A 108332-nucleotide genomic window follows, 5' to 3' on the forward strand; every position below is an offset into this window, starting at 1 on the left:
ACTACTGTTCAGGAAATACAGTCCTACAATGGTTTGTCTACACACATAAGTCGTACCAATTTAACTATAGTGGTATAGCCTGCTCTGAGTTATACCTGGGGTTCTCAAGCTTCATTGCACCACGACCCTCTTCTGACAACAAACATTCCATCATGACCCCAGAAGCAGGGACCGAAGCCTGAGTCTGCCCAAACCCTGCTGCCCCAGGTGGTGGTGGTCAGGGGGACCAAAGTCAAAGTCTGAATCCCACCACCCCAGGGGCCAAAGCGGAAGCTCAATGGCTTCAGCTCTGGGCGGGCGGGGGGGAGGGGGCCTGTAACCTGAGCCCTGTCACTCAGTCACACATCCCAGGGCTGAAGCCCTTGGGCTTGGGCCCAGGGCGGTGGGGCTCAGGCTTCGGCCTTGGGCAGCATGGCTCAGGCTTCAGCTCCGGGCCCCAGCATGTCTAACGCCAGCCCTGGTGACCCATTACAACGGGGTCCCAACCCACAGTATGAGAACCACTGATTTATACCCATATGTCGGTGCTTATACTTACTCCCGTAAAAGAAGGGGAATAACGTACACCAGTATAAGGCTCCTTACAACTGCATCAGCACTTGGAGCTGTACGGATATAATTATTTCAATTACAAAAGTTACCCCCCTAAACAAAATAGTTATACTGCTTTAAAAACTGTTTAGACAGTCCCAAAGGTCTAATGCTTAAAGAGCACTCCTGTGGTCTTTTCACAGGTACAAGGAGTGTAAGGTCTTTTCGAAGCAAAAGAGTTGCACCAGTTTCAGTTAAAGTATTCTTTTTAAGCCAGTAGAAATTCCTGTGTATCTATTCTTGTAGCGGCTTAAGAGTGGGTTATTTTGGTTTAAACTCAGTAAGAGTGCTTATACCGCCTCGCTTACCTTTTAAAAACGTCAGTTCAACTCAAACCTTAAATTAAACCATTGCAACTTTCTCGTTTAATGAAGCTCTAAGAGAAAGCTGGGAAGATCAAATACGCTAATCAAAGCCACAGGCTCAATGTTAGGTAGTTCACCTCTATTAACCAGAACAGGCAAATATTCCCCTGGGAGCATCCGGAAAGATGCATCTTGGGCCTTAACTGATGCTACACTGGGCGCTCGGCTAGGGGAGGCTGTGTTACCTGTGCCCCGTTTTCCTCCAAAATGCTTCCCGCCCTCCCCCCTCCGAGCCGCCCCAAAGATCAGCCAGGGGCGCTCGTTAGCCAGGGCTCAGAGATCACCCCTCGCAGGGCCGCCCGGGGCTCCCTTGTCCCACCGCCTCCCGGGCGCGGCATGCGGCTCTCCGGGGCCGAAGGCCATGTCCGGCGGCTGCGCTGGCGAGAGGGGCCGAGCCCCGGGGACACCCCGCGCAGGGAGCGGGCCGACCCCAGGCGAGCCCCGGCGGCGAGGGGCTCCGGGCCCAGCCCCCCCGGGACAAAGCCGGGCCCCGCCCCCGGCCGCGCGCCCCAGGCCCCGCCACTCACCGGGCTCCAGCAGATGAGCGGGTCGGTGTCGGGATCCTCCACCAGGGTCCACAGCTTGGTGAGGAAGGCGGGGACGTTGCTGCCGCCGGGGCCCGCGCCCCCCCCAGCCGCCCCGGGGCCCTCCATCCCCTCGGGGCCGGGGCTCAGCGCACGGGGCCCGGCCGCGGGCCCACGAGAGGCCGGGGCTGGCCGAGGCCCAGGAGCGCCGCAGGAGGCCGCGGGGCCCAGCCGCCGAGACAGAGGCGGGGGTCCCGGCTCGCCGAGGCTGGTTAGCGCCGCCTCCCCCCGCCGCGGGGCCCGGCCGCGGCCTGCGCACTGACCCCCCCGGAGCCCAGCATGGCCGCCGCCATCTTGGGACGCCTCACGGTGACGGCCAAGCCCCCTTCTGAGCCAGCCGGGCGCATGCGCGGCCCTCCTCACTCTCTCCACCCCGTCCCTGGCAGGCCCAGAGCTCTGCGCTTGCGCTATCGGCCTCGGGCGCGCTTCCCCCTTCCCAAGCGCAGGCTGGAGTGAGGCGCATGCGTACGGCGCGCCCAGGTGAGCGGGGGAATGATAGAAAGCGCATGCGCTGGAGCCAATGGCTCCTCTGACCTTTGACCCCCTGACCCCGGTCCGCTTGGGACCGGACTGTTTTTCTCAGCCGTGCGGCGCAGAACGGCCTGTCCTGGGATAGCCCGCTCCCCTGGGGAGAAACCGGGAAATATTCCCGAGTACCGCGGGAGGGGGCGGGGCACCGTGACCTCTGACCTCCGCGCACGTGGTGGGAGGAGGAGGAGCAGCGCGGCGCACGCGGGACTCGTGGAGCTGCAGCTGGAGGAGCTTCCTGCCGGGAAGGAGCCATGGAGCGGGCGGGGGGGAGCCGCCGGGTGAGGCGGGGGCCCGTGCTGGGGGGAGGGGAGCGGGCGCAGGGACTCCTGGGTGGGGGGGGATCTATGGGGAGCGGGGTCAGGTGTGTTTGGGACGGGGAGGGGGGACGCGTTCTGCTCCCGGTCATGCTCAGCATGTGCTCGGTGCTGTACAAACCCCCCTCCCCCAGCCCCGGTCCCTGCCCCACAGAGCTCCAGGCTTATTCAGTGAATAAACGAAAAAAGGTACTGGTGGAGAGGGGATTTTTGTGCAACTGAAGGCAGGTCTCAGCTTCAGTCTGTTTCCTGGGAACAGCTGAGGGGCCTGCAGCCCTAGCTGGGGGTGGATGGGGAGAGATCCTTAGACCCGTAGCTGGAGCGAGATATGCAAAGGCAGGCCTGTCTTTGGGGTTGGGACCTTTATGGTCTATCCATGTCTGTTTGCGGGCAGGCTTCCTTTTTCTGTTGTAAAGGCGTGGCGCAAGTATTTTCTGGTGAACGTAATTGACAGAGCTGAGTAAATCTTGGTTGTAACTTTAGTGAGACCCATTTGTCCTCACTTGTGCTTATGAGAGTTATAGTATCCTGCGCCTTCAAACGGGACTGTGCGCATGTGGGGTGTTTGCCATGCACTGCTGATGGTGTCTGTTGTTTTCCCCCATTCATTAGTGGACTCAGCAGCACATCTGTATGGAAACAGATGTTTATCCAAGGTTTCAAAGGTAACCACGTAGGGTACTTCTCTGCTGTAAGCAAGGCTAGCTCACAGTTCCCATATTATAAAATCCAGCATTGCTTGAACTCCCTTTCCTGCCCTCCCTAACTCCCCAGGGTTAACCCAGGAGGCCTACGGCTGAGTATGAAAGAGCGGTTTGAATGCTGCAAGCAGGTCACCTTTCTGCAGCAGGGCCAGAGGGGCCTAGCTGCCTATGGAGTGGTGATGGGGCCAGTGACTGGCTCACAGGCTATGAAAGGCTTTGATCTGAGGGTGGGGACGAGTATGTGACAGGACTCCTTGGGAGGAAGTTTCTGAGGGGAATCAGTGGGAGGGAGGCCCATAGGTAGGGATCAGGCCACTCCTGGGCGACAAATAGGCAGCACTGAGTAGCTGAAAGGTTCCTGAAGACTGGTAACTAGAGCCCAGAGGGAGGTGATGCAAAGGGTAGATTCCAGGAGCCAGAGCTGGGGTTGGAAAGTGGTTCAGGGGCAAAGCTGTGCCCTAGCTAGGAAGAAGAAAATAAATACATTAGGAGCTAGAGAAAGATGAAGGCAAGTGTAGCCCCACTACTTAGTGGAGAACAAGAGCTAATAACGGGTGACACCAGGAAGGCTGAGGTGTTTAATGCCTACGTTGGTTCAGTCTTCACTAAACAGGTTAATAGTGACCGAATGGTTAACACAATATTAACAACAAGGGGGAGGGAACGGAGCCATAATGGGCGGGGTGGCGGGGGGGGGGGAGAGGAAAGGACAGGTTAAAAGATATCTAAATAAGCTAGATGTATTCAAGTTAGCAGGATCTGACGGAATTTGCCCTAGGGTGCTTAAGGAACCAGCTGAAAATCTAGAACCATTAGTGATCCTCTTTAAGAACTCATGGAGGACAGGTGAGGTCCCAGAGAACTAGAGAAGGGCAAACATAATACAATACCTACATTAAAAAGGGGGACAAAGAGGACCTGGGGAATTGTAGACCAGTCAGCCCAACTTTGATACCTGAAAATATACTGGAACAAACTATTAAAGAATGTTTGTAAGCACCTAGAGGATGATAAGGTGATAAATAATAGTTAATATGGATTTCTCAAGAACAAATCATGCAAAACCAACCTAATTTCCTAGAGGATGAGGGGAAGCAGTAGACACAATATATCTTGATATTTTTTTTTGTAAGACTTTTGAGATGGTCCCACATGACAATCTCATAAACAAACTAGGGAAATGTAGTCTTCATTAAATTACTGTATGGTGGGTGCACAAATGGTTGAAAGATCATGCTCAAAGCGTAGTTATCAATGGTTTACTGTGAAACTGGGGGAATGTCTCTAGTGGGGTCCTGCAGAGGTCAGCCCTGGGTGTGCTTAGGAGAGGTTGCAAACACTTTGGAGAGCAGGATTAGCATTCAAAATGACCTTGACACATTGGAGAATTGGTCTGAAATCAGCAAGATGAAATTCAATAAGTACTATACCTAGGAAGGAAAAATCAAATGCATAACTACAAAATGAGGAATAACTGGCTAGGCAGTAGTACTGCTGAAAAGGATTTGAGGGTTATAGTGGGTTTTAACTTGAATATGAGTCAATATCGTGAAGCAGTTGTGTAAAAGGATAATATCATTCTGGGGAGAATTAACAGGGCCTTCGTATGTAAAATGCTGGAGATAACTGTCCCATTCTACTTGGTGCTGGTGAGGCCTCGGCCTGGAGTACTGTGTCCAGCTCTGGGCACTACACTTGAGGAAAGATGTGGAAAAATTGGAGCGAGTCCAGAGGAGAGCAACAAAAATAATAAAAGGTTTAGAAAACCTGACCTGTGAGGAGAGGTTAAAAAGCCCTGGGCATGTCTAGCCTTGAGAAAACCAGGCTGCAGGGAGACCTGATCCGTCTTCAGTTATGTTAAGGGCTGTGGTAAAGAGGATGGTGATCAGTTGTTCTCCGTGGCCGCTGAAGGTAGGAAAAGTAGCAATGGCTTTTGTCTGCAGCAAGGGAGATTTAAGTTAGACATTAGGAAAAACTTTCTAACTGCTTAAATACTAGAAGAGGCTTCCAAGGGAAGTTGTGGAATCCCTGTCCTGGGAGGCTTGTGAGAACAGGTTGGACAAACACCTGTCAGGGAAGGTCGAGGTGTTCTTGGCACTGCCTCAGCACAGGGGGGCTGGACTAGCTGACCTGAAATCCCGGGCACGCCTGTGCTTCTACAGTTAAGGGAATTGGCATGAAGATTAACCGTGTCTCGCTTGTATTGGTGAAGCAGGCACTCTGGAGACTCCTCCTAGCAGGGAGGGACATAATCAAATTTTAGTAACTCACAGCAGCATTTCTGGGACGCCATCAAGTGTGCGAACCTTACTTGTGTCCCTCTTAGGCCTGGTCTATGCGGGTCAGTTTTACCAGCATAGCAATGTACTGCTGTAGCTTTGGCAATAAAAACCCTGGCGTGGTTCTACAGAAGTTCTATCGTCAGTTCCCCGAACCGGTGTAACTCCTTTTACACTGGGGTAACTGTGCACACTGGGGAGGGGTTTGCTGGTATAACTGTACTAGCCAATCCTCCGAGGGTAGACAAGCGGGAGACCGTTGGGGGTTCTGTGCAGTGATGCTTGTGCTTTCCTTTCAGCTGTCCATTCCCAGTACCCAAGTGCTGGAGGAGCAAGCCCAGGAAAGCGATGACCTGACAGACAGCGAAGAGAGCGTCTACTCTGGGCTGGAGGATTCTGGAAGTGACAGCAGCACGGAAGAGGAGGCAGAGGACCAGGACAGCGGTGATAAGGGGACGCTGAAAGGCAGTTTGCTCTCAAAGAAGGCACAAGTAAGTGTGAAATGTCAGAACGTCGCCATATAATACTAGTGTCTTGTAGCTGTGCCCTGCGTTCTCTCTTAAAACGTAACTTCGCCTAGAAAGACAATTCCATGCCCAAGAAACCAGGGCTCTCCCACCACCCTCCCCCGTCAACAATTTATGCGGGTCACAGGCTGAACGATTTGCCAGGTCGGGAGACTCCTCCATGAGAAACCCTCATGGCTTCAGTTTGCAGGCCGTGGTGGTCGGGGAAGAAGGCATGTGGTTTGTGTGCATGTAAACCAGGATAATGAGACACAGGTCATGCGGATGAATCTCTTATTATGTGGGGGGGCACTTATTAAGTGTGTGGTTTATTGTTCTGTGTGGTAACAACATAGGACACACAGGGACACACTTCTCAGATTTCAGGCTGGGATGATTTAGTTGGGGTTGGGACAGGGGGTGGGACTAGATGACCTCCTGAGATCTCTTTCAACCCTAATCTTCTATGGTTCTATGACTGTATCATTCAGCTGCCGTACAAAAACAGCGTGAGGACTGAGGGTTGGGGAGCAGCGGTTCTGGCAGAGGAGATGTGCGTTTATGCAGGGAGATGGCGTAGGAAGTTGGAGTGTTACTTGCGTGTTGTTAATTAAAGGAGGTCTAGGTCTCCTGCCACTTCTAGAGCGAGATACTTCGCTCTCCTCTACCACCTTCCAGCTGAATGCAAATACTATCCTGGGTACAGCTCCTGTGAGCCGCTGGTATAATTCCTGGGTCACAGATTAGGAAACTGAGGCACAAGATCATGTCTAGAGTAGGAAAATAAGTAATTTACAATGAGCAAGTTAAAATTTTGTAACTGCCACATTTTAAAACACGAATCTAGTGAGGGTTTATTTAACTGTGAAACCCTGGGTACACGAACACGCTCTGAAAGAACAGCACTGGGATTGCCACAGTGGCCAGGGTGGAACTCAGGTCTGGTCTCTGACAGGTGCTCCGGAGGAAGGTGTAAGCACCCCTCATAGGCAGGTGTGGGATAATCTGCCTCCACATTCGGTCTCTTTCGAACTCCTTGTGGTGAGATGAGTTTAAACCCTGAAGGGTGAGGTTTAATGGCTTGTTTGCCTAGCCTTGGCTAGGCCCGGGAAGGGAAGTGATTTACAAAAAGCTCACGCAGCCAGTGGCAGAGGCTGGAGTAGAACCAGGGTTCTGGCCTTGGGGCATGTCCCATGAGTAAGGCTCTGTGTCTGTCACGGATTCTGCGACTTTCCGTGAGCTCAGTGACTTCTGCAGTGGCCTGTGTGGCTGACCCCAGGAGAAGCGGTGCCCCGGGGCCCTCCAGCTACGATTTAGTCAGGGGTATTTATAGTAAAGGTCATTGTCAAGTTGTGGGTTGTGAATTTTTGTTTGTTGCCCGTGACCTGTCCATAACGCTTACTAAAAATACCTGTGACTAAATCGTAGACTTGCCCATGAACCAGACTGTTCCCTGTTGTTCTACTCCTGGACCTGTCGCTCTGTGTGGGTGCAGCTGGTGTGCAGGGGTGGAGGTGAGCAGAGTACCCTCAGTAACTGAGGATTGTGAATTCAGCGCCTTCCTGTCTGAAAGCCACAGCTGGCTCCCTGCTGGACCCGTGCCAAGTTCTGACCCTCTCCTCAGCGTTTCTGTAGCCCCTCAGCTGTGCTGGCATTTACTCCTCTTGGGTTTGACTCCACGCTGCGTCGTACTGCTGTCCTTCAGGAGCTCGCAGGCAGGCCGCTGGGAAGCAAAGCCGGGACGTACCGCTTAAGTCAAGTCAACCCCAGCATAATCCTGTGCCCGGAGTCGTCTCGAGCGCCCTTTGTGCTGCCTTCTTTCCTCAGCAGCACAGCCTGTGAAGGGCTGGAGTCCGAGCAGGGAATGGGCACGTCTGAGGAGACATGGCCTTGCTTAGGGCTCCTGGCTGCGTCCCCTCTTTTGCCTCACTCCTGTTCTGAGGCAGGAGTAACTGGATGGCTGGGCAGTGGCGTTTCCCCTCCCTGTCCTGCGCCTCACTTCATACTCTGCGCGTGTACGGCCGACACTGCCCCGGCGCCGGGAACAGCCCCTGATGGGCATTCTGTGGTGACTGGAGACATGGGAATGGGGGGCCCTGTCGGGGACCGCTTCTGGCATGTGGAATGCCCGTGCGTTGCCGGTCCGCTCGTGCAGGGGGTTCTGTGGCACAGTAGGCTGGGAGTGTTGAAATCCAGTTTACGCTACCGCTCTGCCTTCCTTTTGTGGAGGAGGGGCAGCCAAGGGGTTCCGCACAAGGAAAAGCGATCAGACATGTCCGACTTGGCCAGGAATCCGATTCCTTTTTGATTTCACGTTTAAAACAAAATTCCTTACCACATTTGCAGGAATTTTCCAATGTGTGTTAAACAAGAGCCTCCTCTCCTCAGTTCTGCGGCAAAGTCATAATACACCTCTACCCCGATATAACGCTGTCCTCAGGAGCCAAAAATCTTACTGCATTATAGGTGAAACCGTGCTATATCAAACTTACTTTGATCCGCCGGAGCATGCAGCCCCGCCCCCCCAGAGCACTGCTTTACCGCGTTGTATCTGAATTCGTGTTATATCGGGTCGCGTTATATTGGGGTAGAGGTGTACATGATTTATCATTAGCAACCAATGTGGAACAGACAGTAAACGATGAGAGGTCTTGCATTTCTCCAGCAGCTTGCCGATCCCCAAGCACGTTGTGGATACAGAGCCCATGCACAAAGATGAATGCGGCCATCTGTAGAGTGGAACAGAACAGCTGTTTAACAGCACGTGACAACCTTACATAACTGAGGATCCTGTCTCGCATTAAGGGGCATTTGGGGAGGCAGAATTAAATCACTAATGTAGGAATTTCCTCCGGACCCGACTCCTCTAGAGGGAAACGGGCTCATTAATAACTGCAAGAAGTAAGTAAATAAATATAACGGGTTGTGTCCCATGCGAAGGATGCCACCTCCAGCAGCGCTCCACCTTGTAGTGACTCTGCCGCGGCACCGGTTTGGTGCTGACTCAGAAAAACCGGCCTTTTCCCCTGAAATTTCCCATGGTTGTTACCAATGGTGCGTTGTAGACAAGGAGCCAGCAACAGCCGGCATCTTAACCACAATATCCCCTCGCCCTGCTGCCAGCGGAGTTATGAGGTGGTGATTCGGTGAGCTGGCCTACCACAGCGCCCCTCACTTGCTACCAGAGTTGTCCAAATTGGAGCAAGGGTAGGAAATCTGAGGGGGGCAAGGCCCAAAGGAAGAGCAACATCTATCAAATTCTCTCCCTGCACCTCTGCATACCTTGGTCTCTTATCCAAACGCTAACCTGACCCTGCTTAGCATAGGAGATCTGACAGGCTTCCAGGACAGGGCAGCGGGCTGGATCCTTCATGTGTGTTTGCACCGAGGCTGAAAATGGCCTTCTGACTTCAACGCAAGAGTGGGTGTGTGGCAGAGAGCTGTAGTCACACACAATCGGATACAAGTGTCAAAGGAACTATAGCTTACTGCCACTGGGTAGAAAGGCTTCGTTTTGTAGACGCTTTCCCAAGTTCCAAGGTTAAAATGAATATTTGGAAACATTGGTTGGATTAGGTGCCCTGTATTAAACCCGCCTGGTAGCTCATGACAACGGGCCGCTCGCTCTTTCTGCAGTGGGTGTTGAAAGCTGGCTGTTGGGAGCTGTGTTTGATGGTGGGTGCCAAGCGCAGCTAACATGGATGGGGCCTGCATGTCCTGTCTGATCTGCCCTCTCCCCTGGCTAGTGGCTGTCCGGGCGTGTCCAGACTCCGCTCAGGTGAGAGCTGTGCTGCTAACCTGCCCAGCAGCCCACGGGCTGTCAAAGGAGCGGGATGCTGCGGGTAGGTCCTGGTCTGCGGTGCGCACCACGTCAAATACAGCTCCTCTTGGGCACCCTCCCGGGTGGCTGAACAGTTTGGCCTTTGCTGTGGGACTAGCCAAACAGTGTCAGCGCTCACCTCAGCAACCAGGCTTGGCCTGTCGGAACAAACTAACCGGCCGGTGCTAGAGCAGGGCTCCTAAGCCACGCCAGTGTTGGAGAGCGCTCGGTTAAACCTGGCTGTTTGCCCCGGGTGGGACACGTAATCTCCAGGATGCGTCTCCATGGCCCTGGGTGGCAATATAGAATCCCTTGGACCACACTCATACCTGCCTCCCCAGGCCCAGCTTGGAAACAGCCTGCTCTTCTCCTTGTTTTTCTGCTCAGGTGGTTTGCCGGGGGTCTGTTGCTGGTGCCTGAGAGGTAATGGAAGAAGGGCCCAGCAAAGAACAGTAATGCGGGCGTGGAGGTGGTTGTTTTGCTACAGACGCGTGGCTCTGCACTGTGGAGCCTGGCGGGGCACGGGACCCTCTTGGGGTTTGCATGGACCCTGGTGCTACCTGATCCGGGTTGCTTTCTAGCTTCTGTCCCTGAAAGGAAGTCCCAATATCAGGCAATGTACGGTGACCCGAGGTTGGGGCTTCTCTTCCCCATCTCCTGCATTAAAGCCCTTCTGGGATAGCTTCTTCAGCTAATCGAGCACCCGGAGATCCCCAGACCCTCCCAGGGACCTCTGTCACCAGGTGTGACGTTATTGACATAAACTGGGACCATATAGATCATTGTTGCAACCAAGGCCCTGTAGTGGCACCCAAATCTTGTATAAAGGGGGTCAAATGGGGTGTCTAGGACAAGGTTATGGTTTACTGGTTATGATTATGCTGTCTAGATGTGTGTATCAGTTTTGTAGTTGAAGTTATGAATATTGGCTCTATACTGTCTGTATGGCAAACTTATGCTATGCTTCTGGGTGACATCCCAGACAAGCTGAGATTAGCTCTGCCTAGCCTGCTTGATGGCCCATTAAGGACCATCAGCTATACAATGGACCCATTGAGAGAAGGCAGCTACGCCTTGTACCTCAGCAAAGTATGCAGGGACTGGCCCATGTGACTCCAGACGCCATGTTGCTGTAATTTTCCACAGTAAGAACAAAGAGGTGATCTTACACCTGGAAAAGACTATATAAGGCTGATGCCTGATCTCCATCTTGTCTTCAATCCTGCTTCTTACCTCTGGAGGAACTTTGCTACAAGCTGAAGCTTTGAACAAAGGACTGAGGACCCATCCCAGCGGGGGATGTATTCCAGAGACTTGATTTGAACCTGCAGTTTATTCCATCGCTGCTGCAAGCCTGAACCAAGAACTTTGCCATTACTGTATGTAATTGATTCCATTTAACCAATTCTAACTCTCATCTCTATCTTTTTCCTTTTATGAATAAACCTTTAGATTTTAGATTCTAAAGGATCGGCAACAGCGTGATTTGTGGGTAAGATCTGATTTGTATATTGACCTGGGTCTGGGGCTTGGTCCTTTGGGATCAGGAGAACCTTTTTCTTTTACTGGGGTATTGGTTTTCATAACCATTTGTCCCCATAACGAGTGGCACTGGTGGTAATACTGGGAAACTGGAGTATCTAAGGAGATTGCTTGTGAGACTTGCAGTTAGCCAGTGGGGTGAGACTGAAGTCCTCTTAGTCTGGCTGGTTTGGTTTGCCTTAGAGGTGGAAAAAACCCCAGCCTTGGGCTGTAACTGCCCTATTTGAGCAATTTGTCCTGAGTTGGCACTCTCAGTTGGGTTCCGCCAGAACCGCATTGTCACAGTGGCGTAGTCGTGCTTGGATCCACAGAACCAGGTCAATTAAGCTTTGGGTCAGAACCCCACGCTATCCAAATTTGAATTTTGGGATTGAGAGTTTTGTTGGTTAAAGAGCTGCTGCAATGGCTGAGCAAAGAGCATATGAGGGACTTGGGAAAAAAGCCCTGGAAAATTTGTGTTCAGAAAAGAGGATAAGCTTTAGAAAGAAAGCTACAAAGGAAGAATTGAGAAATCTGCTAATAGCCAGTGATCAGGGGGCAAGAGCACAGCCCTTACCTGAGGCTGCAGAAGATGCAGAAAAAATTAGGATGCAAAGGGTGACAAGTAAACTGCAATTTGAGCATGAACAGAAGCTAGCAGATCTTCGATTGCTGGAGAAGCACAAAATAGCAGAGTTAGAAAGAGAGAGAGAGAAAGAGGCTGCTGAGAGAGAGAAAGAAGCTGATCAAAGAAAGAAGGAGGCTGATGAGAGAGAAGAGAGAGCCCGTAAGGGGCGTCTAGAGCTGCTCGCTGCTGAGCAGGAGACTCACAGGATGGAACAGGAGACTCACAAGATGGAACAGGAGACGGCCAGACTTCAGCTCCAAGTAATGGAAGAGCGGAGAAAGTCATCCCCACCTGGTACTCCACTTCCCCCCCGCCATGAGAAAAACTGGGAAAGGATGTGTCCCATTTACAATGATACTGAGGATATAGAGGAGTTTTTGTCTACCTTTGAACGCCTCTGCAATCTGTACCAGATCCCTGAGGGTCAGCGAATGCCTGTCCTGCTGACCAGACTGACTGGAAAAGCCAGGGAGGTGTTTAATGACTTGGGGGAACAAGAAGCATTAAATTATGAGCGGTTTAAGGATTCTGTGTTAAGGCGATTCAAGGTTACTCCTGAATCTTACAGAGTTAAGTTTAGAGAGTTTAAAATGCCTAAGGATTGTACTTTTGTAGAATGTGCTCATAAGCTGATGGGTTTTGTTAAAAAGTGGGTTATGGGAGCCAAGGTTCATGGGAGTTTTGAAAAACTGCTGGATTTAATAACTTTGGAACAGTTCTTAGACATTGTGCCTGACAATGTGAGAGCAGCTGTGTGTGACAGGGACCCTGAGTCAGTCCTACGGGCGGCAGAGATTGCTGATGCCCATACCCAAAACAGGGCTCGAGAAGGGTGTAAAACCCCGGGGAAAACTGATCACCATTCTCCCCAGTTCAAGAGGAGGGAAGGATTTAAAAATAAACCTGACTCTTCTAAAGGAGTTCAAGGGGGCCCGGAGGGTAGGAACTCACATCCCCAGCAGGTTACATGCTATCGCTGTGGTATGCTGGGCCACATGAGACCAGACTGCCCGACACTGAAGGGCAGCCCAAAACCAGCAACCCCAAATGCCACGGCCAATGCTAACCCTGTTGTTGTAAACTCACAGGCAAGCCACACAGAGCCCAGCATTGGTGCCCTGTGTGCAAATGCTGTTTCTGTTGTCTCTGAAGGATTTGACCTTAAAACTCACATTAAAGCTAAATATGGGGGAAATAATGCAGAGTTTATTAGCAGTGCAGAAGTGAATGGAGTGAGGTGTATGGCATGGAGGGACACCGCAGCAGATATTACTCTGGTTAAAGCAAGTCTTGTCAGGAAGGAAGATTATTTGCCAGGTGAAGATGTAACTGTTGTAGCCTTATCTAAGTATTTTGTCAGGGTGCCTTTGGCTAAAATCCACCTGAAATGGAAGGGATTGGAGGGCACCATGGTTGTGGGAGTAAAAGACATAATCCCTAAGGATATTATGATTGGAAATGATATTAAAGCTATGGTCAGTCAAGTTAATACAAACCAGGCACAAGAGAGGATTGATCCTAAGGTTGTGCCTATGGAGGGTTTCTCCAAAAGTTTGTCTTTGGAAAGTAGCTGTTTGGCTGTGAATGAAGTTTCTGAATGTCTATCTAATGTCTCAGAAGTAAATCTGGAATTAGATCAAGCGAAGGGAGAGGAGAACAAGGAGATTTTGGATGAGCCTAGGCAGTCTTGTGAGCTGATGGCTTTATCTAGTCAGCAGTTTGGGAAGGCAAGGAGAGTGGAAGATGAGTGCCCCTATACCTTATCTGTTTCCTGTGCGAAGAATAGTGACAGTGAAGGAAATGTGCCTGTGTCTGTCAGGGGTGTTGACTTGCCTATGGAGGAAGCTACCCCAGTCTCCAAGCAGTTGTCTGTGAACAGCCCGGTGTGCTGGGACAAGGGAAATGAAATCCCAAACAGTATGTCTAGTAAAGGAAAATGCGTCTCCAACTCTTTTTTGTCTGTGGAGCAGACAGAAGGTGCCTTTCGGCCTGTGATGGTTGAGAGTAATTTAGTTGTCTCAGAGTTGGTTCTGGATTCAACCAAAGCCCAGGAAGGGAATGGTCCTAAGTTTGCATCTGCTGGGGAGAATGGCCCCGTAACTAGGTTGCATCCAGTTAGTGGCTTAGCAAAATCCCAGAGACCAAACAGTTCTGGTGCTTGTATTTTGCCTGTTGCTCATGTGTGGTTGGAGAAGGGTGTAACAACTCTGTCTGATCAGGGTGATACCCTAGCCAGGGCACAAGGAGAGCAGAAAGGTAATTTGGTTGTGTTACCTACGGACAGTTTAACAACTTGTAGCAAAAAGGAAAAAATTCCTAAGCTTGTGTGTGGCAAAGAGAAGGGAAGTATTTCTAACCTTTTATCTAGGAAGTCTATGGGTTCGCCTGAAAGGGGATTGTGTAGAGATCTGCCTGATGGGCCAAAGGTGATCCTGAATGTAAGTAAGACCCAGACAGAGTCTGTTGTTGCTCAGGAAAGTGTGCCTTTAGAGCAAGCCCTAGGTGAAGAGGGTAAGGGCAGAATTTCTGTGAGGGGTGAATTGCTGCTTAGAAAAGCTCCCGGAGAAAGGAATCCTCATGGTACTCGGTGCAAGCAGTTCCCTGCAATTGAAGGGTGTGAGAGTGATTTAATCAAGGAAGTTTCAGTTCCTAGCAGCCAAAAATTGTCTGTTGTGAAGGGATCCACTAACTTTCCTTGTAAAAGATCCAGTGTGGGTAGCTTTGAGAAGGTCTCAGAGGAAGTAAAAGTTGTTAAGGGATTGAGGCATCCCTATAACCAAGTGGCTGTGTGGGGCCAACTTGTTGGGGAGACAATGGTGTTGGAACAGGAATGTCTCCTTTCTGATTCTTTAAATGAGCAGTTTGTGCTTCAGGGTTTGAGGACAGATTTGGTTACTGATGTGTCAGAGCAGAGCAGTTTTATAGCTAAATGCTTGAGGATGCGGGGGAGAGGAAGCAAACTCTCACCCGCAGACTCTTTGGATTTGTGTGGTATCTCTTTAAGACAGAGTCCCGCCTTGGAGATGATAGCAGTTACGAATATGAAAACTGGTGGACTGGCTCTGGTCTGGGGTAGTGCAAATTACTTGCCTGGCTGGGAAAGGAAGGACTTGCTAATAGCTGTTAGCAAAGAGGGCCCACCCCATCAGCCAGTGAATTCTGTTAAGCAAGAGAAATCAGGGTTTGATCCTGCAGGACAAGGAGGAAAGAGAAAACTGAATTTTGCAAAGGGAAGCCACAGGTTAACCCTAAAATGCCCAAACTCCAATGGTATTGAGCCAAAGGGGTGGCATGACAAACATGACTGTAGATGGACACTTGCAATGAACTTGTTGTTATTGCTAAATTTTGTAATTAATGTGTTGCTATTGCCACAAACGGTAAAAATATACAATGTGCCTAATCTTTTGGAGAATTCATTGAACATGTTAAAAGGAATACATGAAAACACACGTTATGTTAAAAGGCCTTGTTACACTGGGGTTTCACAGATAATGCCTATAAACAATATGGGAACTTTTCACAGGGGAAAGGACATTCCAGACCTAATGTGCTGTATGAAAAGGAAGACTGAGGCACACTACCATATTGCTTTCATGGCTAAATGCCAAGATTCCTGGACTATGAAGAACATTAATATCTGCATTTATTCGATGTTAATTGGGTTCCAAACATTGGCCCGAGCTTGTATGGATAAAGTAGCAGTTTTCTTTAGCTCTTGGCAAGATCACATGGCACATACAGGAACCATGCTGCCAGAGCAGATCCAATCCACTATTGTTCTAACTAAGTGTTACCTTGAGTTTGTAAAGAGGTTCAATCATGTTATTGAACATGACTTTGATGAACCATTTCTGTTATACACTGGTATGGCTTCTAACCCAATACTAGCTGTAGTGAGACAGAACCCAGGATGGGGAGCTCTTGGGATGCAGTCAGTGATGTTTGTGTCATCCCTTCCTGCATCAATTTTGCGTTGGGGGTGTGACGTTATTGACATAAACTGGGACCATATAGATCATTGTTGCAACCAAGGCCCTGTAGTGGCACCCAAATCTTGTATAAAGGGGGTCAAATGGGGTGTCTAGGACAAGGTTATGGTTTACTGGTTATGATTATGCTGTCTAGATGTGTGTATCAGTTTTGTAGTTGAAGTTATGAATATTGGCTCTATACTGTCTGTATGGCAAACTTATGCTATGCTTCTGGGTGACATCCCAGACAAGCTGAGATTAGCTCTGCCTAGCCTGCTTGATGGCCCATTAAGGACCATCAGCTATACAATGGACCCATTGAGAGAAGGCAGCTACGCCTTGTACCTCAGCAAAGTATGCAGGGACTGGCCCATGTGACTCCAGACGCCATGTTGCTGTAATTTTCCACAGTAAGAACAAAGAGGTGATCTTACACCTGGAAAAGACTATATAAGGCTGATGCCTGATCTCCATCTTGTCTTCAATCCTGCTTCTTACCTCTGGAGGAACTTTGCTACAAGCTGAAGCTTTGAACAAAGGACTGAGGACCCATCCCAGCGGGGGATGTATTCCAGAGACTTGATTTGAACCTGCAGTTTATTCCATCGCTGCTGCAAGCCTGAACCAAGAACTTTGCCATTACTGTATGTAATTGATTCCATTTAACCAATTCTAACTCTCATCTCTATCTTTTTCCTTTTATGAATAAACCTTTAGATTTTAGATTCTAAAGGATCGGCAACAGCGTGATTTGTGGGTAAGATCTGATTTGTATATTGACCTGGGTCTGGGGCTTGGTCCTTTGGGATCAGGAGAACCTTTTTCTTTTACTGGGGTATTGGTTTTCATAACCATTTGTCCCCATAACGAGTGGCACTGGTGGTAATACTGGGAAACTGGAGTATCTAAGGAGATTGCTTGTGAGACTTGCAGTTAGCCAGTGGGGTGAGACTGAAGTCCTCTTAGTCTGGCTGGTTTGGTTTGCCTTAGAGGTGGAAAAAACCCCAGCCTTGGGCTGTAACTGCCCTATTTGAGCAATTTGTCCTGAGTTGGCACTCTCAGTTGGGTTCCGCCAGAACCGCATTGTCACACCAGGCCAGAGTTGTTCTCCGGTTCATACAAGGAGCAAGACGCCTAGATTGCATCTTGAGTCTGAACTAGGAAGGGGATTTGGCCCTGTCAGAGCCGTGTTGGCGAGCACCTGGGAACACGGTACGAGGGGTTGCTGTGTTGGGCAGGGGTCGAGGAAGGAGAGCAGTAAAAGGTGGGGAGAGGAACGAGCCCCACCCAGCCGGATTGTGGAAGCTTCGGGGAGGAAGGCCCAGGATGAGCGTCCCCACCACCAGGTCTTGTGGATTCTCTGAGGCTCCTGTGCATTAAAGCCCTGAGCTTGTGCTCCCACACTGGCCAGGCCCGGACGCTCTTGCAGTGGGGCAGAACACAAAGTGCCAGCGCACCCTGCCAACCCACCGTGCAGGGGGAGGACGTTCGTGGGAGGTGACTAGACAGATGCTGCTGGGGAGCAAAGCTCTTCTTCTGCTCAGGAGCCATGTGACTAACTTCCTTCCGTAGTCCCCTGGCTGTGTCTCTCGAGCGCGCTGGCTCTCGTTGGGCACCTCCCGGACAGCAACAGCCCCTTGAGTCCATTGGTGAGCCAGGATCCAGTCTGAGTGGGGAGGTGCCGCCCCGTTCCCCTCGGGGACCCGGGGCCAAAGGGTCATTCCCCTGCCTGTCAGCAGGCTTGGGGCCTCTGTTCTTCGTGCCTGCCTAGGTTACAGGACCGTGCAATGATTAGGCCGTCGCTGTCGGGTTAGATTTCCTGCTGAGGGCTTCCAGCATGTGACAGGCCGTGCTTTCCTCCTGGGCAGCCCCTGTGCTGAACCGAGCGGCCCGATTCCAGAGACGCCCAGCAGCCTGCCGCTGAAGGCCGAGCGGAGCTGGTTATTGGCTGCTTTTATGATCCGGGAAGCCCCCTCTGCACCGCTGGTCTCTCTGGGGTCCCATGGAAGAGTTTGGAATCAGTCTGTCCCACGCTGGGGCGCTGTCAGTGAGAGCGTGCGCCAAGACTGGTGCTCGGACCCCGCTGTCCCGAGGGGCCCACCTGGAGAGCTTGATGTCACGCGCCGCGGCTCAGCAGGGAGGTCCGGTTGGGCGCTCTGTTTCTAAAGGATTCGGAGCACTCCATGGGACGTGAGGCCGCAGTACGTTCCCCTCCGTGCTGCCTGGTTGCTGCTTCTGTTCCCTTCTCCCCATGCAGCGCATCACTTAGCCCAGGCCTTTGTCTGTCCGCACTTCCGAGGCCTGCTCAGGCTCTTGCTGGGCCTGAGACAACCCACGCCTTTCCCGAGGCAGGCGCCGTCTTTCCTGCCACGTTTACAAACCCTAGGCCGGTTCGTGGCACTCGGTGGCTGCTGCTGATTTCGTCCAAGGGCGTCTCAGCCAGAGTGATCAGGCCTGGCTCCCTGCAGCTGATCCCGCGGCAGGCCTTTGGACTGGAAAGCTGGCGTGGTGTCTGACCTGCGACGTCTGCCCCGAGCAGCTCGCAGTGAGGCTACAGCAGCCGGGGGTGAGTTAGTAGCCGCTGCTAGCTTCACTTTGTTTTAGTGACGGATAAACAGAGGCTGCAGACCCCCACCCTTTGGCTCATTTCCCCCAGGAAATATGTGCCACTGAGGTGTCGGCTCTTCCAAAGGAGAGACCCTCTCCCCAACGCCTGGAGCTGAAGGACCTGCCTCTTCCCACCCTCCTCTTGGCGCTGGTGCTTGGTTTGGCGTGGCGGTTGCTTTGTTGAGCCCGGTTAGGAAAGCAGCAGGCAGCACTTCTTTGGAGGGGGGATGTCTGCACGGCTTTCTCTTGTGCCACGTCCTGGTCTCAGTGCTGGGCCGGGGCCTCTCCGTGCTTGGCACGAGGGCTCGTAAACTTCTTTAGCGACTCTCCCAGCCGTCAGACCTGGGCTGCACCAGTTGGTACACGCTGCCTCCGAATTCACTGCACTGGCCGAGCGTGGGTGCTCCGGGTTAGTGGGTGCGGCTGGATGGAGGGTAGCAGCCGCACAGAGACTCCCCGTCGTGGTAGGACTGGGGAGCCTAGAGATCTGCTTCTGGGGCACGTGCAGAGCCGGGAGCTGGGGAGAGCTGCCCTCATAACAGCTGGTCAGAGCTAACCTCCGGAGCCCCTCAGGCTCCTCAGAGAGGACTAGGCTCCCAAGGCTAATTGTCCAGTTACCCCTCCTGGAGGCCCAAACCAGTGAGACCCAGCCGAGCCTGGCCTGGTGAGGGCCTCTTGTGAGACGCTGGCGGATGTCTGGTGGCTTTAACGCGGCTACTGGGAGGGAGGCTGGGGCTGGTGCAAATAGGTTGGGGCAGCTGCAGCCAGAAGATGAACCGTCGTGTGTGTGTGTGGCAGGGGAGGGGGGGTCATTTGCCTCCGTCTGCAGCGGGAGCCCCCAGCGTAAGGGCTCTGGGCCAGGTTATACAGGTCAGCAGACTAGATCCTTAGTGTCCCGTCTGGTCTTTGACATCAGTGAAAGTTTCAGACCCATGCAAGCAAATTCTCTGAACTGCAATGCCCGATGTGCCCAAACTCTCCCGCTCTTTGGAGAGCGCAGTCCTGGCCGGTCCAGGCTCTCGGTAAGGGGCTTTGCTCTGAGCCTGGCAGACGGGGCCCTTCTCGCTGCCATTTCTGTATCATACGGGGGATTGGTTGGGGCCTGCTCGCGTCTGGGCTCACAGAGCTGCTGCAAAGACTTGGACTCCTGCCAGAAACTAGCACGCCTCTGAGGGTATGTCTACACTGCAAGGAGACCCCCGGGCTGGCCTCCCACCTCATGGGGGTCCCAGAGCCTGGGCTCTGCACTGCAAACAGCCCCTTCACCTGAGCCCTGCAAACCTGAGTCAGCAGCACGGGCCGGCCCTGGGTTTTACTGCAGTGTAGACAGACCCCGAGAGCGGACGTGGCTCACCAATGAAAGGGGTTCGGCGGCTTCATCCTAAGCCATATCACAATGCTACCGTGCCGTTTGGCCAGGCCCACGCATCTGGCCAGCTGAGTCTGCAGGGGGCCAGCCCTGGACTGGCAGGGGCAGCTGCAGGTCAGCAGAGAGGTGCAGTGGGAGAGCTGTGGGGTACAGGCCCAGCAAGGGGGCGCAGGGGCTCAAAGAGCCAGGAACTTGCAAGTCCTAATTCTGGCCTTCCCCCGCCTCCCTCTGTTAATCTTCCCATCCTTGTACCAATTCCCTGCGTGTCACAGGGGGCGTCTGGCTGGCCGGCCTCCCAGAAGGGCTACCAAGAGAAATAGGTGAACAGTTTGTAAAGTCACACATGGAGAGAGACACACTGTGGGGGCAGCACTCCCAACACACAGACACGCACACCCGTGTGATTGGCAGGTTGGACTTGTTTTCCCCTTTCGCAAGTCAAGGCTTCCCTGGTCATTAGCAGGCTCCAGAGAGGAGCACAGACCTGACCCCACCCCTTTCCATTCAGCATGGCCGTGTCCCAGCCTGGCAGAACGGTGAAGGAAACCCACCAGCCCAGACACGACTCTCCCAGCCGGCCTCTGCCATAAACCCCAGCGAGTGCAGCCCCCTGTTGCTCCCAGCCACGCGCACATGGTCCCACACACACGCTCCTGGACTCTCACACATTCGCACTTCACACCAGACTCCTGTGCACGCTTCATGCCTGTTTCTCTCCCTCCCCACCTGCCACGACTCCCACACCCGGCTCGCTGCTCCCATTTCCCCCCCCCCTCCCCCGTGCTGTCACCGATCACCCCAAATTCATCCCTTCTCCCCTCTTGCAGCCCCAGCACCACTTCCCCAGGCCTGCCAGCAGACCAGAGATTCACCTTCGCCCCCCCTCCTTTTGGAAGGGGGACTGCTGGGGGGGGGGGGGGGGGGCTTGGTGAGCTATGTATTTTCCAGCCTGTTCAGGCGAGGGGGGACTGGCTGTGGGGGGAGTGCGCTGGTGCTGGTTTAAGCCGGCGGGGGGGTGAGGAGAGAGCAGCCCCAGCAAAGCCGCTGATTGGCTCAGTCTCCCTGGGTGTGTCTGTGCTGCAGTTAACCCCCCCCCTCCCCATCAGCTGCCTCTGGGTGAAGAGCTCTACCATGGCAGTGTAGACGTTCGGGCTGGGGCTGGAGCCCGGCCCCTGGGACCCTTCCCCCTCGCACAGCCCGGCCCTGGCCCCAGCCTGCACGTCTGTGCTGCAGTTACACAGCCCAGAGACCCACCAGCCCAGCGTTTGTAGATCTACCCCCTGGGGCCAGGCCCGGGGCGGCTGGTGGAGCTGCCGCTGCGCTGGGCTGATGAGCGAGCTGAGACAGTGACTGGCAAAGCCCCCCCCAGCAGCCGCCGCTCTCGCCCCACTCAGCTGCAGCACAGGCCCTGCCTGGTTCACTCTTTCGGTGCAAGGTGAGACGGTGCGGGCGGGACTTTGCCAGGAAAGCTCGCTGCTCGCTCTGCCCCAGCGGGGTTCCGGGGCTGAACAGGTGGGACACGGCGTGCCGGCATTTCAGCGTAACTTCTTGGCAGTCGCTTTCACGACGGTTTTCAAATGTCGCGTCCCACAGCTGTGCTTCGTTGGGCTTTCTTGTTTTAATATCCGTCTCCAAGTTTGTTCTGCCGTCCGTCTCCTTCCTTCTTCCTCGCTTTCCGTTCAGTATTTTCCCTTCTCGTTCGTTCTTTTTCCTCCTTTCCCTGGTCTTGTCCCACGTCTCCGGCTGCAGTCTGAGATTGAAGGGCCGCAGCAGAGCTGGATGGGGCGTGTGCAGGACTGGAATAGTGAGGGGCTGCGGATCAGGATGGAGGTCTGATTAGCCACCTATGGGAGGTTTCCTTCTCCCACTCACCGCCCAGTCTCCAGTCCTGTCTGTGCTGGGAATCTGAGCTGGTGCTGAAAATGACTTTGAGCAACGTGCTGCCCCGATCCAGTGACGTTGGTTCCTGTTGGTGCAAACTCTCTTCAGCCCAGGTTACGGGTCCTGGTGCAGCCAGGACTTGGCTGTGAGTCTTGCTGACTCACCAAGTGCAGGCACAAGCTCACCTCCTTGTCCCCAGGCACAAGCTCACCTCCTTGTCCCCAGGCACAAGCTCACCTCCTTGTCCCCAGGCCCGCTGCGCTGCCTTTGGAGCTAGGAGCTTTTCCCGTTAGCGTTCAGCATTGCATGCTGCCCTCTAGTGGACTCCAGTGTTCCAGCGGCTGGGCCTGTGAGAGACGCTCTTCATTAGTTTGATCTCCGAGCAAAGCCCCCGATTTATCCACCATCCCTGTCCGTTCAAGCAGAAGTTAAAGGGGCCCTAATCTACTCCATGGTTTCACTGCTGCCCTCTGGGTGAGCTGAGCCCCGTCGCACTGATTCCTAGTCCCAGGAGGACTAGTAGAGCTTTTCCATGCACCAAAACGCACCGAAGGGTTTTCCCCTCAGCCCTTGATCAAGGAATGACCTGTGAGTGCGCTCTGCCATCTGGATAATCTCTGCAGGGGTGAGCTGGCTTCCCCCGCTGAGCCCTGAGCCTCCCATCAGTACGACGGCCTGCCTAGCTTCCAGGCACCTCTGGGCGTCGAGAGAGCAGCTCCCCAGAAAGCCTTTGGTCAGGTAGCAGGGTAGGGTCCCTGCCAGTCCGTGCTCGAACGCTGCCCTGTCTGAGGACTTCCTCGTGGCTTCTGGGGACTGTTCCTTCACTAGGGAGAGTTCTCCACAGCTGGTTAATGTCCGGAGAGGTAGTTAATCGTTAAGCACTAGAATCCTGCCTGCATCCCAGATGTGCTAGAGGGTGGCTTGGGATGGATTTTATACAAGGGCCCAGCTTAAGCAGCCCGAAGACCGTGGTTTGATCTCCGCTCTCGGGGAGCGCACAGCTTGTGTCCTTAGCTGGCTGGGCCAGCTGGGGGTGTCGGTGGGTTACCCAGCCCGAGGGCGCTAGGAAGGGGCCGGTGCTGAGAGCGGTGGACGGTGTGCCACTGGCTGTCAGAGGCGGCCTGCGGCGCCAGTGACGCAGTTTGGCGGTGCGAGCTCTTTCTCCAAAGCTCACCGTGGTGGCGGGGGGAGAGGGGAAGTGAGTGGGGGGGAGGTGGAAACTCCGGTCCAAAGCCATCTGAGCGCCAAAAGCCTGGAGAAAAACTTATCTCCAATCTCCTTCTTAAAAAAATTTAATAAAGCCTTTTGTTTTTGCAGTAATCTCATCCCCTTGCTGGCCCTGTATTTTCCAGGCTCTCTCCCACCCGGCTCCCTGCGGCTCGGCGGGAGCGGCGTTGGTGTTGCGTATAACCGAAGGTGATCGCACGCTGTGTGGATTTTACTGCTCCCCCGAGGGGGGTTTTCTGGGGCTGTTTTTCTGATTATTTCATTGAATCCTCTGGTAAACCCGATCTAGCCTGGGTCCCCCGAGAGGAGGGGTGGGGGGGAATCTCTTTTCCAGGGCCAGGTCTGCAGGTCAGCGAGTGGGCGCAGTCTGCAACGTGGGGTTGTCTGGCTACCCGTGTCGAGGGGAGCTGAGCCCTGCCCTGGCTGTGCAGGGTGGTTAACGCAGGCTGAGGGCCCCTCCTGGAATGCCCCGGGGGCACATCCCAGCATGCCGCGCGCTGACTCGACGTGCAGGGGGTGCTGGCACCGAGGGCCTCGCCAGGTTGTGCTGGAAGCTGCCTTCGGCGCCATTTTAGGCAGATCCGGCCTGATCCCATCACTTCTGACAAGCGGTCAGTGGGACCCGCGGCTGGCCACGCAGTGGGCACCCCTAAGTGCTCTGGAGACACAGGTGCGCGTCGCTCTGGAACGCTGCCCAGGCCCCCTGACGGCTTGGAGGAGCACGGGTAGCGGAGGGCTGTGAGTCCGGCCTTGTGCCTGGCCCATTCTTTGCTAGAACCGCCTCGGGCACAAAATAAAACTTGTGGTTATGAAATGGCAGCACCCTGGGGTGTCATCAGCGAAACCACACGCTGCAGGGACGCTTTGGGGGCTGGCTGCAGCAGAGGGCGTCAGACCAAGCAAAGGCTTATCTGGTGCTCAGCCCATGTCTCAGATACATTGTCCTTTGGCTTTAGACACCCCAACTCGAATCCGGCTGCCAGCACCTGCAGTGATCTTAGCCTGAGACTTCTCCCTTCACTCTGGACCTTACTAAAGTCAAGATATACCACGTCTACCGCTTCCCCCCCCCATCCACAAGGCTGGTTACCCTGTCACAGAAAGCTATTGAGTTGGTGTGACTCGATTTGTTCTTGACAAATCCATGTCAACTGTTACTTATCGCCTTATTATCCTCTAGGTGTTTGCAAATTGATGGCTTAATTATTTGCGCCATTATCTTTCCGGGCACAGAAGTTAATAATTCCCTGGGTTGTCCTTATTCCCCCATTTATAGATGGGCTCTGTATTTGTCCTCTTCCCATCCTCTGGAATCTCTCCCGTCTTCCAGGACTTGTTGAAGATAATCGCTAATGGCTCAGATATCTCCTCAGTCAGCTCCCTGAGTATTCTCGGATGTATTTCATCAGGTTTAGGTTGGACGTTACAAAAAATCTTCCTGTCAGGGTGGATAAGCACTGGAATCAATTGCCTAGGGAGGTTGTGGAATCTCCATCACTGGAGATGTTTAAGAGCAGGTTGGACAAACCCCGGTCAGGGATGGTCTAAATAATACTCAGTCCTGCCATGAGTGCCGGGGACTGGACTAGACGACCTCTCGAGGTACCTGCCAGTCCTACGGTTCTAAATCTTGGCTGCCAGGGTTAAAAGGGCTGTGGGAGGGGAGACTGTAATCCCTAGGGACATGTGGGGCGAGCATCAGAAATCCAGGGGCTGCTGGTTTGCAGGGTAGGGGAAGGGGCTGCTGAATGCTGAGCTGGGAATGGGTGGTGTGGCCTGCAGGGGCTGACGTGGCCTGTGCGCTCTGAATAGCCAGACCGTTATCTCCCGAGCTGCCAGCCCCCTCCAGGCCTGAGGAGCCTGCACATGGTTTTCTTCCTTGGCTAAGCACTTCTGTGCTGTTGCTGGGGCAGGGCTGGGGTAACCGCAGCATGCCTTCCTCAGCCCCATGTCCTGTCTGGCTCCACAGCTCTGCGGTAGCCTTGCCTGGGCGTGGAATGAGCGAGTGTCCTCCCAGAGGGGGTTGTGCCATGGGCTGGGGGGTGGGGGGGGGCAGGTATCTGCAGTCTGACCCTTGGCTGGGGGATTTAGCAGACTGTGGCCAGCCAGCAGAAGCTGCAGGGGGTAGGAAAAGTCACCCTAGCAAGTGTGTTCTCCTCTGTGTACGGGGGAGGCAGCACAGGTGCCTAGAAGGTTGCCCCAATGGCTGGCCTCCAGGAGGTTGGGGCTAATGACTTTCTCTCTTCACAGCCCTGGGGGGACGTGGGGGGAGGGCTGTTCCTTTTTTAGAGTCACCTAGTCTAATAAACGAATTCCTTCCTTGGGTGACATGGTGACCCTGGTCACCCCAGGAGCTTTAGAGTAAGGGCTTGGGTGGTGGGGAACCAGCAAGGACCCCGTGGGGGGAGAGACCTGGGAGTGCAGTAAGTACTGGCTCCTGTGATGCTCTGCAGCAGAGGGACACTCTAGGGGCTTCAGTGAAATTCCCAAAGGGGGGTGGTTACCGAGTCAAACAAGTGGTCACGTCACGCACAGTGTGATGGGGTCACACTGACCCAAGTCTCTGTCTTCTCATTGCCTTGCAGGCCAGGATGGCTTCCCCGAAGAAGGAACAAGTGCAGTGCCGGAGTTTGGAGACCGAGTCAATGCCCAGCGCCCAACAGGGACTGCCGCTGAGGGGTGAATACGAAGACGACAGCTCAGACGAGGAGGTAGGACCCAGGTTGAAGTGGCATAAGCTCTGCTGTGGTTGGGTCATGGTGGGCTGGCTCAGCAGGGCACGGCTTGGTGGGCTGGGCATTGCAAAGTGCGGTTCATGGTGAGTGGTAAGGCTGTGGAGTTGGTCCCTGCTTGCTATGTGGTTCGTAGAGCCTGCCGGCCTCTTCTGCGGAGACTGGGAAGCCAAGGGAGAGTCCAGAGGCCGGGAAGTAGTTCTAGACGGCAGGAAGGAATGGGGAGGCAGCTGATGCTACCTGGGAAGCAGTGGGGTGTTTTTTGCATGTGCAGTCTTTTCACATTTATCTTGAGTAATTCATTGTGGGGGTCCACACCTTGGAAAACTTCGCTTCAGGCCTGCAATGTCCGATCTATCCGGAGCGTTTTCAGGGCAGGAGGGAAAACCTCAGCAGTGTCCCAAAGGGAGTGGGAGCTAGGAGCCGTGCTGGAGAAAGGGGTGCTGTAGTCACCCTCCATGGTGCGTCGGGAGATGGGACGGGAGATCTGGCGTGTTGGTGTGTGGACAGCTGGTGCTCAGGAAGGCCAGAGGAAAGGGAATTGAGACAAAGTGCTTTATCAAAACAGGCAGCATGTTGGGACAATATCAACAGAGAGGCCTTCTTGGTTCGCCTTGGGGGCGAAGGGGAGAATTTCCCCACGCTGGCTGCCCTGTGGGCTTGGGGGGGGCGGGGTGTACATACCATTTCACCACTTCCATTGTGTGTCTGTGAAATCGTTACCCAAACTACTGTGAACTTCCACTCCCCAAGACACCTGCACTGAGTGAGCCAGGCCAGCGAAAGCGCCTTGTGCACTTCACAGGGGTGAAAGCAATGAGTGGCGAGGGAAGATGCTGCTGTCTGGAGCGCAGGCCTCACGCAGTGCTGAGGCTACTGGCCAACGAATGTCGAGGGCCACTGAGAATTGCATTGGAAAGCCAGTGTGCACTGGACAGGTTCGCAGGGAGCCTGGCAATCGCTGCCAGACTGACTTCAGACCCTGGTCAAATCATGGGATGAAGGTTGAGAGCCAGGGTTCACATCCATCCATCGTGATTACGGCCGGCAGGTCGGTCGCCCCAGCTCCAAACGGACACACTAGGAGTGGAAAAGGGACAGAGAACGGCAGGGAAAACCATGAGGGGGATGGAACAACTTCTGTGTCCAGAGAGATTCAAAAACCTGGAACTGTTCAGCGTGGAAGAGAGACGACTAAGGGGGGATACAGTAGAGGTCTATAAAATCATGACTGGTGCGGAGAAAGTGACTAGGGGAGTGTTATTTACTTCTCATAACACAAGAACTAGGGGTCACCAAATGAAATTAATAGGAGGCAGGTTTAAAACAAACCAAAGGAAGTATTTCTTCACACAACGCACAGTCAGTCTGTGAAACTCTTTGCCAGAGGATGTGGTGAAGGCCAAGACTATTAACAGGGTTCAGGAAAAAACTAGATAAGTTCCTGGAGGATCGGTCCATCAGTGCTATTAGCCAGGCTGGGCAGGGATGGTGTCCCTGGCCTCTGTTTGCCAGCAGCTGGGAATGGGCGACGGGATGGATCACGTGGTGATTCCCTGGTCTGTTCATCCCCTCTGGGGCGCCTGGCACTGGCCAGTGTCTGTAGACTGGATGCAGGGCTAGATGGATCGTGGGTCTGACCCAGTGTGGCCGTTCTTACGTTCTAGAGGATAATGGAACCTTCCGCAGTAAGCAGTTCTCCGGGGGGTTGGTGAAGCATTGGTCTTGCTGGACAAACAGGATGCTGTTTTGAATTGCCCAATCGGTGACCCAAGGGAATGGAGTAAATGGGATACGCTGGGTTCCAGTAAAGCCCCTAGTCCGGTGCCAGGACGGAGGGGCTCCAGAGGCCCAGAGAGGCGCGAGAGCCAAGGGCTCACCCTAGGCTCGTAGGGCAATCAGCACTGGAGCGCTTTGCCTCTCGGGTTAGGCTGGGAGAGGAGCTGCTGTAGCTTTCTGGGGGTCGTAACGGGGCTCGTCGCTCTGTTCTGTGGTCGTTCGTTTGCAGTCCCCCAGAGACGGCTTACGGGCGAGGAGACGGTGCCGTGCTGCTGACGCCCGGGGCCGGCACTGCCGAGGGCTGGCGGGGTGTCTGGAGCGACAGGCTGCTGCCCAGAGAGTTGGGATGGAATTATCCGAGCTGGGGCTGGCGGGGCCGCGGGGCTGACGCCCCAGCTCTCATGTAGCACGCAGCAATCGCAAGAGGTCAGGACCTTCCTGTTACGTCCCCTTTGAGAGAATGGGGGTTGGGAGCCTGCTTGCCTGTCTGGTCCGGCGAAGGCCCTGGAGGTTCGATGTTAGCAGGCTTGAGGCCCACCTGGGCTAGGGCTGGAGCTGCGGAGTCCCTGCCCCCAGATCTGGAATAGAGATTTAGAGGGAAGTGAAATATACGACTATAGAAAACGTACACTTGTGTAATGGCTACAACATAACCCAGGGAGAAAACCCTTTCATGCAGGAATTCAAGGTCTCTCTCCCCAGCTGGTCCTATTTCAGGGCCCCAGTGGGGGAAGCACTGATTCAGAACCTGCTGACATCAGAACAACTTTCAGTGGTTTTGTTCCTGGCTTCCCAACCCCCTTTCTGTGAGTGTATTTATCTCTCTTCCATAAGAGCCCTGATGCTTCCGCTTCCTGTGGCTGGGATGCGCACGCTGTATGCTCTGTGTTCGCCTCTGCAGGGAGCCCTCGCGTGCCTATAGCTGGCTGAGGGTACGGGGCCCAGCCACCCCTTCCCCATAAGAGAGAGCGGGGCCAGCTCCCCTCGGGGCCAGCCGTGTTTCACCCAACCGGGCGCCAGTTTCTCACTAAGCCTGGGCTCAAGTTGAACCTCCAGGTGTGGCCTCCCCCTCCAGGGTTAATTAGAAGCTCATTTGAAGTCTGTAGAGAGACACTAATGGTCCCTTCCAAACCTGGTGGGTTGTTGCCCCTAGGTGCTGTGGGGACAGCCCAGTTCCACCTGCAGGCACTGGACTCTCCCCTCACAACCTGAGGCTTCCCTCTGCCCAGCAGCTGTGGAAGCTGCAGAGCCCTTTGGATCATTGAAGGAGTCGCCTGGCTACTGTCTCACACACCCCGATGGTGCAGCTGAGGCCTGGTGGGCCGGGCGGGGACAGAATTGCACTGCAGGTTGGGGCTCGGCGAGATCTCGGCTCCTGCTGCCTCTTGCCACCTGCACTGGACTTGCCGAGGGCCCCACCTCTGGGCAGGCTGCTTCCCGCAGTTCTGCAGGGAGGGCAAGTGGCTGTGTTTGCTGTGAGATCCTGGCCTTAAAACCTTCTAGTTTGAGATTGTTCCTGGGGGAGGGTTCAATCCCTTCCTCCCTGCAAAGGTCATCGAGTCCAGGTGGCAGTTCCTCAGCACAACTGCACAGCAGTTAGTCAAGTGAACCAGCCCAGGCTGTAGGTGGTGTGGCCTAGCGGTCACAGCTGGGTGGACATCTTCCCAAGGGCAGGCGTCGCTAAGCAGAAGCTGGAGGAATCGCAATAGCCAGGTCCTGTAAGCAAGAGTGAGGTACAGAGTCAGGCCAGGCCCGGAGCTCAGAGCCGGTACCGGGCTGGGAGGCCTGGAGCTCGGAGCCGGTACCGGGCTGGGAGCTAAAGCAAAGGGCCAAAATCTGTGTGCGTACCAGGACAAGATCCAGGGGTGACCCCTGAGGATAAATAGTCAGTCTGGGTCCCTTGGGTGGTCTCCATGGTGCTCCCTGGCTGTACCTCCGCATGGTCTCGTGGTGGCGCTGTGGGAACATCAGCTGACCCAGGCTCTGCAGACCCAGGTTCTAGTCCCCGGATCCTCACAGGGAGTATCAAGGGTGTTGGAGTGGGAGTTGCCCAGGGTGGCTGCTGCTAGCAGAGGATTTCGGCCCTCAGACCTGCTGGTCCCGGTCAAACCAGGGACATCCAAGCTTTGCTAAAAGACAGGAACAGGTTGCAACCACCTTCCCCTTCCCTAGGAGAGGGCAGCCTGCGGAGCTGACAGGACTGAGAGCCAGTCTTTCCTCCCCCCCCCCCCCCCCCCCCCCCCATCGGAGCATCACAAGGGCCTGGCTGGGTCAGACCCCAGGCCGCCTAAGTCAGGCTCCTCTCACTGACCCTGGCTGGCTCCAGCTGCTTCGGGGGAAGGGGTGAGAAACTCCACGCTCAGCAGGGTCATGTGCCCCCCCCCCCCCCCCCCACCTCAGGTGTTTGCAGCAGGGGCTTTAATATCCCTTCCAAAACGTTACCCTAATTAACCAGTGCTCTGGAGGGTCCTGCTACGCATGGAAAGGTCCAGCCCCTGCGGTGAGCAGCCTGCAGGGCATGCTGGGTAACGTCCTCTCCCGGCCCGTATCGGATAAACAGCATCATGGCTGCAGAGCCCCCGAGGCTGCCCTTGGCTCGTGCCGGGCTGGCTGCCCCCTGGGAGCGCCTTTGCCGGTTTCCTGTCGGGTTTTGGTGCCTAGCCAATGACCTGCCGAGGGGAGTTTTGTGCCTAGCACAGAGCTGGTCCCTTGTCACCTGTACCAGCCTCTGGTGCCTCCAGTGGTGAGGCCCTGTGTGGTGGCGCCGCCTGCGGGTGCGGCGTGGGCTGTGGGGCGGGCTGGCTGGCTCTGTGGGTGCTTGGCTTTTGGAGCTCTTTCATAAAGAATCAGCGCTCCGACCCGCTATGCCCCCGTGCTTAGCACAGACTAAATTTCCTCTCCCTGAGCTCCCGCTCGCTTGGCAGGCGTCAGCGCCTGGGCTGGCCAGGCGCCCAAATCACACTCCACCGTGTGCTCTGAGAAGAGACACAACAAAATAAATCGGTTTCCTGGCCGGGCGCGCTCGGCCGCGGGAGCTCAGCATCGCCCGCGGGGCCCTCTCCCTTCGCACCCGCTCTTGGCTGTCAGTGCTCGCGTCCCGCGCGGGGAAGAACATGAAAGCGCAGGATGTGTCAATGTTTCCCTGGGCGGGTTGGCGATTAAGGCAGCTCCCTTTGGGGAGGCCGTTCCCCACCCCCAGGCCCCGCAGCCACTTCAACACTTGTCGTCCCGTCCAAGTGTCTCTTCCTCTCCGCCGGGCCGAGATGAATGGCTGCAGGGGCTGTCAGGCCTCGCTGGGAGGAAGCAGTTTGGGGCTTTTGTTTGGTTCTGTTTCCTCCCGCAATGACTATTCCATATGTCAGTGGATAATGAATGAAGGCGCGTTGAGTGCTCCTCAGTGAGCCGCCGGCCTTTCCAAGCCCACTTCCCTCCTCCGCAGCGCAGCTGACCCGGGCTGGGGGGGAGTGCCGGGGCTGGCTGGGCTGAGGGAGCTCTTCTTTCAGTAGCTGATTAGCCAAGAGAGGGGGAAAAAACCCTTCAGAATGTGCTGCTGGCAGACAGCTTCTTAAACTCATCACTGCGGGTGTGTGTGTGTGCGTGCTTCCTGACCGGCTAGCTGGAGCAGATGCCTGGGGCTTCCCACTTCCAGACCGTATTAAACACTTAGCACATCTCATTGGAGGGCTGCCGGCGCTTAGCCCCACACAATGGCCACAGAGGGGTGTGAGGGAAGGCAGCCGAGAGGCCGTAATTAGCAGAACACCGAGCCATAAGGCCAGGGATTGCTTGTCTACACCAGGACTGGGGCGTCAGGGCACGCCTCCCCCACGTGCCGACCTATGGGCTGCATGGCAGGGCGTTCAGTCCTTGTCACCGCCGTGGTGACCGTCTCGTTCAGCCGTGACGGGATAGTGGTTGAAGGCCTCATCTCCCTGGCTGGGAGCGTCCTGTAGCCAAGTGCATGGTCTGCCCCATGCGGATGACAGAAGGCTTGTGCTGGCTCTGTGAGTGCTGGTCTGACGGCGGGGGGTGCTGTGCGGACCTGCACTTAGGGCTGGTGCAGTTTGCCAGCCTGGTGTAACAGGCCAGCCAGCCTCGATCTTCTCCTGTGTATGTAAGCGCCAAGTCCGCTCCCCCAGCTCCACACACCTGCTGCTCTGCATGGTCTAAGGAGCATGTTCTCCTGAGACGTCCGCCTCCGCCCAGGGCTGGTGGGCAGCTGACTCCATCCTCCCCGCCCAGAGCCGGCAGGAGTCCTTGGTCCCCTGCTTGTGCCAGGCTGTGGGCCAAGTCGCTCATGCATCTCTTTGGGGTCACTTCTCTCCCGCCCCTGCTCGTTGATGCAGTTGAGAAAAATGCATCATGATTTGACTACCTTCTCCTCCAAAACATGCCCGTTCCTTTCTGCTCCCACCCCGGAAATGTTCGAGAACCTCGTTCATTTCGGGCCAGGGCTAGAGAAGAGTGGGAGGGACTTCAGACCATGCCAGGCTCGGTGAATGGGCAGCATATTCCTCAGTAACGTCTGTTGCAAGGAATAGCGTTAGCTCTTCCCACACAGCCGAGGGCTCTGAGGACAAGGCTGTGAAAACCTGTGCTTGGTGCCCAGCAGCAGGGAGAACAGCCAACCAGGTCAAGGTGTATACGACACGGGGTGGGGAGAAATTCAGAAAACCATCTATAAATCAATGGGGTGTCCCTCTGTGGAATAGTGTGTTCACTTCTGATCTCCCCATCTTGAAAGGATACAGCAGAAATGGGGGGAGTGCTCCAGAGGGCCAAGGGGAGCAGTCCAAGGCCTGACAAGACCTTGTGGATGCAGAGGGGTTTAGAAGACTGAGGCTGTTTAGTTCAGAGAGGAAATGGAATCTACGGGGGCACCATAGCGGTGTCAGTTATTGGGCAGTCCTGCTACCATCTTGGCTACAGGAGTAAAGGGATCATCAGTGAGATGGAAAAGGCACAAATTTAAAACCGATTTATTCACCCCTCTTCCCCCACATAATGTAACGGGTTTAACACACAATTAGCCTGTGGAATTCATTGCCACAAGATATTGATGCCAAATGCTTTGCAAAAGTAACAATACTAGGCAGTCTGAGCAGTCCTGTGGATAACGAGAGCACCAGAGTTCTGTTTAGCAACAGGAAAAGTGTAAGGGCTTTAATCACGCCTGCAGCAAGGCGTAGGCCAGCCACGGACTGAAGGTTCTCTCTAGGTTTTGCGATTTCACAGTTGTCCACTTTGGAGTGAATTCTGCCTTCCTCTGAAGCCTCTGGGCTTGGCCGCTGTCAGTGACCGGATACCAGGCTCAATGGGCTTCTGGTCTGTGAAGGGGCTCGCTCCCCACCGGAGCGCCTCCTCCTGGCCAGGTGTGGCGTCGTGGCTGTTTCCCTGTATAGTGCCCCCTGCCAACAGTCGTTCCGTTGCTGCGGTGATCTCTCCTGCAGCTTGGCCCTCCGGCCAGATCACACTTTATCCCCCCTTCCGGGGTACCCGGGAGTCCGATGACCTTACAGCAGGATTTCCATCGGTCTCTGGGCTCCGTGGTCCCCACCTTTTGCCCCACCTTTCTCGTTGGCCAGTAGGGGAACCCGGCTCTCACTCTACTCCGGTTCCTGCCCCGGCACCCTGTAGCTGGCAACCAGGAACTGCTCACTCGGGCTCCTTGCTGTCTCCCCAGACTGCTTCCTACCTCTTGTGTGCCTCGGCAAGTGACCGCAGACACCTGCCCTGCACCCCTTTTCTTCTACACCCCCCCTGGCTTTCTAGTCACCATCCAGCCCCTCCCCAGCTGGGCTTCAGTCTCCATTTAGCCTGGCTTGCGCCCCCCCCCTCCTCCCGGTGTACATTAACTGGCCTCTCATGCCCAAATTAACCCCTTCTGGGGCTGTGTGGGGTACGCATCACCTCACACGGTCCAATTCACCATGGCGGTTCGTCCTCGGTTGTGAGGCCTGAGCAAAATGCCGTGTGCATCTGTGGCAGTGTAACGGGGGTAAAGGGCCTGGTGCATCCTGGAGCAGCTCTTGTCCCCCTGCTGGGGGTGGGTCCATGGTCTGTCTCTGGAGGTGGCTTGTTCCCACTTTGCCTGTGCAGGAGGCACTACACCGGACTGGCTTGCTGGGGACGGCAGAGTCAGCCATGCGTGTGCTGCTGAGCATTCAGCCGCCTCCTCGCCCGCTGGTCTTGGTTTGAGGGGCTGTGGTGCTTGCTTCGGGGGGAGAAAAGCCTGGGCTTGAGCAAAGGACCCCCCAGGCCTCCCCCCAGCCCAGCCGCGCCGCTACACTTTCCAACCTTATGCACCCGCTGGACGGGGAGGGAGGGCTCTGAGCTCTGTCCTTTATCTCGTTGCTCCCTATTCAGGGGTTTGGGGGGTCTGGCACCAAGGTGTTCCGCTGCCCTGGGGGTCTCGGGCTGGATTCTGGCCGTTGGGAGGAGGGTAGAGTGTCTGGGGCTCGCCTGAGTGGGGCAGTCTCAGCAGCTGCAAGTGGCTGGGGAAGGCTCGACCTCCAGCTCCTGCAGCCAGAGTGGAAAGTTTCTCTCTGCGCCGCGCCTGTGTTTCAGGGGCGGGGGCAATCGGGGGGTTGGAGCCACAGGGATTTGATCGCCTGGAGTCAGACTTGTTCTGCACGCTGCCGCCCCGGGATAGGTCAGCGCTGCAAAAATCCCTCCTTCTGCACGCCATCCCAGCTGGGTTCTGGCCGGGCCAGGCTGGCATTTCCAAATGGAAACTCAGGTTGGCTCTGTGCCGCCTGTTGGCACTAGGAGAAAGCGCAGTAACCCTTCCGCTTCAGGCTTGCTCCGCAGAGAGCTGCCCGGAGCAGAGCACGAGGCTGGTGTGGGGCGTGGGGAAAAGAAACCAATTAACTGGTGCTGATACAATCATAAAAAAGAGGAACTCAATGACTCTATTTTCTGGCTGCCCCAGACTTGATATTTAAAGTGTTCGCACAGGAAAGACTTTCTTACTCTGGAAGGAATTACATCAGTGAAATACATTGAAACAATCAGGTCTCTGACCCAAAAAGAGAGAGAGAGAGAGAGAAACCCACAACAACTTTCAGCTGAGGAGCGGAAACTTTTTTCCATTTATTTCCCCCTCTGTGTGCTAGGTCTGCATGCTCTGCTCCAGCTCACTTTTCAGCTCGGCCCTTTTGAAGCAAATAGACGCCTCCCAAACAAACCTGCTGAGATCCCTTCTCGCTGCTGGAAACTCACCGGCACCATGCCTGCTGAAAGGAGAAGGCGCAGGGTTTCTATTGAAGAACTAGCCCCATGATATCCTCCCCCGTCTGCGCTTAATCTGTCACGCAGGTTGCCCAGGCTTTACCCAGCCAGGGCTCTTGTTGGCCAGCGGTCCAAAGGCTGCACCTGTGCTGTATAAAGCATTGCTGATGGCCGAGTCCCCCCGCGGGGCCTGCAGCTCCCCGAATGGAGATGGCGCAGCACGTCTGAGCAGAGGCAGCAGGCGTACTCGGTTCTGGAGCCAGTCCCTTCATGGTAGAAATGTGGGTGGCTCTCCCGCGACCCCTAACGGCTGGTCTGTATTCTCCTTTAGTGGCCCAGCGAGGCCAAGGTATTGCATGTCGTTCCCGGGTTGCAGTGCACCCAAAGGGCTCTTCAAGGCAGTGTAACCACCGCACGGCTGTAGGCCTGGCACAGAGGAGCTGAGACCAGTCTGAACGTTCCCTTAGCCCCCGGGCAGGGATCACGCATAGCCCCTGTGGCAGACGCAGCTCCCCCTGCAATGGCTCCGGTCCCCACCATGGTGCCACGGTCCAGGTGAAGGTGCGTGCCAGCCTCTGCACCAGCTTTCCAGGGGCCGCAGGGAAGTGTGGAGCACTCCTCCTGCTTGGGGTGCCTGGAGCGGCTTCCCGAACGGCCTGGGCAGAGCGCTGGCCTGGGAAGCCAGAGATCCAGCCCGTGACCGTCCCTTCTAAAGGAATGATGGGTCTCTGTTCCGAGCCTGCCCTAGCCTCCGGGCAGCCATCACTGGCCTTGGCGTGGCCCCTCCAGAGACTACATGGGCTCAGAAAGTCATGGGGGCACCCTGCTGTAGGCGGTGGCCTGAAGGGCCCTTCCCCAGACTCAGGGGCTGGCTCAGCGGATCGGGGGCGCTGCACTCTCCTCCAAAGAGAGGAATGTGTTCGGGATGAACGTGGGGGAGAGGGGCCTCTCCTCGTGAATTGCTGGCCCTGGTTCCAGCATCCCACCTCGTTAGCCTTGGTTCCGTTTCACGGGTGAGAGGAAGAGCTGGGGGCGGCGGGGGGAGGCAGGAGGCTGCTTTGGTCAAATGCGGGACCTGAAGTGGCTCTGGAAAGCCAGGGACAGGGCTAATAAACCAGCCCCTGTGATGTCTGCGCCAAGCTCTAGCTCCGGCGAGGTGTCGGCTGGCCGTTGAATCGAAGGCTCTTGGTGGCTGCTGTTGAGGAAGCCACGGGAGCTCCCCTGGGAAAGCCGGGCAGGGATGTTTTCTACCCTGGCCGCTGATCTCAGGCTGGCGCATGGCCGCCCTCGCTCTGGTGGGGAGGGAGAAGACTTCGTGCTACAGGGAAGGAACTGACGCGCTGCGATCTGACCTGCGCTTTGGCTTCGTAGTCCCAGCTCTGAGTGCAGCCAGGGCCTGCTTGGGAGAAGTCCCGTGTCTGCCTTGGCCGCGCTCGGCCCCTGGGCCGGCTGGGCGTGTGCACTGAAGGCTCCCAGTGCAGGGGCGCTCCCTATGGAGGCTGCAGAGGTTCTGAGCGGCTTGGGCCAGATGTGGATTCCTGAGTTGTGCCCGTCTCTGGACGCGCTCAGCTGGGTGTAGGAGAGCCGTCTCCTCTTCCTGGCCAGCTCCAGCTCCAGCTCCCGCTCCAGCCAGGCAGGGCTGCTGGGGAGAGGGGAGCCATTAACTCTGCTGCGCTTTGCTTAAGGAGGAGAAAGGCTGGTGTGGCCGTGGGCTTGGCGAGCTAGCGGCTCTGGGGGCGAAGGAGGGGTGTGAAATAGACTCGCTGGACCCAGCTGAGACACGGAACGCCTCTTCAACAGGGCGAGTCAAAAGCTTGAACTACTGAGCGCCAGCGAAACGTTTCTAAAGGAGCCGCTGGCTCCGTGGCAGTGAGAGGAACACCGAGGGGAGCTAGGGGAGCACTGAGAAGTGACGGGGGGAAAGCCTGACCCCATCGATTTCAGTGGGGCTGGGATTTCACCTGGGGAACGTGTGTACTGACGTCGTCCTGGCTCTTGCTGGCTGGTGAGCAAAGTTCACTCCCAGTTGTGCCAGAAGGAACAACCGCGGGGTGCTCGGATTCCCGAGAAGGTGACGCTCCTGTAGGTAGTAAGAGCAGTGGGAGGCTTGTTGGAAATAAAGCCTGTCCTAGCTGGAATACAGAGTTGTGCCAGTCTGTGCTGGGCAGTGCACAGCCCTGCTTGGTTGGTTGGTTTTTTGGATTAAAAATCCACTTAGTGACTCAACAGGATTGAATTCCAAATCCCCATCGGTCCCCTGGGAAGGAAATACAGATGCCCTGCATGGGCCAGACCTGAGGAGTGACCGCATGTTCCAGCGCTAAGACCTGATCCCCGAGCAGAGAGGCACTGGACTGGGGCGTGGGGTCTGTTCCCAGCTCGGGCCCAGGCCCGCCATGTGACCTTGTGCAAGTCACGTCGAGCGTGTCCTTCACAACGCAGCGAGCTGCGTTCCAGTCCCCCCCCATCCATCTCGCTCAGGCGAAGTGGTGCTTTAAGCTGCAGCTAGCGTGCCCATGGGTGGGGGGGGCTCTAATGCAGTGGGGATGCAACACTGGGGGGGGAGGGATAGCTCAGTGGTTTGAGCATTGCCCTGCTAAACCCCGGGTTGTGAGTTCAATCCTTGAGGGGGCCACTGAGGGATTGGGGCAAAAATCAGTACTTGGCCCTGCTAGTGAAGGCAGGGCGCTGGACTCGATGACCTGTCAAGGTCCCTTCCAGCTGTAGGAGATGGGATATCTCCTTTAATTATTATTTATTATTATCTCCAGTTACAGTGACACCATCAGCTAATCCTATCGTTCTGCTGCTCCCCCCTCCGGGTAACTCAAGTGTTGTACTGAAGTGTGGCCACTCGGGGTCGGCTGGCCTGAGGGCCGTGATCCCTGTACTACAGCCTGGTCTACGCTGTCAGACTAGGTCCAAGCCCCTGAGCAGCATAGTTAAGCTGACCTGTGTCCCTGTGTGGCCAGTGCTGGGTCAATGGAAGGGTCCTCTCGGGGAGACGGATTAGCCAGGCCGTGCGGAGAACTCTTCCCGCCGCTGGAGGTCGTGTCTACGCTGAAGTACAGGCCGGCTATTGCGGCTTTTTAAGTGTAGATAAGCCCTAACTCATCAGTGGAAGACAAGCCCTTAATCCCTCCGTTCCTCGGTGGCACGGGGCTGACCCTTGCTTTTTCCCACCGGGCTCTTCGCTCGTTGGGAGGGGGCTCTCGGGATCTGTGCACAGCACCTGTCACAAATGGGCCCTGCTCTCAGTTGAGACGCTGTTGTAATAATGTTCTGCCTCTAGCTAGCCCATGGGCTTGGGCAGTTCTGCTCGGTCCGGGGGGAAAGCCACTTCTCCCTAGGACCAGGGTTCTCTGTGCCTTGGCTTCCACTGAAGATTTTGCTAGTCTTTCTCAGAATGCAGACTGGCTTTGCTGCCGCTGCCGTGTGGTTGGAAATTGGCCCCCGGGTAACTTGCCTTGTTGGGTTGGGCTGTGTGTGGATCCGTGTTAGGTCTGGTGAGCTGGGAGGAGGGAGTAGCCAGGACAGAGAGCACTGAACTGGGGAGAGCCACCAGGCCCAGGGAGAAAGCTGGCGGCAGGAGTGGCAGAGAGAGAATGAGGGGTGACGGTGAACAGCTGGGCAGGCCACGGAGGGCCCCTTGTGCCTCCCGTCAACCTACACAGAGGCTCTGGTATTGCCACCGTTGGGACGTTTCATGTGGAGGGAGGAATGGAGAATCCTGAACCAGAATCTCTCCAAGGTCTCACTCCTCACTAGCGGTCTCCGGAGGCTGGGCGAGAGACCCAGCTAATCCCAGCATTCGCCCCACTCGCCCTGTCTGGTGGGGCTGGAGGCAGGAGTAGGACCCTGAAAGGTGAATGCGAACGTGCTGCAGTAATTCCTGCACCAGGCGATCCCTTGGGGACGCCCATAAGATCTGACGCCCGCCCCTGTGTGTGTGTGTGGGGGGGGGGGAGGGGGGGCGTGCCCGGCAGAGGCGAGAGCGCGTGCTCGCTCGCTCCTCACCACGCTCAGGAATGCCTTGGCACCGGCGCTCCTCGCTGCTGTTTTTAAACCCCACGTCATTCTGTCCTGTGCCTTTTCATGCTGCTGCTCCTGCTCCATTGGTTTTCATTTAATCCCAGCATGAAGTATTTTATTTTTCTGGGAAGCGGGGATAAGGTTACGGAGTTTGGCTACTTAACTGAGCTGTAACGAAGAGAGATTGGGAAAGATTTATTTCACCAGAAAGGAAAGCAGCTCCTTGGCCGCACTAGTTTCGTGGTGGGAATTCGGCGGCTCTGGGCTCGCCCGAGCAAAGCACGGGCACCTGGCCCCACGGAGGTCCGTCTTGTGGAAGTGGACTCGTGGGGGAGGTCTAGCAGGAGAAGAGCCCAGCCCGTTGGCTTGTCATCGAGTGGGGTTGGTGGGGGCTGTGATGAATTCCCACCTGTAGGTCTGGGGGGTTCATTTATGTAAGCAGGCTCAGGGAAGGGGTCTGTTAGCAGGGGCACATCGCCGGTCTCCTGGGCAGCAGTTGGGGTGCTCGGGGGTGCTAGCTCTGGGGGCAGACTCTGATCTGTGTACAGCTCGGGGGAGCAGGAGGAATCCCGGGAGCCAGGGGTCCTGGTGGGTTCACAGTCATGCAGCATTGTGCCCTGCCCTGCTCAGAAACGCACTGCGGGGAGTTGTAGGGATTTCCCTCGGAGCGCAGCAAGCCGTGTGTGAGACTGCAGCACACCAGCCTGCCGGGCAGGAACACCCGATGGCCGTTGTTCCGGCGCAGGGAAAGTCCAGGAGTGCAGTTCGGCATATGACTCCTTGGAGGGGCAGGTGCCAGGCTGCGCTCCGGGACACGTCGCCCCGCTGGAGCAGGGTCCGCAGGGCAAGCCGGCATGGTGCACGTTCACCCCCTGGTTTGCAGTGTCGCCGAGCCCTAGGTCTGGCCTCTGAGCGCAGCCGCCTCTCTGCACAGACTGGGAGTCGAGGAGGGTCCGTGCTGCTGAATTGGCTTCTCCGGATGGCTGTGTGCCTGCGAGAGCCGGTGCGCTCTGGGTTCCAGCCCCCGCAGTAGCTGCAGTAGCCGTGCGGCCTGTGTGCCTGCGCTCGCCCCCGGGGCTTGGCTGTAACTCTAGAGCGCGCAGAGCTCTGCCGAGTGCACGTCTGAGCACCCGGGAGCCGTGCTTTGCTTTGCTCTCCAGCCAAGCCCTCGTAATGGCTTCTACTGGCTACCGAACTGACAGCTGCCTGAAGGGTTGGCCAGAGCCCCTGCTCCCTGAGTGTCCCCGTCCCTCGGCTAGCTCCCAGGCTGATCTCTGGCAGAGGGGGCGCTTTCTCATGTTTCATGAACTCGAGAGCAAGTCCTCTTTGTTTGGAAAAGTGGCTCTCCTGATTCCAGACGCATCTTGAAAACCATTCACGTCCCCGGCTCCCGAACGCCCCCGCCACCGCTGCTGCTTCACCCTCTCACCTAGGCTGGAAGGGTTGAGTTCCCGTCTCCGCAGCTTCCCCTCCCTCCCTCCCTGGCTGGGGTGTCTACCCCAAACCCCTTTTCCATCCAGCTGCCCCCGCACTGGTCTGTCTTCTCTCTTTCCTCTTCCCCAGTCAGGTTTTCCTACCACAGCCGGTTTTTCCATTACGCGTTCCTCGGCGCAGTGGAGGTGGGTGACGGTCAGGCCCTGGATTTCATAGGAAAGCGAGTCCATCTGCGTTACAGAGAAGAGCCTCCTTTCCCTTGGATGGCCGCTGCTGAAAGCCAGGCCTCCTTCCGGAGCAGGAGCCGGATGGCAGGAGTGGGAGGCGGCACCCAAGGGACATGGGGATGACTAGAACCTCACTTTCCTTTGGTAAATGGCAGAGGCCCTTTAATCCCTGCTCTGCCGGACTCGCTTGGTGGCCTGGGCGAGTCACTTCCACCCTATGTGTAAAGCAGGGAGAACACCCCACTGGGGAGTGTGGGGCTAGCATTTGCAAAGGGCCTTGTAGAAGCTGGCAGGCCGTAGCGAGGAGAGTGCTCCGGGAACCTGACTAGAGTGACTCTGGCTCTAGCATCGGGGCCTGGGTGGGCCCTGAGAAGCTCACCAGGACCCGCATTGTCCCCTGCTTATCTGGCTTATGCCTCTCTCGTCCACGCGGCGTGTAGGGCCTTCACCATTGCCTGCCTTCTTCGCCAGTCTCCTGCTGCACGCTTAGCTTCTTCCCATGTCCTTCTGACAGCTTGCAGTTCTGGGTTCTCCTTGGTCTGCCTCGTCGCCCCTTGCCCAGGGGGTTCCACGCACCACTTGTCTTGTTACGCGCGTGGTCGTAACAGAGCGACACTGATTAGGCATGGTCCATTTCAGTGAGAGATGGACTCTGTCTCTTCACGCTCCTTTGGGTGGAAGCTTTCCAGGCTTGGCATGGGGCTAGGGGAAGAATCTCCTCTGGCTCCCTTGGGTGAGACCCTCTCCTGTGGTGCAGGGTTATGAGGTCCCTTTCTTGCTTCTGACTTTCCTGTGGCCCCTCAGGTTGTTTGAAGTAGCAGCAATAGGGTGAGGAGCAGGTAAGGCTGGAGTTCCTCTGTGGAGGTTGCCATCTCCTGGCCATATAGCCACCCCCACTTCCTGATCCTCCAGTTGCAGCCCCAGACAGCTTCCCTCACTGAGGAAACCCCTCTTTACAGGGAGCAGGTGTGTCTCTAGGCTAGCCAGTGTCCCCTCCGTCTCGTCGCCAGTGGGCCTTGGCCAGGTGCAAGAGAGCCACGCCCCCGGCCAGTCAGCTTCCCACACCCAGCTCCCCGCAGTAGCGAAGGAGCACAAGCTGAGTTCATCCTAATCCCCTCTGTGTTGTCCCCCCAGTCTGCTGGCCTTCTCTGGGGCCTGGCCTCAGCCTGCAGGGGAATGGCGTGGCTGCAGGGTCCGAGCCATTCCAGGCCTAAAGGGCTGGAAAACATGTCCTGGGCTGGAAGATGACAAAGCACCTGCAGGGCTCTGGTGCCAGGACAGGGCAAAACAGCCCTTTGCCATGTGGGCACCTGGCTGGTTCTCCTGAGGGCGTGGCACAGCCCCCGTCTCTTCTCTTCTCTTTGTAGTGGTTCAAAGGGTTGCCATGGTAGGGAGGGACGGCCATCAAGAGCCCTGTAGGGGCCCAGCCACTGATGTGCAGGCCTTGCTAGGTTTGCTACTTTGCCCAAAAGAAACGGGGACAGGAAATCCTTGCGTAAGTGTACGTTGCAAAGAGAAACTGGGCCCACCCGTGGGCCCACCCGTGAACCCACAGCTTCTCCCAGCGGCACGACCGTGAGAGCAGAATGGCCAAACCTGTGCTTGCACCGTTGGAAATGCTCCCCCCGGCACTAAGAACTTGGCCGCGGAAGGGCCAGCTGCCCGAGCTGAGGGGATGCCGAGGGAAGCCGAGCGGCGTGACTCAGCCGCGGGGCTCTGAACGTTGTGTAGCTCAGAGTCCCCTGAGGGTTCTCAGTAACGCAGGGGCAGCTTTGAGTCACAGTTGGAACTTCATGGTGGCCCTTGTACTTCAAATATAATAAGCTGTCAAAACTCAGGACTTGGCCTCTGTGTGGCGCAGTTTCCCATCAGCAAACTGGGGATTACAGCACTGCCCTACCTTGAGGACGCGAAGGACCGTCATGTGCGCAGATACTAGGGCAGTGGGACCGATAAATGCCGTAGAAAAGGTGTGAACAAGTGTAGATCCTTGGAGCAGCCAGGGTTGGCGCTGCTGTGTTTGCACCAGCTCTTGGGGGCTGGACGTGTCTTTGGTTCTGGCCCCAGTGGGGCCTCGTCCATGGCTGAGTTCGCATTGCTCCCGGTACCTTCCCCTCTATCATTTCCTGCCTCGGCGGTGACACCACTTCTGGGGCAGGTGTGACGCTGTGTCCAGCTGCTGTATCCCGTGACTGGTCTCTTCAAACAGTGCACAGCATTACCTGTCCTTACTGCCTAGACCTGTGGCATGGGGGTCCCTTGGCATTTCTGCTCTCCTAGGTTGTGTTTTTCAAACAGACCTAGCCAAGGCTAACGGGTTAGGGCCCAATCTGGTGTAGGCACGAGCCAGAGAGATCAGGTGCAGGCTTATCTTGGTTGGTCGCCACACTGTAAGAGTAGCGTGGTGGGGTCCCAGTCCTCGTTCAGGTCTCTGGTGTTCCTGAACTCCGAGTACTAACACCGCAGCAGCGTTTAACTCCAGAGAGGGGAACTGAACGCAAATAAGGAAGCTAGTTAAATGGAAATGAAAAGGAACAGTCACCAGAGTGAAATGGCTGCAAACTGCATGGACTATTTAAAAATACTGTATTAAAGGCTCAAACTAAATGTATATCCCAAATAAAACAAATAGTAAGAGGGCCAAAAAAAGTTACCATGGCTAAACTGTGAGGCAGTTAGAGGCAAAAAGGCATCCTTTAAACATTGGGAGTCAGATCTACTAAGGAAAATAGGAGCATAAACTCTGTCAAGTCAAGTGTGAAAGTATAAGGCAGGCAGGCCAAGAAATAGTTTGAACAGCAACTAGCTAAGGACACACCAATTAACAGCAAACATTTTTTAAGTACCTCAGAAGCTGGAAGCCTGCCAAATGTAAGTGGGGCCACTGGACGATCGAGGTGCTAAAGCAGCACTCAAGGATGACAAGGCCATTGCAGAGAAGCTAAACAAATGCTTTGCATCAGTCTTTGTTGGAGAGGATGTGGGGGAGATCCCTATACCGGAGCCGTTCTTTTTCAGTGACAAATCTGAGAAGCTATCCCGGATTGAGGTGTCAGTGGAGGCGGTTTGGGAACAAATTGATAAACTAAACAGGAACAAGTCACCAGGGCCAGGTGGTAACAGCCAAGAGTTCTGGAGGAACTCAAATGTGAAAGTGCAGAACTAATAACTCTGTTATATAACCTCTCGCTTAAATCAGCTTCTGTACCAGCTGACTGGAGGGTAGCTGAAAAAAGGCTCCAGAGGTGATCCTGGAAATTACTGTCATTGGAAGTCTGGCTTTCTGGCCTGTACCAGTCAAGAACAGAATGATCAGACATGTAGATGAACACCATTTGTTGGGGAAGAGTCAACATGGGTTTTGTAAAGGGAAATCACGCCTCACCAATCTACTAGAATTCTTTGAGGGGGTCAACAAGCATGTGAACAAGGGGGCTCCAGTGGATACAGTGTACTTAGATTTCCAGAAAGCCTTTGACAAGGTCCCTCACCAAAATCTTTTAAGCAAAGTAAGCTGTCATGGGATAAGAGGGAAGGCCCTCTCATGGATTGGTAACTGGTTAAAAGACAGGAAACAAAGGGTAGGAATCAATGGTCAGTTTTCAGAATTGAGAGAGGTAAACAGTGTTGGCCCAGTACAGACCCCTGGGGGACCAGTCCTATTCAACATATTCATAAATGATCTGGAAAAGGGGGTAAACAGTGAGCTGGCAAAATTTGCAGACGATACAAAAGTATACAAGATAGTTCTAAAGCTGACTATGAAGAGTTGCAAAAGGATCTCACAAAACCGGGTGACTGGGCAACAAAATGGCCCTTGAAATTCAGAGTTAGGTGCAAAGTAATGCACATTGGAAAACATCATCCCAACTATACATTCAAAATGATGGAATCTTAATTAGCTGTTACCCCTCAAGAAAGATCTTGGAGTCATCTGCAAATATCTGCTGAATGTGCAGCGGCAGTCAAAAAAGCTAGCTCAATGTTAGGCACCATTAGGAAAGGGAGAGATAATAAGACAGAAAATATCATAATGCCTCTCTATAAATCCATGGTACGCCCACACCGTGAATACTGCGTGCATTTCTGGTCAACTCATCTCAAAAAGATATATTAGAATTGGAAAAGGTAGAGAGAAGGGCAGTGAAAATGATTAGGGGTATGGAACAGCTTCCATATGTGGAGAGATTAAAAAAGACAGCCGGTTCAGCTTAAAAAAGAGACGACTAAGGGGGGATGTGACTGAGATCTATAAAATCATGACAGGTGGGGAGAAAGTGAATAGGGAAGTGTTATTTACCCCTTCACATAACAAGATCCAGGGGTCACCTAATGAAATTAATAGGCAGCAGATTTAAAACTAGCATAAGGAAGTATTTCTTCACACAACGCACCGTCAACCTGTGGAACTCATTGCCAGAGGATGTGGTGAAGGCCAAGACTATAACAGAGTTCAAAAAGAACTAGATACATTCATGGAGGACAGGTCCATCAATGGCTATTAGCCGGGATGGGCAAGGACACAACCCCCTGCTCTGGGTGTCCCTAAACCTCCGGTTGCCAGAATCTGGGACTGGACGACAGGGGATGGATCTCTCGATAAATTGCCCTGGTCTGTTCATTCTCTCTGAAGCACCTGGCCCTGAGCAGTCAGAAGACAGGACCCTGGGCTAGGTGGGCCATGGCACTGAGCGAGCGTGGCTGTTCTTATGTAAATAAGGCCAAGTTAGCAGCCTCTCCGTTAGGGAGCTGGGCCCATTTCTGAATGCGCCGTGGCGTTGTCTCTGGTGGGCACGTGTCTGCTGCACAGATGGCACTTGGGCGAAGCCCAGGACTGTCCTGGCAAAGCAGTTCTGGGGAGTGGGGAATGGTTGCTCTCGATGTCCCTGACGCTGGCACTGGGAACAGGCATTGGAAATCCCACATTCCCCTGGCTCCATCCGAAGCATCTGGCACTGGCCGCTGTCAGAAGACACTGGGCTGGGTGGGCCCAGTGCGGCCGTTCTTAGGTGTTCTTCTGGGAAAGCCTGGAATAGTAGTGAACGGCCACAGGTCAGGGCTGGGGGAGCCCAGGGCTAGTTATCGGGGGCTGTGACTCGGGGCTGGGGGGGAGCCAAGGGCTGGGTTTCGGGGGGCTGTGACTCGGGACTGAGGGGCGCTGGCAGAGCTGGGGGGGGAGCCCAGGGCTGGTTATCGGGGGGGCTGTGACTCAGGGCTGGGGGGCGCTGGCAGAGCTGGGGGGGAGCCCAGGGCTGGTTATTGGGGGGCTGTGACTCAGGACTGAGGGGCGCTGGCAGAGCTGGGGGGGAGCCCAGGACTGGTCATCGGGGGCTGTGACTCAGGACTGAGGGGCGCTGGCAGAGCTGGGGGGGAGCCCAGAGCTGGTTATTAGGGTGCTGTGACTCAAGGCTGGGGGGGTGCTGGCAGAGCTGGGGGGGAGCCCAGGACTGGTCATCGGGGGCTGTGACTCAGGACTGGGGGGCGCTGGCAGAGCTGGGGGGAGCCCAGGGCTGGTTATTGGGGGGCTGTGACTCAGGGCTGGGGGGCGCTGGCAGAGCTGGGGGGGAGCCCAGGACTGGTCATCGGGGGCTGTGACTCAGGACTGGGGGGCGCTGGCAGAGCTGGGGGGAGCCCAGGGCTGGTTATTGGGGGGCTGTGACTCAGGGCTGGGGGGCTCTGGCAGAGCTGAGGGGGAGTCCAGGACTGGTCATCGGGGGGGCTGTGTCTCAGGACTGAGGGGTGCTGGCAGAGTGCCGGTTTGAGGGTCAGCTGGACGCTCTCTGCGCGTGGCACTTGCCGTCTCTCCGGAGAGGGGCCGTGCGCTGGCGCAGGGCATTGTCCTGGGCTCTGATCCTGGCAGATGGCTCCGAAGGGGCTGTCGTCCTGGGCCCTCCCTCTGCTCTCACCCCGCGCTGGCAGGAAATGTCTCGGTAATGGGCTGTTTTCCGAGCAGCAGGAATGCTGACACAGAAGACTCAGGCTGGTTCTTGTTGGCAGGTCCCTGGGAGCTGCTCTGCTGGGTTGCGGGCTTCGCTCACCCTGCTGCCTGGTCCTGCCTAGGGTGGTGGAGGGGCGGGGGGGGAAGGATGCAGGTGCATATAGAGCCTATGGGCGGGGGGCTGTGGTGCCCACTGGACCTGTCATCATGTCGGGGGGTTTAATCCCACTGCCTTTCCTCCCACTCTAGCTCTGCACGCGGTGGGCTGAGAGAGCAGGGTCCCCCGGGGTTGTGCCAGTCTGTGGCTGGCTCTCGGTGGCAGTGAGGGGCAGAAGCATCTCTGCGCTCGCTCCGAAAGAGGGTCCCCCGCCTGAGCCCCGAGCAGAGCAGAGCCCCCCTCTGAGCTGTGCAGAGGGCAGGCGTTAGCTGGTGCTGCTGGAACTGTTCGTGCCCCGGAGATGGGGGAGGGAAAGCTGGCCAGCCCTCGTGTGCCTGCTGGGCCCAAGCTGCGTCCTACAGGCTGCCACCCACCTGCACAGGGCCCCCTCCCTGGCCTGTTCTCCGAGCCGGCAGAGGAGCTGTGCCCAGCCTTCGCCTCTCATCATCTTTAACGAGCCGGGCCTGCTGTGCAGAGAAGCAAGACGCTGGCAGTTGCTTTGTAGGGGAGGCCAGCGGGTGGGTTCTGGTATCCAGGCTGCAAGCAAGGCAGCCCCGTGGGTGCAGGCAGCACCCCCAGAGGAGTTACTGCCGGTGTCCAGATCAGATTGCCGCGCGGCGTCTGGGCACAGCGCAGGGTGCTGGCTGCAGCCGGCTCAGGCGGGCAGTGCCCAGTCGATTTGGATCCAGTCCCCACCCTAAAATCAAGTAACTCTTGTGTGGGTTCCCCCTGCCCCCCGCTAGAGTACCCCGAACATCCCTCCCATGCAGTGTTCCCCGGCCTCCCCTCTGGCCCATGCCTCGTTAGCTGCCCTGCTTTGAACTGGGGGGTTTGGCCTGCTGCCCCAAGAGCAGCGTGGCCATGTGTGCGGGGCGGGGGGGGGAATGGAGATATCCCCTCCCCAAAGGGTCTTTCCCAGCCACAGCCACTTGGAGCAGCTTCTGAGCTGGGCTGGCCCAACGTGCTGAGCAGGGCTGTGGAAAGCTGTGTCCCCCCTTCCCCCCACCGTAAAGCAACCAGTGTCCAGCTCGGGGCAGTGGGGAAGCTCCGGGGGTGGGGTCTACGCTTCAGGCGCTGGTGTAAATTCCCTGTGGTCGTCCCTTACCACAACCTCCCTCTACAGCGATGGGACCGGGCTGTTCCCTGCAGCCCAGCCTCTGGGAGCCCCCGCTAGGGTGGATGGGTGGTGGATGAACAGCGTCCGCCGTTGAGGTGGTGTCCCCGTGTCTCCAGAGACTCCTGCCAGGCTCCGGGCTCTGGCGAGGAAGGCAGCGTACCGCGGGGCACTTGGGATGGCTGCGTCCCCTTTGGGAGCAGCTCCCGAGGTGTCGAGAACGGAAAAGTCCAACCAGGGTCGAAGCAGAAAGTGGAACCTGCCAACGTTAACCGTTGACTTGGGCTTGTGGGAGCAGAAGCCAAAACGTGAGGAATCTTGGCTGGGGAGAGGGAAACTTCTGCTGCGGGCAGTAAGTCAGCGGAGGGGGGTTGACAGGCTCGTGCACCGGCGGCTGGCATCTGGGGAGCAGGGGCAGTGCTGTGGGGCATGGGTGGAACCTGGGCACGGAAAGGCCCCCTGCTGAGAGGGGTCCCTTTGGCTTGTGGCTAAGCAGTGGCTGCCTCAGTTGCTTCGCAGTGCCTTGCTCAGCAGCCCTGCCTCCGGGGCCGCACCATGGAATAGCGGTGAGGGGGGGCATTCGGGAGCGACGCGGGCCAGCGCTAAGGGGGGCGTGTCGCTGTCCCTTTACCTGCACACTGGAGCATCCGGGACGCATGACATGAAGGGCACCAAGGGGGGAATTGCGCCATGTGCTGGGAGCCGGCTCTGCCCCGCTTAGTGGAGTGAACCCCACCGGGATGGACTCAGACGCTCGCTGGGCACCTTGTTCCAGATCTGCCTCGCTTGGGGCAGAATTGAGTTTCTGACTCTCCCCCGAGGGGTAACATCCTGGCTACGTCACGCTGGCTTGAACGGAGCATGGTCAGAGGCCCGCAGGTGGCCTTAGAGCAAGTGTGCTGCAGCTCTGTGGGGCTGGGCCGAGGGGGGACCCCACGTTTGAGTGCCGCCCGTAGCGTGGGGTGGGAGGGCGAGCTTTCTGCCCGGAGCCCGCCTGCCGCTCGCTCTAGCTCCGAGCCTGTTGGGAAGAGGGGGTCTGGCCCCGAGGCCCATGGCCCTTCCAGGTGCAGGGTGAGACGCACGGACAGGAAAGCCGCTGACAGCTGGCTTTGCTAAAGAAAACAACCCTCCATAAATCAGGCCTGGCTGCGGCTGGGGGAGGGCACCAAGGCAGCCTGTACCGTCCCCACCGTGGTCTGGGAGGAGAGGAAGCAAGTGAGCGCTTTCCCCCTCATTAACTGCCTTAAAGCTTCCTGTGTGTGGTGGGGGATCCCAGCTGATCCTCTTTGCCAGGAGATGCTCTGTCTCCCCCCGCCCCCGCCTCTTCCCTGGCTTCGTGGCACAGGGAGCCGCTTGCCAGCCCTAGCCGGGGGGGAGCAGGGCTCTGGAGAGGTGGTGGCCAGGGCCTCGGTGCAGCTAAGGGCGTAGAGCCAGGGACCAGCCTCTTGGCTGCAGGACTGCTCCGCCTTGCTCTTGTGACGCTGTGCTCTGCTGCCAGGCTGGGGGGCCCGGGGCTGTGCGCTGGGCTCCTTCCTCACACAGCTCCAGTCTCCCTGCACCCGGGAGGTCAGACCCCCAGCGGCGAGCAGCGCCCCCCTCGTCGTGGGTGAGAGACGAGCGAACGAGCTCGGCTCCTGGCGGATAGATCCATCGGGGCAGGGACGCAGCCCCGTAACCTGGGTGTCCCTCCACCTCCGACTGCCAGGAGCTGGGAGGGGACGACGGGGGGTGGGTCACTCGGTAAGCGCCTTGTTCTGGTCACTCCCTGTGACCGGCCTAGGTGGCCCATTGGTCTGGCCCGGTGCGGCCGTTCTCGTGTTATGGTGAGATTGCCATGCTGAGTGCGGCTGGGGAAGCTGCCATTAGCGCTGCCCGGACTTGGCTCAGCCTGGCCACGCGGGGGCGGATAGCTGTCAGGGGGCCAGCCCTGCCGAAGGGTCGTCGGAGGTCACGGGCGCTCTGCATGCTGGGTGGCTGTCCCCTCGGGCTATCCCCCCATGCTAGTGTCGAGCGGGCCCTGTGCTGTGCACCCTCTGCCATCTCTGTGCCTTTGCCACCTGGTCCTTGTGGCTGTGACAGGGCCGGGGAGGGGGGTGGAGCGGAGAGGGGTGGCCCCTGGCTGTGAGAAGTTCATCTGTGCTGGGGTCTCCAGGACACAGACCTGCTGCCCCTTCCCCTCTGTCCCCAGGGAGCAGAGCCAGCAACCGGGGACAGTGACTCCTGTGGTTGTCAGCCAGGTGCGTTCTGAGCACAGCCCGTTAGCAGCTGGGGGGCACTTTGCACATCCAGAGGCTTGTTTCTTACAGGGGTGTGGGGCTGGGGGAGTCATGTACTGATCAGCCCATGGGGCAGAGGGCTTCCTGCAGCCAGACCAGACAGCTGCGCTCCAGCCCTGCTGCCCAGCAGGCTGGCGAGGGCTGCATTCCCTTCCTGCAGAGGGAAGCCATTGGCCGGGGAGGCAAGCTGAGGCCTGCTTCACCCCGAAGAGGAGTCCAGAGTTCTACTCCCGGTCCCTTCCTGCGCTGTCCTCCTTGGCCTGCCTGGCCTCCGTGGAAGGTCTCCTGCCCAAGTTGGGGCCTGGTGAGTGCGCTACTGCTGCACCCCTACCGCGGGACCTTCGATCTGGGGGCAAGGCCTGCCCCCTGAGCACTTGCCCCAGGAGTCTATCCCCCAAGGTCGTGCTCCTCCTCCTTACCACTGAGCATTTTACAGCCCTGCCTCATGGTGCCACCTTGTGAGGCCAGCTGGTATGATCCCCCTTTTACAGAGAGGGAAACCGAGGCACAGGGGTGAAGTGATCTGCCCTAGGTCACCCAGAGAGTCTGTGTCAAAGCTGGGAAAGGAACCCAGGAGTCCTGCTCCAAGCACTGGACTCTGATGCCTCCCCTTTGGACTCCGGAATCGACATTGGTTTTAGCACACCAGCCAAGGGCTTGGGGAGGGGCCAGGGCGTCCGTTCCGAGCTCTCGGGACCGATGGTGCTGTCCATCTGATCCCTGCCTCCTGCGCGCTCGCTCGCTCTCCTGGGATGCAGGCTGCTCCCCCAGCCCCTTCCCCATCCCCATCCCGCTGGCTCCAATTGGAGGTGACGTGCACTATTTGTCAGAGATAAAAAATAGCGGAGGAGGCCTGGAAAGACAGGAGGCACAGGAAGGCAGTTTGGTAGTTCGAGACAGAGGAGCAGAATTAACGTGCAGTGGGGGATTTGGAGTGAACACTGCCTGCATTGTAATCTGATAGGGGCAAGGGAAAAAAGAGAGACCGAGAGAGAGAGACTGACCCCGCAGCCCCAGGAGAGAAGTGGGGAGAGTAGGAATGAGGAGAGAGTGAAGAATTCCAGAGGTGGACTGGCTTCCTCTTTCACCAGACAGACACAAGGGAGCCGGGCAGCGCGCCAGCCCCATACCTGCACTTCCAATCTGCACCATTGACAGCTGGAGCTGCTTTGGAAGGGGGAAGGGGAGGAGATGGAGGCGGGGGGGGGGGTTGCTCCAGCACTGGAGGGAAACCGCACAGCCCAAGCCAGACGCGATCGCTGCTGTCGAGGGGAGAGGCCTGCTTTCTAAACAATAGGATTAAAGCAGGCGAATGCAACGTGGGGCGGAAGGGGGGCGTCCCCCAGGCCCCCACTGCTCCCTCAAAGGAGTCGTCGGCCTGGTGCTGGGTCTGACGGGCTCCTTTCTTTCAGCCCAGGGGAGCGGCAGCCTGTGCCTGTGTTGGTATCTCAGCCCCGGAGCTAGGGCTGCTGGTGGTGCCGGGGAGTGCCACCTGGCAGGCATTGAGTGTGCGAGCCCGGGCAGGGGAGGAAAACACCTAGCAGCAGCTAAATCAGGGGAAGAAAGGGCCGCCGAGCGCTCGCCCCAGCAGGGTCACATGTGTTTCCTGGCAGGTGCGAAGCAGGGATGCCGGCAGAGCACCGGGTGATGGATCATGTGGTGAGCGCGGCCGCTCGTTCCCTGGTGCTTGGGGACAGGTAGTCAATAGCGGAGGGCCTGGCTGGGCCTGGGGACCCTGTCAGGCTGGGCAGGCCAGCTCCGGGGGTGGGGGGCTACCCCTGACATGGCAGAATGCGCCACGAGCTGTTAGCCTCTCTGCAGGGAAGGTCTGCTATGTGTCGACACCCCCGTCCACCGTGCGATCGCACAAGTGCCGCTGGAGTAGTGACAGCCCCAGCGGGGAGGTGCATGGCCGGCTTGTCCCTCTACTCCCCAAAGGCAGCCAGCTAGCGCAGCTTCGCTCCCTTCCCCGTTCCACAAGCCGCTCCCGTGTGGGCTTGGAGCCTCCAGCCCGGCTGAACGCTTGGGGGCTGCTGGGACAGGCGCGCTCTGCATGCCTCAGCCAGGAGCGCTGTAGGAGTAAGTCCTGGAGCTAGGCCTGCCCAGGGTCTTCCCGACGCCACGCCAAGGATGACATTCACAGACGATCCAAGGGCTTCCCTCTGGCTTCTCTTGGGCGTTCCCTTTACACCTTCCTTCCCCACCTGGTGGGGTTCGACTCGGTGACCCTCGCAGTCCCGTGGACCCTGGGCTTCTCGGATTCTTCGGTGTGGCTAGCGGCACAGCCGTATGCAGGTGCCCGCAGGTGCTCGCTGGGCGTACGGTGCTTCGGGGGAAACTCCGGCTTTGCAGCCGTTCTCTCCGGGCCGCCGCTTTCCCAGGTTGCTGCCCCGGGATTGCAGAGGGAATGGTGGCTCTCTAAATGGCCAAGAGACACCGCTGAGCCAGCCCTTTCCTCTCCTGTGCCCATGTGACCCCAGGCCAGGGGTGCTGGGCAGTTCCCGGGTGGGGGGGGTGACACAAGGGTCTCTGGGAAAGGTGCATCGAGCCCAGGGGAGAGGAATCAGTGGTGACCTACCTCCAAAGATTGCTTTACGGACGAGCTCTGCGGGCTGACAGTGGGGTTTGTTTGGCCTGTCCACGTTCATTCAAAGCCAGAGCCTGGTGACTAGAGCCACGGCTGCTCCTGCCCTGCAAAGCTCCCGGCGTGCACCGCGTACCCAGCTGCATGGGGAAGTGGCGAGAGCTCAGAGAACGTAGTGGAACGTGGGAGGGTGTAAGCGGGTCCATCCCCGTCTGCTAGGTTTGGGATTTGAAGGGGGTTGGAGGCATGGGCCGTATGCCGCGTCTGATCCCAACGCATGTGAGACCAGAAGAGGTGTATGTGGGGGTGGATTTCCTCTTAGCCAGCAAGATGAATGTTGCATCCGTGAAGGGCTCCAGGGTCCTCAGTGTGGACCTGGAGACAGAGGAAATCAATATGCCGTGGCCGTTTCAGCTGGAGTTCCCTGGTGGCTGAACTGACCACAGGCCAGGGGGAGCAGTCCTACCGCCACTTGGAAGTCATCCGCACCTCCCTCTTACCGTGACGCTTCCCGGGAGCTAGCCTTGTTTCGGGGGTGGGGGGGGAATGGCAGAGAGACAGCCCCTGTTCCACTGGCTGGGCACAGCCCCCCTTCCCCAGCCATCTGCGGGTTCCTGGAGGATTAAGAGGAGGAAATCTGGAATTGGGTTACTCTCAATATTGAGCCTGCCATTATGGTGTGTTTTATTTTGTTCTGTTCTGATAGGATTGGATGCAGCCTCCTTTTTAGCCCTTAATGGCTTGGCTTTGAGAATTTCCTTCAAAATTACACCGCTGGCTTCCTGTTCTCCGAGCTCCCTGGAGCCCCACAGCCTTGTGCAAGGGTTGGGGGAAATTGATCCCTGGAGCAGAGCCGGAGCCTTGGACTGGCGCTGCTGCCGCTGTGTGTTTGGGCTTTCTTGTTTTTCCTTTTGAGTGTTTCACTCGCCCCGTGGGAGCAGGGGCCGAGCGCTCGTAAACAGAGATCCTGGTTAGTGCGTGCGTTCGCCCGGGAGAAAACCCCGCCGCTGGGAGTCTGCAGCGCTGGGGCCCGAGGGGGGCCCATGCTGAAGCGAGAAGGGCACTGTCACCCCAGGTGTGGTCGCTGCTGCTGCTCTGACAGGCTCCCAGGGCCCTCTGAATGGGCCGTGCTTGGTGGTGCTGGCGGCAGAGTTAACGAACAGGCAGGTGGGCGGGTAGGGACTGGCACCAGTCAGTGAGACGTTGGAGTGATCTGCCTGTCGAAGTGTTGTCTGAGGGCGGGTGGGGGTCCATGGAGCTCCAGCCTTCCCGTTCTCGCCATGGGGCTCCCCACCCACCAGTACCAGTTCGGTGACAGTGTATGGTGCTGTCCAGACCCTCGAGCCAGGCCAAGCCCTATCTGTGTAAACCCCTGTGGTAAAGGGTGGCAGTCCCTGCTGCAGAACGGCTGTGCCTGGAGCCAGGCGTGCACCTTTGCACATCTGGCTAATGCTCCGGGTCACGCGGCCCTTTCTCTCACCTCCTTCCCTTGCCCTGTGACCTACGTGCAGGTCTGGAGCGCTGTCGTCTCCTCCTGACAGCTTGCTTGCAGACGGCCATGGCTGTCTAGGTCCCTGACGATTTGGCCAGGCCCTGTCTCCACCACTGTAGAGAATGCCTGGAGCTGGTGGTGCCGGCTGAACCGGCCCCTCTGCAGTGTTTTGGGCCGTGTGGCTGGTGCTGTTTGCACTGGAAGCCATGGGGCTGCCCCCACTGGCCCAGTCTGCCGAGCTCCGTTTGGAAATTCCCCCAGAGCCCTGCGTGAGCCGTGCAGCTGACCACCGGGGACTGTCCGCACTCGATTACTTGAATTGCTGGTTAACTCAGGGCAGTTAACATGCTTGTCTGGGGGGAGGGATAGCTCAGTGGTTTGAGCATTGGCCTGCTAAATCCAGGGTTGTGAGTTCAATCCTTGTGGGGGCCACTTAGGGAGTGGGGGGAAAATCATTCCTTGGTCCTGCTAGTGAAGGCAGGGGGCTGGACTCGATGACCTTTCAAGGTCCCTTCCAGTTCTAGGAGATAGGATATCTCCATTAATTTATTTAATTTAATTTAATGTATAAACGTTTGTAGCCTGAAACAAGCCCTTGCGGTTTACCTGGGGATCAGCCCATCACTCAGCGATTAATTGGCAGCCGGTGACCTTGAAATTAAAAAGCAAAATAAGTTAGTGATGGCCAGTGCGGTGGGGTAGGGGCTCTGGAGTCCCAGAATGCATTGCTGCATCAGATGGCAGGGCTGCCGGGTGAGATGTACAGAACCACAGTGCTTGTGAGCTCTCTCTCTCCAGTAGAGGAAGAGCCCGGCTGTCCCTGAACTGGGCTATGCAGCCCTGGCCCTCCCCGATTGCTTTCCAGTGGTCCTGAGCACCTCTGGCCCGTAGCCAGTTCCCATCGGTAACGCTGAGATGGTTGGGGAAAGACCCTTCCTGTGGTGAATGGGCTGGGGGTGTTCCCCGCTGGGCAGCTCGGACTCGGGCACCTCACCAGGCCCAGCATTCGTTCCCCAGGCACAGCCCATCGCTCTGCTCTGCTGCGGCTGTACCGGGGTCCAGCATGCCCCATGGGGGCACGTGGCTGGGCAGAGAACGGGGGCAGCAGAACCGGCGTAGGCCTTGTCTTCCCCAGGGAATGGCCAGATTCAGCACTGGTGCGGCTCCACCTGCGGCAGAAGCTGTCCTGTGGGCAGGGTGCAGGCAGCTTTTCTTGCCTGGCTGTGTCTGCGCGTGCCAGGGGGCACTTGCCCTTTGTGCAGAGGCAGCTGTAGGGTGACGACGGCAGGGTGAGCGCTCGCGTCTCCAGCCCGTTTCCGTTCTCTGCTCTCAGAACAGCCGGTTGGGTTTCTCGCATTCAGAGCGGGGGAAAGCGTCATCGAGTCATAGACTTTTAAGGTCAGAAGGGACCATTATGATCGTCTAGTCTGACCTCCCACCCACCCACCCACCCCTGTAACAAACCCCTAACCCGTGTCTGAGTTATTGAAGTCCTCGAATCGTGGTTTAAAGACCTCAAGGTGCAGAGAATCCTCCAGCAAGTGACCCATGCCCCACACTGCAGAGGAAGGCGAAAAAAACCCCAGGGCCTCTGCCAATCTGCCCTGGAGGAAAATTCCTTCCCAACCCCAAATATGGCGATCAGCTAAACCCTGAGCATGTGGGCAAGACTCACCAGCCAGACACCCAGGAAAGAATTCTCTGTAGTAACTCAGATCCCACCTCATCTAACATCCCATCACAGGCCGTTGGGCATATTTACCGCTAACAGTCAAAGATCAGTTAATTGGCAAAATGAGGCTATCCCATCATACCATCCCCTCCATAAACTTATCAAGCTTAGTCTTGAAGCCAGATATGTCTTTTCCCCCACTGCTCCCCTTGGAAGGAACAGCTGCTCCAGCAGGGTTTGTTGGGCATACACCTGAGCGGCGGCAAGGCTGGGGGGTGCAGGTGGGCCCAGAGAGAATTCCTGTCCCTGCTGTTTGGAGAAACACGAGTCTGAAATGTAGACACCGGGGGGTGTTTGAAACCATGGGTTGGAGCCGAGTGGAAGCCGAGGGGACCGTACCTTCCTCACCAGTCACTCCCCGCCAGTTGGTGACCTGCTGGCAAAGACAAGTGAGGGCGTTTCCTGTTGTTCCCTATCTCTGACTTAGGGGACTAGATCCCAAAGCTCTGTTACCGCGGGGGGTTGCAGACTGTCCCATTGTAACCTGGCGTTCAGTCCCTACCACAATATGTGCAGGGTGTGCAGCCCTGCCGAATGAGGGGGTGTTGGGAGCGAGGCGCCTTCCTGTTGACTCTGTGGTTTGAATGTGGTGTGCAAGGTTTTTTGTTTTGAATATTAGTGGCTTCTCTCCTTCCCCACACACCTGCTCCCTCCTCCCCAGAACTGAGCCCTTTGCTATGGGTAAGTCTGTGGCACATATCTAGGTGCGCACCCCATCTCTTCCAGCCCCAGAGTGCAGCAAGGGAGACGGTCTGGGAGCGGGAAGCGTAGGAGCTGTACAGATTAGTGGTGTTAGTCTAGTCTAGCTCTCCCCTCCAGCATGGGGCTGCACAGTCCTGGGGGAGTCCCTGGCGGGGAGTTCCCCTCTGTTCTGTGTCACACCGAAGGTTACTAGAGCTCAGGGAAATGAGAGAGAGAGAGAATATTCACTCTGCTGCGTCGCCGTTTGCTTTGCGCTTGGCAGTGCTCTGGAGCTGAGAGGCACAGCCCGTCCCATTTCCCGGGTGTTTGTGTGGGGCGCTCCTGTGCGGCCCTTCCTCGTAGTGACCTGCTTTCTCTTGGAGTGTCCCTTGAAAGGCGCTCACCGCCTGATCAGTCCTTGCCCCCCTGAGCCCAGCCCTGGGGCAGTCCCCCCGCTCGGAGCCCCTGGGGGTGGTCGTTGCCGAGCGGCTCTAAGCTGAGGGTGGGGAGGAGCTGAGGGGGGCGCCCGGATCAGACCCGTGGGAGTCCGTTGAGGAGGTGGGAGATGGGCCGGGGTGTGGGCAGGGAGCGTCTCTACTCTGGTCACGACAGTGACTAGCGTGCCGGGCTGCAGGGCCCCGAGGGTGGCGTGTCGCCAGCCGCCAGAAAGGTGCCTTTAAAGAGGCTTTTCCCATTCTTCTCGGAGACCTTTCCAGGGCTTTTGCGGCTAAACTGTCATTGTCACCTGCGTTGGATTAGTGCCCGGCGGCAGGGAAGGCAGCTGGCGGGAGGGGGAGGGGGGCGTGCATGGAAGTGATTGGGAGCAGATTCGATCAAACGCAGGACCTTCCGCTTTAAACGCAGCTGGCTTTGTAGGGCTCGTGGGGGGATCAAGGAGTGCTGGGCGTGCCCCTTCCCCCCGCGTCCAGGCCCCCAACCCACTGGCGGTGAATGTTTAGTTACCATCCGCCCTGTGTGGCGGTGAGGGCGGATTCGGGGCTGTGGTTGGGAGCTGCGGGGGACAAAGCTAAAGGAGGGCTGGGGGGAGCGAGCAGAGCAGTGGCTGCTCGGAGCGGCCGCTGGCAGGAGAATGATCCCTGGGCGATCGTCTGGCTAACAAGTATGAAAGTGCCATAAAGCTGCGCGGCTGGCGGCAGGCCCGGTGGCTCTGCTGTTGGTTTGAAGATTGCTGCTGGGGAGCAGAGGGGGTCAGCGCGTGTGTGTGGGGGGTGAGACACAGACAGAAACCTCAGGCAGCAGAATTGGCGACGGCTTCGGCTCGGGTTGCTACCGGTGCTCAGGCGTCCCTAATTCACACCAGATCGGAGCTGTGGACGGCTGCTGCACGGCAGTGCTGAGCGTGGCACCGAGGGGAGACTAGAGCCCTTGGCTTGCGGAAGGCTGCCCTCTCGTCCCGGCCATGTCACGCCGAACTAATGCCCACCTAGCTGCCCGGGACGCTCCGGGGACTTGCTGTCCCCTCCCGGTGCCAAGGCCTTGTTTCCAGGGAGCACTGAGCCCTGTGCAGGATTGGACCCTCAAAGAGCAGGGCTGGCTAACTGGTGACAAAAACAACAAGGAGTCTGGTGGCACCTTAAAGACTAACAGATTTATTTGGGCATAAGCTTTCGTGAGTAAAACCTCACTTCTTCAGATGCATCCGAAGAAGTGAGGTTTTTACCCACGAAAGCTTATGCCCAAATAAATCTGTTAGTCTTTAAGGTGCCACCCGACTCCTTGTTGTTTTTGTAGATACAGACTAACACGGCTCCCCCTGATACTTAACTGGTGACGTTAGGCCAAATGCAGCTACCCTGCAGAATCCACACCACTCGGCGGGACTGCTTATTTATTGTGTGCCGCTGTGTGATAGACAGAGCGTGCATGTGCACATACACACACCACGGTCCCTGCCCTAAAGAGCTTCCAAGGCCTGTGCTAACGGGTGGGGGAGCCAGCTTAGAGCTAAAAACGTTTGGGTTTGGTTAAATATGAATCCGTCCCCTCCCCCCGCCGTCTCTCCACCTCTCTGCCATGAGAGTTACCTGGAGCTGCACTTCCATATAAAGGCCGGGCACTCGGATGTGAGATCAGGTCCTGCCCTCGGGCTCCAGGGTAGGGCACTGCTACCCTGCCTACAGGATGCTGGAGCAGAGCGGCAGGGTTGAGGAGTGTTGTCTGTTTGAAGGTTGATTTTCTACGGGCTGTAAGATCCGGATTCTTGCGTGGATTATGTTGTAAAACATCTTGTGCTTCATGGCGATGTAGGGTCAGGCTAGTGGGCTGAAACTGGGGGCGTTTGACCAAGGGGTTCCCAGGCTATAGCCCTCCAAAAAGAATCAGTTGTTCAGAACATCACAGAATGTTTCTAATGATCTCTCCCTTTTGTTGCATGCACCTGGAGCTCCAACTGTGATTGAAATCCTCCCCAAACCGATCTCAGTCCCTTAGGATTTCTCTCAGGCACTGCATGGCCCCCAGTGCCTCTTTGGGCCGGCAGCGTTGAAAAAGTTATTCACGTTGAAGTTTGTAATTCCAGATCGGCCTGCGCTAACCTGACCCGGCCAAAGGAGTGAAATGCGCATGTACAGCAAGACCAGGGCTCGACAGTCCGTTATCATGGTAACTGGGTGGCTCGAGGTGACCTCCAGAGGTCCTTGAACCTGAGCTGCACCCTGCACTGGGAGCTTGAGCATTTTTCAGGGCCCGTGGGTTGTGCATGGCAGGGGCGTCTTCTGGAACTTCTGCCCTGAAACCATCATGTCTGGTTTGAGTGGAATTATAAAGTGAACTACAATCCACACTCCAGTTTGCCTTCAGAAGTGTTGTCAAGGAAACCAACATGCATTACACAGAGACGGCGAAGGGCTTAGGTTAGCCGTTAGGGTAACGGGATCGTGACTCACTCTTCACCCCTTCCCTGAGCAATGGGACTGAGTGTGATCAGAGGAAAGCAAATCGCTGGGTCATTTGGCCAAGGGGTTCCTGATGCGCAGTCCCCTAGCACGAGCTACACACAACACTTTCAGATTTGGGGTCAGAGCTGGGGTTATGGGGGGGGTTGATGCAATGAGGGGGTGTTGGAGCAGTGAGGGTTGGGAGGGGGCAGAGTGGGGGGCTCTGGCATGGCTGCTGAGAGGCCAGGACATCCCTAGACCCAGGTTTTGAAAACCCAGTTCAGTGACTGGAGCTGTCGCTGTCTCTGACAAGCTACGGCGATGGGCCCATGGCAGTTTCTGAGCCGCTCCCCACGTCCCTGGGATGCAGGGCCGTGCTGCCATCCCCACTGCACAGCTGGGGAACTGGGGCACGGGGCGGCCGGTCCCCCAGTTTGAGCTGCTGTTTGTTCCTCTGTCCACCTGAGCTGTGGTTGTGAGAGTCCCGGACCTACCTGCACCATCACCAAGCGACTCTGGGGTGGAAGCTAGGGGCTGCCCTGGTGCAGAGCTGAGGGCAGTTGCTTCTCAGCTCCGCACGGACGTCCACTCGTCCGCCTGGTGCCGGCAGGGGAACGGAAACGACCTCTAGGGCTGGAAATACTCTTCTGGCCCGCGAATCCTGGGAGCGCGTCCTGGGGCGCTCGCCTCTGCTGGGGTGGGAGTGCACGGCAGTGCGCCAGGGAGGGTGGCTAAGTTACGCGGATGCGCTCAGCTGTTCTGCGTGGCGGGCGGCCTCTGCGCTTGGGTCGATCTGTCTCATCCAGGAGCTACCAGGCGGAACCGAAAGGCAACGTGTTCACTGACGTCTACCGGTGTCTAGGCTCGGCCCCTGCCCAGTCTCACGCTTGGTCAGTCAGAGGGGGAAGCCCCATGCTCTGGGTGTGTCTGTGCAAACGTTGCCCTCCCAGACACCCTGCGCTGCATTGCCTTGCGCCCTGGGGGTGGGGGGCAGGGCAGTGCTGGCAGAGTGGCAGCAAACCGCAGGGGCAGAGCCGGCCTGCGTTGGCTCTAACGGCTGGACCCGCGGAGGGGTGTGCTGCTCCCTGTACGCGCCCCGGCGGTGGTGTGGGAGCCTGCGCGGAGCGCAGCTGAGATCCCTGCTGTCTCCTCAGCACTGGGCCCAACCCCCATGCTGCTCGGACCCCGCAGTTCTCTCTGCAGCGGGAGAGTTACCCCACGGCAAACTCGTCCTCGCTTCTGCTTCCCCCTCGGAGGGCCAGCCCTGCCCCAGGTTCACAGCTGTAAGGGTCACCTGGGGTGAAGTTATTGGCACATTCTTATGGAAGTGGCTAGCGGGACCTCTGGGGGCGGAGAGAGGGGCACACACGGGGGGAAGCCCCACACATCTTCCGCACACTCCTCACTGCTTGGACCCGTGACGTTGCGACCCCCAAGGAGTGCTTTTGGGAGCGTGTGAACGGAGGAGGTTGTATTAGAAATGCCCTTCCAGCCATAGGTAGAGTGTGCGCTCGCGGCAGCACCGTCTAGGCACTCTGGCGGGTCTGTGGGCCCGGGCTCTGATCCTGGGCCAAGGCTCTGTCCTGTCTGTAAAACGGCGTCCCTTGACCCTGGCGGGTGCAGGGCGTCAAAATGCCCTTTTTGTGCTGAGCATGAGGACTTGAGCTGAAGGATCTAAAAACGCTGCCCTGAATGAGTCTCCCCCTCCCCGCTTGTTTTTAACGCTAGCCCGAGCTGCCTGCTCTGCCAGGCTCCGCGTTGGAGGCTGAGAGTCATAGATCATAGATCATAGGACTGGAAGGGACCTCGAGAGGTCATCGAGTCCAGTCCCCTGCCCGCATGGCAGGACCAAATACTGTCTAGACCATCCCTGATAGACATTTATCTAACCTACTCTTAAATATCTCCAGAGACGGAGATTCCACAACCTCCCTAGGCAATTTGTTCCTGTGTTTAACCACCCTGACAGTTAGGAACTTTTTCCTAATGTCCAACCTAGACCTCCCTTGCTGCAGTTTAAACCCATTGTTTCTGGTTCTATCCTTAGAGGCTAAGGTGAACAAGTTCTCTCCCTCCTCCTCATGACACCCTTTTAGATACCTGAAAACTGCTATCATGTCCCCTCTCAGTCTTCTCTTCTCCAAACTAAACAAACCCAGTTCTTTCAGCCTTCCTTCATAGGTCATGTTCTCAAGACCTTTAATCATTCTTGTTGCTCTTCTTTGGACCCTTTCCAATTTCTCCACATCTTTTTTAAAATGCGGCGCCCAGAACTGGACACAATACTCCAGCTGAGGCCTAACCAGAGCAGAGTAGAGCGGAAGAATGACTTCTCGTGTCTTGCTCACAACACACCTGTTAATGCATCCCAGAATCATGTTTGCTTTTTTTGCAACAGCATCACACTGTTGACTCATATTTAGCTTGTGGTCCACTATAACCCCTAGATCCCTTTCTGCCGTACTCCTTCCTAGACAGTCTTTTCCCATTCTGTATGTGTGAAATTGATTTTTCCTTCCTAAGTGGAGCACTTTGCATTTGTCTTTGTTAAACTTCATCCTGTTTAACTCAGACGATTTCTCCAATTTGTCCAGATCATTTTGAATTATGACCCTGTCCTCCAAAGTAGTTGCAATCCCTCCCAGTTTGGTATCATCCGCAAACTTAATAAGCGTACTTTCTATGCCAATATCTAAGTCGTTGATGAAGATATTGAACAGAGACGGTCCCAAAACAGATCCCTGCGGAACCCCACTCGTTACGCCTTTCCAGCAGGATTGGGAACCATTAATAACAACTCTCTGAGTACGGTTATCCAGCCAGTTATGCACCCACCTTATAATAGCCCCATCTAATTTGTATTTGCCTAGTTTATCGATAAGAATATCATGCGAGACCGTATCAAATGCCTTACTAAAGTCTAGGTATACCACATCCACCGCTTCACCCTTATCCACAAGGCTCGTTATTCTATCAAAGAAAGCTATCAGATTGGTTTGACATGATTTGTTCTTCACAAATCCATGCTGGCTGTTCCCTATCACCTTACCACCTTCCAAGTGTTTGCAGATGATTTCCTTAATTACTTGCTCCATTATCTTCCCTGGCACAGAAGTTAAACTAACTGGTCTGTAGTTACCTGGGTTGTTTTTATTTCCCTTTTTATAGATGGGCACTATATTTGCCCTTTTCCAGTCTTCTGGAATCTCTCCCGTCTCCCATGACTTTCCAAAGATAATAGCTAGAGGCTCAGATACCTCCTCTATTAGCTCCTTGAGTATTCTAGGATGCATTTCATCAGGCCCGGGTGACTTGCAGGCATCTAACTTTTCTAAGTGATTTTTAACTTGTTCTTTTTTTATTTTATCCGCTAAACCTACCCCCTTCCCATTAGCATTCACTATGTTAGGCATTGCTTCAGACTTCTCACCGAAACAAAGAAGTCATTAAGCATCTCTGCCATTTCCAAGTTTCCTGTTACTGTTTCTCCCTCTTCACTAAGCAGTGGGCCTACCCTGTCTTTGGTCTTCCTCTTGCTTCTAATGTATTGATAAAAAGTCTTCGTTTCCTTTTATTCCCGTAGCTAGTTTGAGCTCATTTTGTGCCTTTGCCTTTCTAATCTTGCCCCTGCATTCCTGTGTTGTTTGCCTATATTCATCCTTTGTAATCTGTCCTAGTTTCCATTTTTTATATGACTCCTTTTTATTTTTTAGATCGTGCAAGATCTCGTGGTTAAGCCAAGGTGGTCTTTTGCCACATTTTCTATCTTTCCTAACCAGCGGAATAGCTTGCTTTTGGGCCCTTAATAGTGTCCCTTTGAAAAACTGCCAACTCTCCTCAGTTGTTTTTCCCCTCAGTCTTGATTCCCATGGGACCTTACCTATCAGCTCTCTGAGCTTCCCAAAATCTGCCTTCCTGAAATCCATTGTCTCTATTTTGCTGTTCTCCCTTCTACCCTTCGTTAGAATTGCAAACTCTATGATTTCATGATCACTTTCACCCAGGCTGCCTTCTACTTTCACATTCTCAACGAGTTCCTCCCTATTTGTTAAAATCAAGTCTAGAACAGCTTCCCCCCTAGTAGCTTTTTCAACCTTCTGAAATAAAAAGTTGTCTCCAATGCAGTCCAAGAATTTGTTGGATAGTCTGTGCCCCGCTGTGTTATTTTCCCAACATATATCCGGATAGTTGAAGTCCCCCATCACCACCAAATCTTGGGCTTTGGAGGATTTTGTTAGTTGCTTGAAAAAAGCCTCATCCACCTCTTCCACCTGGTTAGGTGGCCTGTAGTAGACTCCTAGCATGACATCTCCCTTGTTTTTTGCCCCTTTAAGCCTAACCCAGAGACTCTCAACACTTCCGTCTCCTATGTCCATCTCTACCTCAGTCCAAGTGTGTACATTTTTAATATATAAGGCAACACCTCCTCCCTTTTTCCCCTGTCTATCCTTCCTGAGCAAGCTGTACCCATCCACACCAACATTCCAATCATGTGTATTATCCCACCAAGTTTCAGTGATGCCAACAATGTCATAGTTGTATTTATTTATTAGCACTTCCAGTTCTTCCTGCTTATTCCCCATACTTCTCGCATTTGTATATAGGCATCTAAGATACTGGTTTGATCTTTCCTCCCAATTTTGTCCTGACTCTCCTTTCTCTCTGCCAATATAGCCCACACTCCCTCTCGTTTCCGACCCATCTCCCCGGTCTCCATGTTCCCCACTTACCTGTGGGCTTCGTTCCAACCCCCGCTCTCCAGCCCTGCCACCGCTAACGGAATGCACAAGATAACCATTTCCAGCCGGGTAAAGCTGAGCGGTTCCCAGTGCCCACCTGAAACCCCCAGCCCTGGGCCCTGGAAGGGCTGGGCACGTTGGATCTGTCAGGCTCGGGCGCCCCCCAGGCCTCGGACGTGTTAGGCCCGAAACAGGCCTGGCTCTGCCTGCTGCGGGAACGAGTACGTGTCACGTCCCCACTCAGCTCGGCCGGCTTGTCTGCGCTGGCACAAGCCGCTCACGCTGGTTATGTAGCTAGCGGCCCCGCAGACCAGCAGGGAGAAGGCGCTCCCCCATCCCAAGGACCAGCCTGTCTTTGTGGCTGCAAGGCCAGAGCTCGGCTCAGCCTGTGATGGGCTCCTTTGCCAGGTGAGCCCACCCTGCTCTGTGGCCCGGGCTTGCCAGGAGCAGAAATCCCGAATCCCCCTTTCCTCTGCACTGATTTATCGGGAGAGGGAAGCCAGCGACATGTCCCAGCGCTGAGCGTTCCTGGCCACCGAATGTTTACACCTCCCACCCTCACTTTCCATGGCTTGGGTTTTTCCCTCCGATGTTTTGCCTGACTCCTCACCCTCACGTGGGACTGTCCCGAACACACAGGGTGTCAGTTTCCTTGGCAGTTCCCTGGAGTGCGTCAGCTCTCGGAGAGCAGCCCTGGGGAGTGGGAGCCCCGTTGGGTGGGTGAATAGCTGTGGGGCCTCGTCTCTTCTGCCCTGTGCACAGAATGGGGTCGGGGGTGGGACTCACCAGGCCGCTCCTGGGTATTTCACTTCTCCCCCTTTCTATCCCCTGCGAGCTGGGCTCGGCGGAGCGGAGAGCTTGCGTGGGAGTTCCATGCTGGAGGGGCTCGTGGCCCGGGCGTGTCTGTTCCGGCTGGTGGCTGCTTAGTGCTGGCAGCGAGCAGGGCACACCGGGCCGTGCGGGCACCGAGGCTACGCTTGGGTAGGGATGGCAGCCCAGGCAGTGTCCCATCTCTCCCTGGCAGGGGAGCAGACCTGCCAGCTCCAGCCATGCACCTCTGGGGTGAGGCCAGGGCTTTGGTGCACAGACCTTCAGCCCCATCCCCTCTCGGGGCAGGGAATGCTCTCCTGCCTGGGCAGCGAGGGGGACACCAGGTGCCCTGGCCCAGCCCTGCTCTTGTCCTCCCCCCGCCCACCCCCATGTTGTGTGCTGCTGCTGCTCTCCTATGGCCTCACCTTCTCATTTCTGGCCTCTCGCTTTCCTCCCTACGCAGAGCCGGGCTCCGGGGCCACTAGCGCTTTGAGTGGCTCCCATGAGAGGCTCCGTCTCTGCCAGCCTGGAGCCTTTCAGAGACGGGGGTGCAGTGAGTGCTCTGGGACCCAGCGGTTCGGTGCATTCCCATTGACTAAGCCTGGATTCGCCCCGTGATTCACACACCCCCCGGCACTCTGGCTTCGCGGTTCTGCTGGTGACGTGAGTGGGAGCCCAGCACTGTCTGGGCCCCCTGGCTCCAGGGGGTGCTTCCCTTCAGCCTCTCCGAGCCAAGCGGGGCCAGGGGAAGCTTTGCAGACAAGCAGAAAACCCAGAGCCCCTCACCTGCTGCCGAAGAGGCTTAGAGCATGGTCTCCCGTTGCGGCTTTTGCTCTGCCTGGCGCTTTTAACTGATCCCGCCGAGTCCTACGTGTGTAATTTATTTCCCCAGGAAACTACGCTCAGCTGCAGCATCTGGTTTTCACTGAGCCCCTGCGTTTTACCTGGGTCTCCAGCTGCATTTAACTGGGCCGCATGGGGACCAAGCATCGCGCCACGGGTCTGCACGAAAGGCCTGCTGGCTTCCGGTCCTGAGCTCTGGCCACTCGCCCCCCCCAAAGCAGCAATGACTCTGTGGCCGGAGCCTGGGGCTTCGCCGGGGCCGTAGAGCGGGAGCCCGGGGCCTGGGGGGACGGCTGTGAGCAGACACTGGGGAAGGGAAAGGAGAGGATGACTGTGTGGCGCGGGGCAGGGCTTGGAAGGAAGGGAGCTTGTGCCTCGTCTCTCAACCATATTCGTTTTAATTATACAAATTACTCCGGCTTTATATTATTGTATCAATGACATGAACCACCAGCATGTATTGATCAAGCGCAGCGACTGGGACTCAGGGGACGGGACGGGGCGGAGGAGCGGGGTATTCGGTACATAGTTTTTTCTAGCGCTGCTCAACAAAACCCGGCGAAGGGCTGTGTCCTCCCCAGGAGCAGTCCTGGGTCATTCCCGACATCGGGGCAGGACTTCCCGTCCAGGGAGTCTGCAGATCAGCTTTTCCGCCCCTCTGGTTCACTGGGCGGGGGCTGGCGTTGCCTTCGCTGTCGCACGCCGTGTCCTGGTGCCGCGGGCGTGATCCTTCGAAGTCCTGCCGTCTGTGGAGCCTTCTGGAGCTCCCAGGTCCCTGTCTGCCATCTGCCACCGCAGCCCGGCCAGGAGGATGTTTGGTGTGTCCGGGGCCGGCGCGTTCCTCCGGGGGCAGCTCTCCGTGGCAGCAGGGGGAAGGCAGGAATGTCCGTGTCTTTGTTTGGTGTGTGTGGCTTTTCCATCCCTCCTCCTTCCGCTCCTCCTTTCCGAAACGGTCTAGCTCCGAATCGCCGTCTTCCTGTCTCGGTCTTTACTCTGCAAAGGGGGAGAGGCCGAGTTAGAAAAACACACCTGGACTGGGATCCTGGCCAGCCCCCCATCTCCAGCAGGCATCTGCCGCCGTCTCCCTGGGGCTCTGCTCTCCCTAGAGGAGCAGTGGAACGGCTGCCATTGTGTTTGCCCTGGTTGCCATGCTGGGCATTTAAAGGCATCACCTGGCTACGCGCTCGTAGCAAGTGCTCTGACAGCCCAATTCACCCTGTTCCCCTGTCTGGTCTCTCTCCGCCCACGATGCCCGGACTCGCCTCCCTGCCCCGTGTGTCCCGCAGCCGGTCTCTGCGCCATGTCCCTGTCTTTGGGCTGTCCTGCTGCCCACCGCCCCGCCTGAGCGCTCCCCCGAGTCCGAGAGCAACCCTACAGCAAGCTGTGTGGCTAACAGAGCCCCTCTCGGGACCCAGACCGACCCCCCCGGCATCCTTCCCTGCCTTCCGGTGGCCACCGGGGCACGTGGGACAGCAGGGTCAGGCCCTGACGCTGCTCCTTGGGGTACAGCTCCGGCCCTCGGTTTGTCCATGAAGCACCTTGCAGGCGGTCACAAAACCAGCCCAGGCACAACCCCTCCTTGCCTTCCCTTCCCCGGCGGTGGCCAGCAAGTCACCGAGGGCGAGGGGACCGCTGCTGGGGCAGGCAGCTCAGCGGGGGCTTGCTCTACCGCTGGGCTTCGCTGCAGGGAGCGTGTGCGCCTGGGGTGGGTCTCGCCCGCCAAGGCCGTGCCCCCAGGCTGGGGAGTTGGGTGGCAGTTCTGCGGCTTGCTGCAGGAGTCTCCCATGTCCCCCGGCTTTCGGCAGGGTTTGCTGCACCGCCGCGGCTCCCCGGCTACTGCACATGCAGCCTCTGTTCCACCGGGGGGGGAGTTCAGCTCCGAAATGGTCAAATTAAATTTCCCAGATGTTCAGGCCCCAGGAGTTCTCGTGCTGTCTGGAGAGGAAATGGGGATTCGGAAAATCCCGCCTCATATTTTTTCCCCTATCACCTTGCCTTTCCGCTGCCATTAAGTGCAGCAGGAACAGTAAATTACAGGCTTGAGGAGCCGGCCCATCTTGCAGATCCGGCGGGGGGGAAGGAAAAGGCATCCAGCCGCCATGCACCAGGAAGGGGCGCCGGCTGACTCAGGGCTCCGGCTACCACGCTGGGCAGCGGAGTGTCCGGGCCGGGTGCTTGTGTCCTTACTGTCCCACCTGCAGGAGGCCTCTGCAGCCATCCGTAGCCCAACTGCTGGGCCATTGGCCGCACAGAGCCACAAGCCCAGACCGCGGCTCCCCCCGGCACTCTCAGGACACTGGGCTGGCCAGCTGTTAGCATCGCACCCCCACCCCCAGCTGCTGGGTCATCGTCAGGTGCCAGGGCTTAGCAAGTGATTTAATGCCTGCGGGGGAGCGGCTGCCAAGACCCAGCTCTGCTCGGGGAGAGCTCCAACGCCGTTAGCAGAGCGGGGATTTTCCTTACGGGGCCGCGGGGGCCATGGCTTGTATGTGTGTTACCCAGAGAATAGACGCAATCACTTCTCAGCACTGCACCTGTGAGTTCCCCTTCGCGCTGGTTAACCCCAAACCGTTCCCCGTCCCTCCCAGGTCCTTGGCTGTGAATCCACCGGGCCGTGCTGGGGAGGGTGCCGAAGCCGTTCTGGGTGGACCAGTCCCAGCCCAGTCCTGGGGAATTGTCAGCATTCCTGCCTCTGACTCTGGAGTGGGGGGAGGCGGGTAAAGTACCCCCAGGCTGCTCAGCTGGCGCTCAGGGGTGCCCCCACCACAGATGGGGGGCGGTAACCAGCTCTGGCGGCTGGAAGGGTCATTCAGCCTGGAGCCGGTTCGTTCCTAGCCAGGGTCTCTCCAGCCCAGTCCGGCTGGGATAGGCAGCGGTTCTCTGGCGTTGCAGGGGCGTGGGGTGTTGTCACCAGTAATGTGTAGGGGGGTGTGCCCCCTACTCCACTCCAGTGCCTTCTGAGGGGCTGCCAAGCTCTCTGGGCCCATCACAGGTTGTGGGTTCCAGGGCGTCCGGTCGTCCTGCCGCTCTGGCTCAAGGCGCAGGTGCCCTGAGGAAGGGGCCTCCCTCCTCCAGGTCTCTCCGGGCCACAGGTACCAGCGGGGAGGCCAACGCCAGGCTGACTCAGTCTGTTCTGGGCACCGGGGTGGGGGCATTTCCAGGGTTAATCGTTTCCCCTCCTCCAGCTTCTGTCTGCCCCTCTCCGGAGGGGTGCCGATGGCACAGAGTGGGCAGGGGGTAAGGTCCGTGCCGGCTGTGCCAGTCCTGTCCGGCTGTCCCCTTCCTGGTCTCTTCCTCCTGCTGCCTCGGGAAGCTGGGTCGGAACAAAGCGTCCCGCCTCACTTGGGTGGCTGAGGTGTGGTTTGCTCAGAAACTCCCCTCGCTTGTGCCCCCAGCTCTTCAAGGAGAGGCTGATTCCCCCACTCTCTGTGCCACTTCACCTCCCGCCGAGCTGTGGACCCCACGCAGCCACTCCTAGAGACCCAGCAGCCTGGGCGGCCTTCCTCAGCAGCCCTGGGGTGGAGCTTTCTGGGCCAGCCGACTTGCAGATCCAGAACCCCTTTGTGCTGCCTCTTGGTTCTCCTGCGGTGCCGGGCTGAGGGGATGGCTGCGTACCTGCGACGAGTGCTTTGTGACGGGCTCTGCCGGTCTCGGTGCCGGGGAGCTAGGCAGAGCTGGCCTCTCTCTACGTCCCTGGCCCATGGGTTCTTAATAGCTGCTGTCACTGTCCAGTTACCCTGGCAGCTCCGCTGGTCTTCCACATCCCAGCCTTTTACCCTGCCCTGAACTGTCCGGGGCGCCCCACTGGGCAGGTTCGTGTGTGACAGGAGCCCTGGGGTGGGGGCTGCCCATTGGCCCTGCAGGGCAGAGAGACCCGCCAGCCCCGCACGGCCTCGGTGCTGTGATGGATTTGCCGGTGCTGGGAGCTGCTCTGCATACCCTTAGCTAATGCTTCCCACGGGCCTGTCTCGTTCGCAGCCAGGGTGCGTCCCAGCCCCTGTGCGGTATAAGCTGCCCTCTGTTGGGGAGTCGTGCCGCAGGCCGCCCGGGGACTGACAGGCTGGGGGCTAAGTGATTTCCTGATTTAGTTAGTGTTGGTCCTGCTGTGAGCAGGGGGTGGGACTAGATGACCCCCGGGCTCCCTTCCAACCCCGGTATTATATGGTTCTGTCCCAGCTGTGTGTGAGGACTGGCCATGGGAGGACCCCATCTCTGGCCTCGTCTCCGCTCGCCTGGCGCCTGTGCACCTTCGGTCACGTTGCCGGGCCTGGGCTTGGACACAGTGAATCAGCATCCCACAAACAGCCCCAGCCCCACCCGCCCTGAGTGGCCAGTCAGCAGCAAGGAGCCCCGCACGGCTAGTACCACAAGCAGCGGCCCAGGACAGCTGCTCCTGAACCTGGCTAGGAGCCCCCCTGCCGTGAACGGGGGGCGTGGTGCCAGCCCTGTGCAGCGTGGGAAGAGCGCCGACCCGCATGCCACTCCTAATGGGTTTCCAGAGCCGTCGCCTGAGCCACCCCCCATCTGTCTGGTCAGATCCGGCCCATCGGATCGCGCCCTGGACTCACTTGGGGGTCCAGGGCTCATCGCTTAGGTCTTTCCATGTCCCTCCCAAGGGCCTAGCTAAACACGGAGCCCATCAGGAACTGCTTTTCCTGAGTAACTCCCTGTGTGGACACGCTGGTTCCAGAGTAAGGGGGCCTCGCTCCTGAGTCACGTGGCCCACAGCATTGAGCCCTGCCGGTGGGGCAGCCCCCCAGTGAGCCGTGCTCTCCCACCTCGGGAGGGCAGAGGGGCCTGGCAGAGCGGGGCGCCTGGCTCGGACACGCTAGGAGCTGTGGAAGCAGATAGTAGAGCGGTTTCCCCAGTCGCCCCAGAGGCTTGGTGGGGCTGTGCTGCCCGGGGCCAGGCATCTCTCGGGGTGGAGGTGGTTTTCCAGCCGGTGGGGAAGGTTACGGGGATCTGCCAGGGGGCGGGGGCGCAGAGGGCCTCGTCTCCCCCTGAAGCGGGTTTTCCAGGCCTTATTCCTGCTCCTGGCCTTCCCTGCTCTCCAGGCATCTTCAGAGGCTGCTCCGTTCCCAGGATCTCCATGTTCCCTGGAGTGGTGCCCCAAGACCTCGCTTTCCAGGCTGTAAATTCTGTGCCCCCTGCTCCATCTTTCCAGAGCAGATGGTGACTCTCCCCTGCTCCCCCGGACAGTAGGGGCTGCGGTGCTGCATTGACTGGCTCCGAGGAGAGCCCGGGGCCCCAGGGCCTACCCCTGCCGGCGCTCTCAGACACGCTGGCGTGTGGCTGGGCCTGAGTCACGGGGCCGTCCCAGGAGCAGTTTCTCTCCTGAGCTGATGGCAGAGCCAGGCGGGCGCCTTCAGCCAGGGGCCTGGCAGGGAGCTGCGGTTCTGTACAGGTCAAATCTGCTCCAACATCAGATGGGGGAGGGGAGGGGGACAGCCCTACGCTGTCCCATGGCCCAGCGCAGATGGCCGTGCCCAGCATTGCCGTTCCCGTGGGGCTCGTCCTGCCCTGCTGTGGCTGTCTGCAGCCCTACGGTGCAGTGCTGGCCAGACGCGAAGGGAAATGGACTGTCGCGGGCTCGGCTCAGAGCACCAGAGACGCTCCCGAGGTTCGGTGGGGACACGCCAGCCAGCTCTGCCACCACCCTTCCCGTCTCACCGCCGGGGCCTGAGGACAGAGCGTTGGCAGTGTCCCTTTCTAAATCGCTAGAGGCACCTGTAACGCTGCTTCCCCTGCTAGTCCCTGGGTGGTCAGAGCACATGGAGCCGGGGCCCAGGGAGCTTGGTCAGAGCCACTTCCCTTCGGCTCTGCGGGGTCTGCTCGTGTACCACAGTGCAGTGACTCGGGGCCCTGGGAATTCCCACGTCCCCGGTGCCAAGGCAGTGCAGCTCCCTGGGAGAGCGGGCTGTAAGCACATCAGAACGGCCACACTGGGTCAGAGCAAAGGTCCATCTAGCCCAGTATCCTGTCTGCTGACAGTGGCCAGTGCCAGGCGCCCCAGAGGGAATGAACAGAACAGGGAATCATCCAGTGATCCATCCCCTGTCGCCTATTCCCTGCTTCTGGCAAACGGAGGCTAGAGACACTAATAGCCATTGATGGACCTATCCTCCATGAATTTATCTAGTTCTTCATTGAACCCGGTTATAATTTTGGCCTCACAACATCCTCTGGCAAGGAGTTCCACAGGTTGGCTGGGCGTTGAGCGAAGAAATTCTGCCTTTGGTTTGTTTTAAACCTGCTGCCCGTTAATTTCATGGGGTGACCCCTGGTGGTTGTGTGACGGGGGCTGCAGGCGGCAGAGCGGGCACAGTGCATGCGTGGAGGCGGGAAGGAGGTGCGCTCGTTACCGAGAGCTGAGCCCTGGTTTCCCTCTCCCCGTGCTGTGCTCACAAGACCCAGGCGAGTAGGAATGCCACGCCTCGTGTTTTCCCATCGCTCCTGCCTGGTCTGCGCGTTCCCTTAGCGCTGCGTGTGCGTCACGCAGCCGGGGGGGGCAATCTGGCACAAGCCACGAGGGGGGCGCGAAGCCAGGCCTCCCTCCCAGGCCCCTGCCCCATGAAAGAAGGGGGAGCTGCGGCCGTTTTTGGGGTGGGCAGGGAAAGAGCCAGCAGGCTCCCGCTTCGGCCCCGGCCTCCTGCACGTTGCAGGCTCAGTCCCAGTGCAGCGTAAGGCCCTGTCCTACCCCTGCAGCGAGGGTCGCCCAGCCCTGCGTGAGGCGTGGAGCTGAGCGTGGCATGGCCGGGTGGGGGTTAACGGGAATCATTTTACGGGAACGTCTCCTGCCCTGGGTGCTGAGGTGAGAGTCACAGCGCCACCGTGGGAAGCCACGTCACCCCTTGTTGGTGGGCTGGGAGCCTTACCGAGCCTCTCGGAGAGGTGTTCATAGCGCCTGTGGTGGAGACACGGCAGGAGCGTCAGCTGGTTCGTGCCACGTCCCAGCCCCCGGAGGTATTTGCAGCTGTGCGGGACCCTGCCTGAGCTCCTCCCAGGCTTCACTGCGTGGCTCCTGCCAGCCAGCAAGGGTCTCCGCTCTGTGTGCCGCGCTCTCCTCCCCTGCCCCAGCCTGGACCCAAGCCCGCTGGTTTCCTGCAGCCCCAGGCTACGTGCCGAGCTGCGCCCTTTTCGTTTGGGGTGAGGGTGCGCGGAGGAGTGAGGGCAAAGCTAGCCCGGGCCTGGGCTCTCCCTGCGCCTTGCATCCAGCTCCCGCAGCTCCTTTCCTGGTGGGCTCATCTCCTCCCCACCTGACTCAGCCGCCGGTGGAAGCTCTGCGTGTCGCCGTTTACAGGGGGGATTTCGTACTTGGCACATACCCATCAAATAAATGTAAATGTCTGTGTACACCGGCACATGGGCAAATTGCCCTGCCGGTGGGCTCTGCAGTGAGGGGATCTCGTGTGTGTGTGTGTGAGACACGTTTTCTACGTCCGAATCGCTGAGCTCTTCCTGCCCGTGTCTGACCCCTGGCATGTGCCTGGGCAGCGGCTCTGGTTTTTAGAGCGCATGGAAAGTGGGTTTATAGGGAGCTGATTTCTCAGACTGTGGATAGCGTCATCGTTCAAACACTCAGCAGCCGAGAGAGTCCCTTCCAGGCGGGCCGGTCCCTGGGATGCTGTCTTTACAGCTGCCGAGAAGATTAATTTCACTACCTGCTAGGTGCTGAAAGCCCTGCGACTGAAGACTTGGTCTTCGCTGCTGAAAGCGGGCGGGGGGGGGGGTGATTTTTAGAGCAAGATAACAAGCCCAGAGAGTTCTCCTGCGGGAAAATTTGCCGTGGAGACCAGGCAAGATCAGCACTCTCCCCTCACGCAGGGTTTCCCTCGCAGCAAAACTGTCCAGCAGCGGGATAGCTAACGTGCTACTTTAGCCCCTGGCAAACGCACCTTTTCTCCGGCCTGCGTGAGAATCCAGCCAATGGGCCAATCTTAGAGAGTGGTCTAGAAAAGCTAACGGTAAAGCAAGGCTGCCGCTCTCAGCTCAGGGCTTGGGCAGAGCGGAACTTTTCCATGCCCTTGGCATGGGGTGGTCAGGCTGCCCAGCGCGGGCGGCTCTAATGAGACGTGGTTTATAGGAATCAGGGTGAAGGTGCCAGCCAGAGGGGGAACGTAGCGCTCCGCGAAGACGGGCGGACGGTGGTACACAAAGCACAGGGCTAGCAATCAGAAGGCGGGTCCGTCGCGGCTCTGCTGGGTACGAGGCGTCCCACTGTAAAATGGGATCTTGCTGACCTGCCTCGGGGGCTGGGCTAGGAGGCTGAATTCCTGCGTACGTGGAAGTGCTTTGAGATCCGTGGCCGCGGATTGCACTCAAAGCAGGGTGCTGAGTCACGGCTCGAGGGGGGCTGTCTCTGAGCACTGACTGGAAGTGGTCCCTTGCTGCCGTCGTCCCCCCCATCCCCCCGCCACTCGTCTATGGTAACTGGAGGGGAGAGGAGGGATGTTTGAGGGCTCTCTCCAAGGCCCCCCCAGTTGCTCATGAATCTCCCTTCCCCGTCGCCACCGCTTTCCAGGCCCCCTGAGGCTACGTATGGTCAGATTGGGCAGGGAGCCGCCCCCAAAACCCCTCTGGAGTGTGCCTGCTTGGGGAAGGGACCCACAAAGGGGTTTCAACCCCCCCTTGCTGGCGAGTGGGACAGATCTGCCTGTTTGTCCCTCGGGTTTCACTCCTGATCAGCGGTGCAGCAGCCTCCGGCGCCTGAACTAGGCTGTTCTGTAACTCCCTGCGGCAGGTTCCCTGGGGTGACCCGGGTGCTGGGACTTCCTCAGCCCATCCCTCGCTCCCGCGAGGCCCCAAGCCACCCTGGCAGGCAAGTCCTGAACTTACAATGGTAAAGACGAGGAGCGAGAACTTTCCACCTGCCCCCTGCCAGGGCGCGCCTCCGAGGGCTTCAGCACCGTGGGGCAGCCTGGGCAGGACGCTTTTAAAACCCCTCTCCCTGGGGGCTTGAGATGACTGCGTCCTCTGCAGATCCGCTCCCCTCCCTCCCCCTCTGACGGGGGTGTGCCCCAGCCCCAGGGTCTCACCTGCACACTGCCATCGTGTGTGGGAAAGCCCTGCCCAGGGGTCTGTGCTGCTGCTCCTGCCCCACTCTCTGCTACTCCGGGGGGGAGCTGCTCCCACTTCTGCTGGGGGCTAGGGGGGGCAGCTGCCCACACCACGTCTCCCTGCGAGCTGGTGGGCTCGGGTGCGCAGCCGCTCTGGCTCCTCGGGGAGTCCCAGCCGAGCAGCTTTTGTGGGCGCGTGTGCCTAGTCCAGTGAGACGGGGACCTTCTCACATCCCCCTTCTCTGGGACCCCTTGAAGTGGGCTGTGGGGCGGGTGGGGGTCCCTGCGGAGCCATGCTGTGCATGACTCCGGGGCAGCAGGTGAGGGCTGGGCACGTGAAGTCACTGCCAGAGGGCAGGTGCCAGGCAGAGGCCACGTTCCCCAAGTGCTCTGCCCTGCCTGGGGAGCTGCGTGCCCGCCGCAGCTGAGACCCGCCCTGGGAGAGGAGAACCGCGCCCAGACACTGGAGACCGGTGTAGACTGGCGTAGCCGGGCCCTGGTTCTGCATGCCAGGGAGCAGCGTGGCACAGAGGGGCCAGTGCAGGCCCGTTGGCATGCCTGCCCTTTCTGCAGGGACCTGGGTCCCTGAGTAGCCAAGGGGAGGGCGCCAGAGTGGGGCTTGTCAGGCGCATTCAGGGGGCCATTGCCTTGGTACCAGCTCTTCCAAGTGCCATTCTCTCTCCCCCACCCCATCAGGTGTCTGTCCAGCTCCCCAAAACGCCACGCTCTGCAGGCACGCATTGAGCTCTCCAGGGGCTGGAGCTGGCTAGCAGGGGCCGTGGGCTCCCTAGAGCAGGTGGGGCCGAAATGCTTAAAGCCCTGGAGATGGTCAGTACCGAGACTGGGCTCGTCCGCCTCCTGGCGTCGGCCTGCGCAGTGCTAATGAGGAGACAGCGCTCTGCAGACGCGTTCAGCCGTCCCCTGAGTATGTGAGCTCTAAAAGTAATCTCTGTCCCCCAGAGAGAGTCTCTCGCTCCCGCCTCCCCCCAGCAAGTACGGGCAGGCGTTAGCAGCAGCCGGCGGGGGCTTTGGGTAGAGCAGCTAGGTATGCCGGGGAGGAGCGGGATTGGCTGGGGCTCTCTTTCTGCCTTGCCCGAGGGGTCTGGTTTGCACCAGATCCTCCCCAGCTAGTGTCAGTGCAATTCCCAGCGTGACAGGGATTTCCTCCTGCTGGCTAGGTCCCGGCTCTGGCCCTGCCGTCTCCCCCACGCTCGCCAAGCGCCAGTCCGATGGCAGAGGCGCTGACCTAGTGCTAGCTGGAGGCGCCGAGCGCCCCCGGGGCGGGCGGAGGGGCAGGTTCCGCTCTGGGCCGGGCTCTCGTCGCTCCCCCGCCGGCCTAGCTGGGGACCCCGGCGCGCAGCCCGAGGGCGCAGGAAGAAAGGCCGAGCAGCCACTTACCAGTTTCCTCTGGTTGCTGAGGCAGAAAGTGCAGATCTGTTTGGGCTGAGAGTTCTCGCTCTCCCGCAGCGGGGGGCTGCTGCCGCTGCTGTGGTGGTAGAAGCCGGGGGTGGTGTGGCAGGGCTGGCCGTCCCCGCAGGCCTCCCCGACCAGCAGCACGTTGCCCAGGTGGGAGATGTAGCTGGAGGCCAGCCGCAGAGTCTCGATCTTGGAGAGCTTCCTGTCGGCTGGCTCGGTGGGGATGAGCGTCCGTAGGGCGGTGAAGGCGGTGTTGACGCTGTTGGTGCGGTCGCGCTCCCGCGCGTTGGCCGTGTGGCGCTGCCGGGGCTCCCGGTTGATCCGGTTGGATTTCTTGCTGCTCCGGCGCTTCCCGCCCTTGAGGCCGTAGGGGCCGGCGTCCAGGTGGTAGGGCTTTTCCTCGGAGCTGGAGCTCTCGCTCCCGTTCTCCTCATCCTCGGATAGCATGCTGATCTCGGGGTAGAGGTACCGGCTGGGGGCCGAGCGCAGCATGGCGAAGGACATCTCGGGGCGCACCTGGCACGGGCGACGGCGGGCTCCCCAAAGTTCCTCCGGCACCCGAAGGACTCAGCTCCACTCACTCATGCTGCCTCCGTCGCTGAAAGCCCTGGACCCCAAAGCCGGCGAGCCACCGCCTGCCTCCAAAGGCTGGGGTTTCTCCGCTGGCTTTCAGAGCGAGATCCCACTTCGCAGCGCCGGGATTCCTCTCCCTCCGTTTCTCCAGCCTCGGCGGCCCAGAAGGGGTTAAGTCCCCTCACGGTAACAGCTGGCGTTCCTTTCTGCACACATGTGCAGCTGAAGGCGCGGAGTGTGGCAGGAGCCGGGAGTTTTATAGCACCAGCCAGTGGTCAGCCAGGCCCCTCCCCCTGCTCCGCGCAGCCAGAACCGGATCCCCGCAGATTCACGCCTACCTGAGCGTTAACCCTGAGAGCACGGGCCGGGCAGGGAGCGGCCCCGGGGCGCTTGGCCCAGCAGGTCTGTGGATTTCACCTATTGACTCCCGGCCTCGACTCTGCTTGGAGTGTGTGCACGCGTGTAGAGACGGACACGTGCCCATAGAACCACACGTGTGTGTGTGTGTGTGTGTGTGTGTGTGTGTGTGCACACGCACATGTCTCTCCCTCCGCCTCTCTCCCCTGGGGACTCTGGCACGTCCCGATACCCCCGTGTCTGCTGTGCGGCCCCGTCCATCCTTGGGGAGCCCTCGGGGGTGTCCAAACGCAGCCTCCCCGCCGGAGGTGGTGGCTGGGTGGGAGTGGTGCTGTGCAGCAGCCTGTGGGGGCTCGTGTGGAGTGGGGGGATGGGCTGGGAGCTCTCAGAGAGAGGGGCTCTGATGGCTGGGGAGCCGAGCCCCACAGAGCTGCTCCCTGCAGTGTGACCAGATCGGCCCTGCTGCTGCAGCTAATGGGGCAGAGCGGGAGCGTTAACCTTCGAGGAGCCAGCCGCTAGCAAGGGCTGCGCAGAGGCCACGGCTCCGCACACCGGCCCCTTTAAGTTCCTCCCTCGGTGCAGAGCTTGGCCGTTATGTCTCCATCAGCTGGCTAGACGCCTGCCTGCCTGGAGCCCCCTCCTGTCCTGGGGACGTGGGCCAGGAACACCTGTTAAAGGAACAGACCCTCTGTGCAGCACACGCCAAGCCGGCGTGCAAGGCAGCGTGTGCCAGGGACACCGGGGTCACTGCAGCAGGGATCCAGGGCTCGACCGATAGCCCAGGCCCTGCCTTGCTCCTGGAGGGTGGGTGCTTCCTGCCTCGCTGCTGCCACCGGGGGCAGTGTGGGGGGGGCGGCTGTGTCCTGCTTGCAGGGCCCTGAGCAGCCACGGAGCAGTTAAAACGTGCGGGTGGTGGCAGTATAACCCACCCCCTCGCGCACACCCACCCCCCCCGAAGCAGCAGAGGGGCCTTCCTAGCCTGCCTGGCGGTGTGCTGGGCCCTCAGCTGGAGGGGAAAGAGAGGCAGGAGCCAAATGGGTCAAATCCAACCCCTGGGATCAACCCCAGGCAGGGGTAGATTAGTGGTTTGTGGGGTCCTGGGCCAGAGCAAGTAGGGACCCCCCCCCCGCGCTCCTGCCAGGGAAATGGGGTCACAGCGCAGGGGCTTGCCCCGCTCCCCAGCAGGGGCACTGGACAGTCGGGGGGCTGGGGTGTCCATTTTTCTGGGGGGCCCACAATTGGCAGGGGCCCCTGGACACCGGCCCTGTTGGCCCATAGAGGAATCCACCGCTAACCCAGGAAGGAGGAGCAGCGGGCCGGGCTCCAAGCGTGCACCTCGCTACGGAGCTGCCCTACCGCCGGGGGTCACAGCGGGAGGTGTGCGGGGAGGAGGGTGCAGACAGTAGAGGAAGGCCCCGTCCGGTTGTGCTGCACTCGGGGTGCGAGTCGTGCAGCGACCGGCCCCTCCAGAGGAAAAGGCCATAGACGGCAGGCATTGGGGGAAAGCCAGAGACAACGCTGGACCCCCCCACCCACCCTCCCGCAGATGCCTGGCTGGGCCCCGGGCTGCTCAGCCTCCACCTGCTCCCACCGGAGACGATGGACTGGGTGGGGATCACGTCTGCTGGGCACGGGGCTTTCTGTCTGCAGTGGCTAGGAGCCAGCCCGTCCCTTGTGCTCAAGCCAGGCGCTGGATTCCTCCCTGCGGGGCCGTCTCTGCGCGTGCTGCAGGGCCCTGGCTCCCGTCTGCACAGTGACTCGGCCTGAAGGCCAGGGCCGCTTAGTCACTTCCCAGGCTGGGATTAACCTATGCGTGGCCTCCCGAGAGAGAGGGCCCTTTTCGGGCCTGTGCAGAGAGCTTGGGGCTGCCGCGGGGGCTCACGGGATGCTGGGATATCGCATGGGGTGGGGAGTGCCCAGCGCTCCTGGGCCGGACCCCGCTTGCAAGGACCAGCTTGGTATCAGTAAACGTGGATAAACCCTGACTTCACTGGGCGCACCCAGACCGGCACCAGGCACTGTGAGGTAGAGGAGGTGGGCTGCCGACGAGCTCGCGGATGGCTGTGTGAGGCTGACAGTCGCCGTGTCTGCTGCCAGGACATAACTAGTGTCTGACCCCCCCGTCTGAACCCCCCTTCACTCGCGCAACTGGGAAACCGTAAATCCCTGACGAGCTGAAGTGCTTGGAACTAAACGGCTGTTGTGCGTGGAAATGCTAGCGATGGGCGTTGTGGGAACGGGGCGGGCTCGGCCTGACAGCGAACAGATGCAAGGGACAGATGCAGAGTGGTAGTGCAGGCTGGCAAGCTGAGCACGCCCCCTGAACTCTGCAGGAAAGGCAGAGCCCCCATCCCCCCAGCACGCTCCTGCATGTAGGGCTCTGGGACACAGCTCCACCGGAGCTGCCCCAGAGGGTGCTCCCAGGCCAGGTGTCTGCGGGCAGGGGGATAAACGCTGGCAAGGAAGGGGTAAGACAGTGATGCGGAGAGTGGGGCCTGGGAGCTGTCCCAAGGGCGGCTCTGTGTCTCCAGCCCGGGCTCTTGTCTGAAGCCAGGCAGGGGCGCGAGGTGGGCACCCTCCAGGGTCTCTGTCTCCAGCTGAGCCCGGGGGTGCTCTGGTCTCTCCTGTCTAGGGCTCAGAGCCTGCCAGGTGGGGCGCCGTGTAGTGCCCGATGGCTGGGGAGAGACCTCCCTTTCTGCTGGCCGGGCCGGCCCCTTTGGGAGAGGGGCTGGTGCAATGGGCATGCGTTGTTCTCTGGGCCGCCCTCTCTCTCCCTGCCTGGCCCCGGGGCTGGCTCCTCGCTAATGACCTCGTCCTGGTCAAAGCTCAGAACCCACGTTCCAGCCTCAGTCGCCTGGCGCAGCATCGACCACACTCGTCTTCTGGAAGTCGGGTCCCCCCCCCCGCCCTCCCCTGGCTTCCACGACTCCGTCCTCTCTCCGTTCTCCTGCCTCTAACGCTCCTTCAGCGTGTCCCTCGGGGCTCCTCCTCACCCCCCTGCAGCCCACGGGGCTCCGTCCTTGGTCCCCGTCTCTCCTCCCTCCGCATCTTCTCGGGGCAGCTCCTCCACACACACACTCTCACTGTGTGGGGACTCGCGGCGCTGCCCCTGCCCCAGACCTGCCAGTTTCTGTCTCGGCCCATCTCTCTCTCCTCGTGCATGTCCAGCCATCACCTCCCACTCAGCAGGGCTCAGACAGAGCTCTTCATCGCCTGTCCTCCCCACAGCCTCCCTTTTACCCCCCGTGACGGCCAGAACCTGGGGGTCGACCTGGACGTTTCTCAAGGGCCTCACAGCCAGGCTGTGTCTGAGTCTTGCCAGTTCCTTCTGTGCAGCATCTCTGGGATCCGGCCTCTCCTCTCCGTCCACGCAGCTAAAACGCTCCCCCAGGCTCTCACCAGCTCACGTCTCGATTAGTGCAACCTCCAGCTCTCTGGCCTGGACGAACGCAGCCCTGCCCTGCCCCACAATGCTGCTGCAGAGCTCCTCCTCCCGGCCTGCCGCTTGGACCAGGTCACCCCCTCTTCGCTCCCGCCACCGGCTCCCCTGCTCTGCCCCGTCAGACACGAGCGACTTTCCTGCCCCGTCACGGCCCGTCCGGTCACCTCGTTCGGTGCCGCTCAGTCCAGGCTGCCAGCCTCCAGCGCCCACTGGTGACATTTTCAAACAAACCCCTTCGTGCTTCTCCCAGGTGCCCCCCGGTGCTGTGGGCTCGTCGCTGGTCTGGGGGGCCTGGTAGAACTCGCCACATGAGACTCCAGCTGCTCCCCTTACTCCTGGGGCAGAGGGAGCCGCCCGTCTGGCTCTGGCCCAGTGCTCGGTCGGCCCAAGGGCGCCCCAGGGCCTCGATGGGCCAGGACTAATAACGGTGCCCCCACCCCAGTGCTGATAACGGACTGGGGAGGGTCTCCAGCCCCTTTACTACCCACGCAATTGGAATCTGTCCGTGGCTCCCCCAGCTCGGGGCACCCCGCCCCCCACCCTGTCCTGTGAGCCACAGTGCCTGGGGCAGGTCATGCCCCCCAGCCCGACACACAGATTGTCGAAACTGCCCAAAGGAAGGCCGGGGTGGTCCCTGCCGCACCGGCCTGAGAAGTGCGACCACAGGCCTCCAGCTGCCCTCATGCGGTGGCCCAGCCTGCGGAGTCTACGTGTCCCAGCATGCAGCGCCGCCCCTTGCTGAGTGCAGCCGGGCCCCACTGCATGCTGGGCCCCGTGGTCCCAAGCGGCCGCGCTCTGCTCCTCTACACTGGCCGGGTGCAGCCCTCGGGCGCGGGCAGCTTTGCTGGTCTGAGCAGCTCTGCTCCCAGCTGCCTGGGGTGCTCGGTTCTCTCTCACCGGAAGGTCCAGGGGACTAGCAGTGGAGGCTGCACCCAGATAGGAGACAGCCAGAAACGCGCACGCCATTGGGGCAGCCTGGAATTTCAGCCCTCCCCCCGGGCAGTGCCCATGTTAACTAGCGGCAATTGTTCATTCTCCAGAAATGAACATCCCCTCTGCTGCGGAACCCTTCCCTTCCCTTCCCTTCCCTTCCCCTGCCTTCCCGGGCGAGCTGCATCTCCTGCCCCGCCACTCTGACCTATCGCTTCTCCCCGCCACGCAGCAGTACTGCCAGTCATCAGCAAACTGCCAGCGGCTTCTGAGTGCCAACCCATGCCCCCTCCTTCCCTGGGCCTGCGTTGCAAAACCCATCTGCTAATGAGCTAGCTTTTCTCGAGCATCCCTTAACCAAGGGCAGCCCTGAGCCGTTTGCCCTGCTCGCTAAAGTGAGACGCACTTTAACCATCACAGAAATGCAACTCCCTCTGGGGTGACTGCAGCCGCCGTATGTGAGCCATGCAGCAGCCCTACGCGCAGGTGAATTTAAAGAGGCTGGCGTCCGATTACCAGTGCTGGAATCAGGCCAGGAGCTGGAGCTAACACACGGATTTCCAGAAACTCTGCATCTTCATCAAGCACAGATGCCAGGACTGGTCCCTCACAGCACCCTGTCCCCCTGCATGATTCAAGCAACTGCCTTACCATCCCCCTGATTCCAAATATCAGAGTCTGGGCCTTTTACATGCTGCTCTCAAGACTGTCTGGTGGAGTCTGAAAAGTCCCTGCTGGGATCCATCCCCTGCCCCAAGTTTTATTACCGGGGAGTTTGGCTTGTCTGCCGGAGGTGACGCCCTGGCCAGCCTGCGCCGTGTGGACAGAGGAGCTGCTGTGTGGGGCAATGCCTTTCGGGCTGCCTCTCTGGCTGGCGGGGGGTTTGGGGACAGGCCCCAGGGGGCAGCTTGGATTGCTTTCCCGGAAAATACAAATGGGACCAGGGTTCTGAGAGCTTTTCCCACCCCAGGCAGGCGTGAGGGACGCGAGGCTCAGGAGCTGCTGACCCTCCCTGGGGTGGAGGGCGCCTGGGAGATGGATGGCCATTACCCCAGCCAACCCCCGCTCCTGTTGGGCAGCCTCCAGTTCTGTCTGCCCCCTTCTTGCCCTGACCGAGCGTCATTCTGAAGGGCAGGGCCCATTCAGCCCCTTCGCTGAATCCTGTTTTCCTCTCGTCTGTCTGGCCCTGCAGCCCAGAGTGCCAGGCCTGTGGGCTGTCCGTGGCTGAGAGCGCTCGCCCCGTCCCCTCTCTCCTCCACGTGGACCGGATATTTTCAAGAAAACGCTGTGAAAAGAATCTTTCCTACGACGCTTTCCAGCTGCCAGGAATGTGCGTCTAGGAATGCCTGGGCCCGTCCAAGAACAACTTCCAGCCGTGAGGCTGAGTGACGGCAGCCTCACGCGGGGGCTGCCGGCCGCTCCGCTCGCTCGGGGAGCTGCGCTCGCTGGAGGTGATGTGTTAACTACACAGGACGTGGCCGGGGCCGTGTGAGAGTGAGCGCTCGCTACTGCTGGCTGCAGGGCCCGCTCGTTAGAGGGATGTTCCGGTCCCAGCACTGCCAGGGGCAGATCCGCTCGGCTAGTGCGAAATGGGGCTTAGAACGGTTAGCGACACGCAGCTGGAGGGGTGGGGGAGGCATAGCTTGGCTGCACCCCTGGAGCCAACTCTTCAACACCCCTACGTGCGTCAGCCTCTGCACCCCTGGCCCGTGCGCCACGTCGGAAGCACCGTCACACGGCTCGAGATGCAGTGTGTCATGCTGGCCCCTTTCCTCCCAGAGTCTTTGCCTCTTCAGCCAAGGGGAAGGCGGCTGCATCGTGGAACTTGGGGCCATGCGGGGCCCCTCCAGGCTGGTACCCACCTCCACTTCCAGGGGCAGGGACCCTCCCAGCTCGGCCTGAGCCCGGCCAGCACCACGCACCGCCTAAAGCTCGGAGGGGGGAAGTGGTCCCAGAATGGGCCAGCGTGAAGCGTAGGGAGGGTAGACGGGGCTGTGGGCTAGGACAGGGCTGCAGGTCAGCAAGGACACACACTGGGGCTGGTCTGTGGGGCCAGGAGAACACTGGGACCTGGGGCTTGTCTTGGGAGGGGAGGAACTCCCGATACGTAGATGTTAACGTTCGAAGGGACCATTATGAGCTTGTCTGACCTGCTGGCCAGGGAACTCCCCCCGTCCCTCCTGCCTCCAGCCCGTCCATCACTCCTGGCTGGACGAGAGCAGATGGTCTAGGAAGAGACGCCCGGGTGGTGGAGAATCCAGCGTGCCCTAGGTGAGCTGTTCCAATGGCCCTCGCTGTTACAAATCCGCATCTCGTTTCCAGTCTGAGTTTTTTACCTTCAGCTTCCAGCCCCTGGATTTTCTGCCAGGCGAACCGGCCACCTGCTGTCGGAAATCTCTTCCGCGCCGGTGCTTGTGGAGCGTGATCGGGTCACCTCTCGACCTGCTCGGGGATAAGCTAACCAGACACAGCTTGACGTCTCCGTGGGACTGGGTGAGACCCGGGTCGCTGCTTGCCCTGGTGCCGTTCTCCAGCTCAGCTCCACCACCTTTGAGCAGACGATAGTTCAAATCCGCCTGAGCTAGACGCTCTCCGCGGCCTGTCCACCTGCTCCCCGGGAGCCTGCGAACCAAGACCCTGGTAGCCAGCGACGGGGCATGTCACCACTGCGTCTGCAGCTCCTTCCAACGTGCTGGAGCCCTGCAACGCCGCAGTGGCTGCGCTGCCCTGCCTGGCGGCTGCCTCCAATTCAGTCACACCAGTGAGATCTCCCCCGGGCAGACACCCCCGGGTGTGCCGGACCCCGGAATCATCTGGGTCTCGCTGCACCAGCTGCAGGGCACATTGCCCAGTTCATCCCTCCACTGCCTCGGCCAAGGAACGACCGGTCCCGGCTCCCAACGTGGTGGCAGGCCGCCGTTCCCTTGGTTCTGCCGTTGGCATCTGGGTCCGAGGACCTTCCCCGGGAGCTGCTGGTGGCAGGTGCTGCTGTGTCGTTGGTCCAGGGCCCCCTGCTCTGGGACCCCCCACCACTAGAGGTCGGGGGGAGCCAGAATGGGCACAGGGCCCTCCGGTCCCTCCATCACTGTCTGCAAGCAGCATGGCCAGGCCGCTGAAGAGGACAGTGCCGGCTGACGAGCTGCCGCTGCTCGCGCTGCGCACACAGAGCCTGGAGAGCCTGTCTCCTCTCACCCGCCCCAGTCCAGGTAGCCCGGAGCACGAGGGTGGGCAGCGTAACACCCACGGTCTCTGCTCCCCTCCAAGCCGTTGTTCCTTCCTGTGTGCGCAGCAGACGGCTCCCGTGGCCCAGCCACTCCTGAGTGGGAAATTCCTGGCCGAGTCCCAGCGGGGCCGGAGCACGTCCGGCGCTGACGTGTGCGCGGAGCGTGATGGATGTGGCCCCAGGGGCTGCTGCTCTGCCTCCGCGGGGCCCCTGGCCTCTTTCCTGGGGAGGCTGTGTTGTGCTGCAGGTGTTTATGGGGACCAGATGGTGCAGCCGAGTGAGCGTGACCCCTGACTGCAGAGTGTGGGGCGCAGGTCACGTTCGCACCTTCCTCCCGGGTGGGGGGGGGGCTCTGTGCCTGGGGAAGCACAGAGTCTGCTCCTCAGTCCAGCCCGCTGGCCCCCTCCTCGCCGGGCAGCCTGTGCCCTGCACGCCTTGGTCGTTAAACACCCCCGAAAGCTGCTAATTGGGGGCTGGCTCTGCTCAATGTCACGGAGTCTTGGGGAACTCAGGGCCCTGCACCCCCGGCTTCCTGCGATTCACCATGACTCTCAGCCAGCCAGTAAAGCAGAAGGTTTATTTGGATGACAGGAACACAGTCCAAGACAGGTCTTGCAGGCACAGACAACAGGGCCCCCCTCAGTTAGGTCCAGCTTGGGGTCCCAGGGCATCCCAGCCCCCCCCTTTGGGGGGTCAGAGCCATCTCTGCCTCCCAGCCATCTCTCCAGCCTCCTTCCAGCCTGCTTCCAGCACTCTCCTTCAGCGACCCCTCCCACAGCCTTTGTTCAGTTTCCCGGGCCCCGGAGTCATCTGACCTCCAACCCCCTCCTGGGTTCTCATGTTACAAGCTCAGGTATGTTCCCTTGGGCCGGCTCCCATCCCCCGATGCAGACCATCCTAGTCACACTCCCCTGTCAGCATTCACACACCCCAGCAAGAACAGTCCCAGTTCGTCACATCTCTCCCCCCTTCGAGACCGAACTGAGCAGGGTCACTTTAGCCAGTGACCCGGGGAAGTTCGAACCTACCCCCGTTCCCATGGATGCCCCCGCATCCCTCCAGTTCCTTGGTGAGAATTACACCAGGCCCCTTCCGTTCCACGCCCCCCCTTAGGTCGGGGGTGCTTGATGGCACTCGCAGTTCGCATGTGGGAAGGTTTATGCGGCCTGTGCCCTTTTCCCACCCCCATACCTCTGGGGTTCCAACTGGGCTGTGGTCTTCTCCCAGCGCTCCAGTCTGGAGGTCTGTGCTTTGGGCTCTCTTGGTTTAGAGCCGCCCTTTTAACCTTGGCCACCCTCTGGAAAGGATCCTTTATGCTGGGCAAGGGTCCTAAAACTCTTTTCCCCTTGTCCCAGGCCTTCCTCCCCCTCTGACAGGGGTCACAGGATCCGCAGTACTGTCGGACAGTAACAAAGACCCCAGGCCAGTAAAAGCTCCGTAGCAGCCTCTGCTGGGTACGCCAGGTTCCCTGGTGCCCTGAGAGGGGAATGTCATGGGCCCGGCACAGCAGCTGGCGGCGATACTTCTGGGGTACCACCAGCTGCCTCCTGATCCCCCCTGACTCCATTTTCCCTGGGGGAGCCCATTCTCGGTACAGGAACCCCTTCTCCCACAGGAACCTTTTCCGGCCACCTCGTTCCATGGTCTGTACCGCATTGAGGTCGGCCAGGTCCCTTATCTTCCGCAAGGAGGGGTCTCTCTGTAACTCGGCCTGGAACTCAGCAGCTGGGACAGGGATGGCCACCTGCTCTTTCTCGCCCGCTGGGTCCGAAGCTGCAGCCTCCCTGAGCCGCGTCCCTGGGCGTTCCCTCCCCACCAGGTTAGGGTCCTGCGCCTCAGGCAAGGCACCCCCCCCAAGGCCAGGGCGCAGGGCCCCTCGCCGGCTCTGACTGCGGGTCACAACCAGTGCCTTTTGGGGGTTGCTTGGCCAGTTCTCCAGGTCCCCCCCCATCAATACCTCAGTGGGCAGATACGGGTGTACCCCCACATCCTTGGGGCCCTCCTTGGCCCCCCACTTCAGGTGTACCCTTGCCACGGGCACTTTGACTGGTGTTCCGCCCACCCCCGTCAGGGTCAGGTAGGAGTTGGGCACCACCTGATCTGGGGCCACCACCTCGGGCCGGGCCAGCGTCACCTCTGCGCCCGTATCCCAGTATCCATTGACCTTCCTCCCATCCACCTCCAGGGGAACAAGGTACTCTCTCCGGAGGGACAGCCCCGCGCCCACCGTATAAACCAAAAACCCTGAGTCTGGGGCATCCAGCCCCCTAGAGGAGCTGGCCTGGGGCCCTTCTCTCTCTTGAGCAGTTGATAAGCTGCCAGCCCCTCTTGCGTGAGAAGCCTGCCCCTCGTCCGTCTGGGCCTCTACCAAGTTAACCCTATGCGGGTTCGGTCTGCTCAGTCTGTCCTTGAGCTTGGGGCACTGGGCCCGAACGTGGCCTCTTCGGCCGCAGTAATAGCAGCTCATGTCCTGTGGGTCCCCTCGAGCCGGTCGGTTGTCCCTGACGCTGGGCATTCCCCGTGGGAGGGGATTCCCCATATTCCCTCTTTGGGAGGTCCCAGGGTGACTCTCTCTCTGCATCACGGCGGGCCTGTTCCTTTGGGGCTCCTCCCTGCCACCCCCTGACCGGCTCTTTACAAACTCATCAGCCAGCTGCCCGGCGTGTCGCGGGTTCTCTGGCTTTCTGTCCACCAACCACAGCCTCAGGTCGGATGGGCACCGCTCATACAGTTGCTCCAGTACCAGCAGTTTAATCAGGTCCTCCTTCGTCTGGGCCCCACCAGCCCACTTGCTGGCGTATCTTTCCATGCGGACGGCTAGTTGCAGATATGAGATCTCAGGGGTTTTATCTTGACTCCGGAACCTTCCCCGGTACATCTCAGGAGTCAGCCCAAACTCACGTAGCAGGGCCTTTTTGAATAGTTCGTAGTCCCCTTTCTCTGCCTCTCCCAGTTGGCGGTACAATGCCACGGATTTGGGGTCCAGTAAGGGGGTAAGGACCCGGAGTCTGTCCGCGGGATCAACCCGGTGCAGCTCGCAGGCCGTCTCAAAGGCCTCCAGGAAGTCATCCATGTCCTCCCCCTCCTTGTATGGGGCCATGATGCACTTATCAAAGCTCCGTGCAGTCCTGGGTCCCCCCTCACTCACCGCAGCCGGGGGTTCGCTGCCCTTCAATCTCGCCAGTTCCAGTTCATGCTGACGCTGTCTCTCATTCTCCTGTCTCTGTCTCTCTTCATGCTGTCTTTGTCTCTCTTTCTCCTCCCGTTCACGCTGACGCTGTCTCTCTTCATGCTGTCTCTGTTGTTCACGATCCTCCAGCTCCCTCAGTTTTAGCTCTTTCTCCCATTCCAGCCAATTCCGCTCCCCGGATGCCGAACGTCGCCGGGAGGCTCCTCTGCTGGCCGGCGGGCTTCGCCGGGGGGACCCCCTGCTGGCCGGGGGAATCACGGCGCCTTCGGTATTTGCTGGGCTCCTCCCCACCCTTCCCCTAGGCATAGGAAGGAGGGGTCTCGGGAAGCCCTCAGCAGCCGGCTGACCACTCCCAGCTGGGACAGACACTGGTGCCTGCGCTGCATTTGCCAGGCTGCTTCCCTGAGACACAGGGATCAGTTCATTCGCGCGATCTTCCGCCTCCAGCTGGGCAATGAGCTGTTCTTTGGTGAGCCTCCCAATGCGCAGCTGCCTCTGCTTGCACAGCTCCACCAGGTCGCTCTTAAGCCGCTTGGCATACATCTTCCTGCTGGCCACTCACCGGCCTGTGTGCTCACAGCTCCCCACAGTTCCCAGGGGGACCCCTAGTGTGCCAGCCCTTCTCGAGGTCACCGCCTCTCTGCCAGGGTCGAGCTGCAGACTCCTCCGCCCCTGGGACCACTCGCTGCGATCCCCCCGGGGGACCCTGTTACTGCAAAAGTCCTTCTCGCTGGTCACACACTCCCAGGGGTAATAACCGTCTCTCTCCCACTCTTCAGCAGGCCTGGTCCCCGTCAATCCCCCTTCGTTTTACTGCTCCCCAGTCACTTACTGCAGGAAGCGCCGTCCACGGGGTGCAGTAGATCCCACCGCTGCCACCAGTCGTCACGGAGTCTTGGGGAACTCAGGGCCCTGCACCCCCGGCTTCCTGCGATTCACCATGACTCTCAGCCAGCCAGTAAAGCAGAAGGTTTATTTGGATGACAGGAACACAGTCCAAGACAGGTCTTGCAGGCACAGACAACAGGGCCCCCCTCAGTTAGGTCCAGCTTGGGGTCCCAGGGCATCCCAGCCCCCCCCTTTGGGGGGTCAGAGCCATCTCTGCCTCCCAGCCATCTCTCCAGCCTCCTTCCAGCCTGCTTCCAGCACTCTCCTTCAGCGACCCCTCCCACAGCCTTTGTTCAGTTTCCCGGGCCCCGGAGTCATCTGACCTCCAACCCCCTCCTGGGTTCTCATGTTACAAGCTCAGGTATGTTCCCTTGGGCCGGCTCCCATCCCCCGATGCAGACCATCCTAGTCACACTCCCCTGTCAGCATTCACACACCCCAGCAAGAACAGTCCCAGTTCGTCACACTCAACCCCAGGCCCACCAGGCGCCTCGAGAGGGGGCGAGCGGGAGCCACCGCTGGCCCCGAGCCTGGCCCAGTGCGGAGACACGATGAGTGGGTTGGAGGCAGGTCACAGCCGTTGGCCTGTTGAATGCAATGGGGTGCTTTCCTGGGCTCCCTGCAATGACAGGGCACCAACCCCATCCCCCTGCTTCCCTCTCCTTTAGATGGTCCCAGCATGCACTGCTCCCTGGAACCTGCGGTCAGTGTTAAGGACGAGGCCGGCCGGGGTGACTGACGGAGGGTGTGCTGCATACCCTGGGGCGGCTGTCCGCGTTCTCGGTACGGTTAATTGTGTGTGTTCAGAGGAACGGCCATGTGGGATCAGAGCCGAGGGGCAGCTAGGCCGGGCTCCAGGCTCTGACAGGGGCCAGCCCCAGAGCCTGCAGAGGAAGGTGCACGAGCCCCCCTGGAGCAGACGTGGGACCCTCCCCCCACTGCGTGCACGTGTGTGTAACCCAGTGGCACGGCCCCGGTAGGTCTGTCTCTGGGCACGTCTGTCTGTGCAGGCGCAGGGGGAGCGGGCCTGGCGGCTGAGGCCTGGAAAACGTGGGGCTCGCTCCTGTGTGAAGGACGGGCGCTGGAACGTGTTCGGCTGACCAGCCCCAGCCCCTGCCCGTGTGCTAATGGGGACCACCCTGTGCGGCAGGTAACGAGCCGCACCCTGTATGGAAGGAGCTCCCTGCAGCCTGGTCATGGTTCCAATCAGGAAGCCGTTAAGGCCTGGTGCGGTCAGCGAGGCGTGCCAGGTGCTTACCTTGATGATGTTTCCCCAGCAGGCAGCGGAAGGCTGGGAACGCTCTGCTGGCTGAGGGGGGGTTGCGGGCGTATTGCCCCCGGGGCTCCTTTGTTCCCTTTAAATCCGTAGTGAGCAGGGATTGCTCTGCTGTGCTGACGACCATGGGCAGGATGGGAGCCCCCGGAGCCGCCTGCGGAGCCCGGGGGCTGGGCACCACATGCCCAGCGTCTGCCCAGGGCCTTCGGCATGCTAGGGCTTGGGGTCCTGGCTTTGCTGCTGGCAGCTTTGGGGCCTATTTATCAGTCTCCCCCCACTGCAGGGGCCTGTGGCTCCGTTCCCTCGCCCAGGGCTCTGCGTGCTGCCGGCGGTGTGCTGGAAGAACACGGCAGCCATGGAGCACGGCGTGGGGGAGCCGGGCACACCAGTGGGTGTCACGGAGCGTGTGGGAGACAAGGCCCTGCACCCCCGGCTTCCTGCGATTCACCGGGACTCTCAGCCAGTCAATAACACAGAAGGTTTATTAGACGACAGGAACACAGTCCAAGACAGGTCTTGCAGGTACAGACAACAGACCCCCTCAGTCAGGTCCATCTTGTGGGGGGCAGGGAGGCCAGAGCTCGGTCTGGGCGCCCCTCCATTTCCCCAGCCAGCCCCAAACTGACTCACACTCCAGCCCCTCCTCTTTGGCCTTCGTCTCTTTCCCGGGCCAGGAGGTCACCTGATCTCTTTGTTCTCCAACACCTTCAGTTGGCATTTTTGCAGAGGAGGCCCAGGCCATTAGTTGCCAGGAGACAGAGTGTCGGCCATTCTTTATGCAGACAGCATCACACTGGCCCTCTCGCGCTCTGCAACAATCACACACCCTGATTCCCCCCACCTAGACACCTAAGAAATGCATAGGGGAAACTGAGGCACCCACACAGTATTCAGAGAAAACATTAAAAACATTCCCACTTCGTCACATCCCACTGGGTCACAGCTGGGGTTTGCTGCACGTCCGCTGGGAGGGCACAGAATGGCTTCGGTTTCTGGAGAGAGAGTCTTTGCTGGGCACAGGACCCTTCTCCGTGCCCATTCCCCTGCAGGGCAGGGCAGGCCGGCTGGGGCGTGAGGGTGGGGCCTGGCTGGGGAGAGCAGAGCCGGAGGGCGCGCCAGCTGCAGGGGTGTTTGCAGCTGAGGGGCGAGGCCCCCAGGCAGGAGCCTTTCCTAGGGGGCTCATCCCCCATCTGCACTCGTGTTGGCCGCAGAAGTTTCTGCCATGGAGGGTGCTGACGCCGCGGCCGGCTGTCTCCTAAGCGTGCACCGGGGCGCCCAAGCTTTGCCCATCTGAAGGTCACCTTGGCAAGCTCCCGGCACTCCCTGGGCTGTCGAACGCAGTCACAGCCATCTGTGTGACCCTGCAGCCTGTCGAACCGATAGGTCCCCGCAGGCCTCACGCCATTTTGACCAAGGTTTTTCAAGGCAGGCCCAGCCAAAGGAGAGACGTGAACCTGGGTCTCCACCCAGGCAGAGCAGAGCGCTGACCTGCAGCCAGCCGGAGGGGTGGGGGTGGGGGTGGGGAGCCAGGACTGTGTGGGTTGCTGGGGTGGAGGCAGGGGCTGGGGCGGGCACACAGGTGCAGTAGCACGTGGACTGGAGGAGGAGGAGCCGCCGTGCGGGATGCTGGGGTGGAGGCGGGGCGGGGATCTGTTAGAGCAAGCATGGGTCTGGGATCCTAGAGCGTAGGGTTCCAGTCCCCGCCCAGCTCTGTCAGACCCACACGTCCCTTCCTCTCTGGCCCCACTTCCCCCTCTGTGGCAGGACTGGTGTCTGGGGAGGGGAGCGCGCCAGTTTGGCTGCGAGAGGGACGGCGGTGCGGTGATGTGCTCAGACGGCGGGGTGGCATCACACACGCTCTAGGCAGGGAATGCTCACCCAGCGCGTGAGCTTCTGCAGGGCTCCCCCAGGGATCGATGCTTGGCCCTGCGCTAGTTGTCACTTCGATCTGTGACCTGGAAGAAAACATCAAACTATCGCTGGTTACGTTTGCCGAGGACTCAGAAATGTGGGGGAGTGGCAGATAACGAAGAGGCCAGGTCACTGGCACAGCACTTAGGATCGCTTGGTGAACTGGGCACAGACAAACAATACGTGTTTTAATCTGGCTAAATGTCAGCGTAGCCCTCGGGACAGTGCAGGCCGTACTCCCAGGATGGAGGGCACTATCCTGGGAACAGTGACTGAAAGATTGTGGGATGCGGGGGATGGATTATCAGCTGCACATCAGCTCCCAGTGCGACGCTGGGGGCAAAAGGGCTAAGGGGACAGGGGAATCTGGAGGTGGAGCAGAGAGGTTCTTGTACCACTGTGTGTGGCCCTGGGGCGAGCGCTGCTGGGATCCTGGGGCCAGTTCTGGTGCCACAATACAAGGATGGTGATAAATTGGGGAGGGGTCAGAGACGAATCACAGGAATGATTAACTGGTTAGAAACCTGCCTGAGAGCGAGAGACACCAGGAGCACCGTCTGTTTTGCTTAGCTAGGAGCTGGGTCAGGGGTGACCTGGTCACAGTCTGTAAGGACCTGCGTGGGGAACACACGTTTAATAGTGGGTTCTTCAGTCTAGCAGAGAGAGGTCTGACCTGGTGCTAGACACATTCACACGAGAAGGAAGGTGTGAGCGTAATTAACCCTTGGAACGCCTTACCGGGGGCGGGGTGGATTCTCCAGTTTAGATCGGACGGGCTGCGTTTCTAACAGCTCTGCTCTAGGAGCGGGCTGGGCGCGGGTCTCTGGCCTGGGAGATGGAAGGTCAGACTGAGACCCGCTAGGTGCGAGCTCACCTCCCGCTTTCTGTCCCACTGCAGGACGTGCGTAACACGGTGGGCAACATCCCCATGGAGTGGTACCAGGACTACCCGCACATCGGCTATGACCTGGACGGCAAGAGGATCTACAAGCCGATCCGAACCAAGGACGAGCTGGACAAGTTCCTGGACCAGATGGAGAACCCCGATTACTGGTGAGGGGCTGGGGTCCCCCTGCTTCCCCCAGGAACGCCCTGAGTTCCAGGCCAGGGGCACAACCACTCCCACCGCCCCGGCCTGGGGTCGTGCTCCCAGGCAGGACAAAGGCATGTGCATCTCCCTCTCCAAACCTGGGCAGCCCCAGCACGTGGTGTCTGAAGTCTGCTGCCCCCAGGAAAGTTCGGCGCGCTGCTGTGTTCGGAGCCCACGGGGCGACCGGTCAGCTTTCCATTGGCTTCTGTCTGTGTCCCCTCCCCGAGCGCGGGCTCCGGGCTCTCTGCAGCTCGCCTGCTGCCGCCCCAGTACCCCACGGGGGGAGGCAGGCGCTCTCTGGGCCACATGCATCGCGGCAGTGAACACAGAGCAGACTCTCACGCGCCCTATGCTGGCCGGGGGCTGGGTCCCTGGGCTCTCTGCCGTGGCTTTCCGGCAGTTCCCCCCCTGCGGGCAGAGCGGCACAGCCTGGAGCATAAACTCCCCCCCGTCCCTCTGCTTGCACCCTCAGAGCCCTCTGTGCACTTGGGGGGGCCATAGTCCTGCCATCGCCCAGCCCCCTCCCACTCACTCCCAGCCAGCACAGGGCCGGCGGAGGGGCCCAGTCTGCAGCCTCGCTTCCTGCCCCTGCCCTGGAGAGCCCGGCTCTGGGGGGGAGGGGGCTCCCTTGGCATCTCTGCGGGGGCTGCGGCAGGAGTCGGTTCGAGGACGCGGGAAGGGGGCTCACCTCCTGCAGACCAGCACCGAGATGGGCTTTGGGAGCGGAGCGCCTTCCAGATGGGCCTCACGGGGTAGACCCACACGGCAGCCCAGCCCTCGCCCCTCATGTGTCCCTGTCCCTCAGGCGGACGGTGCAGGACAAGCAGACGGGGGTGGACGTGAGGCTGACGGACGAGCAGGTGGAGCTGGTGCAGCGGTTGCAGAAAGGGCAATTCGGAGACGTGCACCTTAACCCCTATGAGGTAGGGGACCCTGCTGCCGCCTCCGGGGCTGGGCCTGTGTGGGGCTCCCTCCCCTCCCCAGGGACACCACCTCCAGGGGGGCTCCCTCCCCTCACCCCACACCTACCACCTCCAGGGCCAGGCCTGTGTGGGCCCCCTCTCCTCCCCTCACCCCATGGCCACCACCTCTGGGGCTGGGCCTGTGTGGGGATCCCTTCCCCTCCCCCCCTCGGGACACCACCTCCAGGGGGGCTCCCTCCCCTCCCCCCACAGCCCCCACCTCCCAGGCCAGGCCTGTGTAGGCTCCCTCCCCTCTCCCCATGGCCGCCACCTCTGGGGGTGGTTGTGCGGCGCGTCTCCCTTGCAGCGTGTGGCCCTCCTGCCTTCCCAGGCTGGGCGGTGACCCAGTGGGCCAAGGGAAGGAGCCGGGGCAGCCGGAGTGACCCCTCGCTCTCCCTTCCCAGCCAGCCATTGACTTCTTCAGCAGCCAGGTGATGATCCACCCGGTGACGAACCGCCCGGCTGACAAGCGCAGCTTCATCCCCTCCCTCCTGGAGAAGGAGAAGGTAAGAGCCTGTCAGTGCCAGCTGCCCCCAGCCAGGACCCCCAAATCCTGGTGCTGACCTTTCTGTGGCCTCTCCCTGCTCGGCAGGTCTCCAAGCTGGTCCATGCCATCAAGATGGGCTGGATCAAACCTCGCAAGCCCAAGGAGGACACGCCCACCTACTATGACCTCTGGGCCCAGGAGGACCCCAACTCCATCCTGGGGCGCCACAAGATGCACGTGCCGGCCCCAAAGCTGCGGCTGCCGGGCCACGAGGAGTCGTACAACCCCCCGCCCGAGTACCTGCTGAGCGAGGAGGAGGTGAGGGGCAAGGATGGGGTGCTCTGCGTATATGCGGGGGCTCATGGGGCTATGGCGGGTGCACTCTCTGTGTGGGGAGCTCCGGGGGGTGCTGCAGGCAGGTTCGGCATGGATGAAATTCAGCAAAGGCCCCCGTGGCAAGGGGTCGGGGTGACAGCGGCTTCCACACTGAGCGTGACCCAGCAGTGGGGTGCAGCTGCGAAAAGGTCTCAGGACTGTGCAAGAGGCCAGGGATCAGCGGTTCTCCGGGACCACCGAGGGTGGGACAGGAAGTAACGGGCTGAACCTGCCGCAAGGGAGATTTAGGTTAGAGATCAGGAACAGGCGGCCCAGGGGGCCTGTGGGGTCCCCGTCACAGGCTGGACAAACCCCTGCCAGGGCTGGTCTAGAGCTCCTCGGCCCTGCCCCACCACGGGGGGATGGAGTCCATGGCCCCTCCAGCCCCATGTTTCTGTGATTCTGTGGCTAGTGTGGGGAGCAGTTCTCTGGGCCAGGCCCCTTGGCACTGCCATGGGCTTGGTTCCCAGGCTCAGACACTCCCTCTGCCCCTGGCAGCCGGGCTCTGGGCACTTGGGGCCGGAAAGCAGATCCCCTGGGGACCCAGCAGGCTGTCCCCGGAGAGGTGTCTGGTTTGGGGGCCGGCTGCTGACCTTTGCCCTTTGCCCTGCAGAAGCTGGCCTGGGAGCAGCAGGAGGCCGCGGAGCGGAAGCTGAACTTCCTGCCCCAGCAGTACCGGTGCCTGCGCGCGGTGCCAGCCTACCCCCGCTTCATCCACGAGCGCTTCGAGCGCTGCCTCGACCTCTACCTGTGCCCGCGCCAGAGGAAGATGAGGGTGAGTGTGTGTGTGTGTGGGGGGGGGTGACTGGGGCGCCCCGGGCCACTGGCCCAGCAGAGCCAAGGGCAGGAAACCCACCTCACACACAAACAGCTCCCCGAGCTCTGCAGTACGGCTCCTGCTCGCTGCCCCTTTACGGAGAGCTGTCGCCCTGGGGCCATGTGGGTGCCCGGCTCCTGCTCGCTGTCGCCCTGGGGCCATGTGGGTGCCCGGCTCCTGCTCGCTGTCGCCCTGGGGCCATGTGGGTGCCCAGCCGATTGAGTGGGATGCAGCAGGCCGGCAGCAGTGTGCCCTGGCCAGTAGCCTGCTGCCCGGCCCCCCCAGGTGGGGCGACCCTGTGCCCCCTGTGCGCTACACGGGCTTGGTTCTCTTGCAGGTGAACGTGGACCCGGAAGACCTGATCCCCAAGCTGCCGAAGCCGCGGGACCTGCAGCCGTTCCCCACCACGCAGGCCCTGGTAATGCCCTGTGGTGTGTTCAGGGCTGGGGGGGAGGGGAGGGGGCACACGGAGGAGAACAGAGACCGGGCTGGGGCTGGGAGTGAAGGAGGCTGAGGCGTCTTAGTTAGGCAGGAAAGAAAAACTCAGAAGGGGGCAATAAGATCTGATGGGAGCCTCCTTCCCCATCCCAGAGCACAGGCCTTAAGGGGACACATAGAGACCAGGGCAGCTGTGGAACTCCCTGCTGCAGGAGGCAATCTAGACACCCCGTCATTAGGTGTATAGGGGAGAATGACCTTGACTCCTGACGCTGTGATAAGGGGCTTCTCATCTGGGACGTGAGCCAGTCCCATTAGGAATGGGACAGATAGTAAGACAGCAAATATTGTCATGCCCCTATCTCAATCTCTGGTGCGCCCACGCCATGAATACTGCGGGCTGGGCTGGTCGCCCCCCCTTAAAAGAGATACATTAGAATAGATTAAAGTAGAGATTAGGGGCATGGAACGGCTTCCGTATGAGGAGAGATTAATAAAACTGGGACTTTTCAGCTTCGAAAGAGCTGGCTAAGGGGGGGATATGATAGAGGTCTATAAAATCATGACTGGGGTGGAGAAAGTGAAGAAGGAAGTGTTATTTACTCCTTCACATAACAAGAGCCAGGGGTCACCCAATAAATTTAACAGGCAGCAGGTTTAAAACAAACCAAAGGAAGGATTTCTTCACACAACACACGGTCAACCTGTGGAACTCGCTGCCAGGGGATGTTGTGAAGGCCAAAAGTATAACTGGGTTCCAAAGAAGAAAGTTCCGGGACGATCGGTCCCTCAATGGCTATTGGCTGGGAGCGGCAGGGACACAACCCCCTGCTCTGGGTGTCCCCAAACCGGACAGCCAGAAGCTGGGGCCAGGCGTCACTGGATAATTGCTCTGGTCTGTTCATTCCCCTGGTGCTCTGGCACCGGCCCCAGCCAGAAGACAGGACCCAGAGCTAGCGGGACTGTGGGTAGGGGCCAGTCGGATGTTCTTATGGACCCGCCCCGGCCCTGAGGTTCGGTGTGGCCTGGGGCATCGTCCTCTGAGCAAGAGAAGTGGTGTGCTGCTGCCAGGACAGACGCCGGCGGGGGGTCAGCAGCAGTCGCAGCTCTCAGACCCCACCATGGGCCTGTCCGTCGCTCCCCAGCCTCCCCCACTCCGCCGCCGTGGCCCGGGCTCATCTCTGCCCCTGGCAGGCGCAGGCCCGAGCTGGGCACAGACGCTGGAGCAGCCAGCCCTGGCATCAGCGTCCCGGTGCCCTCGCAGCTGCCCGAGCCCGTTCGCCGGGGGAGAAGGGCACCTGGAGTCCCTAGCCGCCAGGCCAGGGCTCATGGCCACGTGTGCAAGGGGGTCCTGGGCGAGCTGAACGCCAGCGAGTGGCACTGGCAGCTCCTCACCCGTCTCATTGTCTCCACCAGGTCTACCGCGGGCACACCGGCCTCGTGCGCTGCCTCAGCGTCTCCCCCAGCGGGCAGTGGCTGGTGTCAGGTAAGCTGTCTGTGCCCAGGGGGGTGCCCGGCCGGCCCAGAGCCACACAGACCCCTCAGTGCTGGGAGGGGACGAGGGGCGGCTCCTCCGCCTGTGCCTGGCACAGCTCTGCGTGTACCCGAGGAGCAGCCGCCTCCCTGCCCACCGGGCTCTCCCGGGGCACTGCAGCGGGCAGGGGCCGGCTGGCTGGAAGGGGGTATGAAGGAAGGAGAGGCCTGGGAAGCTATGGGACCCATGGGGGGGATTCGATCCCAGGCCCTGCCTGTACTGCCCCTGGCCGCTCCGGCTGGCCCAGTGACTCGCTTCCAGAGTGCAGAGTTCCCCTGGGCACAAGGCAGATGCCAGTGAGAGGCCTGCCGCCCCGGCCCAGCACACGCTCGTGGCAATCCCTGGTACCTATAAACTGTTCCGGGGGGGGGGGGGTTCCAGCCGCTTCCGGCACCTCCCCAGGGCAGTGGGGAGCGGGCTGGCCCACAGGGCATTGGGAGCACATCGAGTTCCGGGCTGGCAGCTCCCGACGGGTGGCCCGAGCGCCGTCGGGAGTTTCACAACCGCTGGATTCCTGGCCGCAGGCTGGGAAAGTGGCTGAGATCAGGTGTTAAAGCCTGGGCGGGGCCTGTCCCTCTCCCTTCACCCCCAGCCCCAGCTCTGTCTCTCTGCATGGGCCCAGGAGCAAACCCCGGGGGCACTCGCCCCTCCCAGCCTGGCCAGCTCCGGGGCCCCAGTGCGGCGCTGCAGGGGGGCGGCCCGGGTCCATGCTGACTCACTTCCCCTTCAGGGAGCCCGAGGTGCTGAAATGGCCGTGCCTAGAGTTGGTGCCAAGGACTTGTTGGGAGCTTGCCGTGTTCTGGCCACGGCCCAGCCCGGTAGGTCCCAGCTGCCCCCGCGGGCGGAGACGGGCAGACGCCCCGCTGAGCCCTCTCCCGCTGCCTGACCTGGCGAGGGGGGCGCAGCCCTGCTGGGTGCGGGACGGGGCCTGGCCCCTGCCTGTTCAGGGACCCACCCGCTGGCCTATCCTGCAGGCTCCGATGACGGCACGGTGCGGTTCTGGGAGGTGAGCAGCGCCCGCTGCATGAAAACCCTCCCGGTGGAGGGCGTGGTGAAGAGTGTCGCCTGGAACCCCAACCCCGCCGTCTGCCTGGTGGCCGTGGCTGTGTGAGTGACAATCCCCCCCGCCCATCCCGTCCCTGTGTGACACCCCCCGCCACACTGCGACCCCCCAGCCGTGTGACCCCCCCCACATCTCCTCTGTGTGACACCCCCAACCCTGCCCCAGCCCGTCGCACCTCGTCGCTGTGTGACACCCCCCCCCCGTGCGACCCCCAACCTCACCGTCTGCCTGGTGGCCGTGGCTGTGTGAGTGACAACCCCCCTCACCCATCCCATCCCGTCACTGTGCGACACCACCCCCACCCCCACTGCAACCCCCAGCCCTGTGACACCCCCCTACCCCGCCCCAGCCCTGTGACACCCCCCCACTGTGACCCCCAGCCCCTCCCCGGCCTTGTGACCCCCCCGTCCCGTCTGTCACTGTGTGACCCCCCCAACCCCCTCCCACATCTCCTCTGTGTGACATCCCCCAGCCCCTCCCCAGCCCCTGTGACCCCCATCCCATCTCGTTGCTGTGTGACCCCGCCCACTGCATCTTCTCTGTGTGACACCCCCGAGCCCTGTGCCCCCTGTCCCATCTCGTCGCCATGTGACACCCCCCCTGCTGCGACCCCCAGCCCCGCTGTCGCCGTGTGACACCCCCACCACATCTCTTCTGTGTGAAACCCCCCCAGCCCCGTGACTCCCCTGTCCAATCTCGTCTCTGTGACACCCCCCCACACTCCAATGACCCCCACACCCCCTCTCACTTCCATGTGACTGGCCACCCCCAGCCCCCATCTCCTTTCTGCATGCCCCCCCCCCAGGCATCACTTGCCCCCTGCCGTCTGCCTGGCAGGGGCTGCCCTGAGCCCAGGGTGCAGCTGGGTTTCAGAGCTCCTGGGGGCAGAGGTCGGAGAATGGCCAGGCCCCCAGGGCCCAGCCCTGGGTTCCCCTTCCCATAGGCCATGGCTGGGGTTGTCACCTGAGCACGCAGGGCGAGGAGGCAGGCCAGGCCCTGTCCCCAGTTCTGACCCGCAGCGCCCCCTACAGGGAGCAGTCCGTCCTGCTGGTGAACCCCTGCCTCGGGGACAAGCTGCTGTACGGGGCCACGGACCAGGTGATCGAGGCCTACGAGCCGCCAGAGGAGGAGCGGCTACAGCCCGTCACCTGGACTGTGGCAGCCGGAACCGAGCACACCAGAGGTGTCCGTCTCATCATCCGGCACGGGAAGGTACGGGGGGGCTGGGGGCCTGGCCGGGCTGGGGCGCGGGGGGGCTGGAACAGGGTGGGAACTCTTCCCAGTGCCTCTCGGGAGGGTGTGTTGTCCCCACGTGCTGGTCCCCCATCACCTCGCCTGGCCTGCTCGGGTTCTGCCAGCGGCCACGTTCCCGGGGGGTCCGAGCGCCCCTGCTCGGAGCACCCCAGGGCCCGAGCCACGTTCCCCGGGGGTCCGAGCGCCCGGGCCCGGAGCACCGCAGGGCCGGAGCCACGTTCCCGGGGGGTCCGAGCGCCCCTGCCTGGAGCACCCCAGGGCCGGAGCCACGTTCCCCGGGGGTCCGAGCGCCCGGGCCCGGAGCACCGCAGGGCCTGAGCCACGTTCCCGGGGGGTCCGAGCGCCCCTGCCTGGAGCACCCCAGGGCCGGAGCCACGTTCCCCGGGGGTCGGAGCACCTGGGCCCAGAGCCCCCCCAGGGCTGGAGCCACGTTCCCCAGGGGTCCGAGCGCCCCTGCCCAGAGCACCCCAGGGCCCGAGCCACATTCCCTGGGGGTTGGAGCGCCCGGGCCCGGAGCCCCCCCAGGGCCGGAGCCGCACAAACAGCCCTGCCCACGCCGCTGCCATGGGGTGCCCCGTCACCCAGCCCGGCGGCGCGGCTCCCCATGGCCCCGGGCAGCAGCTGACGTCTGGCCGTGCTGCTCCGCAGCCCGTGAAGCAGGTGACCTGGCACCCCAGAGGCGACTACCTGGCCAGCGTCCTGGCTGACGACGGCCACACGCAGGTGCTGATCCACCAGGCCAGCAAGCGCTGGAGCCAGAGCCCCTTCCGCCGGAGCAAGGGGCAGGTGCAGTGCGTCCTCTTCCACCCGCTGCGGCCCTTCTTCTTCGTGGCCACCCAGCGCTACGTCCGCCTCTACAACCTGCTCAAGCAGGAGCTCTCCAAGAAGCTGCTGACCAACTGCAAGTGGGTGTCCAGCATGGCCGTCCACCCCGCAGGTACGTGGGGCCCCCGGCAGCCGGTCTGGGCACCGCCCTGCCTTCCCTTGGCTGGGGGGGGGGCCCGAGGGCTCCTCCCGTCCACCAGGCCGACACGAGCTCCTTTGCCCAGCCCTGGCCAGGCTGCGGAGGGCAGTTAGCGGGGGGGGGCAGGAGGATCCTGTTTCCTCAGCCACACAGCCAGTCGGTTTGGGGGGGACACATTCCCACGGGGGGGGGGGAGCCTGGTGTCAGAAGGGCACGATGCTGCGGGGGGCCCTGGTGTCGGGGAGAGGGGCACAATGTTGTGGTGAGGGGGGAGACACTGCTGCAGAGGGACAATGTCGGGGGGCCTGGTGTCGGGGGGGGGGGGTGCGACACCCCTGCAGGGGCCGTGGCTGCTGGCAGCGCCCCGCTCACTCCCCTTCCCTCTGGCAGGAGACAACCTGATCTGTGGGAGCTACGACAGCAAACTGGCCTGGTTCGACCTGGACCTGTCCACCAAGCCCTACCGCGTGCTGAGGTGAGCATGCCGCGGCTGGGCCCGAGCTCCCCCTCTCTGCCCCACGACTCCCCCTCTCCGCCCGCCCGCCGGCATTCCCCACAGCCGCCCCTCTCTGCCCACTCGCCTGCCCCACGGCCACCCGTCCCTCTCTCCACCCCCCCAGCCCAGTGCGGCCAGGCCGAGCGAGCCCCCAGACGGGGGAATGGAGCCCTCCTAGCCATGCAGCCTCGTGGTCCTGCCCCCTCCCCTTCCAGGGCTGGCGCCTTGCCCAGGCTCCAGGGAAGGCCCAGCTCTGTCCTCACCCCCTCTGAATGGGGGCGTCCTGGGGGTCTCCCCAGAGCCCTGTAGGCACGCGCTGTCTCTCCCTGCCCCAGGACACTGCCTCGATCATGCTGGCTTCCTGGTGTCGTGTCCCCCACCCATAGCCAGCTCGCTGCCCGGCCTGGCGCCAGATTCCCTCGGCTGGATCAGCTGCTCCCTGCCCCCTTTGGGGAGCCCCAAAGCAGTTCTCCCCCACTGGCTGCCCCAGCCCGCTGAGTGGGCTGTCAGCTGCCATCTCGCCCTCAGCGCCCAGGCAGGCGCCGCTCTGTCCCTGTTTGCGGTAGGCCCCTGGGCACCGCCCACCCACGCAGGGGCCCGGCCCAGGCTGCTGGTGCTGGGGATGGCACTGACAGGTGTCTCGCCCGGTCTCTTGCAGGCACCACAAGAAGGCGCTGAGGAGCGTGGCCTTCCACAAGCACTACCCCCTCTTCGCCTCGGGCTCGGACGACGGGAGCATCATCGTCTGCCACGGCATGGTCTACAAGTACGCGCGGGCCCTGGGCTGGGCGGCCAGACGTGGGTGGGGGGGAGGGTGGCGCCACAGCCTGCTAAGTGCTCGCGAGCCGTGGGGTGACAGGGGCCAGCCCCCAGTGCTGGAGGGCGAGGACAGGCAAAGGGCCAGCGCTGCCGCCCATGGCCAGCCTCTCTGCAGACAGGACACAGACCCTGGGCATCTCTGGCCCCTCTGTGGGTGCAGCCCGCTGTCCCCACTGGAGCGCCCCATGTCCCTGGGGAGTGTGTGGTGGGCAGCCAAATGGCCCAAGCGCGTTGCGGGGTCACAGGCCCCCCTTACCTGGTCCCCTTTGTTGCAGTGACCTGCTGCAGAACCCGCTGATCGTGCCCGTGAAGGTGCTGAAGGGCCACGCGCCGGCCCGGGACCTGGGCGTGCTGGACGTCCTCTTCCATCCCACCCAGCCCTGGCTCTTCTCCTCGGGCGCCGACGCCACCATCCGCCTCTTCGCGTAACCCCGGCGCGGCTGCCAGCCCTACATGGCACCGGAGCACCACGGGCCCCAGCGCTCCTGGCTTCTCTTCACCCGTCCCCACCCCTCTCAGCAGGGGCAGGGCCGGAGCAGGCTGCCTGCCTTGGGAGCCGTGCGCTGGGCTCCACACTGGGACACACGGGGTCTCATTAAACTCCTCTGGACACGAACGGCCTGCGATACTGTCCTGTGTGGGCTGGGCCACTCCAGACACAAGTGGGCCTGGCAGAAGCCGCAACGTGTCCTTCCGCCAGCAGTGCCCCTTGGTGCTGCCAGACAGCTGGGGGGAGCCGGGCCGTGGGCACATGAGCTCTGCAGATTCACTGCCAAGGGCAGCTAACTGCTGGGCCAGCTGCCCTGGCCCCCTGGGGCTGGCAGTAAACCCCCCCCCCCCCCCGGAGCTTTCTGCAGGGCACCCTCGCTGCCCAGGGGGGGCAGGGCTTGCTGCTGCCAGCCCAGCGGGAGGGGGCAGGAGGTTTTAAAAGCCCCAGAGCTGTGCCCTAGGTGGCAAAGCTGCCTGGGACCCAGCGCATCTCACTCCTGCCCTTGTAACCCAGCCCTGGGCTCCCCAGCAGCCCTGCTCCTGGCCTACGTTCCCTGGCTCCGCCCGTGCCCCCGCCCCGCTCCTGTCCTACGTTCCCCGGCTCTGCCCGTGGCCCTGCCCTGCTCCTGTCCTACGTTCCCCGGCTCTGCCCGGGCCCCCGGCCTGCTCCTCTCCTACGTTCCCCGGCTCTGCCCGTGGCCCTGCCCCGCTCCTGTCCTACGTTCCCCGGCTCTGCCCGTGGCCCTGCCCTGCTCCTGGCCTATGTTCCCCGGCTCTGCCCGTGGCGTGGCCCTGCCCTGCTCCTGGCCTACGTTCCCCGGCTCTGCCCTTGCCCCCACTCCTGGCCTACGTTCCCCGGCTCTGCCCGTGCCCCCGCCCCCGTGCCCTGCTCCTGGCCTACGTTCCCCGGCTCTGCCCCCGCCCCACTCCCGGCCTACGTTCCCCGGCTCTGCCCCCGCCCCGCTCCCGGCCTACGTTCCCTGGCTCCGCCCGTGCCCCCGCCCCGCTCCTGGCCTACGTTCCCCGGCTCTGCCCGGGCCCCCGGCCTGCTCCTGTCCTACGTTCCCCGGCTCTGCCCGTGGCCCTGCCCTGCTCCTGTCCTACGTTCCTCGGCTCCGCCCGGGCCCCCGCCCTGATCCTGGCCTACGTTCCCCGGCTCTGCCCGTGGCCCTGCCCCGCTCCTGTCCTACGTTCCCCGGCTCTGCCCGTGGCCCTGCCCTGCTCCTGGCCTATGTTCCCCGGCTCTGCCCTGCTCCTGGCCTACATTCCCCGGCTCTGCCCGTGCCCCCGCCCCCGTGCCCTGCTCCTGGCCTACGTTCCCCGGCTCTGCCCCCGCCCCGCTCCCGGCCTACGTTCCCCGGCTCTGCCCGGGCCCCCGCCCCACGTTCCCTGGCTCTGCCCGGGCCCCCGCCCTGCTCTTGGCCTACGTTCCCCGGCTCTGCCCGTGCCCCCGCCCTGCTCCTCTCCTACGTTCCCCGGCTCTGCCCGTGCCCCTGCCCTGCTCCTCTCCTATGTTCCCTGCACACACTGCCTTGTACCATAGGGGCAGAGCAGGTGCCCCCCACTAATGCAGCTGAAGGCTGGGGAAGGATCCCTGCCCTGAGCCCCCTGCCCGCACTCAGCAATGGGCCATTGGTGCACTGCAGCGCCTGGGTCCGGCGCTGGGGTAGCCATTCAGCTGGCTTGGGGAGACCCTGTGAGCACCCAGGAGCCTGGGCTGATGGACAGCAGGTTTGCTGGGGGGCCCTGGGCAGTCCAGTGCCCCCACTCGGCTCTGGGGGGCCCCCCCGCTGGAGCCAGGCTGGGTGATAGCAGCATCCCGCCCACTTCGGGCTTGTTCACCCCCACCCCTGGGGCCTGGGCCGTGAGTTCAGAGCCGCCCCCCCCCCCCCCCCCCCGGCAGTTATTGAAACTACAGGGGGCCATGCGGGGGCTTGTGCTAGCACCTGTCAAAGCCCCGTCCCCATCCCCACCCTGCTTAGCTGCCAGCAGCTCAGTCCAGCCCGTGAGGTGTGTGGGGGAGGGCCCAGGCACCTGTCCTAGGGGGGGGGGGGGGGGGGGGGGGGGAATTGGTACCTGAGCCTGCTGGCACACGGGGCCCCAGCCCCCCCTTCCCCACCAGCGCTGGGAGCAGCTCTTGGGTCAGGCCAGCCCCCCCACCCCTGGCCAGGACAGTCTCCCCGCTGGCTCCAGCTCCCAGAGCAGATGTTTGCTGACAGTGGCCGAGAGGACTCTGGTTTCTGCCCCTCTGGCCAGGAGCTGCATGCCCCCACCCCCCCCCCCCCCAGCACAAACCCACTCCAGGTACTTCCCTCTGCCCCCCGCCCCCCCCAGTTTTCCCAGCCTCAACCATCCTCCAGCACCCACCCCTGCCAGGGCCTCCCCTTCCAGTCACCCCAGGACCTTGCCTCCCTCGAAAGCACCTGCCTGGCCCTAGGCCCTTAGCTCTGTCTCCCCCTCCCCCCCCCCAAGGCACTGAGCCCAGCTAGGGCCATACCCACTTCCTCCCATGCTGGCAGGTACGTGGTGCCAGTGGGCACTAGGCCCCGTGGCGCAGGAACAGCCAGAGCTGGGGCCAGTGACCAGCCGAGCCTGGAGCTCAGGACTGCTCCCCCCGGCACATGGGCTCACTACAAGCTGCCCTCTGACCCCAGCTCCAACACGCTCATCGCCACTGGGCAGAGTGGGGCCAGGCCGTGGCCTCTCAGTGCTGGGCACAGTAAGGGGCAGGGAGTAGGGCCCGCTGTGCGTGCCCCAGGAAACGCTGCCCCAGCCCCAGAGCCAGACGAAAGCAATAAAGCGGCCGGCCTTTGGGCAAGAACTTTAACAAGTGGAAAAAGTCAGATGCTTTGCTCTGGCAGGACCCTGCTGCCCCCAGCCGGCCAGGGAAAGGGCCAGGCCCCCCCCGGGAAGCCAGGCCAAGCCAGCTGAGGAATTCCTGTTCGGCTGCCGAGCAGCAGCAGCGCCTGGCCGAGGTTGAGGAGGAGGAACAGGTAGAGGCTGCTGCTGGGATGGAAAGAATGAGTCAGCCACGGGCAGGACCACGCCAGCACGTGCGAACGCCCCAGCCCGCTCCAGCTGCTCTCCACAGCAGGGCCCTGCAGGCTCTGCCCACCTCCCCCCTGCCACTAAAGCCGGCTCTCAGTGACCCAGCGCCAGCCGCTGAGCTGCTGCCATTCACCGCAATGGGATGTTCACTCTGAAGCCTACTGGCAACGCAGACTGTCAGCCTGGTTAATTGTATCACCGCTGGTCATGAGACACTCATGCAGTTTGGGAGCTTACGCTAAGGGCCCAGGAGCCCTGCTGCAGGCTCAGGGCACCAGCACTCTGCCTGTCTTCGCAGTAGAGCAGGTGAGATGCTCCACTCCAGAGTCCGGGCTGCCTGCAGGGTGCCCAGTGCAATCAGGCAGAGCTGTAAGCCCTGCCCCAGGAATCATCCAGCCCTTGTTCAGGCCCGACCCAGCCTGGGCAACTCCAGCGGGGGGGGGGGGGGGGGGGGGGAGAGGGGAGGAGGAGGAGGAGAGTAACAGCACCAGCATTGGACACACAGCTCAGCCCCCCGCCCCCAGGCTCAGGCCCATTGTCCCGGCCAGGGGGGTGAGACTCACCCAGAGATTTAGGATCACAGGCCCAGTTTATAGCTACACTGTGACAAACCACAGCAGCCCCTCAGCTACCCTGCCAGGGGCACAGCTCAGCTCTGCCTGGCCGTGCATGGTCTAGCGCCAGGCCAGCAGTCATAGCCAGGCCCTGTCTGCCCCTGCCTGGCCCCAGCTTGCTAGGGAAAGGTCCCCCTGCCTAGCCCCTCACCCCGCATGGTGGCACAGGCCCCCGTGCCCAGCCAGCACCTGCCAGCAGGAACCAACCCAGCCAACAGCCATTTTCCTGTAGGAGAGAGGAGCTGGAGGGGCCCAGCTCTGTGGCCTTAGGCACGTCCTGAGCTTAAGCTTTACCTCAGCTATGTCCTGTGGCCATGAGTTCCACAGTCTAATTACCCATGGCATGAACAAGGGTTTCCTCAGAATGGTTTCAAATCCTCTGTTTCATCAGAAGTCCCTGTTGTGCGTGAAGAGATAGTGTAGGCCAGGGACTGGTGACCTGGTAGACGCGGTGGGCCAGGTCTTCATTTCTTCACTCTAATTGAAGGTTTCGGGTGCCACTAATATATTAACATTTTTAGAAGGTCTCTTTGTCTAAGTCTATAATATATAGCTACACTATTGTTGTAGGTAAAGTAAATAAGGTTTTTAAAAAAATGTTTAAGAAGCTTCATTTGAAATTAAATTAAAATGCAGAGCGCCCCGGACTAGTGGCCAGGACCCGTGCAGTGTGAGTGCCACTGAAAGTCAGCTCACGTGCCGCCTTCGGCACGCGTGCCATAGGTTGCCTACCCCTGGTGTAGGTGCTCGGGACAGCCCTCTGGTAGCCAGGCAGTATTAACTTTTCTCTACTATAAGCCAGCCCAACCTTTCACAAGTTTTTCCAGGCCTTTGGCCTGTCTCATCACCTGTCTGAAGCCACACGCAGCTGCCTCCTGTGTGAGGGGGTGACCAGCACTGCACCAGGGGCCCACCTCTGGCCACAGGCATCTGAGGCTTGTGTTACTGACGGCAGAGGGCTCCCGGGGCTGTCAACTCAGGGCACTGGGTGTTGAGGTATCATAGGGCTGGAGTGGACCTTGAGAGGTCATCTCACCCAGTCCCCTGCACACACAGCAGGACTATTGTCTAGCCCATCCCTGACAGGTGTTTGTCCAACCTGCTCTTAAACATCCCCAATGACAGATTTCACAACCTCCCTGGGCACTTGAGTCCAGTGTTTAACCACCCTGACAGGTAGGAAGTTTTTCCTAATGTCCAACCTAAACCTCCCTTGCTGCAATTTAAGCCCATTGCTTCTTGTCCTGTCCTCAGGGGTTAAGGAGAGCAATTTTTCTCCCTCCTCTTTGTAACAACCTTTTATGTACTTGAAAAGGTATGTCCCCCTTAGTCTTCTCTTCTCCAGCCTAAACATACCCAATATTTGTAATCTTCTCTCACAGGTCATGTTTTCTAGACCTTTCATCATTTTTGTCGCTCTTCTCTAGCCTCTCTCCAATTTGTCCACATCCTTCCTGAAATGTGGCACCCAGAACTGGACACAATACTCCAGTTGAGACCTAATGAGCACGAAGTAGAGCAGAAGAATTACTTCTCGTGTCTTGCTTACAACACTCCTGTTAATACAGCCCAGAATGAGGTTCTTTTTTTTTTTTTTTGCAACAGTGTTACACTGACTCATACCTAGCTTGTGATTTACTCTGACCCCCAGATCCCTTTCCGCAGGACTCCTTCCTAAGCAGTCATTTCCCATTCTGTATGTGGCAACTGACTGCTCCTTCCTAAGTGGAGCACTTTGCATTTGTCCTGATTGAATTTCATCCTATTGACTTCAGACCATTTCTCCAGATCATTTTGAATTTTAAGCCTATCCTCCAACGCATTTGCAACCCCTCCCAGCTGGGTATCCTCAGCAAACTTTAGAAGTGTGCTCTCTGTGCCATTAGCTAAATCACTGATGAAGATATTGAACAGAACCAGACCCAGAACCTATCCCTGCGGGAGCCCACTCATTAGGTCCTTCCAGCATGACTGAACTGCTGATAAATACTCTCTGGGAACGGTTTTCCAACTAGTTATGCA

General features: G+C 59.4%; 2 protein-coding genes across 3 annotated transcripts; one reads left to right on the top strand and one right to left on the bottom strand.

The window, feature by feature from the left end:
* Positions 1 to 1265: 1265 nt before the first annotated feature.
* BOP1 (BOP1 ribosomal biogenesis factor) lies at positions 1266 to 102775 on the top strand. Of its 2 annotated transcripts, none has more exons than XM_024102695.3 (16): positions 1266 to 1541; positions 5668 to 5859; positions 25487 to 25612; positions 92759 to 92913; positions 93756 to 93873; positions 94317 to 94418; positions 94505 to 94717; positions 95388 to 95549; positions 95929 to 96009; positions 97446 to 97515; positions 98538 to 98670; positions 99658 to 99838; positions 100529 to 100817; positions 101235 to 101319; positions 101999 to 102106; positions 102435 to 102775. In XM_024102695.3, exons 1-16 carry the CDS (start codon positions 1293 to 1295, stop codon positions 102586 to 102588), a joined length of 2418 nt encoding a protein of 805 aa, XP_023958463.2. In that variant the 5' UTR covers positions 1266 to 1292; the 3' UTR covers positions 102589 to 102775. The 2 variants fall into 2 exon arrangements, with proteins under 2 accessions (XP_023958463.2, XP_005291198.2); XM_005291141.5 differs by lacking the exon at positions 1266 to 1541 and adding an exon at positions 2191 to 2349.
* SCX (scleraxis bHLH transcription factor) lies at positions 65979 to 76875 on the bottom strand. The gene is made up of 2 exons (XM_005291140.4): positions 76053 to 76875; positions 65979 to 66591 (listed from the first exon to the last, which is right to left on the bottom strand). Exons 1-2 carry the CDS (start codon positions 76572 to 76574, stop codon positions 66553 to 66555), a joined length of 561 nt encoding a protein of 186 aa, XP_005291197.1. The 5' UTR covers positions 76575 to 76875; the 3' UTR covers positions 65979 to 66552.
* Positions 102776 to 108332: the final 5557 nt, after the last annotated feature.

The sequence above is a fragment of the Chrysemys picta genome, chromosome 2 (genome assembly GCF_011386835.1).
Source record: "Chrysemys picta bellii isolate R12L10 chromosome 2, ASM1138683v2, whole genome shotgun sequence".
NCBI lineage: Eukaryota > Metazoa > Chordata > Testudines > Emydidae > Chrysemys > Chrysemys picta.

What these genes read in the sequence shown, in the direction of transcription:
- BOP1 (XM_024102695.3), top strand. Translation starts at nt 1,293, where the DNA reads ATGCGGCTCTCCGGGGCCGAAGGCCATGTCCGGCGGCTGCGCTGGCGA. An exon ending in ACGACAGCTCAGACGAGGAG is followed by an intron (nt 25,613 to 92,758) that starts GTAGGACCCAGG and finishes GTCCCACTGCAG; the next exon opens with GACGTGCGTAACACGGTGGG. An exon ending in CATGGCCGTCCACCCCGCAG is followed by an intron (nt 100,818 to 101,234) that starts GTACGTGGGGCC and finishes TCCCTCTGGCAG; the next exon opens with GAGACAACCTGATCTGTGGG.
- SCX (XM_005291140.4), bottom strand. Translation starts at nt 76,574, where the DNA reads ATGTCCTTCGCCATGCTGCGCTCGGCCCCCAGCCGGTACCTCTACCCC. An exon ending in TCAGCAACCAGAGGAAACTG is followed by an intron (nt 66,592 to 76,052) that starts GTAAGTGGCTGC and finishes CCCCCTTTGCAG; the next exon opens with AGTAAAGACCGAGACAGGAA.